The 144179-nt window shown below is 40.8% G+C and overlaps 1 protein-coding gene across 8 annotated transcripts; it reads right to left on the minus strand.

Moving 5' to 3' along the window:
* Positions 1 to 789: 789 nt before the first annotated feature.
* ARHGAP12 (Rho GTPase activating protein 12) lies at positions 790 to 118403 on the minus strand. 8 transcript variants are annotated; one of them, XM_047754564.1, is made up of 20 exons: positions 118271 to 118403; positions 97299 to 97337; positions 94340 to 95094; positions 60532 to 60795; positions 52727 to 52867; positions 51441 to 51521; positions 43671 to 43796; positions 39789 to 39863; positions 38262 to 38330; positions 32262 to 32323; positions 21692 to 21773; positions 15442 to 15543; positions 12928 to 13026; positions 9927 to 10029; positions 7971 to 8087; positions 6181 to 6279; positions 3772 to 3849; positions 3536 to 3670; positions 3198 to 3300; positions 790 to 2353 (listed from the first exon to the last, which is right to left on the minus strand). In XM_047754564.1, exons 3-20 carry the CDS (start codon positions 95015 to 95017, stop codon positions 2179 to 2181), a joined length of 2589 nt encoding a protein of 862 aa, XP_047610520.1. In that variant the 5' UTR covers positions 95018 to 95094; positions 97299 to 97337; positions 118271 to 118403; the 3' UTR covers positions 790 to 2178. The 8 variants fall into 8 exon arrangements, with proteins under 8 accessions (XP_047610520.1, XP_047610519.1, XP_047610523.1 ...); XM_047754563.1 differs by having other exon boundaries at positions 39774 to 39863; XM_047754567.1 differs by lacking the exon at positions 52727 to 52867 and having other exon boundaries at positions 39774 to 39863.
* Between the last annotated feature and the right edge of the window lie 25776 nt (positions 118404 to 144179).

The following is a 144179-nucleotide window of genomic DNA, read 5'->3' on the forward strand; positions in this document are numbered from 1 at the left end:
ATATTACTGGTTTTGTTACTACAAAAAAAAAACAAGTGAGAATTTTTAATTCACAAAGGATGAAAACACAAAACATTGATCTCATTGTACACACAATATTACAATAAGCTGATTAGCTGTAGGCTAATAAAACACTTAAGACTTCACATACACGTGTGTGCTTTGAAACAAGAAACACAGGACAATTTTAATCTTTGATATGTTCAAAACTACCAAGAGAAAGAACATCACTGATCTGAGTATAACTGCATTTCTGGCATATAATCACTACATAGGCCAGGCCTAAAGCATACTGTGTATTGTTAAGGACATCTTTAGGCAAATATAAACATTCTCACCCTGGGGTTTTTTTCTTCCTCCCCAATCTACTTTCCCACAGCTGTCAGGTAGCTTGGTTTGTTATCAATTTAACAAGACCACAACAACACAAAACAGTTTCACCATAAACTCAGGTGAGAGGTTTTTAGACGGATCATACAAAAAAATATTTGTTCCCGAGGAAGGCAATCGGTAAATTAAAAACGCAACCCTAAGAAAAAGAGTCCTGGTTACAAATCATCCTTTTTCAAATATTGGTGAAGAAGTAAAGAGTGGGGGCAGGGGTGGGGGCGGGTGGAGGGGCCCTGGTGTGGCGGGAGCAGAAAAGGTGTGAAATGAAGAAAACATATTTGCCACAGGAAATAATTGGATTCCGTTGACTTTTTAAAAATGAGGTATAAGAGTGTGCCAGTCAATGCAAAAACAAAAACAAAAAAAAATTAAAAACCAAAATGCACGTTTCCGATGGAAAAAATCTCTAAACCTCTTATAGTTTTCTTTATTCAGATTAGACATTTCATATACAGCAGTTAATCTAGAAAAATACATTTTAAAAAATCTTCAGCAGACCATGCTCTCTGTAACAAAACCTGCCAAACCCTGTTTTATTATACAAACCACTCTACATTAGTCATGTAAAAAGAAATTCTCAAATTTAGCAAAGTCATTTTCGATCTGACAGCCATCTGATTTACATAGGGTTTTCCACTATTCAGACTGCAGAGTTAGAATTCTGTAATAAATTTTTTTCTAATGTATTCTGTACATATTAAATAATCTAAAAGGTTCCTCTTGTAGTGCATTTACCATTTAGCAAGTCTATTCAGTTATTTTTCCAGTACCATTTGCATTACAGTGATTTGCCTGGAAATGTAATTAAAGTCTGAAAGTGCACACCGACAACTTTCTCAAATAACGGCCTATTTCTGGAGGAAACCTAAGATTCACAGAGAAGATTACCGATACCGTGATTAGACACGGAGGGTTAGAATGTACTCTGAGACTATACAACACAATTATATACAGAAGCTGGAGGACGGTGAGTCTTGAGCCTGTATTTACATCAAATCACGTTGGTTTCCACAGGGTCATTACCAAGAAGTCAGTATGGCACTAGGTATAATTAGGATTGTTAGCTACGAGTCAGGGTAGCACGGACAGCCCCCAGATACCCTGCACTGGCTATATGCTAAATTAAACTCCAGTTTATCACAGTGTTTTCAGTACTATTAATTAGTGTGCTGCCCAAACAAGCAACTAAGATATTCAGGAAGGAGACACGGCAAAGGGCAGCAAGCCTTCACCGAGGGCTCACGCCTGGGTTATCAGGGGTCCTAGCACTTACAATGCCACTGCATGCAGACACCCTGAAAAAGAAATACACAGGTTTCAAAACAGAGATACTTCATGTTGCTTAAAATGCCCAGAAGCGTTTTCAAAAGAACTGATAGTGAGTCCTCTTCCAATGGGTGATGAACCTATCCAATATAGAAACTCTATATTTTCCAGTTTGAAGAGGGGAAAGAAAAAAAAAAAAATCTAGTATTCTTACCAAATTCTCCAGTGTATATGACTGGTGAGAATTGCAAGTTTGGAATTTTGCTGAAATTCAGAGTATGAAATGCAAAACATTCAGGAGAAAATTAATTCAAAAGTACACACAGTTCTATCAACTCGCAACAAAGCAGCAAATATGAGGGCCTAACACACATCCATCTGGACTCTCCCATTCCCTTCTGATCCCTCAAAAAAGTGCAAAATCAGAGTCACTGCTTGGTCCAAAAATAAAATACGTCACGTCTAAGGATCTGAAAGCTGATGAAATCCGGCTTCTAGTCCACAGGTTGTCTTCAGTAAGAGTCAACGTCCGAAGATGGAATTTATTTCCAGAAGAATTAATTCCACAATCTGATTTTGGTAGACAGTATGAACCGCTATGTTACCAGTCTCCTTCTCTGGCTTTAACAGAGTGGGACCAAAAACAATCGCTATACTCTGGTAGGTCATGCGGTTCCTTTCGCCATTTTCTATCACTCTAAGGGAAACAAAAAGTTGTTACGAGAGAGAGAGAGAGTAAAAATCAGGGAAAATTCTTCAAATAGTATTGTAAATATGGACAGTTTGCATTTCGAAAAGAGAAATAATGCTCATTTCCTAAGGTACATATAAACTACCCGTCAGTTCGAATGGCACGGGGAAGCTTTCTTGTGGGCAAACATAGCTGAAAAGTGTAATTATACACAGCCTCACCAACTTTAAATGTGTGATACTTCAGCTAAGTGTTTAAAATAAGACATAGATTTGAATACATGCTACAATTCAGGTAACAATGATTTCTCCGCTGGGTTGACAAGGAGAAAATCTAAGGCACAGAGATTCAACTTCCAATTTTACTCATTTTATCCTTTTTTTTTTTTTTTAATAAATCTCTCATGCTGTGATCATTTATTTTAGTAATCTTGTGTTCTTTCCAACAGAAGTTTTAGCTTAACTGTGGACTGACTTAGACCTATGATGGCTTTACTTTAAGGTAACTGAACAGTCCTCACTTAAATCACCAACCTCATCTTCAAAATAATTAACTTTAGCAACGACTTCTGAACACTTACTCTGCGCTGGGCCTGCTATAAATGCCTCCTATTTTAAATCTACTTGAATGTATTCTTCATACCAAACCATTTTACCTATGAGGAACTGGGGCTCAAAGAAGTTAGCTTTCCTGCATTCCAAAGACAGCAGACGGCATGGCTGAGCTGTGAGCCTGGGTCTGTGTGACCCTGGGCCGGGGGTCCTGCACCACGCACGTCCCACACCTGTGCAGCCTTCCAACCTTCCCTCTCTCCCAGACTACTCCTCCTCTTTTGTGCAGAGATCCCCACCTTTTGAGATGTCTGAACAGAATCTGCATCGTGTCCTGATTGGGCTTTGGCAGCTGTCTGATGAGGTCCTTCACAGCAGAGACACGCTGTCTTGGTTCTTGTTCTGAAAAAAACAATAGCTGGAGGCTCTGCACCAGACTGAAGGCAGGGACATTATTTTGGAACCTGACATTTGGTGATACACAGTGACATCTGGTGGTCACATATGGAATTTCTGGAGTAAAGCAACCCTTTGAAATAACTAGTTTAAAAGACCAAATGCAACTGTAGCAACTTAATCTGGACAAAGGATTTTCAACATCCAAGGGGAAAAAAATCCAGTGCAATTAGATACTTACTAATTGCATTCACAAAATCATTAAAATGATTAAATGTAAAGAGAGGTTCTGGTAATTCTCGGAAAAACATCTTGAGCGCTCCAGTGATGACGTGAATATCTTCCCATTTACTATCATTCAAGTCCAACTTCTCATCTGGAAAACAGTAGGAACGGGAAATTTTTTGCAATTATTTTAAAAAGATTCTATCAATTATGATTGGCTGTTTTGTATACAACAAGGGGGAGTGATCTTACCATGATTGACTGCAAATCTCAGCTTCTGGATCACTGCAAGGTTGCCACTGACTCTGTATATCCCATCAATGTCCAACCCTAAGAGACAAATGATAATTTTATGTTTAAAGTACTTTTTGGCCTCTTCTAAGGATGCTTTCATGATCTGCAATTCTTATTAACATCCGCCTAAAATAAAATTACTCTTCCTCTAAATGGCTTTTTATAGATGCTCAGCAGGGAGAGAGGGATAGAGATTCACTCTGAATTATTCAATAAACGGCCACAAATCTACTTTGTTTATCATGTAGATTGTGGATCATCTCAAGGAAATCATCTCAGACTTGAAATACTAGCAATTTAAGATAAACTTCAGCAAACACCTGAGGATAATTCAAAAGGTAAAGGGAGCCAGTAGATAAAATCTGCCCACCTGTTTCTTTGCACATCAGTTAATAATGTAAATGCACATATGAAGGCACTCTCTGAAAAGTGTCATATTAAGTGCTTGTAATAAATAAACAAGACAGCAACTAAAATAACCATTCTATAAGAACAACTGACAACTTAATACAACATTAATTTTTTACATATGGGATAGAATCATCTGAAATTCACACAATGTAGCCCCAAAATTCAGATTCAATAAATTATAATGATGCATACACTCAACATGATCTATTCATTTAACTTCCAATAAAGGCAAGGGTCATGGCGCCTCTGCTGTCTCAGTGACAAGGGTCAGAGAAGAGATCTGTGACTGGCAGAAATTACCTATTATGCCAATATTTTAATTACACAAGACGTTGTTGATAATATACTGATATAAATTAATGTGAATATAGTTAGATACTGTCCTATTTTTTGACCACGGCTGTGGCATGTGGAAGTTCCTGAGCCAGGGATTGAAATCAAGTCACAGCAGTGACAAAGCTGGATCTTTAACTCACTGAGCTACCAGGGAACTCTAAGATACTGTTATTTTTATATTTTTTATTTTTTTGTCCTTCTAGGGCTGCAGCCATGGCATATGGAGGTTCCCAGGCTAGGCGTCTAATCGGAGCTGTAGCCACCGGCCTACGCCAGAGCTACAGCAATGCAGGATCCGAGCCGCTTCTGCGACCCACATCACAGCTCATGGCAACGCCGGATCCTTAACCTACTGAGCGAGGCCAGGGATTGAACCCGCAACCTCATGGTTCCTAGTCAGATTTGTTAACTACTGAGCCACAACGAGAACTCCGAGACACTGTTATTTTAAAAGCCAGTATAGGGAGTTCCTTTGTGGCACAGCAGGATTAGGATCCGGCATTGTCACTGAAGCAGCTCCGGTCACTGCTGTGGCAAGGATTCAATCACTGGGTACTTCCATATGTGGAGGGTGCAGCAAAACCAAAAACAAAACAAAGTAAAAGCTAGCATATGTATTAAAAACATGTTAAAATTAACCAAAACAGAAATTCCTTTAAGCCTTGTTTCACAGGAAATGACACAAAGAGGATGTGTCTGTTGGGACACTTTGTAGTTGATCTGGATATAGTTCTCACCTCTTCTATACTGTCGAATCATTTCTTTTTTTTTTTTTTTTTGCTATTTCTTGGGCCGCTCCCTTGGCATATGGAGGTTCCCAGGCTAGGGGTTGAATCGGAGCTGCAGCCACCAGCCTACGCCAGAGACACAGCAACGCAGGATCCGAGCCGCGTCTGCAACCTACACCCCAGCTCACGGCAATGCCGGATCCTTAACCCACCGAGCAAGGGCAGGGATCCAACCCACAACCTCAGGGTTCCTAGTCGGATTCGTTAACCACTGCGCCAAAATGTCAAGTCATTTCTTAGTAAACACAGGTTCATAATCACTACCTTCTTCATTTTAAGCAAATGCCAACTCCAATTGGCTTCAAGGAATACCATATGCTTAATCAATCATAAATACTGAACATTCAATAATTGACTGCAAAGCTCTTAATTTGAAACAGTACACAAATGTAAGGTTTTTTTTTTGGGGGGGGGGGAGATGCTTTTCTTGGAGTTCCCGTCGTGGCTCAGGGGTTAACGAATCCAACTAGGAACCATGAGGTTGTGGGTTCAATCCCTGGCCTTGCTCAGTGGGTTAAGGATCCAGCATTGCCGTGAGCTGTCGTGTAGGTCACAGATGTGGCTCGGATCCCGTGTTGCTATGGCTGTGGTGTAGGCCAGCAGATATAGCTCCAATTCGACCCCTAGCCTGGGGAACCTCCATATGGCAAGGGAGCGGCCCAAGAAATGGCAAAAAGACCAAAAAAAAAAAAAAAGATGTTTTCTTGATAATTCACAACTATAAAGAACTTCTGTGCACCATTCAAAAATCACAAAAATTCCTAGGGATTTTCATAGCAATACAATGGGTTGGTGTGCTTATTTAACACTTTTTAAAAAATCATTTTCTTACCATATTCTTCAACATGTTCAATGCACAACTTCACGAATTTTGGCACTGTGCTATTCTCTCTCTGACACAGATTAGCAAGATTGGCTCCAAATACCTGATCTGAAAAAGATTTAAAAAACAAAAAAAAAACAAAAAACGGTCACCTGGCTAAAATTCCGTTCACAAAATGGCTAAAACCATTCAGGGCGGGTAGAAGACATCCCTGCATGAAGACACTACCATGACGCACGGCTGTCTGACCTGCACCCTGCCTGCCTCCTCCAATTCCATTCCGAGTTGTCTTCCTCCTGGACCAAGCTCCACCAGCCACACAACTCCCTCCCGCCCGGCTCCCTTCTTGCTTTCTACTCCATCCCCACAATCCCCAGCCTCCAAACAGAGCTCCTCCTCTTGACTCGCAGCCTCAGTTGAAATGTCACCTCCTTAGAAGAACCCCTGACCACCCTAAGGTACTCCAATTCCAGTCACTCTGTTTTAGGGAGTACTCATGGAAGTCATCAGTACCCTCAATCATTCTGTCCACCTCTCATGTCTACATAAGTTTCATATGGGCAGGGACCTTGGAATTCCTGAACACCAAGAGATATTCGCAGTGCCTAGCCTCAGGCCTACCGTGTAGCAAATGTCCAAATATTTTTTAAACTTGCTGTGTGACCATAAAATACACCAAAATCTGTTCTAGTAATCTTTAAACCCAACAGTTGGGAAATTCCACACTGGTGCTAAATATTCAGGAAAACAAACAAATACGATACAGGATTTGAAGTAGATGATCAACACCAGAAAGTGGTAACAGTTTATATTTCTCATTGAAAGGCCTGATGAACAAGTTAGCAGCACTTTCTATTTGTTTGTAGGCTTTCTAAGCTCAGTATGCTAAATTCACATGCATGATCTGGGGCTGCCTGTTTAACCTTAACTCTTTAAGGTTGCTAATTTGAATCACTTAATTAGCAGAACTCTGCCTAGAAGTTTCAAGTATCTTTTAAATGAAAGTCATTTGTGTATTTTAATTTAGATGCTCTGCCAACAGATATTCCAGCCATGGACTTTGTTAGAAACTTCATAATCAAAGACAGCTATAATATATATGGTATATATTATGGTACCTTTTCCTACATTTTCATTTATGAACATATGTCTCTGTTTTGAGACATGTATTAGAAAATTTTACCTTTGAAATTAAATATGCTTGTAAGAACTAAAGATATGTACAAGTATATGTGATTTTTAAGAAATACTTTAAGAAAAGATCCTGTTACTGCATTATGGCTCTTATACATGAAAAAAAAAATGTAAAAATTCATTAGGAAAAAACACTTTACACTAATTTTTAAATTACCTTAAATGAGAAGTGAAGACAAAAATTAAAAATAAAATTGCTCATTATTTTTCTTCTTTCTCTCCACTTATTTATCCAATTTCTTCTCATCAGTGCATCACAAAACTAAAAATCTTTATTGTCATGTCTTCTAAAAATCTTTATTGTCATGTCTTCTAAAAATCTGGCACCCATTCCATCACACCCACAAAGTTCCCCTGGTACAGAGTTTCTAAAAACCTAATTTGGTATTCATGCCTTGTTCATCAATGCTTTAGTTAAACTCTTCATGTGCATCAAAAAAATCAATTTTAATTACTCAAATGTATTTTAATCACTAGATCTGATAACTTTACGAATAAAGAATAAGAAGACATTCACTGTTTGGAAATTTTTCAGCTTTTAATTTAAAATGTCTTATTTCTGATTTTGGCCAAAGCTCATTATTATAAACGTCATTTCTACCTACCTTTAATATAACCTTTTTCACGAACAGCTTGCAAAGTGGGGCGTCGTGTAAGAAACTTCTTTAAGTTTTTCTTGGTTTTTTTCTGTTCTGAAGAATCTATGCTAGATACTTTTGTGGCTTAAAACAGACAGATGTTAAGCATTTCATAAAATGAAGACTTTTTTGATGAAAATTTTTCCACCTAGCACTCAAAATATATGAATCTCATACATAAAAACTACAATATGCAAATCAAGTTATTCTAACTTTAATATGGTTTAAGAGTAACACATGAAGAATCAAACACAGGAGTTCCCATTGTCAGGGGGTTAAGGATCCGGCATTGCTGTGAGCTGTGGTATAGGTCACAGACGTGGCTTGGATCCTGCACTGCTATGGCTGTGGTATAGGCCAGCAGCTGTAGCTCCAACTGGGAACTTCCGTATGCCACAAGTGTGGCCCTAAAAAGCAAACAAACAAACAAACAAAGACCCATCAACTGTAATAAAAAAATTAAAAAAAAAAAAAGACCCAATTTCAAAGTGACAAACCCAAAAAAACATTTCATTTTTATCACTAAACACTGACCACAGACTGTGCCTTCTTTGGTAAATGTGCCGAGACATCCCTAAGTTACTCTAATTGATCATAAATGATACTAATAGTCTTGGACTCTCCATCAGTTTCAGAAGGTAAAATGCCCAGCAAGAATAAACATTCCCATAAAATGTAAGCAAAATCCCTACCGTTCCCTGTCCTTACTGAACTAGGAGTCGAGGGCTATACCTGTGTACATACCCATCACAATTATTTGCACTTCAAGCTAGACTCATCATAAGTATCCCTACTCTGAGTTAAGGATGGCACCACCCCAATTTCTACATTGCCTGCAGACCTGATTAACTTTTTCAGTTAACACTAACAAAAATTCAAAAAGTCAATTTCTTGAAAATAACATATTTGAAGAAAGCTGAGAGCACAAATACTATTAGTAAAGAACTAAAATAAAAATTTCCTGGTTTACACTGTGGTATGATGGCATGTTGATAAGAGGCCTTAAGTTCATTAGTATGTGGGAGAACCAATGGTCTAATCATTCAGTTTATATGGAGACCCATAAAGTTCTCAGTTAAATGTGGATTTGTTTAAACTGGATTTAACAAAGTTCAGAGCCATGGCTAATGGCCTATTTGAACCATGTTATTCACAAGGGGCCAGTGTTAGAAAACACAATCCTTAAAACTGCAGGTGTTTCTCTGGTCCTGTATGTATATGTGATCTGGAGATGAAACACATGCAGCTACCTGCAGAGATGCACCCCAGTCAAAGGCCCAGGAAGGAACTGTGGGACTTATCCCACAACTTTGGACTTCTTAAAGTCTAAGAGTTAATCAAGAATCTTAATTATATATTTTTTCCATCAATAAAGTTCAGCTTCCTAGAGTCCTCAAAAGAAGTACATTGTGTTGTGTGCATTTTTTTCTCTTGAAAAAGTATCACAGTATCTTAACATGAATACAATGTCATGAGGTGCACACGCTAAAGCTGAAAGATGATGAGTTAAGGAGGTGAGAGAACACCAAGGTTGCAACTACTTCACCTTACAACTCTTTTTTTTTTTTTTTTGAGTCTTTTTAGGGCTGCACCTGCAGCATATGGAGGTTCCCAGGCTAGAAGTCAAATCAGAGCTGAGCTGCTAACTTACAGCCACAGCAACCCAGGATCCAAGCCAAGTCTGTGACCTACACCACAGTTCACAGCAACGCAGGGTCCTTAACCCACGGAGCAAGACCAGGGATCGAACCTGCATACTCATGGATACTGGTTGGGTTCGTTACTGCTAAGCCATGATGGGAACTTCCATTTTACAACTCTTGAAACACTGGAGGTGGTACTCAGCTTCTTGTTTACATCTTTGAGGAGCTAAGAGTATAAGGTCACTTAAACCATCAGCAAACCAGAGAAAGAAAAACTTACAACGAAATTTCTTCAGGTCCTTATGGTCCTTTTCTCTATCGTGCTTTTCTATTCCTGGTGAGTCTGGTGTCTCCTCTTCAATTGCTTCATCAGGTTCTACCACCTGTGGGTTAGAGATTTTCCAAACACATTATTTTTTAGCCACACCTGTGAAAGTTCCTGGGCCAGGGATTGAATCCAGTTCCACAGCAGTGACAATGCTGGATCCTTAACCCTCTGAGCCACCACCACCAGGGAACTCCAAACACATACTATTTTTGATGTTATTTTAGATGCAATTCTCAGAATGACCAGTAATCGACTCTTCCAAATGATTTTAGGGAACCAATTCATACGCAGGGATGTATGATTTAGACCTGATAAATCTTTACAAATACCCCCCCCAATCGATGGCATTAATTCTGAATTTCAATAAAGAAAAAATTACTGATAATTCACAGGATAATGGGTTTGTACTGATGATCAGGCTATCTCATTGTGATCAACATGTCAGCAACAGTAGTAACATGTTTGGTTAACAGTACAAAGTAAAGCTAAATAGCAAAGGCCCACAGACTGTTTCACACCAGCAGTCTTCTAAAACTGCACTTTGTGCCAATAGTTTATCACTAGTCACAGACCCATAGATGTCAGGGATTGAAAAAAAGCTCATAGCTCATTCAGAGCCTAAGGTCATTGTTTTTCCATTTTTTTAAAGTTTTATTTTAGTTAATTTATAATGTGACAATTTCTTCTGCACAACAAAGTGATTCAGATATGTATATATCCATTCTCTTCCAGATTCTTTTCCCACACAGATGATCACAGAATACTGGGTAGAGTTCTCTGTGCCTCGCACTAGAGCGGGTCCCCATTGGCCAGTCATTCCAAAGACCTCGGTGTGCACACGCCAATCCCAAAACCCATAACTAAGCTCACTTTTACAAGTTAAAAAACTAGACTGAATTCTCAAAGCTAAAAACATTGCTCTGCCTTTCACACAGAGGTCCTAACTCCACCTAGGATTGTATACAGTGTAAGGGAAGGTTCCAATTTCTTCTTGGATGTCCAGGTGACCCAGCACCATGCCCTATCTGGCCCAGAGTCCAAAGGCGCATGGGTCTGTTTCCAGGCTCTTTTTCCTGTCCCACAGGTCTTACATCTATCCCAGTATGGATACCACACTGTAGTAACTACGATAGCTTTGTAAGGTCTTGACGTGATACAGCAAGTCTTCTTCAAGGGTGTCTTGGATATTCTTAGCCCACTGCATTTCTGTATCAAGTTTATTTTTCCTTCTTTTTAGGGCCACACTTGTGGCATATGGTAAGTATTCGGTATCTATGAGGCTGTGGGTTTGATCCCTGGCCTCAATCAGTGGGTTAAGGATCTGACATTGCTGCAAGCTGTGGTGGAGGTCAGAGATGAGGCTCGAATCCGGTGTTGCTGTGGCTGTGGCATAGGCTGGCAGCTACATCCATTTCAACCCCTAGCCTGGGAACTTCCAAATGCCACAGGTGCAGCCATAAAAAAAAGTTTAAGAAAAGGAGATTGAAGAGTTAAAGAATGTCCCAATTACAAATCTGGGTGTTTTGAACTGGGTGAATCATAGAATTTTAGAGCTTAAAAGGACACCTGGAGACAATCCAGTCTAATCTCTGTTTTATAACTGAGGCCCTTACAAATAATGAAGCATCTTCTACACTGTCTCTGAAAGACCCCTCAGCCCTTACTAAAGTCAGAGATTTCAACGTTTGCTTCTGTCTCCATTTAGTTTAAAACCATGACATACTCTCGGAATATTCATTTTCATTTCACTTCTGTCACTGACACATGATCTTTCATCAGGAGCCACATCCCCATATGGTCAGGGGTAAGAATAGGGTCTAAGAAAGTACAGCCTCTAGATGTTTGTTACTGCTCCTAGAAACAAGGCTTCAGTATATAAATGTGAGCCTCTTTTAGGTTATAATAGACATGAGAACAAATCTGCCAGGAACATGAGGATACTCTGTACTAGAAAGGTCACTAGGAAAGAAAAAGTGCAAATAATGAGATGACAGCTTCATTTGCCTCACCATTTTGCACAGGACCTGTTTCCACCAGAGTGCCATTTGCAACACATTCATTCAATGAATAAATACCACCTACTAGGCACAGCTGGAGTGTCCCTCCCTCTTGAGCTGCCTTCTCTTTGAACCAAGGCCTCACGTGAAAATTATGTGAAATCCACAGGCGGCAAACAGCCTACAAATGAGGACCTTAAATCATTGGGTGGCCCTTGGAGAACTGCTGACTACTGTCTTTCCCATCTCTGTCAAAACATGTATTTTTGGAGTTCCTGCTGTGGCACAATAGGACAGGCAGTATCTCAGGAGCGCCAGGACACAGGTTCGAACCCTGGATCCAGGGTTCAGCGTTGCTGAAGAAGCAGCAGCAGCATACATCACAACTGTGGTCTGGATCTGGTCCTTGGTTCAGGAACTTCCATATGCCGCCAGGTGGCCAAAAAAGGAAAAAAAATGTGTTTTTATTTTCATTTATTTATTTGGCTGCACCTGCGGCATGCAGAAGCTCGACAGCCAAGGATCCAATCGGTCTCACTGCAATTACCACGGCTACCAGAGTGACAATGCCCGAATTCCACCAGGGAACTCCAAAATATGGTTTTTTAAAAGAGCTTTTTCACATATAAGTTGCAAACTAGATACACAATAACCAGTTGGAAATCCAAGAAGAAAAATAGTAAAAAAATTTGGAGTTCCTGTCATGGCTCAGTGGAAACGAACCCTTCTAGCATCCATGAGGACGCAGGTTCAATCCCTGGCCTCGCTCAGTGGGTTAAGGATCTGGCATGTAGGTCACACATGTGGTTCGAATCCCACACTGTTGTGACTGTGTAGTGTAGGCTGGCAGCTACAGCTCTGATTCAACCCCTAGCCTGGGAACCTCCATATGTCATGGGTGCGGCCCTAAAAGCCAAAAAAAAGGTAAAAAAAATTTACCGAAAGCAAACACATACCTGGTTACTGATAGTACTACTAAGAACTTTAAACCAATCATTAATAACAGTGTCATTATCAGACTGAATCAGCAGTTCTGTTCCTTGACGGGTTTTCAGCTTTAGGAGGGGGAAAAGAAAGTACAGTTTAGTGATTTCAACCAGGTAAACAAATATGCTTAATTCAAAGTCTGCAAAACCACCAGCAGAAGATTAGATGCCTTATTTTATATTAATAGTGATCAAAGGTTACAGTACAACACAGCGAGAACATATTTTATTTGGGCATAAAATAATACCAGCTAAATTATTTTACAAAACATGACATTTTTCTCACAATTAATTTTCAGTGAAAATCTTACAACTAAGGATCCCAAGCTCCATCAATATAAGTGCCACAAAACTTGGTGAAATCTAGGACACTTTATCATTAGAAAGTAAGTTCAAGTACCCAAGCTCTGCATTTGTAAATTAAATTTGACACATTATTTATTTAAAAAAATTAAATATATGTCATTTTTATGTAAATCTAAGAAATTTTTTCTCCCTCTGGTTAAAAAAATAAATGTAGAAACAGAATATATGAGAGGTAGACTTTTATTAGTCCCTACTCAATCAGGAAATATAATGACTTAGTACAGGTTCTTTACCCACTGTGCCACAGTGGGACCTCCCTGTTTATGATTCCATACAAAGGCAATAACCAATTTATGCATCATTTCTTTGGTTCAAAGTTTCTCACACTTGATTGATGAAAATGTAGTTACAGAAAATATTCCTTCTATTTTCTGTTTGGTAAATGTTTGATTTCCTTTCTTCCTAGAGGAACATACGGCAATGTTTCCCAAACAGCATTCTCAGACATATTCCTCAAACAGTTCCTGGAAGAATGTTTTAAAAGTATTCCCCCCAAAATAAACCAAAAATCTATTATGTGATATTAATTTGGGAAATACTGGACTGAAGAAAGGTAAACAAGATTCTGTTCTTCAGAACTTATCAGAGGTTTGATATTCCGAAGTGTACTGTGATTTTCTAAGAGAGGAATAAAATATACACTGTTTCCCAAATTTATATACCTATGGGATCCTTTTCATTTTGAAAAGAAACAAGGCTAAATCAGGAAACTGTAACTTCCTTTCTTGCCTTTCTTTCTAGAGAGTAGGCCAAGCCCAAAAACCTATATTGAATGTTTACTGTGTGTAAGACACTCTGTTACCAGGTCTTACTTTAAAATAAAGAGAAATGCAATCTCTTCACTTAAAATTTTTTTTTCATCATATAGTGGGGGGAGAATAATTTATAGATGATAACTCAAGGTATATGAAAATAAATGCTATTTTAAAAGCTTAAAGAAGCAGCATCTGTGTTTTGGTAGTTTCTTGTGGATGCTGGATGAAGGTAAAGTGAAAGTCATCAAGATTACACCTGGTTCCACTTGGGAAATATCAACTATTCCAGTCTGTCTAGACAACAAGTAGGCAAGACAGGAGGCTCAAAGGAAGGGTAGATCTGGAAGATTACATGCAAAGATGGTCTGTGTGCACAGCCCGCTGGAGTGTGGCTTGCTGCTCCCCGCTACTCAGAATCCTTGCCGGGCCTTCTACCTTGGTTTAACCCACAGAAGACACTGGCATTTGACTCTTAAGATCCAAGCCTCAAGAAGCTCTGCAGGGAGTTCCCGTTGTGGCTCACCAGTAGTGAACCTGACTAGTATGCATGAGGATGCGGGTTCAATCCCTGGCCTCGATCAGTGGGTTAAGAATGCAGCATTGCTGTGAGTTGTGGTGTGGGTCGCAGATGCGGCTCTGATCCCGCATTGCTGTGGTTGTGGTGTAGGCCGGCAGCTGTAGCTATGATTCGACCCCTAGTCTTGGAACTTCCATATGCCAAGGGTGTGGTCCAAAAAAGACAAAAAAAAAAAAAAAGCAGCAGCAGCAGGAGCTCTACAGTCCCTACTCTGGCCGTTTTGGAACTGACATGTGAAGACTGGGGTCACCTCCTTGAGGAAAAAAGATCCAGTGAGAAGGAGCCCGGCCAAGAGCTGGCACCAACAGTGGACACAAGAACGAGGCCATCCGGCCCCTCACGCTGCTGGACAACTGAAGCCCCATGAACAGCACTGCGTGAGGTCAGAAGAACCACTCGGCTCAACACAGGCCAAACTGAGCCAACAAATGGTTCTCTCCTCAGGCAGCAACAAGTAACTGACAGAGGATTGTGTATGACTGTGGATGGTCTTTTATGACAAATGGAAATGTCTGAATTTGTTTTTTAATATTAAATTTTGTCAGCAAAGGGGACCACATCCTTTTATTGTTGCTGGGGAAAGTAAGACTTGTGGAACAAAGGCAGGTAAGATATAATCTGAGATCCGAAGCCAAGCTTTCTTCCTTGAATTATGATACAAACTGACTTTATGACTAACTTGGCCTTAACGAGTCATACTAGAAGACAATTTCCCAAAATAATTCAATACAAAACATACAATCACTATGGTTAAGAATGTGAACTACACTTAGAAAAAAAAATTACCTCAAATACGTTCTTCTTGCTGGATTTATCCTTTGATGCCATCTCAATTGTTGCCCCTCTGAGGTCCACTGTGAACTCTGGTTTGGACTGATTACTCCCAAACTTCATTTGAGAAAAAAGGAAAAACGTTTTTTTACATTCATGCACATTTGTGTATCCAAAAAGAATTAAGACCAATTTTATATTATTAGTAATAACTCAAACAGGTGATCACCTAGAATGCTTCCTTTCCTTTTTTTTTTTTTCTTTTTAGGGCTACACCAGTGGCATACAGAGGTTCCCAGGCTAGGGTCCAATCAGAGCTACAGCTGCTGGCCTATGCCACAGGTGCAGCAATGCAGGATCCAAGGCACATTTGCAATCTACACCAGAGCTCAAGGCAGTGCTAGATCCTTAACCCACTGAGCGAGGCCAGGGATCAAACTCACATCTTCATGGATCCTAGTCGGGTTCATTAACCTCTGAGCCACAACGGGAACTCCGCTTCCTCTCTTTTTATATTACAAAATAACAATTCCTATTTTAAGCTGAAAACTGTCTTTAAGACATGATTGTATACAGTTCATAGAAAAGGAAACAAAATGGCTCAGAACCCATCATTATTTAAAAAAATACAAACTAAAGCAGTACTAAAATCTTTTTTCCCCCATTAGTGCAACAACAACAATAAAGTTTGCTGAAAAACTCTCTTGGTGAGGCTGTAGAGTAATAGGCCCTCATTTGCAAGTGGGGTATAAACTGGTATGCCAAGAGAGGAAAAAACTGGTAATACTTTATTTTTTAATTTTATATTATTTTTTAGGGCCACACGTGTAGCCAATGGAAGTTCCCAGGCTAGGAGTCGATTCAGAGCTGCAGCTGCCAGCCTACACCACAGCCATGAAAGAGCCGAGCCTTGTTTTCGACCTACACCGAAGCTCACAGAAACACTGGATCCTTAACCCACTGAGCGGGGCCAGGGATTGAACCCAGGATACTAGTCAGGTTTGTTACCTGCTGAGCCACAACGGGAACTCCCTGGCAATAACTTTATTTACAAATGTATCAACACATGTATTCTTTGGTTCTGCAATTCTATTCTTTGGAATTTATTCTAAACTACCTAGGACTATGTCAAATGATATGTTCAAAAGGCAATATTCTTACATATGTATAAATAATATCTGATAGAATTTTTTTCCACCTAATAAACATTCTCTAAACCTGATTTTGTGCTTTAAAGAGTTATTTCCTTATTGACATTTAAGTTGTCAACAACTAACAATAACTTGTAAAAACAAAATTCTAACCCCGGGTTCTTTTATTCAGCTTTTGTTAGAAATAAAAATGAGAGCCAGATGCTCTAAAGCCTCAGCAATTTAATGAGGAACTGTGATAACAACAGGAAGACAGTTGACAAGGGTGGTTTGAGAAGAAAAAGCACTTGGTTAGCTATTATATCTTGTTAGCCAGATAAGGAAAAATTAGCATATGGCAGAAAACTTATGTTAAATGTAGACTTACTCCATATCTTGCCATTATAACTTAAAATTTTATTTAGTCTGTTTGCTGAGAACAGAAAATAAGTATTCCCAATGTTACTGTAGGGTCAGGAGGTTTAAAATCTTTATGAGCTGATAAATTGTAATCTTTAAGGTCATAAAGATTTGATACCAGAAATTTCATTTGCCAAAATATTTTCAAGTCAAATTCTGTTTGCCATTGGAAATGGATCCTACCCATTGAGATAAATTATTCATTATTCATAATGTCAAGGACTATTCCACAGTTTCACATTTAATAAATGGTTCAACTTCATCTGTTCCTTTTAATTCATCTTTTTGCCCAGCAGTGTAGACTTACATAATATACTTGTTATAACTTAGGATATTATGTGGAATTTATTACTGGAATCGAAATCAAATTTAGGATATCCCAGGAATTTTATTAGTGGAATCATAATAAAAATAATAATAAAAATTTTAACAATTCTACAAAGGCTTTGCCATCTTTAGCACCTTTTGCCATTTAAAAGACACGTAATTCATCATAAAGCTATGATAAGCACAGATAACTTTCTGAGCCAATTTACTCCAAAGTTATAAAATTTAAATGGATACATTTAACAAAATGATAAAAATCAATTTAATTTTTCATGACATGCTCTGGAGATGGTTAGCTATAAAGCTAAGCTATCAGTGACCAACCAATAAATTATAGCAACCAAATACAAATACAATGATGTGACATGGAATGCTAGTAAAAATGCTTCAATATGGCTGGCAAAATTCTGTTTGTTACCCATTATTTCTGAAAACCTAGTCCTGCTTTTCTCCATGTAATCATCACTTCGATGCATTCACGGCAAAGAAAACAGAATTACTGTGGCAAAGGACATGCAACAAGAACACATACAGTGACAGCGGAAACAGGATCAGATTTTACATATGCGACAGCAGGCCGGCGACTGACAGAGTTTTTCCAAGAAGAAAGCAGCGAGAGCAGGAGCTCAGAGACTGAGCCCTGATGGCAGAATGACTTGATGGGAAAAGGGAAGAAAATGACGATGTCATTATAGTGCACAATGGCAACATGACATACATGAGAAAACCATAATGGAACCAGATAGGACAACACAACTGCAAGCCACACAACACAGGCAAAGCTGAATTTCCACAATCTTTTCCAAAGGCCCCAGAATTTACTTCAGAGTATTTTCTGATGCTGTTATTAGGTAAATTCATGTTTTATTTTTAAGGTAAATGCTTTACACAACTTACCTTACACAGACCTGTGTTCCCTTATGTTCACACTGGAAGACTTGGGGGGATGGAGTGGCGTCACACTGGCCTTCTGTCCTCTTACTCAGTGCCCCCTACAGACCCCTGTGCTGCAGGGCAATGTCCCCTGCACCCTGAGTCCTCTCCTGGGAGAGTCCCTACTGTCCAGCTCGCCTTCCCCTTCCTCTAGGACAATGGCTCTCAACTAGGCCATTCTGTCACTGGGGGACATGTGGCAACGTCTGGAGATGTTTTCAGGTGTCACAACTGGAGGTGGGGGTGCTGCTGTCCTCTGCTAAACACCCCACAATGCACGAGATAGCCCCCACAACAAAGTATTATCTGGTCCCAAGAAACAATTATTTTAAGAAATATGAAGGCATGTATAAAAAATGAATTTGAACAACTGTCAGTATTTATGGGGTGACTTCGAAAATACTCAGGAATATGAGAAATGCTATCTGCGAGGGTAGATTATGTCGCAGTGCTGTACCTGCTACAGGTAAGCTAGGAAGATGGGGTCATGGTGCTCACTTCTCAACCCCCAAGCTCAACACCGGCCCCAGAACAGAGCAGGCTCTTATGTCCAATAGTCAAATGAGGTGAAAGGAGTTTAAAACAAACAAAAAAAAGCACCTATAATTTAAGACACTGATATAACAGCCTGGTGGACAATTAATAGTTTCTAGAAATGAAGGGGCATGTCCCTATCCAGAGAGGCTTGCTGGATTTCTGGAGAGAGTTCCGTACAGCATATGCCCATCTCATTTTCTCAATGTTCAGTATCCGTGAAGCCAAAAATAAATACAAAGCATGCATTTTTTTTAAAGAGCTTTAAACAGTATAGATGATTGTGCTCAGCATCCATCCTGTTAATGAGTAACCAAGTGAGTGCAAGATTTGAACTGGCTATTTCTTCAAGTGGATCTTGGTACAGGCTTTTGCAACTATGTGTGAAACTAATTTGTAAAGAACCATCCTTCTACAGCATGGCCCCTTAACAAACCATCTGAACTCCACTGAAGGAAAAGCAATCTCTTCCAACATGAAAGCAAAAAACCGGCTCTGCTAGAGACTGACTCCTGACAGAACATCTCCCTGAGAGATACTCAGAGGAAATTTTCACTATAGGCATTTCTGTCTTATGTGCCAGCCTCAGGTAAGATGCGATTTCACTGTCTGAACAGGACACATTTTTACCTAACAGCAGATCTAGCTGGTGAATGAGCATAGAACAAAGCTAGGATTCTCCCAAATCCTTTTGGAACAATCCTAATTAGAGAGTTAATTAAGAAGCATCTTACATATTTCACCAATGCTTACTATGAATGCTGTATATGCCAAAATATATTATACACACTTAACACATTTTACTTGAATAATCGTACTTGATTTTACTTGGATCATTAAAATTAGTTTTCATTCCCTTAATATGTGTTACATATGGGAAGAAAAAGGAAGGCAGACTGAGATATTTAAATTAGCCATCAAACAAAAATTAATACAACCAAGCATTTTATCACATCCCACATCTGTTTAGTTTTTAAGACTGTAAAACGGTGTGACTGTAGTTTAATTATAGCAATCTGAAATGACTGCTACAATGTATATTATTTTAATAATATATGAAGAAAATTTCATTTAAAGGCAAAAATTCAAAGAGTGACTCTAAAGTTAAAACTTCATTAAGAATTCTACAATTTCAAAATTGGCTGGCTCAGTGAATTTGAAACTACAGTTCTGCTATTACCACATGGTAATGCAGTAACACCACTTTAGCTGATGAGCAGAAATACTTCACACCCTCTGTCAGCATGAGTTTTAATGATTAGTTCTGAATTATGTAAGGTCTTCAAGACCTTCATAAAATGCAACAGCCTGTACAATGGTTCTGTGCTGAAGAATTCATTTAACATCTTCAAATTTAAAAAGAAATTTTCATTTCTTTTAAATCCCATCAGTGAGGCCTACCTCACCGATGCCTCACTGACCACAATCATCTACCTACTTGCTGTGCATCTGCATGTACCACAACCTTCAATGTTTAAGGGTCCCTAATTATCAAATAAACGACCATCATCTAGCCTTCTCCAGGAACTTTTTATTACTTTTTAATCTCCAACTGCTTCTCCATTCCTTTTCTTTCATTTATTTCCTTCGCTCAATTTCAAACAAAAGTTGACCCACAAGTAGGAAGAAGAAATAGTTGCAGGGTCTTCCAGAAATGCATTAATGCAAACCAAAAAAGTACCAGAGGCCTCAAGGGAAAAAGGGGACTAATTATCAATTAAGATAAGTCAAACCAAAATTTCAGTCTTTTAATGTGGAAAGTATATCATGGTCAGTTCCCTGTACTGGCTGACCAGAGAGCATCAAGGGAACAGTGAAGCAAAAGAGAAAAGTTTCAGAATGTTCACATTTGTGCAATCAAGCAGATTTTTGGGCTGCCGTATCACAGTATTTGAAGAATAACATGCTCTGAGGCACTCCTGGTTTCGAATTAGGTTACACAGCTGCACTGTAAACATAGCTGACTAAAATCTGCTGGAATTTTACAAACGGATTTCTCTTTGATCAATAATGTAAGATCAATAGGTCCCGTTAACTTGAAAGCAACTCAATAATTGGAAGAAATACTGGTTAAGGTAAGATATAAAGCAGAAATTAGATTAATTTCATTTCTAAGTTTCCTTAAGCACTGACACTTCACACTCATTTCCGTTCAGAGTGTGAACCCAGATCTACCACTGAGCAGCTGTAAGACCTTGAAGGAGTTATTTAACCACTCTCTACCTCACTTTCTCACATCAAACAGGGGGGGGAGAAAGAAACAGCCGCTCTTCCAGAGTAAAGAGGATAATATATGCCCCATCCTCCATGCTTATGTACCTAATGTACCTAATACATGCAGCATTCAAAATGCGCCAGTGATTATGAGATGTCACGAATTATAACTTTTAGTATTTTGAATAACCGAGGAATAACCATATACACACTCAATTAAGAAAAGCTTCAAAATTCCACAAGTAATGGTGACTTTCCTTTCTTCTAAAAAGCTGGCTGACATCATGCACAGACCTGACTAGCATCCCAGGGTTGGATTCAAGGTGGGACTCAACTTGCCACATGACGCTTATCTGACTAAATATCTGAAAGGGCAAGGTCACAAACACAGGAAAGCTTTCACATTCTGGAGATGAACCGAGAAATACATTTGTTCTCCAAGGCCAAGTAGTCAGGCCACCTTTCAACTCAATGGACAGAACAGAACTTCTTGGTTTTAACAATACAATGAATACGACTTTTCTAATTAGCCCCCTTCTTTCTCTCAGGAGTCAGAATAGAGTCAGAATACATCTTTAAGAAAACTTTCTCTACTCTTAATTGCACACTAGCTGTCGAGCGAAGGACTGTGGAATGTTATGTGAAATTCGGGTATATTACTATGTGCATATAATTTAAATGCGTAAATCCTCCAAAGAAATACTTACCCAACTTGTGCTACTTCCTTGAGTTTTGGTAAAGAGTAAAGAAGAACCCTGCAACACGGCCCAAGAGGACAACCAGTTCTTTCTGTAATTATAAAGAGGATTAATTAAATAAAGCCCCATCTCCACTTTTTCCGGCCAAATTTAAAAAATTAAAACCTTACTTAGCTGTTATCAATGTTGGCCACAATTTACAATCATAATTGACATTCTAATTGTTTTTATTGGGGATATAATTCTAATGGAAATTATAAGCATATTATGGTCCCAACTGACCAGAAAAGTCCCCCAAACAAATGAAGCTAATTAGAGATAGAAGTTATCAGAAAAACGACATGCCTGATCATGTTCACATGGGAGTAATCAGTACATTTGTGATTGAGGGCACTAATTTAAAGTCACATGAATTCAACACAGCATTTGGCCAGAATTCTTATTCATACTTAAATGCTTATCTTACCTAACACTCTGTGGAGACAGACTGTTTTATACTCCTTAGGTTATCTTCCTTCCTCTAGTAAAAGCTACGCTAGGAAAGTGGCAGACAGGAGGCACATTCTAAACATACGATAAATTACATACTGATTGACCCCTAAGGTTACTTAAATGAGGCTTTTAAAAACTTTGTCCTAAATTACCAAATCAACACCTATACTCTATCAAAACTCTGAACATAGAAATGCATAAAGGAAAAGGCCCCATCTCTACTCCTTCAATCCACACTAATGTTTCCCTTAAAAGCCAACTCAATTGCTGGCAGGCTAAAACGAACATCAAATACATCTCATACAGGGATTTATCAAGGCGTGCCTTATAGCCAAATACACGGCCAGTTTTGTGAAAACCCTATAGGCACTCGGGCAGAGCTTCCTGTGCCTGCCCGCTTGCATCTCTCACAAGCGTCCTATCTTAATAAACCTATTTCCTGCCTATCACTTTCTCCCTCGCTGAATTCCTTCTGCACGGAGACATAAAGAACCTGAACCTCAGTGAGTCCAAACACAGGGCATTCAATGAAAAAGTAAACAACAGATAATTACATTCTGAAAGCCCCTGTTTTATCCTTGTGAACTGAAGTTTGGTCCTTGCCATCAGCCTCTACATGGAGTAGAACACGAACCACTGCAGCTGCCGACCCACAGCACCCCCCGAGTGGAGCTCAGGGTGAAGACCAGGAGTGAGGCACACACTCTCCTCTGGGAAAACTGGAAGAATGACCTCCAGATGGACAGCTAGATATTTTCAGGAGGAGATTTTATGAGCCCAATTCTTGCATCGCCTCATATCTAAAAAAACACTAAAGTCCATCAATGATGACTGATGTCTATGACTAGTCGTAACCTTCACAAGACTAGCAGCAAACTTCTGTAAAACATGAACACATTTACACCTTCCCCTTCACCTTTACGACATGTCTTGATAGTCCCCCTTTCCTCTCTGGGGCAGAATTTCAAATAGCTCCTAGGCTGTAGTTTGTGGGCAAAACAAAAGATGTCATGGGTCACCTGTGAGAACAGCCACTCCCCAGGGTGCTGCCAATGAACCCCGAGGGAGCTCAGGAAAACATCAAAGGAGTAATTTCAGTAAGCCCAGATCTTTATGTCTTCCCACAGAAATGGTTTTCTGTACATTTTTCTGTAAATCTCGTTATCTGCAAATCTTTTATTCCTACTACCTCCCCATTGTTGCAAAAACTCATAGATCCTAGCTTCCCCCCTCACCTCCTCCAAGTGGTTTCCAATGGCTACCTGAGATGCTGCCTCCTGGGCTTAAGTCCTAATTTCATCCCAAATAAAACTTAACTCTCAAAAAAAAAAAAAAAAACAAAAACAACCCTACAGGCACTCAAAAGGAGGTTTATTCTCCATTTTCAGAATGTGGAATTTACTATCAATTAGACCTACTTTATTATCTTACTAACGTTTTATGTTTACTTGAATTTGAAAAGTGAAATAAAGTTTACTGCTACTGAGTTTCCAACTACTTTTTCCTTTTATTTTGCATATGGTCATTAATGCTGCTTATTCAGTGAACAGCTACTTTGAAGGATTAGATCTTCGCTGTGGACCAATCCACAGTGCTTTATCATTTTCAAGATGCTTAGTGCCTTCCCCTTGAATTGAAACTTTCTGCCATTAAGATCCCGATTCCTGGAGTTCCCGTCGTGGCGCATCGGAAGCGAATCCAACTAGGAACCATGAGATTGCGGATTTGATCCCTGGCCTCGCCCAGTGGATTGAGGATCTGACATTGCCATGAGCTGTGGTGTAGGACTCAGACTCGGCTCGGAACTGGCGTTGCTGTGGCTGTGGTGCAGGCGGGCAGCTGTAACTCTGATTAGATCCCAAGCCTGGGAACCTCCATATACCACAGGTGCGGCCCTAAAAAAAAAAAAAAAAAAAAAACAAACAAACAAAAATCCCTATTCCTTTTTACCTTTTATACTTTTGATATGCTTTTCGGCTTATTTTAACTTTTCTGAATCATTCTTCAGACATCTCCTTTTATACAATACCGAGTAGGGTGTTATTTTGGGGCTGCAGTCTGAGCACCTTTTTCTTTCCATAAGTACAGTACATGTACATTTATTTACAATGACCTCATAGGTATGTCTGGTGGTGCCTGCCCATTCATGGAATCATTTTGTTATATTTTCATTTTATTTTATTGCTTTGTTTTGTGTGGATCTCTTGCGATATTTGGAAGGATTTTTTTCATCTGTAAATTGCATTTTATATTCAATCTTCTATTTCTTTAGATAACATCTACTAATGTTTCTACTCTGAAAAATTCTAAAACATACTTCCATTTTAAATAAACTTGAGTTTAATTTTCAAAATCAGAAAAACTGTAGGATATATATCTCAGAACAAAAATTGAATATATGAATCCTAAATGAATGATAGTTGACCCAAAGACTCTGTGACTGAGCTGCAAGCAGAATTAGTCTTTCTTTTTTTCATGGAACCAATTTTTTTCCTGAAAAAACAACCGACAGATACACTGTGGTTATTTAGACTTGAGTATCTGGCAGGTAGACATTATCTCAAAAATAAATGCAGTGAGCCTGTCATTTCAAGGAAAATAAATGATATTATTTGTTGACAATAACAAGTTAAAGCTTTCAAACATAAGGCAGAATTTTGGAAAACTTGGCACATCAGCCACAGTGAGGCTGACAATTTTCCAAAACACAATGATTCTGATGATGCTATTACTGATTTGTGACTCTTTTGCGATTATAAAATAAAATGTGTCAACATTTGAAAAATCAGCAAACTTAGTAGACCAGTATTTTCCAAATAGCCTGTAAGATGCTACAATATTATGCCTGGGTAAAGATTAATTGAAAAACATAGCACAGGAGTTCCCATCATGGTTCAGTGGTAACAAACCCAACTAGTATCCACAAGGAGGAGGGTTCGATCCCTGGCCCTGCTCAGTGGGTTAAGGATCCAACATTGCTGTGAGCTGTGTTGTAGGCTGAAGATGTGGTTCAGAATGGCATTGCTGTGGCTGTGGCATAGACTAGCAGCTACAGCTCTAACTCAGCCCCTAGCCTGGGAACCTTCATATGCCTCAGGTGCAGCCTTAAAAAGTTTAAAAAAAAAAAAAAAAAGAAAGAAAGAAAGAAAGAAAGAAAAAGAAAAGAAAAGAAAGAAAAAGGAACACAGATCCATGGATTTAAATGTAACTGAGTATGAAAAGTTCAAGGATAGTTATTCAGAATCTTAACTGCAACTAACATTTATGGAATTTTGGTGCAGCAAAAAAGTATGCACAATTACCTGAGAAGGCTATTAAAATATTCTTCCCTTTCCAAACTTAATCTATATAAAGGATAATTTTCCACATATACTTCAACCAAAACAATACATCACAAAAGACTGACTGAAAACAGAGACGAGAATTCAGCTATCTTCCATTAAGCCAAATAGTAAAGATTTCTAAAAACCTAAAACAGTGCCACTCTTTTCATGGAAATTTTTTGCATTAGAAAACACAGGGGGTTTTCTTCATAAAAAAAAAAAATGTTATTCATGTTAACATGTAACAGGTTATTAGTTTTAAAAGAGTTAATAAAGATTCTTAAACTGTATCAGTTTTGGAGTTCCCATATGGTGAAGCAGGCTAAGAGGCCAGTTTTGTCACTGCTGTGGCACGAGCCTGGCCCAGGAACGTCCATATGCCACAAGTGCAGCCAAAAAAAAACAAAAACAGAAACAAAAGTCTCAGTTTTAATTTTTTACAATAAATAATTCTAGAGATAAACCACACCAACAAAAGTATCCAATAATTTCTAAGAGTTTAAAGGGGTCCTCAGAGCAAAATGTTTGGTAACTACTAAAACAGAGAAAATTAAAACACGATTTTGCTCAACTCTGAAGATGGCAAAATAGAAGGACTGGAGCTCAACTTCTCTCCTAAAAACCACAAAATTCACAACCAAAAGCTCAGCAATCCCCACCCAAATGGACCAGAAACCTTAAAAAAGATACCCTACTCCAGAAGAAAAAGAGGAAGCCACATCAAGAGGTGGGAGGGGCGATTTCGTGATATAAACAACCCCATACCTCCTGGGTAGGAAGCTCCACAGACTGAAAACTAACTGGTTCACAGACAGGGACTCACCTACAGGAGTGAGAGTTCTGAGCCCCACATCAAACCCTCACGTGCGGGGATCCGGCACTGGGAGAAAGAGCCCCTGGAGCATCTGGCATTGAAGGCCAGTGGGGCTTGTGCACAGGAGCTCCACGGGACTGGGGGAAACAGAGACCCCATTCCTAAAAGGCGCACACGGACTTTCACGTGCACTGGGTCCCAGGGCAGAGTGAGGTCTCCATAGAAATCTGGGTCAAACCTGACTACAGTTCTTGAAGGACATCCTGGGAAAACAGGGGCGACTGTGGCTTGTTATGAGGGAAGAACATTGAAGGCAAAGCTCTCGGGAATATCCTGCAGCTGCCTTTCTCTGGAGGTGGCTGGCCATTATGGGAAGATCTGGTCCCACCCATCAGTCAGCTCAGTCAGCGCTGAGAAGCCCCAGGGCAAACAACAACCCAGGAGGGACCACAGCCCCGCCCCTCAGTAAACAGGTACCTAAAGACCCCTCAGGCACACAGCTGCCTCCAATCCCATCCAGAGACTAAGCCCCACCCACCAGAGGGATTCGAATCAGCTCCACCTACCAGTGGGCAGGCATCAGCCCCTCCCATCAGCAAGCCCCCAAACTGACTTCAGCCACAAGGGGGGCGGACACCAGAAATAAAAGAGGCTACAACCCTATTATCTGTAAAAAGGGCACCACACCAAAAACCTGTAAAAATAAAAAGACAGAGAACTATAACTCAGATGAGGGAGAAAGGAAAAACCCCAGAATATCAGCTAAGCAATGAGGAGATTCTTAGCCTCCAGGAAAAAGACTTTAGATTGCTGATGCTGAAGATGATGCAAGGCATTGGAAATAAACTGGAGGCAAAAATGGATAACTTACAGGAAACACTGACCAAAGAGATACAAGATATAAAACTTAAACAAGAAGAGATGCAACATACAATAACTGAAATAAAAAATTCACTAGAAGCAGCCAACAGCAGAATACAGGAGGCAGAAGAATGAATAAGCAAGGTGGAGGACAGATTAGTGGAAATTATGGATGCGGAACAGAAAAGAGAAAAAAGATTGAAAACAAATGAAGAGAGTCTCAGAGAACTCTGGGATAACGTTAAATGCACCAACAGCCGCATTATAGGGGTGCCAGAAGGAGAAGAGAGAAAGAAGGGACAGAAAAAAAATTCCAAGAGCTAATAGCCGAAAACTTCCCTAACATGGGAAAGGAACCACTCACTCAAATCCAGGAAGCACAACAAGTACCATATAAAATAAACCCAAGGAGGAACACCCCGAGACACACATTAATCAAACTAACCAAAATTAAAGACAAAGAGAAAATCTTGAGAGCAGCTAGGGAAAAGAAACAAATAACATACAAGGAAACCCCAATAAGGTTAACGGCAGATTTTTCAGCAGAAACTCTACAGGCCAGAAGGGACTGGCATGATATACTTAAGTGATGAAAGGAAAAAACCTCCAACCGAGATTACTTTACCCAGCAAGGCCCTCATTCACATTTGAAGGAGAAATCAAAACCTTCACAGATAAGCAAAAGTTGAGAGAATTCAGCAACACTAAACCAGCCTTACAACAAATACTAAAGGAACTTCTCTAGGCAGAAAAGAAAAGGCAGCAACAGGAAACAAAAATTCCACAAATGACAAGGCTCACCAGGAAAGGTATATATACAGTAAAGATACAAAATCATCCATGCACAACTATACCACCAAAATCAGAAATCATGAGAAGAGGTGGGTACAAATGCAGAACACTGGAGATGAACTTGCAATTAAGAGAACAACAACTTAAAACAATCTCATAGGGAGTTCCCATCCTGGCTCAGTGGTTAATGAATCCAACTAGGAACCATGAGGTAGCGGGTTTGATCCCTGACGTTGCTCAGTGGGTTAAGGATCCAGCGTTGCCGTGAGCTATGGTGTGGGTTGCAGACACGGCTCGGATCCCACATTGCTGTGGCTCTGGCATAGGCCAGCAGCTACAGCTCCGATTAGACCCCTAGCCTGGGAACCTCTACATGCCGCAGAAGCAGCCCTAGAAATAGCAAAGAAAAAAAAAAATCTCATATACATATAGACTCTTACATCAAAACTTCAGAATAACTGCAAACCAAAAATCTATAAACAAGGAATCTCTGGAGAAGAAATATATCTCATAGTAAGTAAGTGCATAATCCACCATGAAGGGGGTCATCTGACATCATTCTTGGAATGCTGACGTCTTCTTACATCTGATTCTGATTTCCTCTCCATCAAAGAATTTATGATAATTATAATTAAATAATGCCACTGTACAATTAAATAATACAGTTCTACAATTGTATTATTAATAACCATTTCTCGCCATAGTACAATGTAAAGTCTACAATGTCTTGTTTATCACATCACCTAGAATGGTATAATGCCTTTATTGAAGAATCAGTAAGATGTAACAAATTGTTACATATTTATATAGTTACACTGTTTTTTAACCAATTTATGCATTTTATATTTTACTTATTTTCAGAGGGTGTATTATTTTTGTTATTCTTACCATTTAAGTTATTCCTTTTATTATGCTATATAAAATATTTAATGGTATATAAGGCTTTCTTCTTTATAAATTTTAGTTGCATGATATACATAATTTTAACATAATGCTAATTTTTAAAGAAAAATTGAAATGTAACAGATAATACTAAATAGTAAAGATGAAAGCCATACAAAATGGGATAAAGTACAGAATAAATTTCCTATTTGTCTCAGCATATTTTCCATTCCACTTCTCCAGAGGGAGTCACTTACTTTGTTTCTTAAGATCCACGATATAATAATCTGTGTGAATGTAACTGTGTTTAAATATATGTATTTTATTTCGTAAAAAAAATTTTTTTTAAATAAATAAAATTACTGAGATGGATACAGAAAAAATAAAATAAAATAAAATATAAAAAACATGATTTTGCTCAACTCTATATATATAAATAAATTTGAAGATAATGAAATGGATGATATTCTCAGGAAAACATAACTCATCAAAAATATTCCAAAAGAGGCAGAAAATCTAAAAGGCTAACTATCATGGAGGAAATGACAGCAATGAAAACAAGAGAAAGTGGCCAAAGACATACCTGCACTACACATGCCCAAAAGGGAAAGAAAGACACATCCAATTCATCTGACTTCTACCAAGGAACAGCTTAAGGAACAGGTAACTGCAGATAATCTGTAAAGCTATTTCAGAGCACTTAAAAGATAAACTTCGAAGTACCAAAATCTGACAAAGACAGTTCAATTAAAGCAAATCTACAGATGACCAAAAAACACATGAAAAGATATTCAACATCAATAATTACTAGAGAAATGCAAATCAAAACTACTATGAGGTACCACCTTACAAGAGCCAGAATAGCTATCATCAAAAAGTCTACAGACAGGAATACTACTCGGCCATAAAAAAAGAACAAAATAATGCCATGTGCAGCAACATGGATGGAACTAGAGACCCTTACTATGTGAAGTCAGTCAGAAAGATAAAGACAAATACTATATGATATCACTTATTTCTGGAATCTAACATAGTGCACAAATGAACCTTTCCACAGAAAAGAAACTCATGGACTTGGAGAACAAACTTATGGTTGCCAAGGGGGAGGGGAAAGGGGAGGGAGTGAGATGGACTGAGAGTTTTGGGTTAATAGATGCAAATGATTGCATTTGGAGTGGATAAGCAATGAAATCTTGCTGTATAGCACAGGGAACTATAGCTAGTCACTTATGATAGAACATGATGGAGGATAATGTAAGAAGAAGAATATATATATATACATATATATATATGTATGTATGACTGGGTCACTTTGCTATACAGTAGAAACTGACATAACACTGTAAATCAACTATAATGGAAAAAATAAAAATCTTTTTTAAAAAGTCTACAAATAATAAATGCTAGAGAAGGTATGGAGAAAAGGGAACCCTCTTACAGTACTGGTGGGAATGTAAATTGGTGTAACCACTATGGAAAACAGTGTGGAGATTCCTCAAAAAAACTAAAAATAGAATTACCATTTGATACATCAATCCCACTCCTGGGCATATATCCAGAGAAAACTATGACTCAAAAAGATATATGTACTCCAATGTTCATTACAGCACTATATACAAAGGCCAAGACATGGAAGGAACCTAAATGTCCATCAACAGAGGAGTGGATCAAGAAGGTGTGGTACATGTACACAATGGAATATTACTCAGCCATTAAAAGGAATGAAATAATGGCATTTCCAGCAACATGGATGGACCTAGAAATTACCATGCTAAGTGACACAAACATCATATGCTATCACTCCTATATGGAATCTAAAAAGAAGGATACAATGAACTTCTTTGCAGAACAGAAAGTGACTTACAGACTTTGAAAAACTTATGGTTATCAAAGGAGACAGGTTGACCGGGGAGGGATGGACTGGGAGTTTGGGATGGAAATGTAAAACTGGGTTGTGATGATGGTTGTACAACTATAAATAAAATAAAATTCACTGAGTAAAAAAAAAATGCAAATCTAAAAAACTCAACTATATGTAAATTTTAAACTTCTTAAAGAACAAACTGATCTAATATTCACTATAAAATCATAGCATTTCAGCAGTTTTTAAGAAGTAGGAGAAATGCAACTTATCCTACCATTAATTTCCTTAATTCATTAGGAGGTACTACCCATTAACCAAAAAAAACCAACAACCCAAGAGAAAAACAGACAAAGGATATAAACTGATAATTCGACCACAAATTAAACATAAATGGCTTTTGATACTTTACCCCGCTAAAAAGAAATGCAAATAAAAATACCATTTTCTCTCTAATCTCTCTTAGCAATGATCAAAGGGTTTGAAAACATACTGAACTGATAAAGGTGTGGAGAAATCCAAGGCTCCTGGAGGCATAATTTAGAAATTCTACCAAAGTGACCACCATATATGGTCTAACAATTCCACTTTCATAAATTTGTTCTATAGGCATATCTACATACTTGCTAAAGAACTAAGACACTGAGTGTAATACTGCTCGTAACAGCAAAAACAGTTAATATCCTAAATGTCTACCAATACATAAGCATATTTACATACTTGCAAATAAAGAAGTTAAATAAACTATGATAGAGCCATATAACTACACAGTAGTTAAAAACCACGTGCTAGCTCTACATGCAATGAAAGAGAGCTATCTCCAAGATAATCTGTCAAAAGGTTATGCTAAAAGAATTATCTATACACATACAAATATGTATTTTTTCTATCTCCGGAGGAAAACAGAACATCTCACTAGACGTAACTGGTTGCCTCTAGGGAAGGAAAGTGATGGCTGGAGACTAACTTTTGACTGAATGGTTTGTGTACTTTGCCATATGTATTTATCACTTATAGAAAAAAAATATTTTAATAAAGCTAATGTTTGTTCAAAATTCTCTGCCTGGAGTTCCCTGGTGGCCTAGCAGTTAAGGATCTGGTGTTGTCACTGCTGTGGCTCAGGTTCCATCCCTGGCCCAGAAACTTCTGCATGCCATGGCATGGCCAAAACCAACCAACCAAGCAAACAAAAAGTTCGCTAATCAGCGGAAACGAACCCTATTAATACCCATGAGGATGTGGAACCTCAGGGGGTTAAGGATCCAGTGTCGCTGTGAGCTGCAGTATAGGCTGCAGTTCCAATCTGATGCCTAGTCTGGGAACTTCCTATTCCATGGGTGCGGCCCTAAAAAAAAGTCTTCAAGATTCCTCTGCCTTATCACTTCTGAATTTAATCTTACCTTAAGAAATTAAGACAAAGACAAATTTTCCTACACTTCATGACAGCCCCAAATATATATCAGAAAACACATTTGGAATTTCTGAACCTTTGAAATAAAATGGTTTTTATTTCAATCAGGTGAAACATGAGAACATTAATGACTGTGTACTTACCGAACCTTTTTCCCATTTTCAGAAATTTTTGTTACATTTAATAATCCATATTTCTCTTGGCCCTATGGTATGGAACAGAGGAATTACTTTTTATACATCATTCACATAGACAATGAGGTCCAAATTCTTACATACAACCGAGTCAAAACAATCTGGCATTCTGGGAGTTCCCATCGTGGCGCAGTGGTTAACGAGTCCGACTAGGAACCACGAGGTTGTGGGTTTGATCCCTGCCCTTGCTCAGTGGATTAACGATCCGGCGTTGCCGTGAGCTGTGGTGTAGGTTGCAGACGCGGCTCGGATCCCGCGTTGCTGTGGCTCTGGCGTAGACTGGCAGCTACAGCTCCGATTAGACCCCTAGCCTGGGAACCTCCATATGCTGTGGGAGCGGCCCAAGAAACGGCAAAAAGACAAAAAAAAAAAGAAAACAATCTGGCATTCTAAAAATTAGCTTGAAAGTAAAGATTAGTCAGTATGTAATAAGTTTAGTTCTAGACTATGTTAAAGATATAATTACCTAATACTTCTATAAAGTTATTTTCAGTTATTTTTATACACATTTGTTCTCAAGTAATAGCAGCCATAAAGTAAAATCAAACTGGATTTCCATATGAATGCTACAAATTAGCACTGGGAAAATGATTTACAACATCCTGTCCCAAGAAAGTGATGCAATGCTATAATGATAAATACCACAAAAAGGAATTATTTACCTTGCTGTTATTTTACAACAGTACAGTCTGAAAATTATTTGAGGTACTAACCCATTTTGTCAGAATGTGACAACTAGGTAGCATAAATTCAGTGACTGCATTTAATAAATTACTGAAAAGTGCACAGAACTGGCCTTAATGTGGTATAAAGAATTCAACGTGTGCTTCATTACACATAGTATCAGATGGTGACTTGGGCTCTGGATAAACTAAATATATTAGTCAGCTGATGTAAAAAACAGCAATATAGCTTTATCATCAAACCCTAGCAAAGCAAAGCTGCTGTGCCCAGGTTAAATGTTATCATAAAATTCTTCCCAGTAGCACTGAAGGAGCACTTTCTTGTTACTTTAGTTTCCTGTATTCGGATGGATTTGATTAAAATGAGTTAGTATCTACAGCAATAATTCAACATTAGGGAGCGCTGTATGTACATGGCAAAGCAGTCAATTTTGGAGTTCCTGTGATGGCACAGCAGAAATGAATCTGACTAGGAACCCTGAGGTTGTGGGTTTGATCCCTGGCCTCGCTCAGTGGATTACAGATCCGGCGCTGCCATGAGCTGCGGTGTAGGTCGCAGATGCGACTAAGATCTGGCATTGCTGTGGCTGTGGTGTAGGCCAGCAGCTGTACCTCCAATTAGACCCCTAGCCTGGGAACCTCTATATGCCACGGATGTGGCCCTTAAAAAAAAAAAAAAGCAAAAAGACAGAAGAAAAGCAGTCAATTTTACTTCAACCGTAACACACACACAATATACAAACATACAGGAAAAAAACATTTCCAATTAAGAATTATCTCTATTTAATTCATACATCATTTCTTCAATGTACTTTAATTAGGGGAAAAAATCTTTCTTGTATGGGAGAAAAACATAACATTGCATACTTTCCCCATAATGTCTAAAAGATAATGTTAGAAAGTTTTGCCTAGTCTGATAAAAACTACATCTATAGACAAAGCTGACAAAGTGTTATGTTATTCAGTTTTGGTATACTGGGAACTTGGGAAATATCCATATTACTGTAATTTTTTCACAAAGCATACTCTGTATCTCCTTACATATGTAAGTCTGAGACTTTCCCTAAGAGCTCTCGGTTGCCTCTCAATAAAAATATCAATTATATGGTTTTAAGTATGCACAGGAGGTTAAGAACATTCTCAATTTACTATCTGAAGCAGGGAGGGGAAAAAAAACTTTCAGTGATTTAGGAACTAAGTAACATTAATCTCAGAGGATGGGCACTGGCTATGCGGGCGCAGGAACTGGTAAGGCAGAGATGGGAATACGCCAAAGCTGGAGTTGTGCAGTGTAAAACAGCAGAGAAAAGACAGAATTGCAAACATCAGAAGTGGAAGTAAAGTGCATGGGGCAACAGTGGTGAGAGACGGCAAAGCCTAAGGGGAGAGACTCTTGATCAGGGATTCTTACCTGATCAATGGCCGGGCTGACACTGTACAAAATTGCGCATGTACATGCACTGTTTAAGGAAAAGGCCCAGAGCTCCATGAAATTCTCACAGGGACCAAGACCCTCTCACGTACTAACACTCTAAGGATAAGGTCTCTAACTTGAACATTAAATGAGAACAATACCTGCCACATCCAAAACATACAAATACAAACACAATTATTACAGGTGATGAGTGCTATGAGGAAGGCTTGTCTACCCAAGCAGGATGTCTGCCTCCACCAAGAGTTCGGGAATGATCACTCCCTGATATTCAGGCTGCCAGCTCTTAAGACCACAGAGAGAACCACAGCTCCCCCTGACTCCCCAGGAGACCCTCCAAGACCCACCCCCCGCCCCGCAACAGGTGGAGGATGAGACTACATGCTGACCACAAGATGTAGACCCCAGACAGGTTGGAACCAGGAGGCTAATGATTAAGCCTCCTGAAACACAATCCTTGGTTTACCACCAACCAACGAGAACGAAGTCATGCCCCCTGCAGCCCTCACCCAAAATGTCTTTAAAAACTTCCCTGGGAGTTCCCTTAGTGACACAGTGGGTTAAGGATCTGGCGTTGTCACTGCTGTGGCTTGGCCCACATCTGTGGCCCAGGTTCAAGTCCTGGCCTGGAAACTTCCAAATGCCAAGGGCATGACCAAAAATTAAAAAATAAAAATAAAAATAAAAAGCCTTCCCTCAAAGCCATCAAGGAGTTCGGATCTTTTGAACATGAGCCGCCCATTCTCCTTTCTGGGTCCTGCAATAAATGCTGTATTTTCCTTCAAAACAAAAAAAGATAAAAAGGCATATCTACCTCAACCAGAGGAGAGAAAGACAGGAGTGAGAGAAGGCTTCCTTAGACTCTGACACAAGAACAAGAACAGGAGTCAGCTAGATGGAAACAGCAGACGATGAGAATGACGCAGTTAAAAGCACAGAAGCTAAAAGAGCACCATATCTAAGGCCCTGTGAGTTCCTTCAACGTACTGGGTGAGGTGGAGAAGCAGCAAGAAACGAGGCAGTGGAAAAAATGAAGTAGGTGCAGGTGACTCAGAACCAACCAGAACACTAATCATTCCCACAAGAGATGCTGATGGCCTGAACCAGAGCAGCGGCTGTGAGAGGTGGGCGGGGGTGGGGGGAGTGTGAGAGCGGTTCTGCAGCCAGAATTGACAGGATGTGAGGGAAGATCTGAGGGACTCCCAAGCTTGGGGGACTGGGCGGAGGGGGTATTGGCTGCAAGGACACACTTTACAGGAGGCTTCCCGACCCCTCAAGTCGGAGCTCCTCTGCCCTCCAATGATTTACCATGGTCCTCACTGGTTTCCTTTGGTGCATTAGTGCAAAGCACAATTACCTATTATTTATTCACCTTCTACTCTATAAGGCTGTACCCCGAGACCACACCTTCTGTGCTCTCTGATGTATGACAATGTCCAGCAGTGCAGCCAGCATGAACCTGGTGCTCAATACATGCTCATTACATGAAGTGACCGGCCAACAACATATCTGTGCTACCACACTACTAAAACCTACACCACAGCTTGTGGCAGGAATGTTTTAATAAGAATCAGCAAAATAGGGAGTTCTCCTTTGACGCAGTGGGTTAAGGATCCACCACTGTCACTGCAGCAGCTTGGGTCACTGTTGGGGTGTAGGTTCAATCCCTGGCCCAAGAACTTCCACATGCCATGTGTGTCCCCCGACACACACTCCAAAAAAAGAACTAGCAAAATATGGTTAAATTTTAACCAAAAAGATTTTAATAAGATTATCCTATACTAATAAAGCAAGAAAACAATAAAATGCCAGCTCTACTGAGTAATCTGGGAAAACTTCCACAGGTTTATAATCATTTTGCAGGCTCCAGAATTACCGAAATCAATATTTCCCATTAAAATCTTTACCTTCAGTTAATCATGTTATAATCATGTAATAAAAAGGGTTTTGTTTTGTTTTTTCTATACGGAGTAAGTCATCTTCCCCAATGATACAGTATGAAAAAGAACCAGTGGAATGAAACTTCCACAACAAGTAAATCCATACAAACCCTCAAACTAGTGGTTGCCCAGGGCAGGGAGGAAAGGAGGTGGGGAAATGTGCAGAGACTGTTTAAAGGGCAGGGGTCACCCTCTGGGGTGATGAAAACGCCTTGAAACCAGGTAGGAGTGGCAGCTGCACACACTCTAAATACACTAAAGTCACTGAACTACAGACCCTAACATGGTTAACAGCTAATTTTATGTCATGTGAATTTCACCTCAATAAAAAAAATGTTATAAGGATCAGTATAATAAAGAAAATGAATGTTTAAACCATGTTTTTCAAAAAGGCTTTAGGGAGTTCCTGTTGTGGCACAGCAGAAATGAATCCAACCAGTAACCATGAGGTTGCGAGTTCAAACCTGGGCCCCGCTCAGTGGGTTAAGGATCCGGCATTGCCGTGAGCTGTGGTGTAGGTCACAAATGTGGCTCAGATTTGGCATTGCTGTGGCTGTGGCGCAGGCCAGCAGCTACAGCTTGGATTCGACCTCTAGCCTGGGAACCTCCATATGCTGAGGGTGGGGCCCTAAAAATAAATAAACAAATAATAAAGGCTTTAGAATAGCAATATTAAAAAAAAAAATCAGCAACTTTGCCCACAAACACTTTTGTTCAAGAACACGCTGAAATGTCCTTTAATCCCAAATGGGCAAGGCATTTTAACACTATAATTGGAAACACAAGGTCAAAAACTCAAGTTTCCAAGTTTTATTACTTAAATTTTTACTCAGTAAATTGGGAACTTTAAAATGCATATTCTCATAGGCTCATTGGGACAAATACAGATGAAGTTCTTAAATAAGCCCACAAAATCCTATTTAATCTGTATTGTAATCATACTGGAGAAAAATATAGTATTGATTTTTTTTTAAAGTATATACATTGCTTATTTCAAAAAAGGACTTGAAGTGACTGTGAAAAATAATGCATTGGAAAACTGGAAATAAAATAGGAAAAGATAAATGAACATGTTTAAAATGTATAGGCGTTCCCATTGTGACTCAGTGGTAATGAACCGAACTAGTACCCATGAGGACACAGGTTCCACCCCTGGCCTCACTCAGTGGGTTAAGCATCTGGCATTGCCATGAGCTGTGATATAGGTCGCAGAAGCAGCTCAGATCCAGCATCACTGTGGCTGTGGTGCAGGCTGCCAGTTACAGCTCCAATTCAACCGCTAGCCTGGGAACTTCCCTATGCTGAGGGTGCGGTCCTAAAAAGACAAAAAAAAAAATTATATTAAGGTATGAAATTTTAATCCGGTTTGATCTGAAAAGACAAGACTGAATGAAATCACACACTAAATGAACAAAGCCTGTCAAAAAAGACCACATATTATATGATTCTATTCAGATGAAATGTTCATAAGAGACAAATCTAGTGAGACAGAAGACAGATTACTAGGTGCTTAGGGTTCGACAGGATGTGGAGGTAGAGAGGAGGATAACAAAGGAAACTTTTTCAAGGTGATGAGAACACGCCACATGACTGTGATGATGTTTGCATGGATCTAAATATACAAAAGACTAGACACTTTCAGTGGGTGAACTGTAGAGTATGTTAGGTATGTTTCAATATGGCTTTAATAAACAAAACAAAAAAGAGAATGAAGAGGTCTATCTACAATACAAATCTTGGCAATTTGCAGAGATTTAAAGATGACACCAAGTAACTGACAAGGATGTCAGTTTCATTTCTAAATTTGTAGCTTCCTTTCTCTTACCACTAAGGCTTTACAACAACCAGATTCTAACTCACAAAAGAACTAGACAAAAAAATCTGCTTATATTACCTGAGTAAATGTGGGAAAGACAGGCAAGACTCCGTGGAAACAGGGCGAGTGGAGAAGAGGCAGCAGGGGCTGAAGGAGGAAGAAGAGGTTCAAGGAGGGGCCGAGAGCAGGAGGGAAAGGACGAGCTGCAGCTTATAGAAAACAGAATGGTCTCAGGCAGAATTAACTGAGCTGCTCCTTCACCTGAGGGTAAACAAAGACTGCAACAGAAACTGGTGAGGCAGTTCCCTGCATGGCCATGAGAGGGGAACGTGAGTCCAGGCCGGTCAGGTTGCTTCAGACTCTTGAGAAGGGGGTAACCGTATGGGGCAAGTACTGTGCAAACAGTCCTTGACAATGCCATGTGGAACATCATCAGCTCCAGCCTCTAGGACTACCTAGAAATGCCCTTTCACCAAAATGTAAATAACTTATGCACAGTCTTCTTAGACGTTATATGTCATCGATACTTAAAATAAGTTAAAAAAGAGTTTCTGCTTTGTTCTAGAGGGACAAAGAAAGAGTATTATAGGAACAGCACCTTAGATTCATACAGTGATTCCTGACAAAACCACTAAAATCATGTTCATCTTTATTTAATGCCTATGTACCCATGATTGTGTTAAATGATGCAAAAGATAAAAGGTAGAAAGCAGGACTCAGCATGCACAGCCTCACAGGCTCATTATAAAGTTTGGTCCTCGCTCTAGAAGGAAATGGGAGCCACAGAAGGGAGAGGCAAAGGGTCTTGGAGTTTCTGTCGTGGCTCAGAGGACACGGGTTCAATCCCTGGCCTCGCTCAAAGGGTTAAGGATCCCACTTTGCCGTGAGCTTCAGTGTAGGTCTCAAACATGGCTTGGATCCTGCATTGCTGTGGCTGTGGTATAGGCCAGCCGTTACAGCTCTGATTCAACCCCTAGCCTGGGAACCTCCATATGCCACAAGTGCAGCCCAAAAAAGACCAAAAAAAAAAAAGAGCAGTGGGTCTGAGGAAAGTTGGGGGACTGCAAACACCCAGATCAAGTAAAATTCCTCCAAAGGGAAGATGGGCGTCTGAAGAAAAGTCACTGGTGGTCTTCCAATTTAGGGGAAACCTGAAAAGTTACATGTCCCCCAAATCACCTGTCAGAGGCTGGGCAATCCATCTTACAGCTTAGGGGGGAAATGGCATCTAAGCAGGTTAAGAAGGAAGGAAACACTTCTTACCTTTGGACTGCTGGCCTGAGGAAGAAAGGCTATAGTGTAATTTAATGGTATTCTCCTGGGGTTTTTGTATTTATGCTTAAAAATCAAGCATAAAGTCAGCACGTACAAATATGGTATACAAGTTAATCATGAAGATACCATATTTTACACAAAAGGGGTATTTCAAATCAATAAAATCTGATTTTTAATTTGAACCTACTATATGATTATTCTTTTGAAAGACCAACAAAATTTAATAGACGCCCAAGAGATATTTAAAAATTACACTTAAGAGAAAATTAATGTACTGAAATTGATTGAAAGAATTGGACTATAGCATCTACATACTGCTATCATACTGACTGTATCTTGGTGCTTTGGTGAAGAGGGAGAAGACTCATTTTCAGGATAGCAGGGTTTTGAGGCAGTTGGAGATTCCTACAAGAAATAAGTAATGAAAAATGTTACTCTATTTTATATCATTATATTTCTCCCTCTACTCACAGTGGGAGGGCTTAATAAGGGAGGCAAAGAAAAATTCTTCCGTAGTTATTTCCCTTCTATATTAGCTCTGAAACTAATATGGCTACAGATGTGAAAACTACAGATGTCACAAAGTTTATGACATACGGCCTATTTCATACCAATTACAGTTAAATTTAAATACTTCATATGGAATTACTCAAAAGAAATGATGCATGATGCCTTAAAATCATGATGTTGCATCAGCCTGAACTAACCATATTTAAAAATGGTAAAATCTGAACATTTGTGGATAAAAATGTAACAGTCGGAGTTCCCACTGTGGCGCAGTGGAAACAAACCCTACTAGTATCCATGAGGATGCAGGTTTGATCTCTGGCCTTGATCAGTGGGTTAAGGATCTGGAGCTGCTGTGAGCTGTGGTGTAGATCATAGACACGGCTTGGATCTGGTGTTGCTGTGGCTGTGGTGTAGGCCGGCAGCTGTAGCTCCGAGTTGACCCCTAGCCTAGGAACTTTCATATGCTGCAAGTGCAGCCCTAAAAAGCAAAAAAAAAAAAAAAAAGGAACAGTCACCACACTGACTTGCTCTTGGTATGGTAGGTACGCATACCAGGACATTAGACAAGGAATAGTCAAAGAACTACCTAGTAACTGCCAGAATGAGAACTTTATTTTTGTCAAGAGCTAAGTAAGATATTAAATTGCTATTAATGTTTAATGTAATTTATAGCTAATTTTCCAATTATTAGAAATAAAAGAGATTTTTTTAAATGCAAAGAAACCTCAGATTTACAGATTGACTCGCCAGAAAAAAAGAAAAATATTTTAATGTCTAAGTCTAAAAGAATTATAATAGGAGCAAATCAATACCATGCATTTTAAAAGCAATTTTTCTTTGTCAATATTAAAACATGGTATGTGATTTCTACCACAGACGTTTTTAAGACTATTCATGGAGCACAAGAATTAAAAACTTTTTTTGGTCCAATAGGCAAGTTCATTTAAATTTTCTCCATTCTCCCAGATGCTTTGAAGAATTTTAGAAGAGAATTAGAAAAATCACATGCTAATATTTATTATTAGTTTTCCTTAAAAACCAAATAATTTCTCTGGATATTCATCTTCACATCTGTATCACTGACTTTTCTACATATATGAAATTGGGTAAGGTACTGTTGATGAGCCTAAGAATTTGTATGAAATAACAATACAAAAAATATTAACATCTATTCACTAAGAAAAAAGTCTTCAGGCTTACATCCTATATAATTTGTAAAATAGAGAAACTAGGCAGCAGTGAAAGTTTACAGAGAAAAATCTCTGAAGGGACAACCTTAAAATCAAACATCTAAGGCCTACACTACACATGAGAAAATATTAAAGTCGTATCAAATATATCTTTATAAAAAGAAATTACATTGAATGTCCAAATCTCAATTTAGCCTCATTTAATTATTTTTTTCTGACAGCTTCAGATGGTTCACTTTTCAATTTCTTGACTTCTAAAAGAATGTCTACAATTAAAACAACCTGAGAAAAGAAACATGTGATGACCCATAAACTAGAAAATAACTGAATAAAATGAATGGTAATTATGACTTATTTTTCATAGCATTATCAGTTCTACAGAAATGAAAACCACAGCAAATAGAGTAATAATATTAACACAATTACAATTATTATAAACAGAAACAACTTTACATATATAGTTATTTATGTATCTTTATAAATGCATATGCATATACAGATATAGCTTAAATGTCTACAAGTAGCAGGTTTTAGTAAAAACCATACACAGGCAGAAACAAACAGATGCACACATGTGCGCACACACGCACAAACAGACACACCTCCTCCAGGTTGTCTGGCAACTAAATTAGGACCTATATCATTGTAACAACGTTTGCTACACAGTATTAGGTTTCTTCAATTACATTTCAAGTTATATGATAAGGTGATTTCACCCCTACATATATTAGCTAGTTTCTTCCGGTAAATCTTAAGAACACATATATTAGTTGATGATACAAGAGTCTACGTAGTGATGTAATTACTCATGATTCCACTTATAAAGGTGGGGTGTGAAACATTTCTACCCAAAATAAGTAAATCTCTGGTCTCGAGAAATCATGCCCTCGCATTCTGCAACAATTAAAGGGAAACGATATGTAATAAGAACTTCAGGCCAGTTATTCTAACAATAGACTGAAAATGAACCTCAAGAAAGATTATTAAGGAGAAAAAAATTTTAAATCTACGTTACCAAATATCTGTTTTGTTCCAACGTGAAGAGGCAGTGGAGTTGGTTCAATAATGGCTTTTGCACTAGAGCATTTATGACATATGTTATAGCAGCTTTCTAAATACACTGAACTGTAATCTGGTTCTTAGAGCTAAATGAATTTTTCTATCAAAATCTCTAGGACTCTTATCTTCCTGGGTTAATCTCAATGCTAATATATTTTTAAGCATTCTTCAATAGCACAGACTCCAGAATTTCATTCCTTTAATATGCCATCTATACTCAACCATAAAACAGCCTTACAAACAGTAATTAGAAGTACTTGGTTTGGAGTTCCCATTGTGGCTCAATGAATCTGACTGGTATCCAGGACGACACAGGTTTGATCTCTGGTCTTGCTCAGTGGGTTGAGGATCTAGCACTGCCGTGAGCTGTGGTGTAGGTCACAGACATGGCTTGGATCCTGCATTGCTATGGCTGTGGCGTAGGGCGGGCAGCTACGACTCCGATTCGATCCCCAGCCTGGGAACCTCCAATATGCCTCAGGTGCAGCCCTAAAAAGACCAAAAAAAAAAAAGTGACCTGATTTGACTAAGATATAAAGGAACTATAGACTGAAAGTAACCAGGCATATTTATGCCTCAGGAGACTTCATCCTGTTTGCACTAACATGCCTAATTTGTACTAATTTCCTATTCTACCCCCAAAATGAAGTCACAATGTAAAGACGTAACTCACAAGGAAGTTCAAAATGTTATGGCTTTTCCAATTTCATGTTTGCATCAAACTTCATCCCCTATTTAAGAGAGAATGTTATGTTTCTATTGATAAAAGGAGCACTTTGGAGTTCCCGTCGTGGCGCAGTGGTTAACGAATCCAACTAGGAACCATGAGGTTGCGGGTTCGGTCCCTGCCCTTGCTCAGTGGGTTAATGATCCGGCGTTGCCGTGAGCTGTGGTGTAGGTTGCAGACGCGGCTCGGATCCCGCGTTGCTGTGGCTCTGGCGTAGGCCGGTGGCTACAGCTCCGATTCAACCCCTAGCCTGGGAACCTCCATATGCCGCGGGAGCGGCCCAAGAAATAGCAACAACAACAACAACAACAAAAGACAAAAGACAAAAAAAAAGGAGCACTTTGTGCAGAGAGCACTTAGAAAAAGAGTGGGTTGGGTTCCAACCTTCCCTGGGCTGGAAAAAGTTAATTAAATGTCTTTACCGTTAAACCTTTTAGAGACTGGAAATAAACAATAACAGATATGTGACTTTAAAATATTATAAAAAAAAAAAAGTGTCACCTACTAGGTCCAAATATATCACAGTACACATCACTATGCCACACATAAGTCAGTCCATCATGCAAAATTCAAAAAATCTCAAAACCAAACCTTACTCTGGGACGACTTGATATGACATACAGTAAAAGAGCAGTCACCAAGGTATGAGATTCAGTTAAGGAGAAAATAAAATAATGAATAAAGAACTTGCCAAATTTCTCAAGAGATGTTTTTAAAAAGTCCTACCTTGTCATTGGTGTCCAACACAATGGTGCTATGTCTCCACTTTGTTAACACTATCGGTTCTTGCAGCCGCCTGTCCAGACTCCTACTTTTAATTATTTCTCTTTGCTGCTGAGATGAGGCATTATACTAGAGAAAACAAAGTATACCTCATAAATAACAGAAATAAAAGTGGAATCTAAACATGATGGCTCCAAGTGACACACGGTGTTAGACCATGTTCACCCTGTGACACTAACATGAGTTTGCTCATCTCTGACCAGCATCGAAGCACAATCGAAAAGATCACAGATTTCAGGGTAGGAGGGGGATCGAGTGAATGCTTCATCTTTGGCCACTTAATCTCCCCAAGTCTAAGTTTTAGCAACATAAAACAGATATAAAAGAAGTAGAGGTGTAAGAATTAAACAGTATAAAAAGTGCCAACTGGTGCCCTAATAGGTTCTCAATAAATATTTGTAATTATCATTTATAAAATGAGGTCATCAGACACATTCATTTTTTAAGGTTCCTTCTACTTGGAATATACAAATGAATGCAATTTCTGGTTTAGGTTTTTAAAAATGATGCTTTCAGGATTTCCCTTGTGGCACAGCAGGCTTTGGATCTGGCATTGTCACTCCAGCTGCTCATGTCACTGCTGTGATGAGTGGGACTTGATGCTGAGGGCACAGTCAAAATAAACAAACAATAAAGTAGATATACCCCCAGGCCACTCCCTATCACATCACTGCTCCCTTCCTTAAAAAAATTTTAAAAATACTTTCATACACAGCAGTATTCTCATATTTCAAGGGAGTTTTATTTGTTTTTACTTTTTCTTTCCACTTACAAGCCAAACACACTATTATTTGTTTTTCTGAAGTGGTTAAGACATAACCAGGTTAAAAGCTTAGAGATGGCACTATTTCAAAGACCTATCGTCAACATGTCAGTTGCATACAAAGCCAAATGGATATTACATATAAAATTAAGAACATGTTTATCAACAAGGTATTAAGTCTTGCGTTTGAAATGTCAAGTAAATCACCAAGCATAAGCATTTGAAAAACATGCAGTTTAAGAGTTATGCTGTTTTATACAGGGAACTTTAATAAATTTAGAGTAAAATGACAAAAGAAAATGTATCTACTTTTTAAGGGATACATTCTTCTCCTGAAACCAAAGGACACTACCTAAGAGATACTTCTCTAAAGAGCCCAGTTAATGTTAAATTTTAATGACTCATTGTAATTTCAGTGAAAATTACTATATTATATATTATTAAATTTCCATATTATTACAATTATAATGTTTTTAACATTAAAAAATCTTCCAACATCTTTCTCCACAATATGCCATTTCTTCACTTTCCAAAATGAGTCCAGACAGGCCCCTAAACTGTTTCCCAAAGCTGTTACTTTGTTTTTCATATTAAAATTTGCCAAAACCAGGCAGTCACATATGGGGATGTGTTTTTCATTCACTGTTGGTTAACAAACAGCAATCTTAAAATGTATCACAGAAGTTCACCAAGGGATCATTTCTAGAATGAACAGAGATGAAGCTTAAAAATACCCCCCCCCCAAAAAAAGTCTGTGCTGTAAACCACTGAGTAAAAAGACACCCAGTTATTACACTGCTGTTTTCTCTTCGGTACCATCACCACGAGCAATAATTAAAATGTGTTGTTGCGTGTAAGCTTCAGTATGAACTTTAATGGATATCTACCCTAGCTTTTGAGCTTTTTATTTTATCACAATTGTCTGGAAATCCTTTCCACAGGGCAACAAAAATAACATAAAATTAAAATAAGTGATAATCGCAATTTTAAAAGTGCTAATAGTTTTACTAGGCAAAGGAATGTTCATAAAAGCAAATAAAGCATGAATTAAATATCAGATATAAAATCTAGCATAGCAGAAGACAAAAATAAGAAAACCAGTTAAAATACACACATACACACATGTAGTTAAATGAGATGGCTAAAACCTAACATTTTAAAAAATCCTCTTAAAAGCCACCTTTTTTTTGTTTAAGAATTTTAACTGTATTTTTATTTGACTTATTTCAAACATTAGAAAATAACGGCAGGAGTTCCCATCGTGGCGCAGTGGTTAACGAATCCGACTAGGAACCATGAGGTTGCGGGTTGGATCCCTGCCCTTGATCAGTGGGTTAAGGATCTGGCGTTGCCGTGAGCTGTGGTGTAGGTTGCAGACGCGGCTCAGATCCCGCGTTGCTGTGGCTCTGGCGTAGGCCAGTGGCTACAGCTCCCATTCGACCCCTAGCCTGGGAACCTCCATATGCCGCGGGAGCGGCCCAAAGAAATAGCAAAAAGGCAAAAAAAAAAAAAAGAAAGAAAGAAAGAAAATAATGGCAACTATAATGAAAACCCGCCACCAAGCTTCAGCACATATAAATGAGACCAGTATCTTTTCATTTTTAAAAGAAATAAAACATTAGCATCCTCTGAACCCATCTTCCAGATTCTCTTGCTTTCCCTCCCTCCCCAGCAGTACCACCTAATTCAGTATTCATTATCCTCATGTGTTCCACACCTTAGTTAATATATACGTATCTATAAACACTATTACCTATGGGGGTTTAAATTTTATATAAATGGAATCCTATCACATATATCAATCTTCAATTTGCTTTTTCATATTTTTATTAAAAAACAAACAAACACAACACTGCATCTAAGCTTGTGAGTATGGAGCTCCAAATCATTTATATTTCAATTCTGTGTAATACTACATCATATGTAGATGCCACAATTTCACCATTCTGTGACAAATGGACATGTTTGAGGTGGTGGTATTAATTACACTCCTACCAGAAGAATATAATGTTTTGCACTGCCCTACTTGGTACTGTTGAGTTTGTATGCATTCATGTATATAAAGTGAATATGTGTACATACACACAAACTTTTTAAAATCTGGAGTTCCCACTGTGGTGCTGTGGGTTGAGAATCCAGCCACTGTGGCTTTTGGTTGCTGTAGAGGTGTGGGTTCGATCCCCAGACCATTGCAGTGGGTTAAAGGATCCAGCATTGATTGCCACAGTGGCAGCGTAGGTTGAAGCTGCAGCTCAGATTCAATCCATGGCCCAGGAACTTCCATATGCCACGGGTGCACCCGTTAAAAAAAGGGGAGGGAGGAATCTATCTGAAGAGTGAAATGCTATCTTGTTTTCATTTTCCTAATTACTTGTAAATTTGAACATCTTTTCAAATACTCACTTCATGTATTTCCTATTCTCTGTATTGCTTAGTCATATACTTTGTCTATTTTCAACTGGCCTCTCGCACTGATACGTGCAGAAAGAACCGGAAAGTTCTTTACATATTTTGGCTTCTAAGCCATTATAAGCCATGTGAGTTGAATGTATCTTTTCCTTGTCCAAAGGTCACCTCTTCCCCTTTGTGTATGGTATCTTTTGTACTAAAAGGTGTCCTGCTGAATTTTACGGAGTCACATCTGTCAGTCTTTCCTTCTACAGTTCGTCCTTATATAGTCTTGTTGAAGAACTCCATCCCCTCTGAGGTCAAAGATATTCTTTGACATATCATTCTACAGCCTTTAAAGTTTTGCTTCTTGCATTTACAACTGTCACCTACTTCTAATTAATCATTAGGTGTGAGGTAAGGTCAAGATCTACATTTATTTCATTTTTTTCGTGTGAATAACCAATAATCTTAGCAACACTTATTGCACAGTCCATGCTTTACCCCTTGACTTGTGATGCCACATCTGAGCTTTCTATTATGTTCTCTGGTCTACTTCTCTAAACATCTGCGCTTACCATACAGCCTCGTCACTATAGCAGGAATCCCACCCCTTCCCTGTCCCCCCGCCCCATCCCCATTCTCCCTACTCAGCAACAGGCCTTTATTTGCAAATAAAAGATAGCAGCAGTTAAAAAAAGGGGTGGAGGGGGACAGGTATATGGAAATGCAGTGAATTTACAGATCAACATGGACACTGTTATCCAAGTAAATCCAAGATCATGATGGTATATGGCATCATTTCAGGTCATCTTTCATGTGCCTCAATTGTGCCCTGAAATTTTCTTCATTAAGCCCTTATGAACCTTTCAGAGGCATATTCTTAGTTATGGTTCTTCTGGCTGTTGCTACTATAAAGAATATCTTTATTCCCATCACATTCTCAAAGTAACTTTTTACTAAAGAAATGGGTAGTTGTTAGGTTGATTTTGTGTCCAACAACCTTGCTAAACTGTCATCAGTTTTGAGTTTGCCATGTCTATTAATCTTCTAATGATCAAAAGAACAGTTTTTATCTCTTTCAATTTTCTTTCCCTTTTATTATTTTACTGTTGAATAGAACATTGATGGAAAGGTTATAATCTAGGTCCTAACTCTATTGGAAAAGCTTCTATGATTGTACCCTGAAGTATGAGATTTACTGTAGATAATCTGATAAATAACCTTTAGCATAATATAAAATATCATCACATAGGAAGTTATTTTGTAGAAACATACAGCTGGGTCATGGTTTTTTTTTTTATCATTTCTGAAAATCCTTTAACAGCTGTGTTTAGACAGTTTACATTTAATGTAATTATGTTAGATTCAAGTCTGCTATTTTATTTCCTTTTTTTTTTTTCCCCCTAGGGCCACTCCCATGGCATATGGAGGTTCCCAGGCTAGGGTCTAATCAGAGCTGTAGCCAATGGCCTACCCCAGAGCCACAGCAACACAGGATCTGAGCCATGTCTGTGACCTACACCACAGCTCACGGCAACACCAGATCCTTAACCCATTGATCGAGGCCAGGGATCGAACCCGCAATCTCACAGTTCCCAGTCAGATTTGTTAACCACTGAGCCATGATGGGAACTCCTATTTCTTCTCTATTTTATCATTCCTATTTTTCCTTCCCTGCCTCTCTGTGGACTATTTGGGTAGTTTTTACTATTATAGTTTAATTTATCTATAGTTTGTGGGGGGTTTTGTTTTTTTTTTCTTCTTAGAGCCATATCTGTGGCAGATGGAAGTTCCAGGCTAGGGGTCCAACCAGAGCTGCAGCTGGGGAGTAGATCTGAGACACATCTGTGACCTACACCACAGCTCACAGCAACACCAGATTCTTAACCCACTGAGCGAGGCCAGGGATTGAACCCACATCCTCACAGACACTATGGTGAGGGTTCTTAACCCACTGAGCCAAAATAGGAATTCCTAAATTTCTTGAGTCTCTCTTGTTACAGTTTTTTTTAGTGCTTGCACTAGGGGTTACAATTTACATACTTAATCTCTCAGTCTATCTATAGCAACATTTTACTATTTCAACTGAAATGTGGAGACTTTACCAACATTTCCTATCACATTACTCTGCCCTCTTTTCGATGTAGTTGCCTGAAATATCATTTCTGCCTACAATGAGTACTTCTTCAGAAATTTTTTTTTTATTTTCAAAGTCAAGCACAATTTTTAAAACTAAAAACAAAAGTCTTCTCAGATATTCACCCTTCCCATTGTCCTTTCTTCATTCTTAATGTTCCAAGTTTTCTTCATTTATTATTTCTCTTCTGTTTTAAGGGCTTCCTATAGTAATTCTTTGAGAACAGGACTGCTGGTTATAAATCTCTTAGTTTATTACTTTCGTCTGAAAATATTTCATTTTACTTTCATTCCTAAAGGATATTTTTGCTGGATGTACAATTATGTGTTGACAGTTTTCTCTTTCAGTGTTTGTAAAATGTTAAACCACTTCCTCTGGCTTCATAGTTTCTGTTAAGACATCTGCTGCCATTCAAATCACTGTGACCCTACAGATACTGCTTTGTTTCACTGAGCTGCTCTCAAGATTTTGGGGGGAGGGGGGGAAAGGGAAGTCTTTGGTTTTCAGAAATTTAATTACAGGGTGTCTGGATGTGGATTTCTTTTGGTCCATCCTGTTTAGTGCTTAATCTGCTTCTTGAATCTGTTGGTTTGGTTTTTGCCAAATTTGGGATGTTTATAAACATTGTTTCTGCAAATATTTTTCAACCTCACACTCTTTTTCCACTTCTTCTGTAACTCTGATGAGACGACTGCTAGACCATCTGTGTTTTCCCACAGATCTCTGAGGCTCTGTTCATTTTCTTAAAATGTATGTACTCCTCCTGGGACCAGGAGGTTAGCCTGGCCTGTTCCTCTCATGGAAGTGCAGAGGTGAAAGAGCAAGCCCTGATCCACAAGCCCAATTCAATACTATGTTTGTGACACATTGCTCAGGTCCCATCAGTGGAAGTCATACGGTCACATGACTAAACTGGATTCAGTCATGGTAGAAGCAGAACTCACAGCCACCCAGGGCAGGAGGCCACTACAAAGGTAGGAGGCACACAGCAAAGGGCACTGATAAAAGAGTGGGTAAGGGACAGAACAGATCCAATGATACAATCTGTCACTGTATGCAATCTCGGTTTTTTAATCTTTTGATAGCTTTTAAGACTGTCTCCCACTATTGAAGTTGTACAGATCCAGAAAATTTTGTCAACATGTAGATTTATTTTTCTCTATTCTGATCAGGACTGAAGGTATTATTTTCCAGTTAAAGACTTACGCCTTCCTTCAGCTTTAGAAAATTTCCAGAAATTACATTTTCGAGTATTTTCTCTACCACTTCTTCCATTCTCTTCTTCTAATATTTCTGATATGTGAATATAAGAATTCTTTTTTTTTTTTTTTTTGCTTTTTAGGGCCTTACCTGTGGCATATGAAAGTTCCCAGGCTAGGAGTCGAACTGGAACTACAGCTGCCAGCCTACACCACAGGCACAGCAACACAGGATCCGAGCTGTGTCTGCAACCTACACCACAGCTCACAGCAACGCCAGATCCTTAACCCACTGAGCAAGGCCAGGGATCGAACCTATATCCTCATGGATGCTAGTTAGGTTCGTTTCTGTTGAGCCATGATGGGATCTCCTAAGAATATAAGAATTCTACTCCTCTTCTACTTCTCTTAACTATGCTTTAGTATTCATCTTCTTGTCCCTCCATCTATAGTTTATTTACATTATCCACTGTACTTTATATTTCAATTTTTCTATATTCATGTTTCTTTATACTAAAAATATTTTTCTTTAAATTGACTTACTTTGGGGAAAAAGAAATTTTTCTGTAAAAACTAAAGTCTATCTGAAAAATGATCACTCTATGCTACTCATAGTTGTATTCTAAAACATTAAAATAATGTACCGATTAAAATTTGTTTGCTTAGACCTCATTTTAAATTATCTTCATACTAAAAGTGATAGTATATGACCACTTTGAAACCTACTGCCTTAGATAAGTGCACCAGGGCTGACTTTATCTAAAGAGAGATCCAGTGATACCCTAGAATATTTTATCGCCACAAGCTGCTAATGATGGATTCAATCACAAAACACATCTACATACAAGAATAAAGTTGAATATTGAGTTACTTTTCTTTCTTTAAAAAATTTTTTAAAACATCTTCATGTAAAATTTCAATATCTTCAAGATAACTCTGGGCATTAATGTCACTGAAGGTGATCTTTTATCCAAGAATAATGAAAAGCTGACCTCAAGTGAAACCAAAAGAATTTTTAAATAGGGATTATTGGTATTACATAGCAGTAAGATAATGCACTTCTTTAAAAAAATTTGCAAAGGATTCTCAATGATTCTGAAAAAACTAGTCTTCCTGCTTTTTAAAAGTTGAATAAAAATTTTAAAGTAAGTCAGCGAAAACCATTTCCAGATATTATTTCATCTCCTATTTTTAAACAGAAATTCAGTGTCAAGGTTTATTACCTTTGGCAATTCCCATTCTGACCGAGATCCATCTGCACTGTAGTAATATTGTCTACCTTGATCGTCAACATGCTTGAGCCACTATAGAAACAAAACAGTTGTTATTTTTCAAATTTAAATAAAATTGAGCTTATACAACCAGAGATATTAGATGATATTCTTATGAATTTTAATATATATTTGCTCAAGAACACTGCAAAAGAAATATAACAAACTTGTACTTAATGCAAACATGCATTCCCAAACTTGCTAATTAGATTTGCATTTTAAGTTTGGTAAAAATTAAGTAACCTAAGTATTAAATGTAAATTTACTTTCTCTCCTTTTCCTCCAATGCCAAGATAGTGATTCAAGGACCACGTAAAACAACATAACAAGAAACACATAACATTAAGATACACAGGTATATATATGCACTGGACAAAGGGCCACACCTGCCCTGACAACAGGGTTGAGAAATTCACAAAAGGGAATTTTTCTTCGATCTTTAAGGATACAACTACTAAATACTTTAAACCAAACTTCATGCAAACCCTTAGGAATTACCTCCTGCAGCCAACACACCTTACTCAACACAACTCAAAAAACACTAGCAACAAAACTTCATATAGTACAAGGAATATGAAGGGGAGAAGACTAAGATGAGAACACATGATCTTGATTGTGAAATAAATGAAAACTGTTGTTTCCTTATGTTCTAGTGTCAAACACTAAATATAACTAGAGAGCAGGGACGAGGGGTAAAAACCTACCTCCATTTATTACCAAGGGTCTAACTCTTTAAACTAGCATGATCTACCACTTACCTTCTCTGATAATAAACACATTAATTTCAATATGCATTCCCAAACTTACTAATTCATCATAAAATACTAGATTCATGGTTTTTGTTTCACATAACTTGGTTACAGAAAAAAAAAGAAGTCTACAAAGTGACATGGTGTATCATAATGGCATGCTGAGAAAGCCATTCCCAAAAAACTACTCCATGAGAAAAACACAAAGCCATTTGCTTAGCTGAAGATGTCTAACCAGAATGACACGCACTGGGGTCTACTCTGAAAAAGGTCTGTCAAATTGGTTGACACCACAAAAATTACTGTCGCTATAAGCAGTTCAAAACCATGAATCAGTAATTACACTGACTTTTCATACTGTCAGTTGAAAGGCTTAGAGAATTACAAGAAAATATTTTCATGAGTTTTTAAATTACTACGGAAACTTCTGTACACAACTATTTTGAGAAGACTCTGCCAAGAAAACTAGATGAGAAATAAAGAAGGTACCTTTTCATTAGTATAGTCACTGGTATATAAGGTATGCCCACGTTCATCCAGCTCTTCTGACCAACCCCTTGGAGGAGAACCACACTGACTATCTGACTGGCTGTAACAAATGCTCTGGTAGTTTTCTTCTGATGAAAGCAGCTATAAATAGTCAGAAACATAAGGATTTTTCTTCTTTGAATATATATATATATATATACACGCAGCAGCTGAAAATCTAAGCAATTGACTTTATTTGGCTCTATAGACTAAGATGGCTTGAATATATTTAAATATTGAATTTTCAAAACAAATTGTTTAGGCTTTTAAATGGTACACTTAAGTGGTGAGGTGAAATTAATGAGTTATTTTATTCACATTAATGCAACTCCAGAAAAATTCACTATAAAGGAATTGAAGACAATGTTTTCGGACTGAGAGATAAAATACTACCTTGTCTTTAATGCTGCTTTGACCTCAAATCAGGGCTAATAATGACAATGGTGTGTGTATGTGCATCTATGTGAAAGTAAGAGGTAAGGGCACTTCATTAGACTTAGATTCTTAAAAATGCTCACATATTTATTGCAAGTTCCTAGCCAAATGTCTGGCAGAAAGTGCTCAACAAATATATCCTGAACTATTTTTTGAAAGCATTGGGGGTGGGGGGTGATGGGGAGAAAGACAATAGTGCTTTTTGGCGGGGGCTGGGGGAGACATCTTTTCAGGACCACACCCATGGAACGTGGAAGTTCCCATACTAGGAGCCAAATCAGAGCTGTGACTGCGGGCCACAGCCACATCCACAGCAACTCGGGATACAAGCCACATCCCTGACCCACACCACAGCTCACAGCTTCGCCAGATCCTAAACACACTAAGCAGGGCCAGGGACAGAACCTGCATCCTCATGGATACTACTCGAGTTCGCCACCACTGAGCCACGATGGGAACTTGGACACTAGCTTTTTAACACTGCATGTTATAGTTATCACCAAGTTTTCCTAACTCGCTCAACCCAAATGCTTATTAAAAATTATTCAAAATTAAACTTTGAAACAAGAAAAAATATTTATAAAATTCAAACACAATACAGAAAGATTAAGAAATTCAACATGGGGGGAGTTCCCGTTGTGGCGCAGTGGTTAACGAATCCGACTAGGAACCATGAGGTTGCGGGTTTGATCCCTGCCCTTGCTCAGTGGGTTAACGATCCGGCGTTGCCGTGAGCTGTGGTGTAGGTTGCAGACGCAGCTTGGATCCCGCGTTGCTGTGGCTCTGGCGTAGGCCGGTGGCTACAGCTCCGATTCAACCCCTAGCCTGGGAACCTCCATATGCCTCGGGAGTGGCCCAAGAAATAGCAACAACAACAAAAGACAAAAAGACAAAAAGACAAAAAAAAAAACAGAAAAGAAATTCAACATGGAAATAATTTAGATACGCTTTATTTTTAAATACATGATAAACTCCAGACATATAAAAGAAGCATATAAGAAGTCTGAGAAAATTTAACAATTCCTGCTTTTTCCAACAAGAGGCACCATAATGTGCCTATCACCACACTTAAACTTCATTCATTTAACAAATATTTACCAGGTTAACTCTAAAATGCAAATGATCCTTCCAGGGTCACTTTCAGGTAAAACAGCTTCTGCAATTAAATCTGCCTTACCAGGGAGTTCCCTGGTGGCTCAGTGGGTTAAGGTTCTGCAATGTCACTGCAGAAGCTAAGGTTGCTGCTGAGGTGCAGGTTCAATTCCCTGGCCTGCGAACTTTCACATGCCGTGAGAATGGCAAATAAATAAATATATAAATCTACTCCATCAGACTGGATTCTACCACTGTTATATGGTGTGAAACACTAAATTATTTAGATTCTCAATGCTGTAGAAGTAACTTAGACATAAAGCATCCTAATACTATATGTTCACAAAAACTGACATAGCTTTACAGAAGCCTTGCATAAAGTGAGCTGTATATGTTTTGTAACAGTAATGTTCTTTAAAAATGGAAAACCTAACTCAAAAATCAATATTTATCTTTACTGGAGACCGTTTAAAATGTAAGCTCATATAGAAGTACAATAAAAAAATCTTATAGAGGCAGAATAAAAGTAATCTATACAGTAGAATATTATTCAGCCATAAAAAAGAATGAAATTTTGTCATTTGTGACAACACAGATGGACCTTGAAGGCATTATGCCAAATGAAATAACTCACAGAAGACGGACAAATGCCAAATAATAGCACTTATACATGGAATCTTAAAAAAAAAAAAAAAAAAAAAACTCACAGCTCACAGATACAGAGGACAGATGGGTGGTTGCCAGAGATGTAGGGAATAGGTGAAAAGAGCCAAAAGGCACAAACCTCTAGTTAGAAAATAAATAAGTCATGGGGATACAAGGCACGGCACAGTTATATAGTTAATAATTCTGTATTATACAGTTGAAAAGTACTAAAAGAGTACATCTTAAAAATTCTCATTACATCTTAAAAATTCTCATTCCAAGAAAATAATATCCTGTAACTTCGTATGATGAGGGATATGAACTAAGCTTAGTGTGATGATCATTTTGCAATATATACAAATATCAAATCATACTACATAAAAAAATTTTTTTAAATCATCGAGGAGCAAGAGGTTAAGAAATATTCAGGAACAAAAACTAACTGGGGTAGACTGGGGATTTGGGATGAAAATGTTCCAATATTAGGATGTGACAATGGCTGTACAACCATAAATATAATAAAATCCATTCAATTAAAAAAACAAAAACTAAGTGGAAGAAACAGAAAGGTAAGTGGGGAGCTCCCATCGTGGCACAGCAGAAACAAATCCGACTAGGAACCCTGAAATTGTGGGTTCAATCCCTGGCCTTACTCAGAGGGTTAAGGCTCTGGCATTGCCGTTAGCTATGGTGTAGGTCAAAGACATGGCTCAGATCCCAAGGTGCTGTGGCTGTGGCGTAGGCCGGCAGCTGTAGTTCTGATTAGAGCCCTAGCTTGGAAACCTCCATATGCCATGGGTGCAGCCCTAAAAAGCCAAAAAGAGAGAGAGAGAGACAGATAGGGAGTTCCTGTTGTGGCGCAGCAAAAATGAATCCAACTAGGAACCATGAAATTGTGGGTTCAAATCCCTGGCCTCAATCAGTGGGTTTAGGATCCGGCATTGCTGCGAGATGTGGTGTAGGTCTCAGGTGCAGCTCGGATCTGGCATTGCTCTGGCTGGGGTATGGACCAGCAGCTGTAGCTCTGATTCAACCCCTAGCCTGGGAACCTCCACATGCCGCGGGAGTGGCCCAAGAAATGGCAAGACAAAATAAATAGATAGATAGATAGATAGATAGATAAATAGATAGAAAGAAAGAAAGAAAGAAAGAAAGGAGAGACCCACAAACTGAATTTTTCAACATCAACAATGTAAGCCAGAAAACATGAGAATAAAATCTTCAATAAATGAGGGAAAAACAAAAAACAATCAGCTACATACCAAGATATTCTAAAAAATAAGAAGGAAAAATAAATTTCCAGGCCAAAAAAAAAACTGAGAATCTATCACTAACAGATGCTCCCTAAGGAAATTTTAAAGTATGTACTTAAGATAGTAAAAAGTTATCCAAGATAATCTAATTTGCATAAAGAAATGTGAAAAAAGAAAGCAGTAAACATGAAAAGAGAAAGTGGAAGTTCCTGTCATGGCTCAGGGGAAACCAATCTGACTAGCATCCGTGAGGACACAGTTTCGATCCCTGGCCTCGATCAGTGGCTTAAGGATCCAGTATTGCTGTGAGCTGTGGTGTAGGTCGCAGATGCAGCTCTGATCTGGCACTGCTGTGGTGTATGCCAGCAGCTACAGCTGTGATTTGACCCCTAGACGGAGAACCTCCATATGCCACTGGTGCAGCCCTAAAAAGAGGAAGGAAGGAAGGGAGGGAGGGAGGGGTAAATTTAAGAATCGCCAGGTAGGGAGTTCCTGTTGCAATGCAGTGGTTAACAAATCCGACGAGGAACCATGAGGTTGCGGGTTCGATCCCTGGCCTTGCTCAATGGGTTAATGATCCGGCATTGCTGTGAGCTGTGGTGTAGGTCACAGACACGGCTCAGATCCCGAGTTGCTGCGGCTCTGGCGTGGGCCATCGTCTACAGCTCCAATTAGACCCCTAGCCTGGGAACCTCCATGTGCCAAGGGAAGCAGTCCTAGAAAAGGAAAAAAGACAAAAACAAAAACAAACAAACAAAAAAGAATCACCAGGTACAACAACAATTAAGGGACTAAAAATAGAAATAAAATATACAACAATTGGACCACAGCACATACAGCTCCCGTATGGTTTTAAGGAGCAAGGAGATGCTGACTAACCACAGACCTTAGTAAGCATGTACATTAAAGCTTCCAAGGCAGTGTTTCTCAACAGCAGCACTGCTGACAATCAGGGTCAGGTTATTCTTCATGGTGAGAGTGATCTTGTGAACCACAGGATGCTCAACAGCATCTCCAGTCTCTGTCCACAAGATGCCAGTAGCCCACCCAGAGGTGCAAACAACCCAAAATGTCCCCAGACATGGTCTAATGTCCCCAATTGAGCACCACTGTTCTAGGGCAACCACTCAAATAATAAGCTTCTGAGTTAGCATGAAAGAGTGAACACTTTGCTCCTTCTCAAACCCCACTAAACTAAAAGTACCAATATAAGCCTTATTTTTTTTTTAATTTTATTTATTTATTGTCTTTTTAGGGCCACACCCATGGCATATGGAGGTTTCCAGGCTAGGGGTCGAATCAGAGCTACAGCTGCCAGCCTACACCACAGCTCACAGCAATGCCAGATCCTTAACCCACTGAGGGAGGCCAGGGATCGAATCCACATCCTTATGGATACTAGTTGGGTTCATTAACCACTGAGCCACAACAGGAACTCGCAATATAAGCTTTAAAAGACCTAAACTCCCAAGACTGGGGAGAATACAAGACACAACAGCCACAAAATTCTGGAAGCTGAGAAGTCTATGAACAAAACCCCCAATTATCCATAAAGAAAGCAGAATCTACACTGGTGGGGGGCTGAGCAGGGAAAATGAAATCCAACAAGTTCACGGAGCAAAGCCTTTGAATGGCTCAGGAACTGACAGTATTAGGTACTCCTGGAACTAAAATCAACAGGATCAAAAAAATAAAAATAAAATCTCCAGGATCCCTCTCTTCATTCCTAACCACAAGATGAGCACCCTTTGCTTATTATTCTTGCAGATGTAGAGGGAGTTAACTCCTCTCAAGAGCAGCAAGATTGCACAGTGAAAGACAACAACAGCTCAACAGGCTCAGGAACATGGGTACCAAACAGAAAAAAAGAGAGGAGACTAAGTACTGTGTGAAACTAAATGCAGCTACTGAGACCCCAGCAGCACTTCCTGTCCAATTGTAAGACTTCTGGTGGCCTAGCCATTAAAAGGATCTGGCGTTGTCACTGCTGTGGCTCAGGCTCCATCCCTGGCCCAGGAACTTATCAAGCCTTGGGTGCAGCCAAATAAATTTTTTTATATTTATCTATTTATATTTTAGGGCCATACCCACAGCATATGGATGTTCCCAGGCTAGGGATCAAATAGGAGCGGCAGCTGCCATGCTACGACAGAGCCACAGCAATGCACGATCTGAGCCATGTCTGAGACCTACACCACAGCTCAAGGCAATGCCAGATCCTTAACTGAGGGAGGCCAGGAACCTGCTTCCTCATGGATACTGGTTGGGTTCGTTACCTGCTGTGCCACAACAGGAACTCCTCCCCCTAAAAAAAAAGTTTCAAATAAATAAATGACTTCTCTGAAGGCTGGGGAGTCTAAAAGGGACCTAATGGTTCTAACGTGGCCCAGACTGCAGTTGACCCAGATCACCATTAATGTCAAGTTCAAGATGCCTCACAATTGTGAGAAGAAGAAAAAAAAAAAAAGATTTCCAATCTAGAATTCTATCCTCAGGCAAACTATCAATTAAATATGCAAGCAGAATAGAGACATTTTCACAGGCACAGTCTCCATTTTACCTCCCAGGTGCAACCTTTCTCGAGAAGTTCCTGAAGATATGCCACTTTAGAAACACCGATTTTTACACAATACGTGCAGAGAGCGGCAGTGTAAGCTGAGACTGGTGGGCAAATCACTCTCACTTATTCACAGAAACAGAAAGCTAAGAAACATTCAAGTTCCCATGTGTCCTTTGAATTCCTTTCAATTATTCTATAATTTAGCCCTTTCCCTAACTCTTCCAAATTATAAGGTTTTACTTTTATTACTGACACACACAGCAACTTGTTTTCCAATCTTTCTAGATACACAATTCAAACACCTCTTTTACACTTTTCTTATTACAGTAACACATGAACAATTTCTCACTATTCTCCATCTCCTTAAACGCTCAAAGTACCAGTTACCACCAAACCAAAGCTATAAATAATCAGCTGAAAAACAGAATAGGAAGAGGTGTTATTAACTATAAAAAAGGCTTTTAGATTCTGCTAAATGTTGGGTATGTTACTTGATTTCTCCAGCTCCTACCTGTGGGGCTCTGTGGGGTTTTTCTTTTTTCTTTTTTCTTTTTTTTTTTTTTTTTTTTTTTTTTGCTTCTTAGAGCTGCAACCATGGCATATGGAAGTTCCCAAGTGAGGAGTCAAATTGGAGCTGCAGCTGCCGGCCCACACCACAGCCACAACACCACCAGACCCGAGCTGCATGTGTGACCTACACCACAGCTCACGGCAACACCAGATCTTTAACCCACTGCCTAAGGCCAGGGACCAAACCTGCATCCTCATGGATACTCGTAGGATTCATAACCCACTGAGCCACAACGGGAACTCCCGGGGGCTCTGTTTTTACCGAACGAACCAGCTGCTTCCTCTCAGAGCAGGGTGTCCTGTGCAGTCGTAGGCATCTCATCTACCAAACAGGAGGCTTTAACTCCATCTCTCAATCCTACTCAAGCTCCTCCTGCAGCTCTGAACAGTCCCAGGGAAGTTCTTCAGACCTCGAGATGAGCATTTCAGAAAACAGCACTAGCCAATTTGCTGCACTGCCCCATGACAGGTGTGGGGAGATGAAGCCAGGGCGGGGTGGGGAGGTGGTATGGACACTTATTAGAGACAATAATTTGTGTGTGTGTGTGTGCGCATTCCTGCAGCATGTGGAAATTGCCAGGCCAGGTATCGAACACACACCACAGCAATGACCCAAGCCACTGCAGTGACGATGCTGGATCCTTAACCCCCTGTGCCACAAAGGAACTCTCAAGAAAATAATGATTTTAGAGTGACTTGTCAGACTCAGAGGATGGTCCATTTGCAGCAAAGAAATGCATTATTTCATTCATTTTATATAAATAAATGGTCTTGTAGCTTTAACAGAAACTGAGAAATATCTTGCTAGTCCTACCAAACCATAAAGAAAAGTCAGTGAAATAATTCTGTTATTTGTTTGGCTAAATTATATATTTCCTTTCCTTCTTTTTCCAAAAAAAGGTCACTCCCTGAGCAATAACAATGATTGAATTAGTATCTTGAAGCACATGAGGGAAGCCACTGGCACTAGCTGACATTAATCCAGTTAACTCTGAACTAGTAAGCATGCTGCTAGGTCAGCTTCTGTCTACTAGTTAGAGATTAAGGAATAGCAAACACTAATATAATAAAACTTGGAAGACCATTTAGTATCTTAGAGACGTCAAGGGTCAGAAGCAAACCTATTCACTTCTTTTGTCTTTGCGGAATGAAAAGAGAGAAAGAAAGCTGGGGAACACAAGGGCTGACCCTCCTCCCCGCCCCCCCATTACCTCTTGATCTCCTGGGCTCTGGAAATCGCCTTTGCTTATGTTTGTATCCCGAGTCGAACGAGGGGGTTTCCAGGTCCTCTCCTGCGTTCCTCTGTTGTAGTAATAACAACGCCCTGAACTATCTTTATGAGTCTCCCATTCACCATTAATCTGAATTGCTGGGCTTCCAGGTAGTGGAGGGAGAGCAGACTGGGAGATTTTCAGTTCTTGCAGGTTAGCGTAGACGGGAGAATCCGGCCGCCCTTGGTTTGGAGGTGTTGTCGCCTGTGAAAAATGTGAAACATCCATGTTTAAAGTGGCACAACACTGACAAAATTAAATCAGACGTGAGATTTATAAAACACCAAGTACTAATTCATTTCAAAACATATGTACAAGTGTGTCTATTCTTCCTAAGGAACTAAGAATTTAAGTTTTAATATTCATAGTTTGAAAAATAAAATCTTCAAATAGAATCCAAAGTGTGTCATGACTACCCCCGCACCCTAAAAGAACACTTGACTAAAAGTCAGGAGCTGTGGGTCCCAGTCCAAGATCTGGCCTAACAAGTTGTAGGCAATGGACTAGATCACCGTATTGCTCTGCGATTGAGTTTTTTTTTTTTTGTCTCTTTTTTGTCTTTGTTGTTGTTGTTGTTGTTGCTATTTCTTGGGCCGCTCCCGAGGCATATGGAGGTTCCCAGGCTAGGGGTTGAATCGGAGCTGTAGCCACCGGCCTACACCAGAGCCACAGCAACTCGGGATCCGAGCCGCGTCTGCAACCTACACCACAGCTCACGGCAACGCCGGATCCTTAACCCACTGAGCAAGGGCAGGGAACGAACCCGAAACCTCATGGTTCCTAGTCGGATTCATTAACCACTGTGCCACGACGGGAACTCCATGAATTTCTTAATCTTTGTAAGTGAAGAAACTGGTTAAACCCTCTCGGTCTCCAATGGCGCTAAGACTCTACAATTTAAGGCCATGTTTAAAATGTAAAGTCTTACATAGGCAATTCGACATTTATTTATAAAATTATCAATCAAAAGAAAGATTTTACAAGCTAAACTCTAACATTAAATCAAGGATATAAGTAAAAGATAAAGGGGATATGATATTTTGCCTAAGAATTTACCACATTCTATTCCTTCTTGGTTATAATTTCTCTGAGCCATAAACAAATCTGTAAGCTCTTCCTAGTTTACTTATTTGTAAAATTTCTAGGAGTGGAGAAACAATTAGCAGTAGTGCTATGATTTACATCTGTTTATCTCAACCTTCAGTTTTACTTTTTATTTTTAAATGTCTCACTAGGTGTCAGTCAAGAGCAGAGTGCTCTTCATACACTGTGTGGAAGGACACTGAAAGTGTTAGAACTGTAGTGGCTAAAGGAAAAAAGCATGCATCTGAGGACGCCTTTTCATGCTGTGCAATGGTATGTATATATACCTTTCCTTTTAAAGGGGGTTTCTCAACCTCAGCACCACTAACATTTGGGAGTACAGTTCTTTGTTGTGGGGGCTATCCTGGAAGTGTGGAATGTCTGCTGGCCTCTCTGCCCTCTACCCACTGGATGACAATGGCTTCCCCCTACCGAGACAACTGCAGAGTCTCCAGACGCTGCCAGACGTCTCCTGGGGACAGAACTGCCCTGGGGGAGAAGTACGGCTTAGCCACAGTAATCCTAGAATTATTCAGATCTTCAATTAATTTCTAACATACCCAGGGTTTTATGAATGCTTGAAAACATTGAATTAAAAAAGGGAAATGTGAATGGATACACTGGATCAGTTTTACTGAAATTAAAGTATTTTAACCTCCAAAATAGTTCTTGCCTATAAAATAAATACCATGACTCTAAGTCACAGGATAAGCTTTAAAAAAGAAAACAGTAAAAATAACCCAAAACATGAATACATTTTTAAACTGGTTACCTTTGGTCTTTTTAAACATGGTAATTATGTAAATATCAGACTCAGTAATACAAATTACACTGTTTCCCTAAAAACGTTAGCTTGGAATTGAGACTATCAGCAACCAGCATCTTTCTATGAAGAAAATCTATCCATAAAGACAGATCTCCATGCATTTCTCTTCTATACTAATTCCATATCCTGGTGAATTGGCCAAGATAACAATGCTTCTCTGACTAAAATGAACTAATCTGTTAATATAACAAACAATTCTATGTAGTAAATCATTTCCCAGGACCTTATCTACAGAATATTTATTCAACAAGCGTTAAAGACTTTCATTGCTCCTGATACTTTACTAGACTTGGGGAAATAAAGATGCCAGGAAACGACCATTTTCCAAATGGTTTTCTGGACACATTCTACTAGAGCTTTAAGAAATACTAAATAATAAACTGTTGTTTAAACAGTTCAAATTAAAATAGTTTTTCCAATTTAAAAAAACCAAAGTGCCTTAATGCAGTTTACAAGGCTAGCATAATTCTGAAACAAAAGCAAAGAATTAAATGAAAGAAAATTACCAATTAATCTCACTTATAAATGTAGATAAAAATACACAGAACATTAGCAACGAAACATACCACTGCATTACATAAATTTTAAAAAAAAGAGAAATGTTAAGGAAGTCTGCCTTCAGGAAATCTCTTGCTGTAATTCTTTGTACCAACAGACTAACCTGATCATCTCCACAGACACCAACTGAGCTACTGATAAAATTCAACATGGATTCAGGATAAAATTCTTAGCAAGTGAGGAATAGGTGGTGCCTCCTTAATGTAACATTTAAAAATTACTGTTTAAGGAACTTCCTGGTGGCTCAGTAGGTTAAGGATCCGGCATTGTCACTGCTGTGGCTCTGGTCACTGCTATGGCACAGGTTCAATCCCTGGCCTGGAACTTCTGCATGCCATGGGCATAACCAAAAATATATTATTCAAAATAAACATCATACTTAGAAGACACTGATAAGAAGCATTTTTACTAAAGCCAGGAATAATTTCAGGATGCCAAGTAACACCGTTTTTACTCAACAAATGTACTAAAGTATGAAAAACAAGTTAACTCATAAATATCCAGGAGAAAAACAACTCTGATATTTGTCATTGACATAACCAATATCTGAATACTTAAGTTCATGAAAGCAACTAAGTTGAACTGGCCAAATAGATCATTTAATCAATTTCTGATACATGAGCAATTACAAATTGGAAAATTTAACAGAATTTTTTAAATCGCATTCATACTAGGAAAAGAACTGTTAAACACAAATAAGCTCTGAAAGAAATTTACAAACCAAATGGAGGAATACTTATAAAACTCTCCTCAGGTATTGAAAATTAAATTTCAATAGATAAACCTTTGCTACCAAATGGAAAAACTTAACTTCGTTAACTTGTTACTTATCCAAAAGTTATCAAGTTCTACAAATTCAATGCAATGTTTGGCATGCAATATAGTTGGTTCACAGACCAGTACTGAAGAAAATCTGCTGAATGAATGGACAAATGCGTAAACGAATAAACCAAAGAATGCAAAAACATATACCCAAGTAAAAGGAAAGTGAAGGACCTGATGAAGAGAGGAAACTAAGAAAACATCCACCTCTAGTTTGGGAAAAGTATGGACAACAATGTCACCAGTTAAGACAGGAACTATCTAAAAGTGGGCTGGGGAGTTGCCGTAGCAGGTCAGCGGTAACAAACCCAAGTAGTATCCATTAGGATCCAGGTTTGATCCCTGGCCTTGCTCAGTAGGTTAAGGATCCAATGTTGCCATGAGCTGTGGTGTAGGTCACAGACACAGCTCGGATCTGGTGTGGCTGTAGCTATGGCGTAGGCCAGCAGCTGCAGCTCCGATTCAACCCCTAACCTGGGAAACTCCATATGCCGCAGGTGTAGACAAAAAAAAAAAAAAAAAAAAAAGAAATAGAGGTGAGAGTTGTGTCTGAAATCAAGACATGTAACAGTCATTTTAAGTAGAATACAAGAGGTTTACTGACAATGGATGAATGGTAAAACTTTAATATTTTACACTCTTACCACTAAATTTTTGACAGATGTTCATTTGCTGCCACAAACATTTCTGATAGAAATAAGAACTTTGGTTTCTTAATAAATTAACTAAGATCGGCTTAAAACCTTCAATTTCCAAAAGGCGTAGAAAGAGAACAGAAGAGCCGCAGCTGCCAGCCGACACCACAGCCCACGGCAATGCCGAATCCCCAACCCACTGAGTGAGGCCAGGGATCAAACCTGAGCCCTTATGGATACTAGCTAGATTCCCTTCTGCTGCTCCACAACAGGAATTCCATGATAAATATCATTAATACTGCTATATGATATACAAAAGATGTTGAGAGTAAATCCTAACAGTTCTCATCACACAAATTATTTTTTTCAATTTATTTTGTTTCTCTATGAGAAGATGTTCACTAAATTTCTTGTGATAATTACCTCAAGATGTATGGAAACCAAATCATTATGAAGTACACCTTAAACTTATACAGTACTGTATGTCAATTATATCTCAATAAAACTGGAAGAAAAAATTAAAAATTTTAATTAGTTGTCTCTGGATAATTGGAATTATACTTGTTTCTATGCTTTATTTCCAAATTTTATTACAGTGAGAATTATTACATTTAGAGTTTGATTAGGACAAGAATCTGGGGCACTTGCCTAGTCCACTGGACTCATAAAAATGACAGAAATAGTATTAACATTATATAAACTAGTATTTCTTAAGGGATGGTCACAATCATCTATAATAAGAGTTCCTGTGGTGGCTCAGTGAGATCAGCGGCAGTGTCAGGTTTGATCCCCCGCCTGGCACAGTGGGTTAAAAGGATCCAGCGTTGTTTGCAAGCTCAGATCTGATTCCTGGCTGGGGAACTCCATATGTCGTGGGGTGGCCAAAAAAGGAAAAAGAAAAACAATTATCCCTAGCAAACTCATCTAGGGATGCTATTAAAATTCCTGTTACTGGAGTTCCCGTCGTGGCTCTTCAGTTAATGAACCCAACTAGCATCCATGAGGACGTGGGTTCGATCCCTGGCCTCGCTCAGTGGGTTAAGGATCCGGCATTGCCGAGACCTGTGGTGTAGGTCATAGACTTGGCTCAGATCCCGCATTGCTGTGGCTGTGGCGTAGGCCAGCAGTTGCAGCTTTGATTCAAACCCTAGAGCTCTGATTAGATCTCTAGCCTGGGAACCTCCATATGCCGTGGTGGCCCTAAAAGCCAAAAAGACAAAATAAAAATAAAAAATAAAATTCCTGCTACTGAGGGTGGAAAGAGTAATGAATGCGGGGGATGGGGTTAGTTAAGAATCTATTTTTTTAAGTACCTTATATGATTTTTATGTACACTACTATTCGAAAGATTCTGATAAAACTCAATCTTCCTGAATGGACCTAGGGCAAACTGGTCCACCAGTCTAAACATTTGTATTATAAAAAAACATAGGGAATTCACATCGTGGCACAGTGGAAATGAATTCCACTAGCATCTATGAGGACATGGGTTTGATCCCTGGCTTTGCAAAGTGGGTTAAGGATCTGGCATTGCCATGAGCTGTGGTGTAGGTCGAAGATGAGGCTCTAATCTGGCATTGCTGTGGCTGTGGTGTAGCCCGGCAGCTGTAGCTCCAGTTTGAGCCCTAGCCTAGGAACCTCCATATGCCATGGGTGCAGCCCCAAAAGGCAAAAAAATAAAAAATAAACATAAAAAAACTTAAGAACAATTCTTTTTCTCTTTCTTCTTTTTGTCTTTTGACCTACACCACAGCTCACGGCAACGCCGGATCCTGAGCCCACTGAGCAAGCCCAGGGCTGAACCTACATCCTCATGGACGCTAGTCAGATTCATTAACTGCCGAGCCATGACGGGAACTCCAAGAACAATTCTTAAGTCCTTACCACCAGCTGCTTCTTATTCTACAGATAAGTCAAAGGAAGAAGGTTTAAAAGGGTAAACAATAAGAAGCACTTTCAATATATAAATCAAATAAAAATTAGTTCTCAAATATTTTTTAAGCCTCGACAAACAACCTTGGCTCATGAAATGTCAACAACAAAAATAAGTGGATTTTTCATACCAAAAAAAATCCTTAAAAGGAGAACAAAGTTAATTTTATGGGTCATGTCTGTCATTAATTAACAACTGAATTGGGACCAGTACCTCTGTACACGACCTAATTTAATATTTAAAAAAAGACTTGGCCTGTTCCACTTTTATCTATACACAGACTGAAATAGTCTCCCACTATCTACAGGAAGGAAAAACTGGGGAACCATATATAAAAAAAAGGTAACTTAAAACTGAGATTGTACTGAATCCTGACTTTTTTAATACCAAAAATACTGAGATTTGTCCTCATTACTTCTGACATTAGTTCAATAATTGTTTCTAAAATAAACTTCAGAGAACAGCAGAATACACATTAGCTACACTTCTCGTTTCTTCCTTAGCACATGCTATCCACCACACCATAAATGCTGAATTCTATTTATATTACTGAATAATCAGCACAAGTTCCTGCAACCTATAATCATACCTTTAGTTTAGACTTACAGGGGGAAAAAAAACATTTACCAAAATATCAGACTCCAAAATGGATTTTTAATCACTTTCTAAATTCTATTTTACTTCATATGGAAAAAAAGACATGTATGTGCCTTCGGTAATTTACCAGCTTAAACTCTGCTTTACTGTAATTGCTAAGAAAAAAGAAAAAAGTGTCCATAAGTGGATATTCAGTTAAAATAGGACAGAAATTTGTTTTAGTTTTACAACTGAAAACTGCCTCCAATTCTTTTTTGTTTGTTTGTTTTTGTTGGTTTTTTTTTTTTCTAAACTGGAAATTTTAACTTTCCAAAAGACAATCTTTTCACTTACGGGCAAATTGTAGGGGAGAAATATATTACCCTTTGCTTGATAATTTCCAAATACAAAAACTTACAAGTTCTAGTGTTCCTATCTTAAATCAGGACTGCACTGAGATTTCAAGCTAACTTACCATTTAAGAACTGTGAGCCAAGGAGGAGATGAACATAAGACAGTGCCTGTCCTTCAAGCCTGTCCTTCAAGTCCCCCGCCTGGCAAAGAGGAAGAGACAGGCAGAATATGACTACAGCCGCAGGGGTTAAGTCCTCTAAAGAGAAGCCAAGACATGGAAGCAACCTAAATGTCCATCAACAGAGGAATGGATAAAGAGGATGTGGTACAAATACAGAATGGAATATTACTCAGCCATAAAAAAGAATGAAATAATGCCATTTGCAGCAATGTAGATGGACCTTGAGATGATCCTACTAAGAACTCAGTCAGAGAAAGAAAATATCATATGATATCACTTATATGTAGAATCTAATTTTAAAAAGATACAAAAGAATTTATTTACAAACAGACTCACAAATTTCACAACTGAACTTACAGTCACCAAAGGGAAAATGGGGAGGAGGGATAATTTAGAAATTTTGGATTAACATATACACACTACTACATATAAAACAGATAATTAACAAGGGCCTACTGTATAGCACAAGGAACTCTACTCACCATTCTGTAATAACCTATGTGGGAAAAGAACCTGAAAAAGAATGGGTATATGTGTATGTATAACTGAATCACTTTGCTGTACACCTAAAACTAGCAAAACACTGTAAATCAACTATACTCCAGTAAAGTTTTAAAAAGAGAAGCAGCACTAAACAGAGAAAAGAGGGTAAACTGTGGCAGGTGGGAAAAGGCTCCTGGCACAGGTTTAACTACATCTTTAAGGAAAGCAGGAGGAAGTAGAGAGAAGTGGTGAGGGACCTCCAAGCACACCCACAAGCTGACTTAACACAAGGAAATGAAAAGCAGTCCTGGGGGCGGGGGAGGGAGGGGAATGGACGGGGAATTTGGGGTTAGTAGATGCAAACTACTGCATCTGTAACGGATAAGCAATGAGATCCTGCTGTATAGCACAGGGAACTATATCCAGTCTCTTGTGATGGAACATAATGGAAGATAACATGAGAAAAAGAATGTGTGTGTATGTGTGTATATATATACACACACATGTATGACTGAGTCACTTTGCTATACAGCAAAAATTGAAAGAACACTGTAGATCAACTAATAAGTTAAAAAAAAAAGAAGAGCAGTCCTTCAATAAGAAGTGTAACTGTAGCTCAGGGAGTTCAGTGCTATGAAGCGCTTTGATAGATATTATTTTCATGGTAATTCTTTTTCTTACTGGTTTTCTTTGCATTGCAATTCCTGTGAGGCTTGATGCCTTACATTCACACACTAGAACTTCTCTAGGCTCCTACCTTTCACCTTGTTTCTGTCCCCTACTCCAACTCCCTGTTCTGACCCCCGTGGCCAACAACCTGAGCAGCCCCTTCCCACTTGCCCCTGTGGGGAAGCTGGAGGCCTGACAGATGCCCCTTCCTGGGAACCACGCAAACATACTGACAAGTCATCCCTGGGCCACCAACCTTCAATGACCGCTGCCGACTGACCAAAGAGCAGCTGGGCCCTGCTGCCACCTAGAGCTGCTGGTAGTTCAAGACTGTGCCTACTGGGTGGACCGACATCACAGTGAAGAGCCCTGTCCCAAAATGGCACAGATGACAAATTTGTGCCCACCCCTCTCCAGTATCATTTTCTGTTGTTCTCACATGTGTCCCCCCTCCAGCCTTGCTACCCTGTAGCCGGTCAGGGCAGTTACGACACAGTGCTATCATCCCAGATTTCCCGTCTGCCTGTCAGTGAAATGTACAGTTGAAAAGTAGATTCACAGACCACAAATTATCCCAGTCTTAAAAGTTTTCCAAAAGATGAATCAAAAATTAGTTTTAAAATTCTAACTCGTAGTAACTGAAATAAAGTTAAATAAATTCAGCTCCTCAGCCTCAAGAGCCAATTCAAGGTGTCCATAACCACGCCTGGCTGGCCAGTGGCTGCCGATTTGAACAATGCCAACCTGCAGCACTTCGTATTCACCTGCACTAACTCTTAATGTCACATTACATAGTAATCAGCTGTTATTCTTCTGGCAGCAGGGCCCAGCTGCTCTTTGGTCAGTCGGCAGCGGTCATTGAAGGTTGGTGGCCCAGGGATGACTTGTCAGTATGTTTGCGTGGCTCCCAGTAAACTGTAAGCCCCTTAAGAATTCAGAGCATGATCACATCTTAATCATGGGTGTTCAAAGCCTAGAACTGAAGATCCCTTCTCAAACCCTGACTCAGATTTTTATTTTCCCAGTAACTGCTTTCCCGGTCCACAGAATATTTTAAGTAGGAAGGTAAGGGAGAAGGCTGCTAAAAAGTAATATTTCTTGATGAAACCTCATTATTCAACTGTGTTGCAAGTATTCAACCAGAGATACTTGTCCTTGGTCAGTTAAGCAAAAAAAATTCCTCAACAGGACATAATGCTGAGGTAACAAGACTTGGTTACTATTTCATGCTGATGGAGCAACAGTGCAATCGCCTGGTCCACTGCCATTCACGTTACAAATCTCCCTCCCTGGGGACTTGAATGGAACTCTGCAATCAGCATCCAGGGGATGACTAAAGAATACTCTGTTGCTGAAATTTCTAGAGGGTAAAAGTTTAGGGTACAGTTACAAAGGGGAAAAGTGCATCTGTGTTTAATTATGGAAAGCATGTACTACATGTACAAATCTAACCTTAGAAGTTGAGGTTTCTGACAACAGCAATAATTTCGTAAAGATACAAAACTAAGCCAAAGTTATGTGGTACACATTTAAGGGGCTGACATACTATCCTTTCATTTTCTGAAAAATGACTATTCCTTTTTGTTTTTTTCAAAAACACGAATCTGAAAATATTTTGAAATTTTTTCATTATCTAAGGAAAATAATTTATATATATGTATTTACATAACAACTTATATATGTATTTACATAACATATATATATATATTATATAATTTTGTCTTTTTAGGGCCACACCCATAGCATATGGACATTCCCAGGCCAGGGGTCAAATTGGAGCTGTACCACTGGCCTGTGCCACAGCCAAAGCCACGCCAGATGCAAGCCACATCTGCAATCTACACCACAGCTCATGCCACACTGGATCCTTAACCTACTGAGCGATTGAACCTGCATCCTCATGGATATCAGTCAGATTTATTCATTTCCGCTAAGCCATGACACGAACTCTGGAAAATAATTTATAAATTGTTATTTCAAATAAACCCACTAAATAAGTGCATTTCTAATTTACCACATGTCCCAATTCATTAACGAGTCTACACAAGAACACTGTAATACAGCTGCTTGGACAGTCTGTTGTTAGGTCCAAACTGAGTGTGTACTCACAAGTTTTAAAACATTATATCCTTAAAGTTATACTATAAACCTTAAGTAAACAAAGTTTACTTAAATAAAAAGTAGATGACTTTCATCATTTTGATTGTCCAGCAAGAATTCTTAAGCCCTGAATAATTTAGATACTTAAAATAAATATTTAAATACATATAGTATGAATCTATAAATACAAAAATATATGCATGTATTCATTCACACATATATATGCATCAAAGAAGATCAAAAGACTACATAAGCTTTCGCAATTTACTTCATGGAATTATGGCTTGTTTTGTTGGGTTTTTTTTTAATCTGCATTTTCTAATTCTTCAAGAAGCACATTAATTTTGAAGATTAAAAATGTGTGGATGGGAGTTCCCATGGTGGCTCAGCAAAAATGAATCTGACTAGGATCCATGAGGATGCAGGTTCAATCCCTGGGCTCACTCAGTGGCCTAAGGATCTGGCATTGCCATGAGGTGTGGTGTAGGTCAGACACAGGTCAGATCTGGCATTGTTGTGGCCATGGCATAGGCCGGCGTCTACAGCTCTGGTTCAACCTCTAGCCTGGGAACCTCCACATGCCGTGGGTGCAGTCCTAAAAAATACCAAAAAAAAAAAAAAAAAGTGTGGAAGAAGAGTTCCCATCATGGCTCAGCGGTAATGCACCTGACCAATAACCATGAATATTCAACCCCTGGCCTCAATCAATGGGTTAAGGATTCAGCACTGACATGAACTGTGGTGTAGGTTGCAGACTCGGCTCGGATCTGGCATTGCTGTGACTGTGGTGTAGACCAGCAGCTGCAGTTCCGATTCAACCCCCAGCCTGGGAACTTCCAAATGCTGCAGGTGTGGCCATAAAAAGCCAAAAAAAAAAAAGTGTGGAAGACAAAAGTCCATTAGTTTTAAATCCACATAACAATTCTGGGATGACCTTTAAGAAGTTCTATAGCCTAAGCTACAAAGGCAAAAACATCTATGATATCCATGGAGATCAATATTCAAAACTTCAAGTTTATGGAATTCTCTGGTGGCTTAGCAGGTTAAGAACCCAGTGTTGTCACTGCTGTGGCTCAAGTTGCTGCTATTATGACACCGGTTTGATCCCTGGCCTGGGAACTCCCCCATGCCACAGGCAGAGCCAAAAAAACTGAAAACAAACCAAAAAACCTTAAAAGTTTACCCAGAAAATCTACAGCAGACAAGGAGGACAGGCTTGTTCATGGCCACAGACATTTGGGTCCTTTCTAAGCCAGAAATGTAGTCACTTAGTTTAGAATTATAATTCTGATAATAAGCCACAATGAGAAGACAGCTCCCTTGAACAAGTTCTCCGAGCAGCTAGTGGATAAAGCAGGGTAGGTTAGGAAAGTAAGATAGGTGGGGTAGAATGGGATTGTTCTATAATGATAGTGGTCAGAAGTCTAGCACCTCTTTGAGCCGTTCACCCTAAAGTTTCGCAAGCTGAGGCCTGTTCTAGACATTAGGTAATCATTTCCAGCCCTTCTCTTTGCAACCATCACCACCATCCATCTCCAGAACTTTTTTCATCTTGCAAAACTGAAACTCTGTACCCATTACACAATAACTCTTCATCCCCCTCTACCCCAGCCCCTGGCAACCAACATTCCACTTTCTGTTTCTACAAGTATGGCTACTCTAGGTGCCTCATGTAAGTGGAATCATACAGTATTTGTCCTCTAGTGATTGGCTTATTTCATTTATCAGAACATTCTCAAGATTCACCCATGTCACAGCATGTGTCAGAATTTACCTCTTTCTAAGGTTGAATAATATGTCAATGGATTTATATTCAACATTTTGTTTATCTGTATCTCTTGATGATGGAACTTGGGTTGCTTCGACCTTTTGGCTATCATGAAAATGTCGCTGTGAGTATAGACATACAAGTATCTGTTATAGTCCCTGCTTTCAATTCCTTTAAGTCTTGAGATGATTACCTTTTTGGCCATACCCGTGGCACATGGAAGTCTCCAGGCCAGAAATCGAACCTGCACCACAGCTCACCCTAAGCCACTGCAGTGACAACCCAGATCCTTAACCTCCTGAGCCACATGAGAACGCCTTCTGATGATTAACTTTCTATGTTACTTTGACCAGGCTAAGAGGATGTCCAGATGGTAAACATTTCTTCTGTGGAGTTCCCTCGTGGTGCACTGGGTTAAGGATCCAGCGCTGTCACTGCAGCAGCTCAGGCCAAGCTGTGGTACAAGTTCCATCCCTGACCTGGGAACCTCCACATACTGCAGAACATTAACTTCTGGATGCGTCAGTGGGGGCATCCCCAGAAGAGATTAGCATGTGCATCAGCAGACTGTGTCAAGAAGACTGTCTTCTCACCAAAAGGGGTGAGCATCATCCAATAGTTCAGGGCCTCAGCAGAACAAAAAGGCAGGGGAAGAATGTGAGCTGAAACAACCATGTCTCCCGCCCTAGGACCAGGCCCCACCGCGTCTGACTTGGAATGCATTACACGACTGGCCCTCCTAGTTCTCCAGCCTGCAGAGAACAGATCCTGGGACTTCTCAGCCTGCAGAACTGCATGAGCCAATTCCTATAATAAATCTCCTCTGACATATATCTACATATAACCCACTCGCTCTGTTTCTCTGGAGAACCTTGACTGATAGAGATGGATACGCAGGAGTTCTCACATGTCTGCAGCATCTGAACGCAGGTTTGTGCTCCGTCCCAGCACAGTGGGTTAAAGGATCCAGAGTTGCTGCAGCTGTAGCACAGGCTGCAAATGCAGCTCAGATCTGAGGAATGCCATATGCCACGGGGTGACCAAAAAAAGGAGGAAAAAAAAAAGGAAGTATATACCCAGATTTCTTTTGAAACTCCTTAAATAAGACTTGGTGTGTACAGGGAGGGGGGGAATCAATGAGCAGCTAAATTTAAAAGCAGTTCTTTTTGCTCCTCTCAACCCCATCATATAGCCTTCTTCCCGGGGGCAGGGGGAGGGGGAATACAACATTCTACTTATATTTCAAAGTGCAGGATACAAAATTCACCTAATAAATGTACTCCAGTTCTACAGAGAGGTTCTGCAAGTCAAAACTTTAATTTGTTTTCCACGATCCTTAGTCTCCTTTCAGGGCCCTTCCAAACCTCTCCATCAAAACTAGGTCTCAGGATTTTCAGAAAAGATTCCTAAATACAAAAAGACATGTTTCCCACAGCTCAATTTAACCCCACTCCTCAGCTAAAGACTCCCTGTTACCCTACTCTGTTCCAAGGCTCATTTGAGACCTGGCAGCTCCCTTTGCTTCAAATCAGTTATTTATATGCTTGTTTCTTGTCATCAGGTAACTGGACATTCACAGGAGAAATAAAAAGGTTTTCCTTCAGGGTTCAGAAGTCTCTCCACATAAAAGTAGACAAACAAGAAGATCTGTGACAGAGATCTAAATTCAGTTAAGATTTAACTTCTTGCCTAGTTTGCCCTTTTGGGAGACTGCTGCTCTTCAGAATGAGACATACTGAAAGTGGCCAAAAGATGCCTGCTTCCTTTTGCAGAAGAAAATGCTAGCCATAGGAAGAAACAAGTCTGCTTATCAGTTTTCTGGTTTCATGTTCTATTTTGGTGAATGCAAAAACATAAAGTCGATGATACATATGTATCACAGAAAGTACTATTTTAAGAATATCCATGCCGTTTTTCTAATTACAGTACATTTAGCTACCAGAGGAACACTGAGATTTATTAATTTCCATTTAAATCAGTAAAGCTGTAGCTGAAAAGCTAAAAAGATCACATTCCTCTCCACTTGATGGCATCAAGTTTTCTTTAACACTTGGCTGGCTATTAAGTTTTTTCTTTGCTTTTCTTTTTTTAAGAATCTCCCATAGAGCTCCTTGATGGTTACAGTAACGGCTTCTACAAGGTTTCTGGCTATTCTCTGCAGTACTTTAAAAAAAAAAAAAACCCGGGGTCAGGAATGGTCAATTGAAGTTTTCTTATGGGAGATAATAAGGAAGCAATAGAACTGATCCACTGATGTACAAAGGGATCTAGTGTTCATTCATAAAGTAGGGCTCTACTACAAGATATGCTCTGTGCTCACCATCAAATCCCCAGAACCTTGCACCAAACAAGGTATGCAGCTGGTGCTCAACAAATATTTAGTGAATGCATCAACAATTTGATCATTCCAGTAAATCTAAAGTCATTTTTGTTTTATTTTATTCTTTTCCCATCAGTGCTTTTCTTTGCAAATAAAAAATGACTAGGGAGTTCCCGTCGTGGCACAGTGGTTAATGAGTCCGACTAGGAACCATGAGGTTGCGGGTTCAGTCCCTGCCCTTGCTCAGTGGGTTAAGGATCCGGCGTTGCCGTGAGCTGTGGTGTAGGTCGCAGATGCGGCTCGGATCCCGAGTTGCTGTGGCTCTGGCGTAGGCCGGTGGCTACAGCTCTGATTGGACCCCTAGCCTGGGAACCTCCATATGCCGCGGGAGCGGCCCAAGAAATAGCAAAAAGACCAAAAAAAAAAAAAAAAAGACTAAAATACTTAACAAATATTTATTTTTTTAAAATCTAACGGTTCTACTAAAACCCACAGTTCAGGAGTTCCCTTTGTGGTGCAGTGGAAAAGAATCTGACTAGTATCCATGAGGTGCAGGTTTGATCCCTGGCCTCACTCAGAGGGTCAGGGATCCAGTGTTGCCATGAGCTGTGGTGTAGGTCCCAGATGCAGCTCGGATCTGGCATTGCTGTGGCTGTGGAGCCTGAAAACTTCCACATGCCGAAGGTGTGGCCCTACCTAGAAAGACAAAAAACAAAAACAAAAACAAACCCCACAGTCCACAGTGTGTATTTAAAAACTATTGGTTAGTGGTGTTCATTTTGTAATGTACAGAAATATCAGAGTTCCCTGGTGGCCTAGCAGTTAAAGGTTCTGGTGTGGTCAGTGCAGTGGCTCAGATCACTGCTGTGGTGCAGGTTGGATCCTTGGCCTGGGAACGTCCACAATGCATCAGACATGGCCAAAAAATAATATAATAAAATTGCTATGTTGCTGTACACCAAGAAATAACAGTGTTTTAGGTCAATTATATTTCAACAAACAAACAAATTCATAGAAAAGGAGATCAGATTTGGGGTTACCAAAGGCAGAAAGGGGAAGGGTTGCTGGGAGGAGGAAAAATTAGATGAAGGTGGTCAAAAGATACAAACTTCCAATTACACAATAAATAGGTGCTAGGGATGTTATATACAACATGATTAATTAATACTGCTGTATGTTACATATGAAAAGAGAGTAAATCCTAAGTGTTGTCATCACAACCCTTTTTTTTCTTTTTTAAACCGTGTATCTACGTGAGATGATGCATGTTCACTAGACTTATTGTGGTAATCATTTCATTATGTACATAAGTTAAATCACTATACTGTAAGAAAGTTATACAATGTTATATGTTGATTATATCTCAATACAACTGGAAGACGAAAAAAAGCTTTAATTTGGTGTGGTCAAACTTCTCTGAAATACAAGGAAGTCATTGCAGATCCTATTTGCTATCAGCCTGCCTTGTTATGGTCTCAGAAAAATGTTTACCTGGAAAACTAAGCCTTACATGACTTCATGGGAAATAACCAAATGTAGATACACCCCTTTAAGTATCTACATCAAATTACTCCAGTAATTAAGTTCCACCTTTAATACTTTAATCAGATAGATAATTGTATTTCTATGACTTATACCTATACATTCACTTGGCTAAGTAAATCCGCTTTTGCTATTTTTCTTCTATTTTTACTTGAAGTGTCAAAAGTGTATAGCTCTAAAAAGAAAAAAGTGTATAGCTCTATCTTACATACGGGATCAAAGTAGTAAGACGACATAGTATACCTATACATAATAACAGATAGCACTTACACAGTATATTGCAGACCAGGCTTTATTCTAAGAACTTACATGAATTCAACCAATCTTCATTTAAAAAAACAAAAAAAAAACAAAAAAAAACAACCCTGACACAGGCACTACTATTATTCCCATCTTATAGACGGAGAAATAGCTCCAAAAAAGTTCAGGTACTTATTCAGGTTTAGCCAACGACAAAGTGACTGATCTGACCTTTGAACCCAGGCAAACGGGTTCTCTGCCTCTCTTACACTATGCTGCCTATATGCTTCCTTAATGGGTGAAAACTGCACCAAAGTTTTTAGAACTGAATTTTTAGAAGAGGTTAACAGTTATGAACTATAAAAAGTAAACCACACCAAAATTCAAGTCTTCTTTGGAAGTACATTGCAGACTAAATTGGAAAAACAAGAAAAGGACTTGTGCCAGTGAACAAAATAAGATTTCTGTTTGAAAACGCATATGTTAATTAGGAAACAGAACTGAGAAGTCAAGCTCTTTAATGTCATCTGATTTAACTAGAGCCTTTTATGCTCTTCTTCATTCACTTACTCATTCAAGAAACATTCAATACACTCTAACAGGACAGAAAAAAGTAACAGACAAATCCCTGTCCCTGAGAGGCGTTGCAACTCAGGAATGAGAAGCAAGGCTCAAAGCAGAAAGCGTATTTCCCCAACTTTACAGCATAAGCTTTCCCCCAAAACTAAATCATATCAATTTTCCATAAGAATATTAAAATTGACAAAGGATGATCAAATATAAACCTAGGGAGCAATGTCATGTTAAAAAATAAAAATAAAAACTTGTTTAAGACAGGAACATTATCCCTAGAGGTTAAAAAACAGAAATAAATGTCCTGGGCCAAAAGTTACATTGCAAGAGGCCCAATAGAGTATACAAAATACATAATGCACCCATTTAAACTGATTCTAAACAATGCGTCAACCATGAGTTTTCAAAAAATTTTGCTTGCCTCCTTAGAAGTTAGAAAATCTCTTTTGCAGGGTCTCCAATAGAAATCCACAGAGTTCAAAACTATTTTTTCAATAAAATTTTCCCTTAGCAAGCAATAACAAAACATAATACATAGCAGTGACTATTTTACCAAACATTCTGTGTGAGGCACTTGACTTACCTCATAAATGTTCTCAACACCCAAGAGTCTCATTCCTCATGAGGAAGTTGCTGAACCAAGATTTAAAACTAGGTTTATTTGATTTCAAAGTCCAGGCTATTACTCACTACCTGCCCTGTCTCTATCAGACAGAAGTAACAGTAATCATTTCCTAGAGCTGTGTTTAATGAATACTTTAGTTACCACGGTATAAAATAATTTTCAAATTTAAGAACTGGCACATTCTCTCTCCCTAAAGTTACGAACAGAAAAACAATAACAAGAAATATTAAGTGCTAAGTTATTCCACATTAATTTCATTTTGCCTATCTTTTAGTAAAAGATTTGAGAACATCGTTCCAGGGAGCTCCCCGCTGGTTGGGACTCGGCACTTTCACTGCTGCGGCCCCGGGATCAAGCTCTGGTCAGGGAACTGAGAGCCCACATGAAGCCACTGCACGCCATGGCCAAAAAAAGAGGTCCTGAGAGTTCCCCTTGCAGATTAGAGGTTACAAACACGACCAGTATCCATGAGGATGAGGGTTCAAATCCTGGCCTCACTCAGTGGGTTAAGGATCCAGCGTTGCCAGCTGCTGTGAGCTATGGTGTAGGTCAAAGACGTGGCTCAGATTCCGAATTGGTGTGGCTGTGCTGTAGGCTGGCTGCAGCTCCAATGTGACCCCTAGCCTCAGAACTTCGACATGTCTCGGGTGTGGCCCTAAAAAGCAAAAAAAAAAAAAAAAAAGAGGTCCTGTTCTTGCCTCTAGGAGAAAACTGTTCTATAATCTCTAAACCATGCCTGGCACAGCAAAGATAATCGATAAATATTTTAACTAATTAAATAACCCTCTCCTCTCTATAAGCAGGGCAACCACTCAACTCAGTTTACATTTCAAACATTACCTCCCACTGTCCCCAGAAGTACCTTCTCACTTATACTCATCAGAACAACTGTTCTGATTTTTGGTTTAGAACGTATGGCTGCTGCACATGATGCTACCAAAAGTCCAAGCTCAAAACAGTGGTTAACTATCCAGCTACTTTTGCAATGCAAAAATAAAAGAGGATGATTATCAGTGCAAAAGCCTGTTCCACTAAGAAACAGATTGCTTCATTCAGTAGGTAAAGTCACTGAGTGCCTGTAAGTATGGGGCGCTAGATGGTTTTTAGCAGAAAAAAAGAATTCGCAAGATAAATTTTGAGGAGCTCCCATCGCAGCTCAGCTGAAATGACTCTGGTTAGTATCCATGAGGATGTAGGTTCAATCCCTGACCTCGCTCAGTGGGTTAAGGATCTGGTGTTGCTGTGGTGTAGGCCAGCTGCTACAGCTCTGATTCTACCCCTAGCCCGGGAACCTCCATATGCTGCAGGTGCAGCCCTAAAAAGACCAAAAAAAAAAAAAAGATTAATTTTGAAATGGGAGTTTCCTGGTGGTCTGTGGTCTGGTGGTTAGATTCAGTGCTTTCACCACTGCTGCCTGGGTTCAATCCCTGGTCTGGGAACTGAGATCCCACATCGAGCTGCTGCACACCAGGACCAAAAAAAAAAAAAAAAATCAATTTTGAAGTAACAGAAAAAAAAAAAATCAAAATCACTTGGAAATTATTAAAAAAAACTCCCAAGACACACCCATCAATTTCTTTGTAAAAATGAGTTTCAGGAGTTCCCTGGTAGCCTAGTGGTTAAAAGGACCCAACATTGTCACTGCTGTGGCTCGGGTTTGAACCTTGGCCTGTGAGCTCCTGCATGCCATGAGGCAATCAAAAAAAATAAAAGTGACCATCTACATTTAAAAAATGATAGTAGACACAGCCTATCTAACCAAAACTGTTACCTAGAATTTTCCAACATTTTCATTTTTTGCAGAATTAGACAAATGACATCTGATAGTACAACTATTTTTTTCCCCTCTGGATGTAATACTAAGTATGTCCTAGAGATACTACAAACTAATAAATATACTACTGCAAAGACAATTAATAGTAATAATGATGACTACAAAAAGTCTGAGTCTTGCAAGAAAGGTTCAACAATTTTTCATATGCTTTTTTTCCTACTGCTGGAGAAGAGACTGAAACACACTAAACTCTGAGTTCCTTAAAGGCAGAACTAGTCTGCCTCGGCATCTACCCCAGCACATGGAAGGCCTTTACTCGGCACACAGACACACAGATACTGTATATTCAATTGGGCAAAAATGTCTGTCCCCCAGAAACACTGACTGAGGTTTCACTGCAATAAAAAATGGGTATTTACATGTTTCCGAAGACTTAAGGTTAATTATCTCCTTGCCCAAGCTTGCTTCAAATTTTAGTTCAACAAGGTAAATAGGAGTTCCCATTGTGGCACAGTGGAAAAAATCTGACTAGAACCATAAGGTTGCAGGTTTGATCCCTGGCTTGCTCAGTGGGTTAAGGATCTGGCATTGCCATGAGCTGTGGTGTACGTCACAGACACGGCTCAGATCCCATGTGGCTGTGGCTGCGTGGCTGTGGCTGTGGCATAGGCCAGCGGCTACAGCTCTGGTTAAACCCCTAGCCTGGGAACCTCCGCATTCCTTGGGTCCGGACTTAAAAAAAAAAAAAAAGGATCCTCTCTGCCAGTTGTTGTCTTGAAACAAAAAAGAAATGTGTTAATGAAAGTACTGAAAACCAGTCCTACCAGTGATTGAGCAGTCTCTTTATCTCTCTGCAAGTCATGCCTGAGGAACAACCAAGAAAACAAGGAGACTTGCCCCTCCCCCGCCCCCTGTAAGTTTTCCGTTTTCCGACTTCAGCACAAAAAATATCTAAAGGGAGTCTGACTACGGGAAATCTTTCCTTCCTCTTTTCCATCCTTACTGAGACACAAGCCTTTCACTTCTAGTCATTTCTACTTTTGCACATTCAAGGTTTTCAGATCTTGAAACTGAGTATTTTCACCCTGTGTCCTCTTTGTGGGGAATGGGACTTTATATATAATAATTTTTGATGTAAGTGTAAACTACTTCTAATGCAAGAAAATTCGAACACTTAAATAGTAACTATAGTTTACTGCATGTGTTTATGACAAATAAATTAAATTCTATGTATTGTTAAAAGATCAATGACTATATGCTTACCAAATTAACTGATAAAGAGATTATAATAAAGAATTCGTCTAGGAGCTCCTGTCATGGCTCAGTGGTTAATGAACCCAACTAGTATCCATGAGGACACAGGTTCAATCCCTGGTCTTGCTCAGTGGGTTAAGGATCCGGCGTTGCCGTGAGCTCCAGTGAAGGTCGCAGACACATCTTGGATCTGGTGTTGCTGTGGCTGTGGTATAGGCCTTTGGCTACAGCTCTGATTCAACCCTAGCCTGGGAACCTCCATATGTCTCAGATGTGGCCCTAAAAAGACAAAAGACAAAAAAAAAAAAAAAGAATTCATCTAACTGAAAAAGAGTTTATTCGCCAAAATGTCTCTAGCCAAGTTTTAAAACATTTTACCAAAAACTTTTATCATCATCAAACTCTATACCACCAACATATACCCTGTACCTGTACATAAAGGCATTAGATTCTAAGGAGAAGAATCTTGCAAAGCCTCAACCAAATAACATTTTCCCTTAACCAAATGCAGACCATCTCGCCAAAACAGCATTCTCAAACTTTTTGATTCCAGAGCCCCTTTCACCCGCTTCAAAATTACCTGGAACACAAAAGAACTTTTGTTCATGGAGGTAATAACTACTGACACTTAGTATTAGGGGTTAAAACTAGGAAATTTCATTCAATAAATTCATTTAAAAATAATACACCTGTTAATATGAATATGAATTTAGAAAGATAATGACAGTCACCCTCAAAAATATCAGCGAAGAAAATAGCACCATTTTACATTTATACATCTCTTCATTATCTGGATTCTCATTTCTACAACTACAGTAAATCTGTTGCATAGGTTGTTCTGGTTGGAGCACCAGAAGAAAAAAATGGTCTTAGGCAGGCATGCAGATCATAAAAGAATTATTCTAATAAGCTTTACAGGTAATCGTGGACATTCCTGCAAAATTCAATGAGTTAAGTAGTTTCTTCCTTACTTTTTTTTTTTTTTTTTTGCCATGCCTGCCGCATTAGGAAACTTCCTGGGCCAGGACTTGAACCAAGCCACAGCAGTGACCCAAACCTGCAGTGACAACACCAGATCCTTAACCCTCTGCACCACAAGAGAACTCTCAGGAGTAGTTTCTTGTTTCTTTTTTGGCCAGCTCGTGGCATATGGAGTTCCCAGGCCATGGATCAGATCCAAGCCACAGCTGCGGCAACTCAGGATCCTTAACCCACTGTGCCAGGCCAAGGATTGAACCTATGTCGCAGCACTCCTAAGACATCAGGGATTCAATTGTATCACAGTGGGAACTTCACCATTAGTTTTTTCAAGATTAGTTACAATGTAGAATCTAAAAGCACATCAACTATTTGTACTCTGTCACATTAAAATCCACAGGTCTATCTTGCCTTTGAATGACTCTTATATCCTTCATGCACTGGTCATTTGAAAAATATTAATTCACTGAGTTTGGCTTATTTTATTTTCCCAATGTTGAAACATTTCATTATACAGTATCAAAAACAAAAAACAAATACAAAATCTTTAATATCGCCACTGCTTTCATCAGCAAAGTCTTGAGACTAAAAACCTATAAGCTTGTGGGGGCACATACAAGTTTTCAAGATTCTAATTTTCACTTAAAGGCTGAATTTTATCATTTGTAACAAAAATCAATTTTTTAAAGTAATAGGCTTATTACTTTGTTCATTTCTGAGAAAATGTCTTAACAAATGCCATATTGTGTATAAGCAATTTGTCACACATTCAAGTAAAATTGGTGTTCCATTTAAAAAGTGACTGGTTATAAACTCACAACTCAAATCAAACAAGGTCAGAATTGTAATCCAATTATTTTTAAGGGTATAAATACTCCCCTAACTTCATAAACTGAGCATGTGCAATTGTTTTCAATGTAAAGTTACTCCTATCTACATTATAAAGCAGTTCAAGCAACCACATATGTAAGCATTTATTCTAATGCATGACACAGTAACACTGGTGAGTTCCTTCCACCATCCTATCTCTATAGTATTGGTTTTTTTAATGAATCTCCACTAATTTTTTATTTTTCTATTTCTCATTTAAAACCAAGTTGTCACTCGCCTACTTTCAAGTTACTTGAGTTCCAAACCATGAGACAGAAAAACAGGTAGTATTCAACCAAAGATTATGAAAATAAGGCTTCAGAGGTCAAGCATCTTGCAGAAAGTCTCCGAGACACAAATTTCTCTGGTTTAGAAGCCCATTCCTGGCTCTCTTCCTTTAATATACCAAGTTACACTCACGATTTTCCAGAAATTTGAGCTCTAGTGTTATTATAAACAATTGTTATGATAAAATTGTTTGAGTAGTCATTCTGAGTTTAAACCATCTGTCTGGCATTTACTGAAGCAATTACTAAAGAGATTCTATGCATAGAGATGAGATTTTTCTCAACAAAAATGCAAAAATGTTTCCACATCTGTTGTTTTTGTTGATATGTCACCTAGATTAGCAAATTCTTTCCTAGAAAGAAAACAAGGTGAAAATAGAAATTTTTTTTTTTTTTCTGGCTGCACCCCTGCTATGTGGTATTTCCTGGTCCAGGAATCAAACCCATGCCATAGCAGTGACCTGAGCTGCTAAAGTGATGATGTCAGACCCTTAACCTGCTGTGCCACAATTCTTAACTTCTAGAACATTTTTAATGTACACATTTTTTAATTACTCAAAGTTATGTCTTTTTCGACAATCTTTTTCTACTGCTACTCTACTACAATCATACTAAAATGATGTACGTTTGTGTATACATACATACATATTTATCTAAAAAGACAGAGAAAGAAACTGCCACTACCTCAAGTCAACTGACACTATGCCTTTACTCTTTTTTTTTTTTTGTCTTTTTAGGGCTATACCTGTGCCATATGCAGGTTCCCAGGCTAGGAGTCAAATAGGAGCTGTAGTTGCTGGCCTACACCACAGTCAGATCCAAGCCACGTCTGAGACCTACACCACAACTCACGGCAATGCCGGAACCTTAACACACTGAGCAAGGCCAAGGATCGAACCTGTGTCCTCATGGATACTAGTCAAATTCGTTTCTGCTGAGCCACAACGGGAACTCCTACTCTTTAAATACAATGTCTAAGGCTTTTTAAAATCACAGACTGTAAAATTCACACATCAAAGTCCATCAGAATCAGTCTACAGATGAGAAGACATTTACATGCAGTTGACCATACACAGTATCCAAGAATTCTAAAACGTAAGAAATATATTCATTCCATATTCCAAAAGGCAGATATATCACAATTATTTATAATTGTGCCATATGGACATTTACTGTTTCTGACTGCCTGGCACACCTCTTTCTCAAGTTCTAGTACGAGCACTATTCCTTCATCTGCCCTCCCCGAAATGATGAAATTCTTTTTGTTTGTTTGTTTTGTTTTTTTGGCCATGCCCACAGCATTCGGAAGTTCCCAGACCAGTGATCAAACCCACGCCACATCAGGGACTGAGCCACTGCAGAGACAGTGCCACTGAGCCACAGGGGGAACTCCCCATGTGATGGGATTCTGATGGGACTGCCAATCACACTACCCTGCACACCTCGTACCTCCTTTGTGAAGGGGTGGGCCATACATATGGTTGTGACAGAACAGAATGCTCAGCCTTCCTACCACAGTAACTGGCCCAGAGATGAGTATAAGACTTAATTAAGCTAAGATGAGCTTTCCCTGCAAAGGATTTTACATATGAAATTCAGGTCTTTCTTTGGAATCTATGATGATAAAAGCCTGGAGCTGTGAGTGGCTACAACCTGTGTATGAGAGTTCTCCAGCGAAGCAGATACTGCAAGATAAAGATAATAAAAAGAGATTTATTTCAAGGAATTGGCTCACGTAATCGTGAAGGCCTGGCAAGTTCAAAATCTGCAGGGCAGGCTGGAAACCAAGGAAGGAGCAGCATTTAGAACTCAAAGGCAGCCTGCTGGCAGAATTCCTTCTTACCACAGGTGGGGGGTGAGGAGGGATGGGCTGGGGATTTGGGATTAGCATATGCACAATGAGGTAGAAGGAATGACTGGCCAGCAGGGACCTGCTGTTTAGCACAGGAAGCTCTACCCAGTATTCTTTGATAATCTATGTGGGAAAAGCATCTGAAAAAGAATGGATGTGTCCATAACTCTGTAACTGAGTAACTCTGTTGTTCAGCAAAAATTATCACAACCTTGTAAATCAACTATACGTTGATAAAATGTTTAAGAAATGGAAATTTTTTTTTGGGGGGGGACCTTTTTAGGGCCGCACTCAGGGCATACGCTAGGGGTCGAATCTGAGCTACAGCTGCCAGCCTACACTGCAGCAACAGCAATGCCAGATCTGAGCCACATCTATAACCTACACCACAGCTCAGGTAAACAGTGGATCCTTAACCCACTGAGTGAGGTCAGGGATCAAATGCTCATCCTCATGGAGACAGGTCATATTCATTTCTGCTGTGCCACAATGAGAACTCCAAGAATTCCTCCTTATTGAGGGGAGGTTCTATCCTCTGTTCTATTAAGGCCTTCAACTGATTGCATAAGTGAGACCCAAGCATATAAGGGAGGACAATTCACTTTTCCTCAAAGTCCCCCAACTTATATACTAATCTCACTCAAAAAACAGCTTCAGAGAAACATTCAGAATAATATCTAATGAAATATCTGGGCACCGTGGTATATATAACCAAACTGACACATAAAATTAAACATCACAAGTTCACCTCTTACCAACTGTAGACAATATGTATTAATTACATTACGTTGGCTTTTTTAAATCAGTATTGCCTTCACTATACAGATTATTTACCACATTATTTGTTGTCAAAAATTTGCTGGCAGAAATAGACAGGATACAGCTCTTCCCTCTGGCCTTCTCGGCTCTTGATTGCAATGACCTGGCAGAGAATCGGAATGAAGTGGGAAGACCCAGAGATTCAACCTCAAAAGAAGAAGAGGATATGGTGGACAACTATTATTAGTATCCCTTATTCTGGGAACAGCAGGTCTGCTACTTCTTTTGGAGAAATGCTTCTCCTCAAAACTCCAACCAAGCATTTGGGATCTGGTCCAACCATACCCCTGGCCATAAGTATATCCCAAGCCAAGCCAACTCACTCTCCAGGATTTTCTTTTTGTCACCCAGCAGCATATGGAGTCCTTACGCCAGGCATCAGATCTGAGCCACAGTTGTGACCTACATCACAGCTGCAGCAATGCTGGATCCCTTAACCCCCTATGCTGGGCCAGGGATTGAACCTGTGTTCTGGCAATGCGGAGACACCTCTGATCCCATTGCACCACAGTAGGAACTCCTCTCCAGGATTTTCTGAATTAGAACTAAAGGATGAAAAATACATGCTCTAATAAGAAGCTAAAGCTATGACCCTAGCACTTGCCAGCAACTGTCTACAGCATTGTCAAAGTCTGGAAGAATGACGAGATCATGGAGAAGGAATGAGAGATGAGAGACAGAAAGGACAAAAGGAAACCTAATAGTAAGAACTCCCTAGTCCCAATCATCCCTCACGCATCAATGAATAAACCCTTCCTATAGCTTGGTTACATAAGCCAATAAGTTCCCTTTTGCCTAAACTAGTCCTCGATGGGTTTCCACCACTAAGTTCTGACTGCTACACAGCAATTAGAGCAGAAAAACTGTGACTGGTCTTGCTAATCCCTAAGACTGCCTGTACGTATATTACTAAGAGTGAATGGAATTTAACATCATGCCAGGGGCTTCCTTTTGTGCCAGATACACAAGCCATTTCACACATAGGATTTCATGTAAATATAACAATTCTCAGTTCCAACTTCAGAGGTGAGAAAACTGAGGTTCAAAAATTAAAAGCCTTGACCATGGACATGAAACTAGGCAGTAGCAGATTTTAAATCCCAAAAGCCACAGCTATCTTAACTCAAGTTCAGACACCACATTGCATTAAGTAAAAAAAGGTAAAATCAACAATACCAGTGTCCAGGAGACAACTCCAACTGCTTTCTAAGTAAGATGCTGACTTTCACCCATACTTTACCAAAGAACATGATGATAGAAATACTGAGAATTAGGGTTTCAGACAAATTCACCAAAACTTATTCAAGCCCTTGATATGGTAGAAGTCATCAGCCCCAGACTCCTAAAATTGCGGATTTCGGAACTGCTCTAAGCAAAAGCTGTGCTGAGTCTGAGCAGGTGACAAGGCAGCATTTCAGAGAATTGTAAGAAAGCTAAGTCATGACTCCACTGGTTCCAGCAGGGCGGCAGGGGGAGGACTTAACAAAAAGACTCACCAACAGCGAGTGAGGATTTGGATGAAAGGGGACATTCTTCATTGTCACTATACAGAGCTAATTTATATCTGTTTTTAGATTCAGCACCATCTTTGTGGAACAAGATTTAGGAAAATCTCTAACAAACACTGAAACCTTTTATACCTAATCCCGAATTAACCAGAAAATCCAATTAGCCTGAAAAATTATATCTCTCAGCATTCTTCTTTGTATAATAAATATTGTTTGCCTAATAGGTTTTTTAAAATATTCCCTACACTGAAATTGCAAATACAGTATGAATCTTCGCAGTAAATACATAGATGTATATATGCACGTATAATTAAAATCTGTATTTTTAAATACAATAAACATCTATATTAACAGTCCACATAATCTGGGAATTAAGACTAAAAGCAGACATTCAAACACTTTTCAATTAGAGACAAAGCTTTAATCTATAACAAGTTAGGAGTTCCCATTGTGGCTCAGTGGGTTAAGGACCCAAAGCTATCTCTGTGAGGATGTGGATTTGATTCCTGGTCTGGCTCAATGGATTAAGGATCCATCACTACCATAAGCTGCAGTGTAGGTTGCAGCTGTGGCTAGGACCCATCGTTGCTGTGGCTAAGGGGTAGGCCTGCAGCTACAGCTCCAATTCCACCCTTAGCCCAGGAACTTCCACATGCTACACATGTGGTAGCATGCTACAGGTGCAGCCAGAAAAAAAAACAAAAACTAAAAGTTAGAGAAGTGATTTTGTGAACCCAGCATACTATGATAACACCTCAAAATGTTGATGAATTATTCCATGTATAGTTTTCCAGATTAACATTAGATTTCAAATGACAGAAAAGACATTAGTCTAGCACTGTCAATGAAAAAACTTGTTCTATAAATATATCTCTCAACATATAAAGCTAGTACAGAACATAATTTAAACATTTCCAGATTTATAGTCATCATAAATATTCATAATATATTTTTAAAATAACAAGATTGATTCTAAGCTTTACAGTATATTGGCCTTCTTCCTAAAGTCATCATTTTTCTTTCTCACATCTTACCAGCCTCATAGACAAAGATTTACCATTTTGACTCTCCAGTTTTACTTTCTTTCTTTTTTTTTTTTTTTGCCTTTTCTAGGGCCGCTTCCACGGCATATGGAGGTTCCCAGGCTAGGGGTCTAATTGGAGCTATATCTCCATCCTACCCCACAGCCACAACAACGCAGGATCCCCAGCTGCATCTGCGACCTTCACCACAGCTGACGGCCAGGGATCAAACCCACAACCTCATGGTTCCTAGTCGGATTCGTTAACCACTGAGCCACAACAGGAACTCCATTGACTCTCCAGTTTTAGACCACACTTTCTAACTACAGGAAACTGGACAGCTTAATACTCAAGGCTGGCAAGACACATATATTAAAGGAGTATTAATGAGATCATGAGAGAAAACGGGGCACCAGGAGCAAAGCATATAGTTTTTAAGGCTGCCGTAAGGTTTGGAACTCTGAACTAATAACTATGACTTTCAAAGTTTCATCTTCAGGTCAACCATTAGTTTAAACTTGAAATGACCAAAAAACTTGCTCCTCTGATAAAGATACTGCATATAACGAGTCCATTTTACTGGGGGGAGGGGGGCTGCCAACCTGAATTTTATGATTTTTTGACTCAAATTTTGAAATCTCTATATTGCATTACAACATTTTATCCCCAACTCCACCTTTCTAATAACATTCTTCATAAAAATTATGCTGTGTCAAGGGTCATGGCACTTCTGGATGACTGGTTTCCAAAGAGAAACACGCCATCTGTGATGGGACATTTATCTAGGTTTCCCCTTCCCCTTCCACGTATTTATGGGTAAACAATGGTCATCATTAGGGAAGCATTTAGCACGTCTACTCCGTACCAGGGAACCATACTAGGCACCTGATATACAGAGACAAACAGGATATGGTAAAGAGCTTGGCCTTGGAGATGACAGGTTGACTAGTGAGAAGGAGACGATCACACATGTGATGAGTACAACAAATGCAAAGGACAAGGCACTCTGGAAGCTTACGATGAGAGGACACCCCAAGAGAAGCAGCGCACTCTGGAAGCTTACAATGAGTGGACACCCCAAGAGAAGCAGAAAAAGACCGTAAGAAGTCAGGACAACAGACACTCAAAAGCTCATCAATCGCTTCCAGTCCTAGGAAAAGGAGGAAATGTACTTTACCTTATTCCCGTCACTACATATAAATAAAAACACTGATACAACTAGAGATTCTCATACTAAGCGAGGTAAGTGAGAAAGAGAAAGACATACACCGTATATCACTTATATGTGGAATCTAAACTATGGCATAAATGAACCTATCTACAAAACAGAACAGACTCACTGTCATAGAGAACAGACCTGGGGTTGCCGAGGGGGAGGGAGTGGGATGGATGGACGGGGAGTTTGGGGTGAGCAGGTGCAAATTATTACATTGAGAATGGATAAGCAATGAGGTCCTACTGTACAGCACAGGGAACTACATCCAATCCCTCAGGATAGAACGTGGCGGAAGATGGGAATGTGTATGTATGCATGACTGGGTCATGCCGCTGTACAGCTAAAACTGGTACAACACTTTTTTGAAAAGGGAAATAAATAAATAAAAACACTGGACATAATATATAAAACAAAAAGAAGATAAGTCTGAAAGGCAGAGAGAAGGTAAACCAACTGTGACCTCAGGCCTCCATGAACAACATGCTGGTGTGTTCTCTGGGTTTACTCACACACTCAGGTTTGAAGGGGGAAGTCGGCAACCCAGAAACACCAAATGGCACAGACCAAAAAAGCCCCAACAAATCCCTGCTCTACACTGAGCAGAAGAATCAGAAAAGTAGAAGGACAGCAAGACTGAAAGCTTTTAGATATCCCCACTCTACTCCAGCCAAAGGCCACAGAGCAAACCAATGATTCCACCCACACACCACCAGCAGTGGTGAGCAGGGCTGTAACAAGGCACCCCAAAACCCCCACAAGGGTGATGTCAGAAAAAGGCAGAGGAAGGCAGCAGGGTAGTCACTGAGAGACAGTCACAAGACCGCCCCCCCAACCCACACAGAGGAGGCTCAGGAGAGAGTCAGAGCTTTCAACACTGCCAAGTGCCAAGGAGGCCATTCTCTAACCCTGATGTTAGCCATGTGGGCCAAGTAACGAGACACTTCAACCCCTCCCAGCCAGGAAGGTAGCAGACAGATTTCCTGGGGAGCCAGACATTAAGGAGGGAAGCTCAGAAAAAGCCCAAAACAAGGATACTTGAAGAATTTAAACCCTCTGGTACCTACAACTACATCAAACACTAAACACAGTGCAATTTCTAGCCAGATCAACAATGCACACTAGAGGCCTATTTATTCCATTCCTATTACACAATAAAAAATGGCTCTCAATTAAAACTGCAAGGCCTGGCAAAAGGCACCAAAAAAACATCTAAAGAGCTAAAGCTAGCATCAGATATGCCATAGACGTTGAAATTATCAGGCAGGGAATTTAAAATAACTGCTATTAATATTTTAAACACTGTAAAGGAGAAAGCAGACAACATACAAGAACCAGTGAGTAATGCAAGCAGACTGATGAAAAACGTAAAACAGATTCAAAAGGAAATGCCACAAATTAATATCTGTAACAGAAAATGACTTTAATGTGATGATCAAGAGACTGGACACACCTGGGAAAAGAACTGATGAGCTTGAAGATATGTCAATAGAAATGTTCCAAACTGAATGCAGGACAAATTACCAAAACCAACACAGATATCAAAACACCAAAATTCCATACTGTGGCATATAGAAATTCCCAGGCTAGGGGTTGAATCGGAGCTGGAGCTGCAGCTGCTGGCCTACATCACGGCCATAGCAACACCAGATCTGAGCTGCATCTGTAACCTACACCACAGCTTACAGCAATGTCAGATCCTTAACCCACTGAGAGAGGCCAGGGATTGAACCCACGTCCTCATGGATACGAGTTCATTTCCGATGAGCCACAAGGGGAACTCCCTCTTTTCTTTTTGTTGGCTACCATCTATCTATTCGTGAAATGACTTCCTCCTCCTCCTCAGTCCGTGTGGCTTTGGGAGGCCATGTGCTCTTGGAATGGGCAGTTGTGGTGTCCCTCACCTCGCCAGTAATAATACATCAACTTTCCGGCCAGAGTGAGGGGTTCAGGGGTTCTTTCTTCAGGGACTGATGTGGGTGCTGGGTGAAACATGGTCTCCTAGGATCACAGGGGCGGTGGATCACGGAAAACTGGAATTCTTCCATCTTTTTAGGCCTATATATAGGCCTCCTTCACCCCATGTGAAAACATTCTCTGGAGTTCGATCCCTGGCCCAGGGAACTTCCATATGCCGAGGGCAATTCAGGGAAGTTCCCACTGTGGCTCAGTGGTAACCAGCCCGACTAGTATCCATGAGGATGCAGGTTTGATCCCTGGACTTGCTCACTGGGTTAAGGATCCAGCATTGCCACAAGCTGCAGTGGAGGTCACAGGTGCTATAAGGAGTTAAGAAGAGGTCTGGCTAGAAAATCTAATAAAGAATTCTCTTCGTGGCTCAGTGGAAACGAATCTAATACCCATGAGGACGGCAGGCTCAATCCCTAGCCTCGATAAGTGGGTTATGGATCCAGCACTGCTGTGCACTGTGGTGTAGGTCGCAGACACGGCTTGGATCTGGTGTTGCTGTGGCTGTGATATAGGCTGGCGGCTACAGCTCCAATTCTAGCCCTATCCTGAGAACTTCCATATGCCACAGGAGTGGCCCTAAAAAGACAAAAAATAAAAAGAAAAAAACATAGAAAATCTAATAGGATTTTCGAGTTCAGGAGAGGCTGGGAGCCAGGACTTTACACACAGGGAATTTAAGATGACCGCAACTGGGAGAACACAGGCCGATAGTGTACCTACACATAAAATGTCATTTCCAGTGTCAAACACTGGTGACAGGAATTCCCATCGTGGCTCAGTGGTTAACAAATCTGACTAGGAACCATGAGGTTGAGGGTTCAATCCCTGGCCTCGCTCAGTAGGTTAAGGATCCAGCATTGCTGTGAGCTGTAGTGTAGGTCCCAGACTCGGCTCAGTTCTGGCGTTGCTGTGGCTCTGGCGTAGGCCAGCGGCTACAGCTCCAATTAGACCCCTAGCCTGGGAACCTCCATGTGCCGCAGGTGCGGCCCTAAAAAGACAAAAAAATAAAGAAAATAAAAAATAAAAAACAAACAGTGGTGACAGCTAGATGGAAACGAAAACACGTGTACAGTAAGGAACCATGTGCAAAAAATTCCAGGATACATGATATTGTCTCTGACAGAGCATCACATAAAGACTGCAGAAAAGACTAAGACGATGACACTGAACTGACAATGCTCTCACATAACTCCCCCAATCTCAAGCCATCAGAAATTTTTCTAGAGAACCTTCCCTTTTTCCTATTCCACTCAAAATGTCACAAGAAAAATTAAAAACCTACAAAAGAAAAAGAACATACCAGTTCCATTACAACCAGACCACACCTAAGGGCAGGCTCACAATTATTCACTGACTCAGCTTGATAAATAAATCTTTCAAGAGAATTTAGGCCAAAAATTTACTTTTAAATCACTTAAAACTAGACTTTCTAAATAAATGCAAGCTTCAGTTTTGGGCATATGCTTTGAAACTTACTTCATGTTACTTGACAAACTGGCACAATCTATTCTCAAAGGAGAAAAAAAAAATCAAACCATAGACACAATTTTCTAAGCATTCAATGCAAGACACTTAAGACAAAAGAGCATGAACAGAGGTAAAGATTTGAGCCCACCTGCACTCACTCGCTCTCAAGCACGCACTCACCTCTCTATCTTTCTCCCTCTCTCTCCATCTCTCTCTCTATACATACACACACACACACACACACACACACACACACATTTTTTTTTTCTGGCCATGCCTTAGGCACGTGGAAGTCCCCAGGCTACAGGTCGAACCTGAACCACAGCAGTGACAACACCACATCCTTAACCTGAGGCACCACTTCTAGGGACCTTCTCTATATATTTTTGCTGTTTTCTTTCTAAGGCTGCACCTAGGGCATAGAGAAGTTCCAGGCTAGGGGTCCAATCAGAGCTCCAACTGCCAGGCTACACCACAGTCACAGCAACACAGGATCCAAGCTGCCTGTGAGACCTACACCACAACTCACGGCAACACAAGACCCTTAACCCACTGATCGAGGCCAGGGTTCGAACCCAGATCCTCATGGAGACTAGGCCTTAACCTGCAGAGCCACAAAGGGAATTCCCCTCTATATATACTTTTAATATTCAAGGTTAATAAACAAGTTTCAAAGAATAAGAGTTAGTAGTTAATAGGGAGTTCCCCTGTGGCTCAGCAGTTAATGAACCCAGGAGTATCTATGAGGTTGCGGGTTCAATCCCTGGCCTCAATCAGTGGGTTAAGGATCCGGCACTGCTGTGAGCTGTAGTGTAGGTCACAGACTCAGCTCAGATCCCCAGTTGCTGTGGCTCTGATGTAGGCCTGCAGCTGGAGCTCCAATCTGACCCCTGGCCTGGGAACCTCCATATGCCGAGAGTGGTCCTAAAAAGACAAAAAATAAAAATAAATAAATAAATAATTTTTTTAATTAAAAAAAAAGATGGTTAAAAAATGCTTTAAAAAAGTTAATAGTTAATATTCCAGCAACATCATCCTGTCATATTCATCATTACCTGAAGATTTAGTGGCAATAAGTCAAATGACTGCTGCTAGAATAAAAACTTTTCCTAGTGAAAGAAATATCACCAGGAAAACTAAGTTAATCCTTTCTGCCTTATGCAAAATCAATAGAGAGCAAAAAAAGAAAAACCCTTCCACACTTTGAGGGGCCCTAGTCCTATTAAGGAACAAGAAGAATCAGGGAAACCTTAAAGTGAACCTTCATCAATCCACAAGTTATTTCACACATTCCTGAAGTCAGCATAAAATCCATGTATTCCGAAAAACAAAAGCAAAACAAACAATTCTGAAGCCGAACAAAGACTTTAATCAAAACAAAACCCGTGATTAAACTTTCATGAAGGTGGCACGAGGGAAGTTTCCTCATCCACCTCTTGTCTTACCCTTATCTGCTCAGTGGAGCTGCTGCTGAGTTCATCGCCAGACTCAGAATCCTGCTGGATGCGCTCGGAGCCTTCTCCTGCTGAGTCACAAGACTGTTCCTGGGAGAAGCTGGTTTTCTCTATGTCCAAGAACTCTGGGCCGGGAAAGTGACCGAATAAGCGCGTCCTATTCTGGCCAGGAACTTTAGGAGAATGTGAGTCACTGTTGAACTTTCCGTTATTATGGGTCAGGTCCAGGCTGAGGTTGTGGGTCTGACCTGGAATGTAACTGGGTCCAAAATTCTGATTGGCATCACGGATAAGACCTGATCCTTGAACAGCCGCCGAGGGCTTTCCAAAACTTGAAAGCTCAGGCAATTTGTTCACATTTTCTGTTGATCTCTGCAGGTGGAGGCTCTGCATCATCTTCACAGAATTATTAGGCAGCCCCGCAGCCTGTTTAACAGGTGGCATCAGAGCTTTACGGCCGACCTCCTTAACATACTGGGCGGGCACATAAAATGCTTTGGAATTCTCGTCTGGCTTGACCTGCCACCAGTCATCGTTGGTCTTCTTCACCAAGATGTATCGCTCTCCTTGTTTTATCACAATCTTTCTGTCCTTTGCTTCATATTCATAATCGTACTCCACTTCAATATACACTTGTCCTGGAACAATCTTTCCACCTCTGTCAGCCATTTTTATGCAGTAATATTCACCTCTCAAAAAGGATGCTTTGCCACATTATGGCTTTGTGGCTTGGTGGATCAAGAGAGCTATTTTTATTTAAATGGAAGAAGAGAATGAAGAAAAAAGTTAGCACAGTCTGGATTTTTAATATTCATTCACAGCATCATATATCAAAGAACATTACCTTCACATCTCAAACCCAGAAAGTAAACATGTGTCTGATACTGTATGTACTGTCCTGCATTAATAACACTCTCCTGGAGTTTCCTGGTGGCTCAGGTTAAGGCTCCAGTGTTGTCACTGAAGTGGCTCAGGTCACTGCTATGGTGTGGGTTCCATCCCTGGCCTGGGGAACACTGACATTTTGACACGCCTTGGGCACAACCACCTCCCCCCAAAAGCACTCTTGTTCTATAATCTACATCTTTCAGTCATTTATGACCAAAACCAAACTGATGACTGGAATGGTAAACACATTAGCCAGCCAAACAACTATCAAAAATAAGAAGGAAGGAAGTTCCCTTGTGGAACAGTGGGTTAAGAATCTGATGCTGCAGCTGTGGCTCAGGTTATAACTGCAACTTGGGTTTGATCCCTGGATCAGGAGCTTCCATATGCCACAGGTTCGGCCAGGGAAAAAAAAAAAAAAAGAATGAGAAGAAATTTTCTTCTTTTCATGACTACCTCAAACCTTCTTCACTTTCTTAGAAAGGCTCACTAATAATAACCAATACATATTAGGCACTTACCAACAGCCAAGCATCAAGCTAGGGTCACTATATGCCTCCCCTACCTAAAACACACTCTTTAAAGTTGCAGTTGAATTTCAATGACCCTGAGTTTCTTTTTTTTTTTTTTCTTTTTACAGCCACACCTGTGGCATATGGAAGTTCCTGGGCTAGGGGTCAAATCAGAGCTGCAGTCACCAGCCTATGCCACAGCCACAGCAATGCCAGATCCAAGCCTCATCTGAGACCTACACTACAGCCTGCGGCAACGCCAGATCCTTAACCCACTGAGTGGAGTCAGGGATTGAACCCGCATCCTCATGGATACTAGTATATACCATCCTCATGGATACTGCTGAGTCACAATGGGGGAACCCCTCAATGACCCTGAATTTCATTCAATGACCCTGTATTCTTTTTCTAACATCATCAAGTGTATTAATGAGCCTAAAAAAGTTATCCAAATACGTAAGTTTCATTTCCTAATATAAATGGATAAAAACACACAAAATACACACAAAGATAGACAAAAGAAACAGCTAATTTACTTTTGTTTCCTCTTACATCCTCCCCAGGAAGACCATAATCCTTGCTAAATTGAATCCCACAAATCCCAACAAATAACCAGTCTTTGTATTTTTAAATGTTAAAAATACACACACACACCAGTCTACTAGAAATAGCCCTAAATTGGCTTGAGAAACCTAGAATACTCTTTTATTTCTAAACCAATTCCAAATATTTTAGTACCTCATAAAACACAGCATTCAAGCTTCAAAATAATCACAGCATCTGATTTTGCTACAATACAAAAGTCAAGCCCCAGCCACAGTGGGATGAACTATGCTTCCCCAAAAAGGTATGTCTAAGCCCTAATACCAGGACCCATGAAAGTGCCACTATTTGGAAATAGAGTCTTGGCAGATGCAATCGCTTTGAGATGAGTTCCTGCGATTGAGATGGGCCCCAAATCCAATGACTGATGTCTTTATAAGGAGGGCGGATTGGAGGCAAGGAGAGGACAAAAGAAAGAGGGAAGAAGACAGAAGCAGAAACTGGGAATGAAGCAGCTCTGAGCCAAAGGCCACCAAGGACTGCCAGCAACTCCCAGAAGCTGGACGGGGCAAAGACAGGTTCTCCCCAAGAGGCCTCAGAGGGGGCACAGCAGAAGTCTGGCTCTAGAGCAGTAGTAGTTTTAAGGCACCCAGTTTGCAGCACTTTGTTACAGCAGCTCTAAGAAAACACACTCAACCCAACACTCAAGGATCCTCAGGCAAAGTCAAATGACTGACACTGACATGCACCAGAAAGGTTTAGGCAGGGTCCCATGACAACCCACCCATTTTCCTCAACACCCAAGTACTGGGCGTGATGCTATTTACACTGTACTTGCAGCAACCACCACACCCTGGAAGACAACATCCTCCCAAACAGATAAAGCCCAAGTGATAACTAGTTGGCCATACAATTTCAGCAACTGAAAAGGAATTTCTAAACCAACTACTTGAATAATAATTTTAATGTAGTGACAGTGTTTCAAAAAATAAATAAAAAAAATTTACCTTAGAAGGAGAACTAAACATCCAGTGTCACATTTAAACCTACAAAAAAAAAAAAAAAAGTTCATTAACTTCAACCAAGACTGCTAAACAGGGCTAAGAATGTAATGCTGCCCAGAGTTTTAGAAACATAACTCTTTTACAACAGCTATAAGGAACACAGTATAATTTTACACATCACGACTGTGTCCAGCACCACCCTCCAAACATGTACCAACGCAATGTTTTATGCTTTAAAACCACCCCTCCTACTTCATTCCACTTTGTTTTTTATTCAGAAGTATCTCTTTAAACTATGCTAATAACATAAAAAACTTTTGTTAGAACCATTAAAATGACAGTACTGTTCAAGTTTATGATGTTGAGGGGGTGTAAACAGAGGATGAGAACAAATGTTAAACATTGTTGGGTATCTTCACATAATTCCACAGATTACGTACAGGGTAACACAGCCTGACAGTAGAGATCTGGCCACCAGGAGTTTAACCAACTGCTCCAAAGTAACACCCAGAGCAGGACAACCAAGTGTCTATAAGACTCACAACATCATAAGGATCACAACACAGAGGAATCTACTCAATACTACAATAACCTAGATGGGAAAAAAGAATGGATATATATGGGGGGGTGTAACTGGTTCACCTTGCTGTACAACTGAAACTAACAGTATTTGTAAGTCAACTATACTCTGATAAAAAAATTAAAAAAAAAAAAAAAGACACACAAGGAAGTTCTCATTGTGGCTCAGCGGGTTAAGAACCTGACTAGTATGTATCCATGAGGATGTGGATTCAATCCCTGGGGTCACTAAGTGGGTTAAGAATCCCACGTTGCTATGAGCTGTGGTGTGGGTCGCAGACTCAGCTTGGATCTGTTGTTGCTGTGGCTGTGGCACAGGCTGGCAGCTGTAGCTCTAATTCAGCCCTTAGCCTGGGAACTTCATATGCCACGGGTGCCGCCCGAAAAAGCAAAAAAAAAAAAAGGCACACAATATTATCACCTATGTTGTGTTCCTGTCAAAAATGTGTTTACTCTTAAGCTGATTATTAGGAGTCTATTGGAAACAGACCTGAACTCTACAAAGAAAAAAAAATTAATTTCATGAAAAATGAAAAAGAAGGAGATTCTTCTAGATTATAGGCAACTATTGACCCGCCACTACCAAGTCCATTCAGTGTTCTAACAACTACCTTAAACTTCACCATATCCAAAATCTACTTCCTCTCCCTACCCTACCCCAGCCCTGCCAAACCTGCTTGGTCTTTACCAACACAGTAAATAGAAATTCTAACCTTCCAGATATTCGGTCTTCACTTTCATTAGTCACTATGAGCTTGAAGTCTTTTACCTACATAAAAGTTTTTTCACTACAGCTTTTAAAAACTCCACACTGAAATACTTATTCTCAGGTGATTGGGTTTTTTTTTTTTTTTTTACTTTCCAGGAAGTAACAAAATAACTTGAGAAAATCTTTGAAGATACTGAATTGAGTAAGGGACTACGCAGAGGGTGACAGGAGCTCAGGTGCACCAGAGCTGACTGGACGATCATCCACAGGCATGAAGAATAAGGAGTAAACCGCATGGTTTCAGGGTGGCAGGAGAGAGGCTGCGGGGTTGGAGGCAGTCCACTGCCAGGCCTCTCCCTGCCAGCCTTTATGACCACACCTTCCCCGCTGAAGGCAGAGATCTGCAGGATGAGGAGTGAGGGAGAAAGATAAGTCACCATGGGACAGCTAAACTAAAATTTCAGTTAGAAATGAGAACTGGACAGACAAGGAAGATGGAGAAGTAGTCAAAAGACATCCAGATAGAACAGGTGGTTAGATCTGAAGCAGAGGACGTGAGCAAGGGGGCTACAGGAGCCAAGACACATGGGGGTGGGGAACGAAACTGGGAAGCCCCTGAATTAAATAATAAACTTCTAAAAAGCCACATAGTAGGAATTATGTATTACAATCCAAGGTCTAGAAAAAGTTAGACAAAATAACTATGAAAAGAAAAGCCCGATTACAAATCATGGATTCACGTACAATTAAATTAACTGTGGGGTAGCTCTAAAAACTTAAGTTCCTCTTGCCAAGGGTATGGCCCTTAAAAAAGAAAAAAGGGGGGAGGGGGAATTTACCTGCAAATGTGTAACTTATGTTGCCTATTTTTATTTAAAAACCTAAAAATAAAAACACAAGCTATATTAAAACTAATGTCTGTGGTTTTAATTTTTGGTTTGTTTCTTCCTCTAGTCCCCCAACTGTGGGTTCTCCTCCTTAGAGGAGGCTGAGCTCTGTTTATCTTGGTATCTTAACCTCTCGAGTATTTCTTTTTTTTCTTTTTTTTTTTTTTTTTTGGCTTTTTAGGGCCACACCAGCAGCATATGGAAGTACCCAGCCTAGGGATCAAATCAGAGCTACAGCTGCCTGCCTACACCACAGCCACAGCAACGCCAGATCCGAGCCTCATTTGGGACCTACACCACAGCTCGCAGCTATGCTGGATCCTTAACCCACTGAACGAGGCCGGGAATAGAACCCACATCCTCATGGATTCTAGTCAGATTTGTTTCCACTGCGCCGCAATGGGAATTCCCTCAAGTATTTCGGTTAGAATCTTACTCATTCAACACCCTTTGAGCACAGCGTCCTCTAAGTGAAATACACTCTATACGTATGCACACTCCTCCATCCTTTATCACCACACACACAACTGCCAAGTACCCAACCACCAGGATAGAGTTTTTGCACACCTAACGTCTAGTAATAACCACTGTTTCTTTTGGAGGCATGAAAGGCCTCTCACCAGTGGTTTTCCTCATGTTTCAATGAAAACAGACATAAACATACACACAACTGTTTGCTGGTTTTCCTTCTCTCCCCCCAAGTCAGATTCATTTCATTTCTATTCTGCTATTTTTAAATCGAATGGCCTCCTTCCTGACTACAAGTTTTCCTCATTTTCTTTCTAGCAGAAATTACACAGCTCAGCAAATGTTACCTTCCTCCCCCACGACATCTGTTTTAATCAACTGCATCACACAGCATGAGATCCCTACTAGGTATCAAAAAGTAAACAAGTAACCAAATTCGAAGTTCCCGTTGTGGCGCAATCCTCACGGAAGCCTACAAGTATCCATGAGGACGCAGGTTCAATCCCTGCCTTGCTCAGTAGGTTAAGGATCCGGCAGTGCCGAGAGCTGTGGTGTAGGTGGCAGACACGGCTTAGATCTGGCATGGCTATGGCTGTGGCATAGGTTGGCAGCTTCAGTTCCAATCGATCCCTAGCTTGGGAGCCTCCATATGCCACAGGTGTGGCCCTAAAAAGACAAAAAATAAAATGAAATGCGGTAAATGTATCCATTATGAATGAGCTTTCAATTTAAGTCTGACACACATATGCACACATATTTAGCAATTCTATCACCTGCACACATATTTAGCAATTCTATCACCACACCACAAACAACAAAATGTTAATATAGCCTCTCTTAATTCATTTAAAAATACCACAATTTAAGCTTTTTTTTTTTTTTTGGCTTTTTATGGTCACATCTGAAGCATATGGAAGCTCCCAGGCTAGGGGTTTAATCCGAGCTGCAGCTGCCAGATACAGCCACAGTCACAGCAACTTGGGATCCAAGCCACATCTGTGACCTATACCACAGATCACAGCAACACCAGTTCCTTAACCCACTGAGCAAGGCCAGGTATCAAACCTGCTTCCTCAGGGATACTAGTTGGATTCATTTCCGCTGAGCCACAATGGGAACTCCCTAGCACAAGTCTTTTTTTTTTTTTTTTTTTTTTTTTGCTTTTTAGGGCTGCACCTGCAGCATATGAGGTTCCCCAGCTAGGGATCCAATCGGAGCTACAGGTGCCAGCCACAGCCACAGCAACTCGGGATCCAAGCAGTGTCTGTGACCTACACCACAGCTCATGGCAATGCCAGATGCTTAACCCACTGAGCAAGGCCAGGGATGGAACCCATGTTCTCAGGGATAGCAGTCGGGTTTGTTACTGCTGAGCCACAGTGAGAACTCCCTTAAAATTTCTTAATGCATGATCCCTAATTTCTAAGAATAAAAAGATGGAGAATATAAGACATTTCCCTAGGCCTAAAAGAAGAGAAAGAAAATAAAGTGATTGCTATAACTACTCTGGACCTAAAGAAACAGCAAAAATAGGAAGAACAGCAGAAAGGATACAGTAAATCATCAGTTAACTGGAAAGCAGTAGAAAACACAGTCAAGCATAAACTCGTAAAGGAAATTCAAAACCAGATTTAAATATGAAACAAAAGAGAAAATAATAAAAGAAGTGTTTGGGAAAGCAAGTATATTTTAATAAAAATAACATTTGCATGGGGTAGTTCAGAATGATTAACCCCATGAAGTCTTTCTTAACAAGAAATTAGGTAGATGTAACAGGGAGTTCCCACTGTGACTCAGCGGGTTAAAAATCCGACTAGTATCCATGAGGATGCAGGTTCAATCCCTGGCATTGCTCAGTGGGTTAAGGATCCAATGTTGCCGTGAGCTATGGTGTAGGTCACAGATACAGCTCAAATCCCACATTGCTGTAGCTGTGGCATAGGCCTGCAGTGCAGCTCTGATTTGATCCCTAGCCTGGAAATTTCCATATGCCTCAGGAGTGGTCCTTAAAAAAAAAGAAATGAGATAGACATTATAACTTTTTCTTGAATTATTACAAGAAAATATTCCAATTTTAAGAGGAAGAGGGAGTTCCCACTGTGGCACAGTGGGTTAATGATCCCACTTGTCCCGGTGGAGGCATCAGTTCAATCCCTGGCCTGGTGCAATGGGTTAAGGATCTAGCATTGCTGCAGCTGTGATGTAGGTCGAAGCTCTAGCTCAGATCTGATCCCTGGCCTAGGAACTGGGAACAGGAACTTCTATATGCCACAGGTGTATCTGAAAAAGAAAAAAAAAAAGAATCTGCAGCAGTTCAAGTCACTGCGTAGGTATGGGTTCAATCCCTGGGCTGGTGCAGTCGGTTAAAGGATCCAGTGTTACCACAGCTCTGGCTCAGATTCAATCCCCAATCCCTGAACTTCCACATGCCTTGGGTGCAGCCATGAAAATAAAAAGAAAGGAAGGAAAGAAGGGACAGAGGGAGGGAGGAAGGGAAGGAAAAGCAGGAAGAAAAGAAGGGAAAAGAAGGAGGGAAGAAAAAGAAAAGAAGGAAGGAAGGAAAGGGGGGGAGAGGAGGAGGGAAGGAAGAAGGAAGGGAGGGAGGGGAAACATGACCTTGGGTTTGGCCAAGAGTTTTTAGCTATACTACCAAATAGGACTTTATTAAAATTAAAACCTTCTCTGGAGTTCCCGTTGTGGTACAGTGGTTAACGAATCCAACTAGGAACCATGAGGTTGCGGGTTCGATCCCTGGCCTTGCTCAGTGGGTTAACGATCCGGTGTTGCCGTGAGCTGTGGTGTAGGCTGCAGACATGGTTCCGATCCCATGTTGCTGTGGCTCTGGCATAGGCCAGTGGCTTCAGCTCCAATTAGACCCTTAGCCCGGGAACCTCCATATGCCGTGGGATCGGCCTTAGAAAAGGCAAAAAGACAAAACAAACTAAAAAATATATAAATAAAACCTTCTCAGAGATCCTGCCATGGCTCAGCAGAAACGAATTTGACTAGCATCCATAAGGACGAAGATTCGATCCCTGGCCTCACTTGGTGGGTTAAGAATCTGGCGTTGCCCTGAGCTGTGATGTAGGTCACAGACGCAGCTCAAATCTGGTGTTGCTGTAGCTGTGGCTGTGGCATAGGCCCGCGGCTACATCTCTGATTTGACCCCTAGCCTGGGAACTTCCATATACCACGGGTGCTGTCATAAAAAGCAAAAAATAAAATAAAAAAAAAATCTTCTCTGTGAAAAACATAGCTGAGAGAATGAAAACATAAACCACAAACAAGGAAAAAATATTTGCAAAATACATATCTGATGAAGGACTTGTATTCAAATATATAAAGAACTTTTTTTCCCCTTTGGAAAAAAAGGGAAGTTTGGCTGCCCCATGGAACATGGAATTCCCGGGCCAGGGATCAGATCCCAGCCACAGTTACAACCTAAGCTGTAGCTGCATCAACACCAGATCCTTAACCCACTGGGCTAGGCTGGGGATCAAACTTGCATCCCAAGAGTTCCCACTGTGTCTCAGTGGTTAACAAACCTGACTAGTATCCATGAGGACGTGGAGTCAATCCCTGGCCTCGCTCAGTCGGTTAAGAATCTGTTGGTTGCTGTGTGCTATGCTGACGAGGCTCGGATCCTGTGTTGCTGTGGCTGTTGGTGTAGGCTGGTGGCTACAGCTCCGATTCAACTCCTAGCCTAGGAACTTTCACAGGCCATGGGTGTGGCCCTAAAAAGACAAAAAAAAAAAAACCCTGCATCCCAACACTCCCAAGATTCCATCAATCCCATTGGGCCACAGCGGGAACTCCTATACAAAGAACGCTTAAAACTCAACAAAAGGAACCAAATTTTGTAGTGGCAAAGGTTCAGAAAAGACACATCATGAAATAATATATGAAGATGGCAAATAAGCACATGAAAAAATGCCCAACACCACGTCATTATGGAACTGCACACCTATTAGGATGGATAAAATGCAAAAAAACTGACAGCACCAAATGCTGATGAGGACGTAGAGCAACAGGAGCTTCTGTTCACTGATGGTGGGAATGCAAAATGCTTGAGCCACTCTGGAAGACAGTTTTTACAAAGCTCAATGTAGTCTTGTCACACAACCCAGCAATCACACTTCCAAGTATTTACCCAGATGAGTTGAGATCTTATTTCCACCAAAAGTCCTACATGCAAATGTTTACAGCAGCTTTAAAACTGCCCCCAACTGGAGTTCCTATCGTGGCGCAGTGGTCAAGGAATCGACTAGGAACCATGAGGTTGTGGGTTTGATCCCCGGCCTTGCTAAGTGGGTTAAGGATGTGGCATTGCCGTGAGCTGCGGTGCAGGCTGCAGACACAGCTTGGATCCTGAGTTGCTGTGGCTCTGACGTAGGCTGGCAGCTACAGCTCCGATTCGACCCCTAGCCTGGGAACCTCCATATGCCACGGGAGCGGCCCAAGCAATGGCAAAAAACACACACACAAAAAAAAAACTGCCCCCAACTGGAAGCAACCAAATGTCCTCCAATAAGAGAAAGAATAAACTGTGAAAGAGCTAGATACAAAATATCCAGAGATAAGAAGAAAAGAGCCTTTGAGCTATGAAAAGACAGAAATGAATCTTAGATACATTTTCTAAGTGAAAGAAAAATATACAGTCTGAAAAAGCCACATCCGGAATGATTAAATTATATGACATTCTGGTAAAGTCAAAATAATAGAGACAGTGATTGGTAGTAGTGGGAGGTGGGGAGGGAGGGTTTCACAGATGAAGCACAGGAGGTTCTTTTAGGTCAATAAAACCATTCTGTATGATCCACTGTAGTAGTGGATACGTGACAGTATGCACTTGTCAAAATCCATTCATCTTTACAACAGAAGCATGAACATCAATGCAGGAAAATTCTAAGAAGTCATTTAGGAGGCAAGGGAATTCCAGGATGGAAAGCAGATGTGACAAGCTAGCCTAACAGTATTACAAGTTTATGGAACAACCTCACTGGATGGAAGAGGGTGAGGGAGACGCCGACCTTATTTATTTTGGAAGGGAGTGAGGCTTCTGAGAACACATATAAAGGAATGCACATAAGCACAGTGTTCTAATACACAAAAACTGTTCCAATGGGGGTATGAATTAAAAGTTCTGATACTGCGATACACATATGCACACTGGAACTGAGTAATTCAGTAAACGGTGTATGCCAAGTTTCCCAATGCTGGAATAAGAATTTATAGACAAGCAAAGAAGGCTAGAACATCCTATGCTAACAGATTAGACTTGAAGACATCAATATGAACTCACTTCTAGCTGACCACAGAAACAGAAGATTACATAAAGAAATGTTACAGACACAGAGTTTCCGTCATGTCTCAGTAGTTAACGAATCCGACTAGGAACCATGAGGTTGAGGGTTCAATCCCTGGCCTTGCTCAGCGGGTTAAGGATCCGGCGTTACCGTGAGCTGTGGTATGGGTCACAGACGCGGCTCAGATCCTGCGTTGCTGTGGCTGTAGCGCAGGCCAGCGGCTACAGCTCCGATTGGACCCCTAGCCTGGAAACCTCCATGTGCCATGGAAGCGGCTTTAGAAAAGGCAAAAAAGACCAAAAAAAAAAAAAAAAAGTTATAGATAGATACGTCTATGTACTGCTCAGCAAACCACACATAAATCCTTGCTGTCAGTAAAAATGACACCCTAGCCCCAACAAGCATACCTAGTGCCTAGACTGTGGTTTCTAATACCATTCTCCAAATAAAGGAACCAAGGCTCTTTGGAGAAATGGCTGATTCAAGGGCTGGGGCAGGAAATGTACAGGACAAGCCTGGAGCTTGTAGTGACATGTTCTCTCCATCTGTTTTTTAAGAACCTGATTTAAATACTTCCTATCAAGAAACAACTATCTTTTTTTTTTTTCCCCCACAATAGGAACTCCAAAACAGTTAACTGTCTTTTTTTTCCCCCTAAGGCCACATCTGCAATATATGTAAGTACCCCCGCCAGGGTTCGAACTCAAGCCACAGGTGCAGCAACACCAGATCCTTTAACCCACTAAGTCAGGCCGGAGAAGGAAATAGCACCTCTGCAGAAACTCAAGTTGATACCCAAGTCAGATTCTTAACCCACTGTGCTGCAGCAGAAGTCCTAAACAACTGCTTTCTTAAACTATAACTCAAATTAAACGTGGTATCATGCAGAGTTCCCTGGTGGCTCATGGGTTAAGGACCTGGCATTGTTACTGTTGTGGTGCAGTTTACTGCTGTGGCAAGGATTCGATCCCTGACCAGGAATTTCCACATGCCACAGGCACAGCCCCGCCAAAAAAGTGTTATCATGCATTCTTGATATTCTTATTAACATATCTTACATTAAGCTGTCCCACCTCTAAATAATTTAAATAAACTTACATTTCTTTTGTTCTTTACTTTTATACAGTTTTTCTTTTTTTCCTTTTTTTAAATTTTTTTTGGCCACATGTAAGGGAGAGGGAAGTTCCTAAGCCAGGGATCAAATCCAAGCCACAACTGCAACCTATGCCACAGCTACAGCAACACCGGATCCTCAACCCACTGTACCACAGCAGCAACTCCTACACTGCTTTTCTCATCAAAATACAACTTAGAACTAGAAGTTCTCCATTATCAGTATTTGTTATAGCTTCAAAATTATTTTATCTTTTTTTTTTTTTTGCCATTTCTTGGGCTGCTCCCACAGCATACGGAGGTTCCCAGGCCAGGGGTCGAATCCGAGCTGTAGCCACCAGCCTACACCAGAGCCACAGCAATGCTGGATCTGAGCCGTGTCTGCAACCTACACCACAGCTCACGGCAACACTGGATCCTTAACCCACTAAGCATGGCCAGGCATTGAACCCGCAACCTCATGGTTCCTAGTTGGATTTGTTAACCACTGAGCCACGACGGGAACTCTCAAAATCATTTTAAAATGATCTCCTCATACACATGGCAATGTAAGTACTGACCCATCTGGCCTAAAACAGAGCAGAAAGCCTACTGTATTCCCAAAATTTTCATAAATTCCAGACTTTAGTAAACAGACCTGATCAAGCCCTTTCGGACCAAAACCTATTAAATTGGCTTTTAATCCCTTCAAATTCACTTGCACACAGAGTTTTAATGCAATGAGGTGGTACAATGAGAAGATAGACTAAAGGTAAAAATCTCATAATTATTAGTAAAAAAAAATCTAAGAAACGAAAAGAACTTTTTCTTGAGCTAACATGTTAAACTTCCTTTTCTTTCATACTCTATTTGATTAAAGCTACCTATATCAATAAAAGCTCCACCTTAACCCTCTAAAACCACCCTTCATTCCGCTTCCACATTTTCAGCCCTTTACTCCTTTCTACATACACTCTAATCAATGGATTCTTCATCCTATGTTCTCTACACCTGAGTCTCACATTTTAATTTCTAAGAACTTTCCAACATAACCAGTTTTTAAAAATAGGAGTTCCTGCTATGGCAGAGCGGATTAAGAATCGAACTGCAGTGTCTTAGGTCACTGTGGAGGCAAGGGTTTGATCCCCAGCCTGAACCAGGGTGTTAAACAACACAGGTGTAGGCAGCAGGTGCAGTGTAGGTCACAGCTGCAGCTGTGATTCAACCCTGGCTAGGATGCAGCCAAAAAACAAAAACACAAAAACCCTGAGGAAAGAAATTAATACATTTTCACAGTGGACATAATTTCCATCTTGCCTGTGGCACCTCACCCACCCTGTTCATTGTAGCAACGCCTTGATATTCTCCATGGGAGGCACCCATGCCCAGGGTCTTAGTCCATGTCATTACACAAGTTCTTACGTATTAGGAGAAAATCTTGGTCTTGGTAAAGTTTAATAAGATTTCTAATCCTGTAATAATTTACTCGAGAAGAAAAACTTCATTCACTTCACAACTTCACTGGCTACAGAGGCATTAACCACCACCCTGCTCAACCCATTAGCGATTCCTCCGAAACTATACACATCACCCTCTGAATCTTTGAAATGACTACAATCAACCACTTTCAAATGTTTACCTAATCCCATGCTTTAAAAAAAAGATATAACCCACAAAACAAATACATCTACAAGTGTACTGATTATTAAGGTCTGGCCATTGCAGAGCTCTAGTCAAACATCAGTAACTTACTTAAAAAAAAGAAAAAAGTGGAGTTCCCTAGTGGCCTAGCAGTTAAGAGCCCAGTGTTGTCACAGTTGTGGCTCAAGTCACTCCTGTGGCATAGGTTCAATCCCTGGCCCAAAAACTTATGCAGGCAAAAAAAATAAATAAATACATAAATAACGTAAATAACAAAGATAATATAAAGTGTTAACAAGGATATCAACAACTGGACACAAATACAGTGCTAATGGGAATGCTACACAATATGGTCAGTTAAGTAGTTTCTTACCAACATGCATTTTCTGAAGACTATATCTGGGCCATGAAACAAATCTCAATAAACCTACAAGAACTGAAATAAGAAGAATGTTCTCTGACAATTGAATTAAAATATAAATCTTTTTTTTTTTTGTCTTTTTTGCCATTTCTTGGGCCGCTCCCGCGGCATATGGAGGTTCCCAGGCTAGGGGTCAAATCGGAGCTGTAGCTGCCAGCCTATGTCAGAGCCACAGCAACTCAGGATCCAAGCTGAGTCTGCAATCTACATCACAGCTCACGGCAATGCCGGATCGTTAACCCACTGAGCAAGGGCAGGGATCGAACCCGCAACTTCATGGTTCCTAGTCGGATTCGTTAACCACTGCGCCACGACGGGAACTCCTTTTTTTTTTTTTAGAGCCACAGGTGCAGCATATGGAGGTTCCCAGGCTAGGGGTTGAATCAGAGCTATAGCTGCAGGCCTACACCACAGCCACAGCAATACTAGATCTGAGTGGCATATGCAACCTACACCACAGCTTGTGGCAATGCCAGCTACTTAACCCACTGAGTGAGGCCGGGATCAAACCTGCATCCTCATGAATCTTAACCCACTGCACCACAATGCGCACTCTGATAACTAATTAAAATATAAATTAATTAGGAGTTGCTGTTGTGGCTTAGCAGTAATGAACCCAACAAGTAACCATGAGGACCTCGGGTCCAATCCCTGGCCTTGCTCAGTGGGTTAAAGATTCAGCATTGCCATGAGCTGTGGTGTAGGTCATAGACATGGCTCTGATCGCACACTGTTGTGTAGGCCCACAGTTGTAGCGCTGATTCAGCCCCTAGCCTGGGAACTTCCACATGTTTAAGGTGGGGTAAAAAGCTATATATAAAGATATCTTAAAATCTACAAATTTGTTGTTGGAATCTAAACAACATACTTGTAAATAATTCACAGGTCAAAGAATAAATCAAACAGGATATCTGAACTGGATGAAAATGAAAATGTGGTATCTCAAAATTTGTAGGATGCAGCTATAGTAGTGCTTAGAAAAAAATTTAAATACTAAATGACCATAATTAGAAAAGAATAAAGGCAGAGTTCCCTGGTGATGCAGCCAGTTAATGACCTGGCATTGTCACTGCTGTGGGTTAGGTTCAATTCCTGGCCCCAGAACCTTGCATGCTGTGGGCATGGGCCAAAAAAAAAAACCCTCAAATTTGATGTAAGCTTACTCTCTTAGAAACTAAATAAAGAAGAGCAAATTACATCCAAAGCAAGCAGAAAAAAGGACCTGATAAAGGTCAGAGCAGAAATCAGTAAAAGAGAAAACAGAAAAATATTAGAGGAAATCAATGAAACCAGAAGCTGGTTCTTCAAAGTAATACTGATAATTCTCCAGCCAAATTGATCAAGAACTAAAGAGAAAAAACACAAATTACCAATATCATGAACAAGACAGGAGATATAACTACAGATCCGAAAGATATTAAAAGAAGATAAGAGAAGATTATGAACAACTTCATGCTGATAAATTCAACAACTTAGATGGACTGGATAATTTTTTTGGCAAATAACCAAAGCTCACTTAAGAAGAAATAGATAACCCAAATAGCTCTTATAACTATTAAATGAATTGCATCTGTCTTTAAAAAACTTCCCACAAAGGAAATTCCTAGCCAAGATAGCTCCACTGGTGACTTACCAAAACGTAAGGAAGATAATACCAATTCTACACAAACCTCTTAAAGAAACAGAGGGAAGGAATTCCTGTCGTGGCACAGTGGTTAACGAATGCGACTAGGAACCATGAGGCTGTGGGTTTGATCCCTGACCTTGCTCAGCGGGTTAAGGATCCAGCATTGCCGTGAGCTGTGGTGTAGGTCGCAGACGCGGCTCGGATCCAGCGTTGTTGTGACTCTGGCGAAGGCTGGCGGCTGCACCTCTGATTCGCCCCCTAACCTGGGAACCTCCACATGCTGCAGGAGGGGCCCTAGAAAAGGCAAAAAGACAAAAAAGAAAAAGAAACAGAGGGAAAACATCCCACTTCATCCTTCATTTTGTTTAATTTCTTTTTAGGGCCACATCCTTGGCATATGGATGTTCCCAAGCCAGGGGCTGAACTGGAGCTGTAACTGCCAGCCTACACCACAGCCTCGTCAGATCCTTAACCTACTGATTAAGGCCAGGGATCAAACCCACATCCTCAGAGACACTAGTCAGGTTTCTCACCACTAAGCTGCAACGAGAACTCCCCACCTCATTCTCTGAAATCAGTATTATCCTCATACCAAAGCCAGACAAAGGCATCATAAAAAAAGAAAAATTACAGACCAATACCCCTCATGAACATAGACACAAATGTCTGAGACACAAACTTATCTCCAAGAAAAACTCATATCTAGAACATACAACAACTGTACAAGTCAGTAAGAAGACAACCCAATTTAAAAAGGGCAAAAGATAGGAACAGACAAGGAGTTCCCATATGGCTCAGAGGAAATGAATTTGACTAGCATCCATGACAATGTGGGTTCGATCCCTGGCCTCGATCAGTGGGTTAAGGATCCAGCGTTTCCATGAGCTGTGGTGTAGTTCACAGACCCAGCTCAGATCCTGTGGGGCTGTGGCTGCAGCATAGGCTGGCGGCCACAGCTCTGATTCGACCCAGCCTGGGAACTTCCTATGCCTCAGGAGCAGCCCTAAAAAGCAAAATAATAATAATAATAATAATAATAATACAAACAGACAAGTGTTCATATCCAAGGAAGATCTACAGGTGGTAAATAAGCCAGTGAGGAGATGTTCAACATCTTTAGTCGTTAGGGAAACGCAAACTAAAGCCACAGAAAAATAACACTACTTGTGTACTAGTTTGACTAATATTAAAAAGACTGACCATACCAGTATTTCTGAGAATGTGGAGTAACCAGAACGCTCACATACTGCCGGCAGGGATATAAAATGTTCCAACCACTTTGGGAAAATCTGGACAGTTAAGTTTCTTAAAAACTTGAAATAGGAGTTCCCAACGGGGCTCAGCAGGTTAAGAACCCTACTAGTATCCATGAGGATACGGGTTCGAACCCTGGCCTAGTTCAGTGGGTTAAGGATCCAGTGTTACCAAAAGCTGCAGAGTAGGTCACAGATGCATCTCGGATCTGGTGCTGCTGTGGCTGTGGTGTAGGCCAGAAGCTGCAGCTCTGATCTGACCCCTAGCCTAGGAACTTCCCTATGCTGCATCTGTGGCGCTAGGAAAAAAAAAGAAAAAAGAAAAAAAATTTCAAATATACACTGACCAGGGATATGACCCAGGGATTTACCAAAGAAAATAAAAGCATATGTCCACACAAAGATCTGTACATGGATGTTCACAATGGCTTTATCTCTAATAGTCCCTAACTGGAAACAACCCAACATCTACCCATAGGCAAACAGATAAAATAAGGTATGTAATATCCACACAATGGGATATCACTCAGCAATAAAAAGGAACAAACCACTGGTACAACAAACTGGATAAATCTCAAAATAACTCTGCTGAGTGAAAAATATCTAGACAAGTAGTACATACTATATGATTCTATCTACACAAAATTGTAAAAAAATGCAAACTAATGTACAGTGACAGAAAGCAGATCAATAGTTACCAGGGAACAAGGTCAATAAACTACCTTTGGGTTCAAGGAAATTTGGGGTGGGAGGGTGATGGATATGTTCATTATTGTGATAACAGTGAGATTTTAGAGGCCTATTCATATGTCAACACTCAAAATGCACACTTAAAATATATCCAGTTTATTTTACAGCAATTACACCTCAATAAAGTTGTTAAACAAAACTCTAATAATGCACATTAAAACTACCAGATATCACTACCCGCCTACTAGAATAGCTTTAAATATATATAAAGTATATTTTGTAGGGTAAGGATAGGAGCAGCTGGAATTCTCACTCATTGCTGGTGGTGAGGCAGAGTGCTACAGCTACTTAGGAAAGCAATCTGGCAGTTTCTTATAAAGTTAAACATATTTAACACATGATCAAGCAACTCCACTTTTAGGTATTTAACGAAGAAAAATGAAAATCTAAGTCCTTACAAAGTCTTACAGAAACATCCAAAACAGCTTTATTCATTAATAGCCAGAAAATGGAAATGACCCAAAGGCCTATCAACTGGTGAATACCTAAAGCGACTGTGGTACACTCATCTGTAAAACAAAAAAATATTAACCTCAGAAGATCCCTGTGAGAATGGGTACTTAGTAACGCTAAAGCAAGGTACAGAGCATCACGTTAATCACTGCTTACTCAAGGAAGTGAAGTGGACACAGAAAAGCACAAACCATATAGGAATTCTATGTCTGGCTTGTTCCACTTATTACAATGCTTCTGTGATTCACTCATATTGTTGTTATGTATCCAGAGTTCACTCTTTTTTATTGTTGAGTGTTTTATTCTATAAAACTGATTTCTTTAAAAAATCAGTAACATACAGCAAAATACAGGTAATTTTTAGGACATTTTTAAAGATATCACTAACTTAAAAATTCTTAATTCTCAAGAGTTTTCTGTGGCACAGTAGGTTAAGGATCCGGCATTGTCACTCCAGTGGCTTGGGTTGCTGCTGTGGCACAGATCCAATCCCTGACCCAGGGAACTTCCACATGCCATGGGGGTAGCAAAAAAAAAAAAAAAAAAATCTGAATTCTCCTGTGGTAAAGGACCACACAACTCCCATACAACTCAGGGTCAGAGTACTGAAATCTAAATCAGGATTTGCCATTTATCAGCTCTCAGGCCCAGAGCCCCTGATCTATCTGTAAAACACAACAAATAATACAAACGATCCTAGTAAAAGTGGTACTTTGTAAACTACAAAACATGACACAGAATAACCACCCTAATCACCACTTACTCAAAGAAGCCAAAGTTGTAAGAGAAAGCAAACAGTCACAGATGAGCTGATCACTTATAAAATTAGTCCCTCTTCAAATGTCTCTGCAACTGCCCCTGGCTAGCTGTGATTTAAGACAACCCACCCAACCCTCTCTGAGCCTCAGTGTTTTTCCATTTGTAAAAGGGAGCTGATTAATAGTACGTATCACATGTTGGGAGAGTTAAATGAGTAAATATGTGTACAGCACTAGGTATAATCCCCTGGCACACGAGAAGTGCTTTACAAGTTTTAGTTCTTACTACTCTACAGGACCTAACACAAGCCTCCATCACATCCACTCAGGCTCAAGTAATGCAGGTCACATTAGTGATCTAGATCACTGCTTCTCACTTCTCGTGAAAGACACAATTACCTGGAGAGCTTATTTTAAAAAAAAAAAAATGTTTTGGGAGTTCCCACTGTGGCACAATGGAATCTGTGTTGTCTTGCGAGCACTAGGATGCAGGTTCAATCCCCAGCCTGACACAATGGGTTAAGGATCCCGCATTGCCACACCTGCAGCTTAGGTCCCAACTGAGGCTCAGATATGATCCCTGGCTCGGAAACTCCACATGCAGCCAAAAAAGGAAAAAATAAAAATTTTTTTAAAAATTAGGAAAAAAAAGGTTTTGAAATGAGTTTTATATTTACAGAATGACTGCAAAGACAGCAGAATTCCTATATACTCTGTACACAGTTTCCCCACTAGTGTCTTACATTAGCACGGTACATTTGTCACATTCAATGAACCCACACTGATACCTAACCTAACAAGGTCCATATTCCTTAGTTTGTCCCTAATGAACTTTTTCTGTTCTGGGATCCCATCCAAAACACCACATGTACATTTTGTAGTCCTATCTTGTAGCTTTTTTTTTTTCTTTTTTTCTTTTGTCTTGTCTTTTTAAGGCTGCACCAGCAGCACAGGGAAGTTCCCAAGCTAGGGGTCAAATCAGAGCTTCAAATGCCTCCGCCACAGCCACAGCCACAGCCACGCTGAATCCTAACACATTGAGCAGAGCTAGGGAATCAAACCAGTGTCCTCATGGATACCGGTCAGATCCATTACCACTGAGCCACAACATGAACTCCTATCCTGCAGCTTTTATTTTATTTTATATTTTTTTGGTCTTTTTGCCACTCCCTCGGCATATGGAGGTTCCCAGGCTAGGGTTTGAATCGCAGCTGTAGCTGCCGGCCTACACCACAGCCACAGGAACTGGGGATCTGAGCCCGGTCTGCAACCTACATCACAGCTCACGGCAACGCCAGATCCTTAACCCACTGAGCAAGGCCAGGGATCGAACCCACAACCTCATGGTTCCTAGTCGGATTTGTTAACCACTGAGCCACAATGGGAACTCCTCCTGCAGCATTCAAAACCAAGTTCCTGAAACCCCAGGTACTCTAATGAGAGAAGGTTGAGGTAGGGCCCTAAAAATTTACATTTCTAACAAGTTCCCAAGGGTTGCTGACAAGGCCAATCTGAAAACACACTTAAAAACAGCACTGATCTAGATTCTAGACTCAGAACCCTGCAGTTCAACACAGTAGCCACTCCTAAGCAAATGTGGCCATTGAGCATGTGAAGTGTGGCTAATCTAAACTGAAATGTGCTAACACAACATTGCTAATCAACTATACTTCAATAAATGTAAACTAAAAGGGAGTTCCCGTCGTGGCTCAGTGGTTAACGAATCTGACTAGGAACCATGAGGTTGCGGGTTCGATCCCTAGCCTCACTCAGTGGTTAAGGATCCAGCATTGCCATGAGCTGTGGTGTAGGTCGCAGATGCAGCTTGGATCCAGTGTTGCTGTGGCTCTGGTGTAGGCTGGTAGCTACAGCTCTGATTAGACCCCTATCCTGGGAACCTCCATATGCTGTGGGCGTGGCCCTAGAAAAGGCAAAAAGACAAAAGTAAATATATAAATAATGTAAAAAAAGTAAACTAAAATAAGTAAATAAATAAATTGAGATGTGCTTTAGGTGTAAAATACCCATGGGACTGTGAAGATGTCATGTAGATTAAACAGTAAAATTTACTTCATGGCTTCTTTTTTACTCATCATGTGAGAACTAAAAACTGTACAATCACTCAGGTGCCTGGCATTATATTTCATTGGACAGCAGCAGCAGCCTGAGGCACAGGCAGCATGGCTAGCATCTGGGGGCTTGCTAGCAGTGCAGGTGATTCCCATGCAGGTTCAAGTTTGAGAAGCACTAGATTATCCACAGGGGAGGATGCTCAGAGAAGTCAGCATCTGGCAGGCAGTTCGGTTCAAATGAAAAGCTAGACAAATGCAATCTGAAATTGCAGGATATTAAGTCAATGAAGTCAATAAAAATAATAGGAAAATGGCTGAATCACAGCAAAGCCATCCACACATGAGGATGTTCTAACAATTAGAACAGCTAACAATTGAAGAAAAGCAAAGCCACAAAGACAGTGGCCCAATGGGTTCCTCAAAAGAGGACGATTTGAAAAGCATGATTTGCAGTACAATGATGCTATGCGGTACCATCCTACCTTTTCACATCTGACTCATTCTATGACACAGTGCACATTTGCAATTACAAATAAAATTGTTAAATATAACATAAAATAAAAGTTTAATTTCACTTTTCCCTCCCACTATCCACTACAAAACTGTAATGCCCACTTTAGGCAGATTTACGTTAAGCTGCTTTTCCTTATTACCAGTTTTCTCAGATCAGCATAAATTAGTACTAACATTTATAAATTTTACATATCACCATATTCACTGTTTTAATTCATTTAAACTGTTTACTACCGTTTTATTCTCAGAAACGTCAAGTGCATTACTTCAAGTACTTACATTCCTAAAGCCCACTTAGTGTCCACCTCTTTATTAATTAGGATACTTTCCTAATTAATAAAAGAAAAGCCAAATGACTGACTACAAATAATATGCTCCTGTTCTGCAGCACTTACATATCTTCCCCTGTGCCTAACAACTAGTGTAGTGAGTAAAAAAATCTAAAGATTCATAAAATATTGACTATACATGGACAACTAGGATCAATGAGTTGGCAACCTTCTCCAACTTCAGTGGTTGGTACGGCAGGAACAGAACCCTATCACCAAATACTGGGGTGAACACACGTAACCTGGTACATTTGACTGAACTCATTCTTCCCCACAGAGACCCCCTCCAGGGGGCAGAGCTAATGCAACTATGGGCCACACCTGCATGTCCAGCTTCTCTGGCCCTTCAGGCTGCCTCGGCTCACAGTCAAGTCTTCAGAGCCTGGGTCACTGCTCTGGAATCCCAAATCCCTGCTCTGAAACATTTCCAAGGCTTTTTTTTAGGTTTTTTGTTGTTGTTGTTGTTGTTGTTGTTGTTTGGCAGCACCCGGAGCATGGGGAGTTCCCAGGCTAGGGGTTGAACCCACACCATAGCAGCGACCTGAGCTGAGCCTTGGCTAGTGACAACACCAGCTCCTTAGCCAGGTGCACCACAAGGGAACTCCTCCAAGGCATTTTTAAAACAGAGGAAGGAGTTCCCGCTGTGGTACAGTGGGTTAAGAATGCAACTACAGTGGCGCCAATCACTGTAGAGGCAAGGGTTCAATCCCCAGCTGGAGCAGGGAGTGAAGTGGAGTGCAGCGGGTTAAAGGATCCAGCTTAGGTCACAGCTGCAGCTCAGATTCAATCCCTGACCTAGGAACTTCCATTCGCCCCAGGTACAGCCATAAAATTAAAATAAAATAAAACAAAGAGAAAATACTGGCCTGAGCGGCCACAGTCTATCCAAATAAAAAAATACACAAAGATGCTCCAGCCTGTAACACACCCTCCTGCGGATCAGGTAAGGAACACCGAATGACAAACTAATACATCTATCTCTAGGCTACCGATACCCAACATTTAAATATTAGAGAGGCATGGCAAGGAGCTGGATACTTTAACAACCTCTCACTGCAACATTCAGAGCCTTCCAAGGTCTCACCTTTAGAAGCGGGGGGCAGAATCTGAACCAGATTCCAGCGACTCCTCAATGTTCCTTCCTCTACATCATCGCCCCCAAGGAATACGCGCATGAACGGTCAATAAATTCTACCTCCACAGGTCATGATTAACCATCAAGCAGGACGAGGGCTAACTGCCTCTACCCACAACAAACACTTCGCTTGGAATGACGTGAGAACTTTTCATAGTGCTACGCTTTGAACATTTCGCTTTTGCCTTCGCAAGTGCATTTAAAACGACTGCTGCTGCATGCAGCCCACAGGAAAACATCACACGCCTCTAAAACGCAAGGCCGTGCCTTTTGCTCTGCTGATGACCCTGTGGCCGTTTCTTCTCCAGGAGTCTGCGGTAACTTAAGATACAACACGCCAAGGACAGTCATTCTTAGAAGATAATCAACGACCCCAGAGGAGAGGACAGGGAATTCTTTAAATTCAAGGACCCCGAGGAGATTCCTCGCAGAGAAGCAAATGCCCATTCAGCAGGGGCGGGGCACCTCTACAGACTGCAGAGCCCCGAGCGCCCAGTTTTGAGGTCAAAGCCCTCGAGGGGAGGCCCAGATCCGCTCCGGGGTGGGGTGGGGGGGTGCATCCCCTCCAGCGGTTGGGAAGCGGGCACGCGCGGTGGCGGGAGACCAGGAAAGAGGGCGGCACCGCCAGCCTTTAACACACACACACACACACACACACACACACGCCCCGACACCCTCCTTCCTGGGGGCGGGGCGGCGGGCACTGCCCTCTCACAGGAAGTCAGAAAACCGGGGGGCAAAGGAGCCACAACTTCGAGCCATTTAAACCCCGCAGCCCATATCTGCCGACCTGCCGGCGACGGTCCCCGCCCCGAGCCCCGACCCCTCGGGCCGCGCCTCCGGCTGCACTCGCGCCCCTCGGCGCCACCGCGCGCCAGCACACGCCTCCCCCGGCCCCGCAGCCCTCGGCGGGTACAACCCCAGCCTCAGGCGCCTTTGTGCTGCGCCGCCCGAACTGCCTTCCGCCCGCAAGCCCCCTCACCTCACAGAGAGCGCAGCGGCCTCGCGGGAAGCGGCTCCCTCCTGTGCTGGCGGCAGCAGTGGGGCACCCAGGCGAGCCCGAAGGGCGCTCACTCGGCGGCGGCCGCGGCCGGCGCGTCCCCGCAGGCGGCTCTCCCCGGGAGGGTAAGTTCCAGGGCACGTCGGAGCGCGCCGGCGCGGGGGCGGGGCGGGGAAGCGGTCACGTGGGACGGGGGCGGGGCTCGCCACGTGATGGGGCGGGGCGAGGCGCACGTGACGGCCCGCCGGGCGAGGGGTGACTCGGCCTTGGAGGATCCGGGAGGAGGAGGAGGGGAGGCAGAGGGCGGGGCGAGGCGCGCGGAGTGGCGCGCTCCTGGAGGGCGGACGGGGTGTGGATGCTTTGCAAACTCCAGGTGGGAAAAGCTGAGAAAACGCTCCTGGGGAAAAGGAGGGAAGAGTGGACTGGAAAACTTCCGAGACTGGAGTGGTTGGAGTGGGGCTGGGGAGGAGGGGGCCGTGGGCCCACCCCCACCTCTTTCTCCGGCCGCCTGCCTGCTGGGAACGTTGCCCGGCGTCGGTCAGCGGTTCCCAAACCCGGAAATCCCTCGGGCAGGCTCAGGAAGAGTCCACAGGATACTTCAGTCGGTGAAGTGCAGCTCTGGAGACCCTGGTCCATGACGGGGCCCCTACTGGGACCGGCAGCGCACACTCCGCGGCCGTCCCGAGGCAGCTGACCGCCGACTCCTCTCCCCGCTGTCCACTGGCCTGTTGTGTGCGCTGCGGTGTCGTTGCCCAAAGTTAGCCCAGTATGCTGCGTTTGCAGGAGATCCGCTGCACTGGGAATCTAGAAGGAGACCTCCTCCTTCCATTGTCGCTTCATCTTTCTCAGCCTTAGCTGCCAAAAAAGCCTGTGGACAAGTCTCCTTCTAAGGACAAAGGCTCCTTCTAAGCTCTAAAATTCAATGACTGAGAAAAATAACTGCTATGTATTAGGACTGCAGACACCATTCATTTAGTAACCAACTGTTGATTGTGTCTGTTACGGCGCCTGGATAAAATGTTAATAGTACTAGGAAAAAAGGCCAAGGTATTATTCAAGAGACTCTGGGATTGGCTCTTCTCTGTTCTTCACCTCATGTTTGAAGATGCCATTGGCTTCCTTAATCACAAGCTGAACTCCCAGTTTTTCTTTAATGACTGCAAAGAACCCACTGGGATATTGTCAAGACTTTAACAACTCTAGTTTACTACCTTGTTAGAAAATTAAATCTAATGTTCAGGGCGGGGGGGCTTAAAGTTGTAAGATACTCTCCTCTATGAAAGAAAAGGTACTTAAGCCTGAGACCGTACTGTCTCTATCAGTACACTCAAGACCCCCTTTCCTTGGCATCGGTAGTCTTTTCTGTCTCCCTCAGTTTCTAACGAGTTCTTTGCCATGCCTTTGTTTAGTAGAGTATTACTACCATGTGCTTCTGAAACTATTTTCCATAGAATCCCTTGTGATCTCTTTCTAGAACCAAAACAGGGACAGACAGCGAAAAAGCAACTGTGCCCGGATGGGAATGTCCTGATTAACTTTATCTTCCCTACTCCCCAAGCCTGAGTTAGACTCTTGGTTTCAGCAAGAGATAGAATTAAACAGTTTGCATATACTTGCGGATCTGCTTATCCCACTTCCTATTTCACAACCTAATCTCAGATGATACCACAATGCCCACAGTAGACTGATCACTACCAACAGCAGATGGAACCAGATAAAAAGAGCTCTCGCCCAAGCGTGTTGTTTAAAAGGACCTGATGGAAAGCTATGAAGTCATATGCAACATTGCCTCTAGTTGGTTTTTAAGTAAAACTGGTAGCATATGTCTGGCGCCTGTGCTCAGGATCTCAACGGATCATTTTCAGGATATTGACATTTAACTCACAACTCTCTCCTTAAGAAGTAACATAGAGTTCCAAATGTAAGCTCCACAAAGACAGAGAGATCTGAGATTGATTTGTTTAGATGCTATAGTCCCAAATGCCTAAAAGCACTTGGCATGGGTAGATGTACAATAAATTTCCGTTGAGTGTATTTTTGAGTAAAAAGGTACTCTGTAAATTACTGGATAAACTTGTCCTGCTTTCTTGCTTTTTTTTTATTAGGTAACCCACTTTTCACTGTACATTTCTGAATGAAATGAAAAAGCATAAAATTATATCTGGCCTCACTGCTTTGGCTAAAATATAGAGAACGAGGAATTTGGCAGTATCTATGGAAATTACAAATGCATGCCTACTCTGAACCTCCACTTTTCACATCTAGGGATTGAGCACATGGATGTACTTCCACACATAAGAAATAAGGTGTTTCTTTTTTTTTTTTTTGGTCTTTTCTAGGGCCGCAGCCACAGCATATGGAGGTTCCCAGGCTAGGGGTCCAATCGGACCTGCAGCCACCAGCCTACACCAGAGCCACAGCAACTCAAGATCCGAGCTGCATCTGCAACCTACACCACAGCTCACAGCAATGCTGGATCCTTAATCCACTGAGCAAGGCCAGGGATTGAACCTGCAACCTCATGGCTCCCAGTCGGATTCGTTAATCACTGAGCCACGATGGGAACTCCGAAATAAGGTGTTTCTTAATCCTTTTGCTGAGAATAGCAAATGAATGGGAACAACCTAACTCCATCCATCAATATAGACACTAGCTATTATATTTTATTTTTTTTTATGGCCACACCCACAGCATATGAAAGTTCCCCGGCCAGGGATTGAATCCAAGCCACAGCTACAGCAGTGCCCGATCCTTTATAACCCAGTGGACCAGGCCAAGGATCAAACCTGCACCTCTGAAGCAACCGGAGCCACTGCAGTCGGGGTCTTAACCCACTGTGCCACAGCATGAACTCCAAGACACTAGTTAAATTATGATATATCTGTACTTTTTTTTTTTTTTTGTCTTTTTGCCATTTCTTGGGCCGCTCCTTCGGCATATGGAGTTTCCCAAGCTAGGGGTCTAATCGGAGCTGTAGCCACCAGCCTACGCCAGAGCCATAGCAATGTGGGATCCAAGCCACGTCTGCAACCTACACCACAGCTTACAGCAATGCCAGATCCTTTAACCCACTGAGCAAGGCCGGGGACCGAACCCACAACCTCATGGTTCCTAGTCGGATTTGTTAACCACTGCGCCATGACGGGAACTCCTATCTGTACATTTTAAAGGAATATAGCTGTTAGCAAAAAAAGACTAAGTGCTTCATTCTTTAATATTAAGATCTCCAAGATTTTTTTGTTGAATGAAAAAAAGCAAAAGAATGAAAAAAAGGTCTTAGCTTGTATATGCATTAAACTGGGACAAACTAACTGTTGAGGTATGAGAAATCTGTGGACGGAAAGCATGGGAAAGCCTTTTCACTGTATTCATATTTAAACTTTTTGATATTCAAACCATGAGAGGGGCTTATCCATTCAAACAAATAAAAACGTTTAATCTTTAAAATTTTTCCAGAAGTTCCCGTTGTGGTGCAATGGAAACAAATCCAACTAGTATCCATGAGGATGCAGGTTCCATCCCTGACCTCCATCAGTGGGTCAGGGATCTGGCGTTGCCGTGAGCTGTGGTGTAGTTCGCAGACGTGGCTCAGATCTGGCATTGCTGTGGCTGTGGTGTAGGCTGGCAGCTGTAGCTCCGATTAGACCCCTGGCCTGGGAATCTCCATATGCCGAGGGAGTGGCCTTAAAAAGTAAAAAAAACAAAAAATTCAGGCTTCACCTGTTTTTATCAAAGTTTACCTGGTTAAAATAAGAATATCGGGTAAACTAGTACACATATCAGGTAAACATTTTAAAATTCAGAATTATTTTCAAAAAAATTCAGAATTATTTTCATCAAGTTTAAATTAATCTTTTTTGGCTGCATCCGAAGCATGCAGAAATTCCCAGGCCAGAGAGCAAACCTGCACTGCAACTCTGACAATGCCGGATCCTTAAACCAGTAGACCAGCAGGGAACTCCTCAAATATCTGATCATTACCATAATAATTTTTTTTTTCTTTTTGGGGCTGCACCTGTGGTACATGGAGGATCCCAGGGGTCCAAATGGAGCTGTAGCTGCCGGCCTATGGCACACCGACAGCAACCCAGGATCCGAGCTATGTCTGCGACCTACACCGTGGCTCACAGCAAGGCCGGATCCCTAACCCATTGAGTGAGTCCAGGGATCGACCCCGAGTCCTCATGGATACTAGTCGGGTTCGTTAACTGCTGAGCCATGATGAGAACTCCCCATAATAACTTAAAATCCAATTACTACATTTATTTTGAGGCTTAGTGTACATCATGTCGAATATATGTTCCTTTTTAAAGAGGGCTTTACTTTTCTTAAAGTAGGGCCTTACTTGAGTTTTAAAGATTTGGTTCCTCTATTTTAAAAAATAAAATTAGAGGACTTCCCGTCGTGGCGTAGTGGTTAATAAATCCGACTAGGAACCATGAGGTTGCGGGTTCGGTCCCTGCCCTTGCTCAGTGGGTTAACGATCCGGCGTTGCCCTGAGCTGTGGAGTAGGTCGCAGACGCGGCTCGGATCCCGCGTTGCTGTGGCTCTGGCGTAGGCCGGTGGCTACAGCTCTGATTCAACCCCTAGCCTGGGAAACTCCATATGCCATGGGAGCAGCCCAAGAAATGGCAAAAAGACAAAAAAATAAAATAAAATTAGAATTTCATGGACCATTTGTTCGTGTCCTAATTAGGGTCAAGAAAAATATGTTTGATCAAAACCAAGCTTATGGTAACCAGAGATGAAACCATGGGGGGGGAGGAACTGGGAGGGTGGGAATACTATATGGCACTACTGTATAAAACCGATGATTAATAAGAACCTACTGTATAGCACAAGAAAATCTACTCAATAGTTTGTAATAACCTAGATGGGAAAAAAGAATGGATGTATTTTTCCATATACACCTGAAACTAATACAACATACTCCAATAAAATTTAAGAAAAAAAGAACACCTGAAACTAATACAACATACTCCAATAAAATTTAAGAAAAAAAGAAAAAGAAATATATGTTTGAGAAAAAACACTGAAGGCAAGTGTTTCTGTGTGTATTTGTTCACTCGCCCACTTCGTAATGTCAGCTGCCTCCTGTTTCCACGGGTTACACAGATGCCCAGGAAATTATTTTGCCTAATGTGTTCCAGTATTTGATTATATTTATTTCAGGGCTTAATTTCCACAAATATCAAAGGGAATTATAATCATAGACTATAATGGCATTCAAATTTACATAGCACCATCTCTTTAAGGATGTTGAGAACTTTATTGTTTTGTGAAATCTCACCCTTTTCACTAAATTTACATGATCAGTTTTTTTATACCCATAAAAACAAACGCAGGTATAAATAATTAGAACTTAAAGGGTGAATTGCTGCCTGGAGTTTTTTTTTTTTTTCCAAAATTACACAATCAGAGCTTTCTGATACAAGAAAATTAGTAGTTAGCCTTAAAATTTAAACTATGTTATTAGCCAATCAATAATTCAGATATGTAATTTTATTTTTTTTGTTATTTTATTTTATTTTTTTTTTGTCTTTTTGTCTTTTTTTGCCATTTCTTGGGCCGCTCCTTCAGCGTATGGAGGTTCCCAGGCTAGGGGTTCAATCAGAGCTGTAGCCACCGGCCTACGCCAGAGCCACAGCAACGCGGGATCCGAGCCGCGTCTGCGACCTACTCCACAGCTCACGGCAACGCCGGATCATTAACCCACTGAGCAAGGGCAGGGACCGAACCCACAACCTCATGGTTCCTAGTCGGATTTGTTAACCACTGCGCCACAACGGAAACTCCAAAAGTAACGTCTTTGTACAGTCAGAATCATATTTAAAAATTACAATATTGGGAGTTCCCTAGTGGTTAAGACTCGACAGCTTTCACCACTGCAGCTGGGTTTGATCCCTAGTCTGGGAACTGAGATTCCCACGTGAAGCCACTGCATGCTGTGACCAAAAACAACAACAACAGCAATATTAAAATGCATGAGGTCATCTTTTTTGCTACATAAAGTATAATTATCATTTCCCAGCATCAATCCAAATCTGATAATATGATACAAAACTATAAGTCAGATCAGCTGCAAATCAGATATCTTGGCAATAACAGACTGAGCACTAAAACCTAAGAAAAAAGTAGGCGGTGTTGGGGCTGACGTGGAACAGAATTCATGCACAGAACTTTTACTCCATACAAAATTCTGCCTTCAGGATTTTCCATTATGGCTTGGTGGCAATAAACCCAACTAGTATCCATGAGGATACAGGTTCAATCCTTGTCTCTGCTCGGTGGGGTAAGGATCCAATATTGCCGTGAGCTGTGGTGTAGGTTGCAAACGGAGCTCGGGATCCTGCATTGCTGTGGCTGTGATGTAGACCAGCAGCTGCAGCTCTGATTGGACCCCTAGCCTGGGAACTTCCTTGTGCTGTACTTTGTAGAGCTATAAAGACCAAAAAAAAATTCTGAGTTCCATAAGCTGTTTATTCTCCATCCTAACCACCATTCCCAGAGGCATTCTCCACCTTTCCCTGTGAGCTTGCTGCCCTGGAGGCTAATCCTTTGGAATTGCATCACAGCCAGACTCCCTTGCCCTGCGGCTCTTGGCTGGGAGGCACTGACAGAGGATGGAAGGTGGAAAAGAAAAAGATCAGGGTGTTAATTATTTTCCGCTCCCTGCCTGGAAGGTTCTGGTGGAAAGGTAGCTGCTCACCTCTATAAATGCAGTTCCCTTTAGCAGCCCCTCTATCATGGTTCCTGCTCTCTCCACGCTCTGGAACACTGGTCTCTCCTCTTCCACCTAGAGTCCCAGGCATCAGGGTGGCTCCTGGCTGTAGGAATGTGTGCGTCTTCATTGGTCCCCTTATCCCCCTCAGGAAATAGTCCCATCTATGAATCTGCTTCCATTAAATTCATTTAAGTGGACCTTTTTCTAGTAGGACTCTTACTGATATATCGGGTTAACTGTTTTCCTAACCAGGGAACAGTTTAGAAATAAAACAGGCTTCTGGTCATTTTTTGTGCCAATGAAATTAGAAGGATTCCAAGGAAAATCTCAGGAAAAACAATAATAAATCCTGAGGGCAAGAGAAATGAAAAACAGAATTATCATATACAAAGCATCGATCAGGGAATTCTTATTGTGGCTCAGGGGGTTAAAGAACCCTACTAGTGGAGTTCCCGTCGTGGCTCCGTGGAAGCAAATCTGACTAGCATCCACGAGGACTCAGGTTGGATCCCTGGCCTTGCTCAGTGGGTTAAGGATCCGGCATTGCCATGAGCTGTATGAGATGTATGACCTGCGGTGTAGGTTGCAAACACAGCTCCAATCCCAAGTTGCTATGGTTGTGGTATAGGTCAGCAGCTATAGCTCTTAGACCCCTAGCCTAGAAACTTCTATATACCAAGGGTACGGCCCTATAATGACCAAAAAAACCCAAAAAAACAAAAAAAGAGAACTGTACTAGTATCCCTGAGGATGCAGGTTCGATCCCTGGCCTTACTCAGCAGTTTAAAGATCAAACCTTTCTGCAAGGTGCAGTGTAGTTTGCAGACCAGGCTTGGATTCTGTGTTGGTGTGGCTGTGGCGTAGGTTGGCAATTGCGGTTCCAATTCAACCCCTAGCCTGGGAAGTTCCCTATGCCAGGGATGCAGCCCTAAAAAAATAATAATCATAAAAGCAACAAAAAATAAACATTTCTACTTAGATATTACTCATTTTAATTTCCAGAAACACAACAAGGAACATCATATGTCAATCACCATTCACTAGAAGGAATAAATTTTAGGAAATGAGTTTTATCCTAATATGGCCATCTAGCTGGTTAAGAAAAGAAGGACATGACCAATTCTTTAGATCAGCTTTGCCCAGTTATTGAAGAACTCCAATGAGTGAAATGATTATGGTTTGGGAAGGGAGAAATAATTCAATTTTCAGGGAACATGGTACTACATCTGTTGTAGGATCATGACAGCCCTTGTAGGATCATGACAGCTGCCATGGTAACCACAATGTAATCTCCGTTAGTGTCTTGGAGCAACCAGGCACCCCAGGAAGCAAGGAGGATGATTCAGCAGGCGGCACGCTCCTGTCCTTGTGAGTCAGGAAAATACCAAAGCTCTCACTCAGCGTCCTAGAGACACCCTTATCTGCGACCTAAAAGGCAGCCACTATGTAATCCACAAGAGCAAGAGCAAGGTATTGGTTTCATTAAATATTCCTGTAAAGTTTGTTTTCATTGATTTTGACACAAATTTTTACTTTTTTTTTTTTTTTTTTTTTGCCATACCCATAATATGTGGAAGTTCCTGGGCCAGGGGTTTAACCTGCATGACAGCAGCAACCCAAGCCTCTGCAGTGACAATGCCAGATCCCTTAACCTGCTGCTCCACAAGAGATCTCCAAATTTTCACTTTGTGCTAAGGGGCAGCTTTTACTTCTCTTGTTTTTTGGTTTCGTTTATTTTGTTTTTATTTATTTATTTATTTATTGTCTTTTTGCCATTTCTTGGGCTGCTCCCTTGGCATATGAAGGTTCCCAGGCTAGGGATTGAATCAGAGCTATAGCTGTCAGCCTACGCCAGAGCCACAGCAACACGGGATCTGAGCTGCGTCAGCAACCTACAGCACAGCTCACGGCAACACCGGATCCTTAACCCACTGAGCAAGGCCAGGGATCGAATCCACAACCTTATGGTTCCTATTTGGATTTGCTAACCACTGAGCCACGACGGGAACTCCTATTTTATTTTATTTCATTTTTTCCCTTTTTAGGGCCACATTGCTGGCATATGGAGGTTCCCAGGCTAGGGGTCAAATTGGATCTATAGCTGCTGGCTTACACCACAGCCACAGCAACTCGAGATCTGAGCTGCATCTGCGACCTATACCACAGCTCATAGCAATGCCCGATCCTTAGAATATGTTTGCCTAAAAGACAAAAACAAGAGAAATAGGAGTTCCCAACATGGCTCAGAGGAAATGAATCTGACTAGTATCCATGAGGACGCAGGTTTGATCCCTGACCCCACTCAGTGGGTTAAGGATCCAGCATTACTATTAGCTGTGGTATAGGTTGCAGGCAGGGCTCGAATCTGGCATTGCTGTGGCTGTGGCATAGGCTTGTAGCTACAGTTCCCTAGCCTGGGAACCTCCATGTGCTGAGGGTGCAGCCCTAAAAAAAAATCCTACTTGGGGACTTCCTGTCATGGCTCAGTGGTAATGAATCTGACTAGTATCCAGGAGGATGCAGGCTCAATCCCTGGCCTCGCTCAGTGGGTTAAGGACCTGGCGTTGCCATGAACTATGGTGTAGGTCAGAGACACAGCTAGGATTCTGTATTGCTGTGACTGTGATGGAGGCTAGCAGCTATAGCTCCAGTATGATCCCTAGCCTAGAAACTTCCATATGCCATGGTACAGCCCTAAAAAAACAAACAAACACACAAATCCAACTTAGGATGGGAAAAATATATGATAGAAAGCAAAAATTCTGGAGTTCCCACTGTGATGCTTTGGGTTAAGAATCCAACTGCAGTAGCTTGGGTCACTGCAGAGGCTTGGGTTCCATCCCTGGCCCGAAGACTTCATATGCTTCTGGTATGGCCATAAAACAGAAAAAAAGAAAAAGGAAAAAAAGAAAACAAAATTTCTTTCATAGTTGGATGCACTTAGAAATGATCATACTAGGTGAAGTAAGTCAGAAAGACAAACATCATATGATATCACCTATACTTGGAGTCTAAAATATGACACAGGTAGTTCCCATTGTGGCTCAGTCGGTTAAGAATCCAACTAGTATCCCTGAGGATGCGGGTTCAATCCCTGGCCTCACTCAGTGGGTTAACCCTGAGCTGTGGTGTAGGTCACGGACTGTAGTTCAGATCTGGTGTTGCTGTAGCTGTAATGTAAGCCTGCAGCTGCAGTTCTGATTCGACCCCTAGCTTGGGAACTTCCATATGCCACAGGTGTGGCCATAAAATATAAATAAATAAATAATTTTAAATTTAAAAAGTTAAAAAATTAAAATATGACATAAAGGGAGTTCCCTTGTGGTGCATTGGGTTAAGGGTCCAGCACTGTCACTATAGCGACTTGGGTTGCTGTCATGGCACAGGTTTGACCCCTAGCCCTGGAATTCCATATGCTGTGGAGCTGTCAAAAAAAGAAAAATAATCAATGAACATAAAATAAAATAGGACACAAATGAACATATCTAAGAGAGAGAAAGAGACGCACAGAGAACAGACTTGTGGTTGTCAAGGGGGAAGAGGATGGGGGGAGGAAGGATTGGAAATTTGGGATCAGCAGATGTAAACTATTACATGGAGGATGGATAAACAGTAAGGCCCTACTCTATAGCACAGGGAACTATATTCATATCCTGTGATAAACTATAGTGGAAAAGAATATATACACACATACATACACATATATACGTATAACTGAATAGCTTTGCTATATAGCATAAATTAACACGACATTGTGAATCACTATACTTCAATTTAAAATTACATTAGAAAGGTCTATGGAGTTCCCGTCATGGCGCGGCAGAAATGAATCCGACTAGGAACCATGAGGTTGCAGGTTCGATTCCTGGCCTCGCTCAGGGGGTTAAGGATCCAGCGTTGCCATGAGTTGTGCTATAGGTCGCAGACGCGGCTTGGATCTGGTGTTGCTATGGTTGTGGCATAGGCTGGCAGCTACAGCTCCAACTGGACCCCTAGCCTGGGAACCTCCGTGTGCCATAGGTGCGGCCCTAAAAAGCAAATAAAATAAAATAAAACAAAATAAAATAAAAAGTTCTAAAGAAAAGGGGGAAGAAAAGCAAAAAACCTCGCTCCCCTGATGTGAGTGATGGTCAGCTCTCCATCTGAGCATGTGGCTTTGCTGGCATTACTTGTAATCATGTGTTTGAACTGTGGACCATTGGAAAGTGTCTACTAATACAACTCCCCAGTGCTTCACAGAGGTAAACCAACTTGCCTGTTCACCCAGTCTCTGATGAAGATTCTCTCAACGTATTGACATTCAATGTCCTTATTGCATCAACGGTACTTCAATACAACTTGAAAAAATGAAAAAAAAAAAATTTGTTTCGTCTTGCAACCCACATTATTCCTATGAAGAGTTCACAATTTTCCTTAACCACTGAGCTGAAAAGAAGGATGTGTTTTCTGAAACCACAAGGATACTAGGGCCCTCTTCCTTAGTCGCTAACAAATTTATTTCGTCTCGTCCTAATCAATCTGGTGAAATGAGATTGCACACTCTCTGTCAAACTGGTTCCACTTCATTTCGGTGACCTTCGTTCTCCTGGGTGTTTGCAGTTCTGCACAGGCCGATAATGATACTGCCTTGCAAGTGGGAGTCTGAAAAGAGGCTTCCACTTGATTCAGATCTGCTCTTTGATGCTTGCTCCTTAAAAGTTTATTTATTTTTTTATTGGTTTTTGTAGGGCCACACCCACAGCATAGGGAAGTTCCCAGGCTAGGGGTCGAATCAGAGCTGTAGCCACCAGCCTATACCACAGCCACAGCAACGCAGGATCCTAACTGCATCTGCGACCTACACCGCAGCTCACAGCAACACCAGGTTCTTAATCCACTGAGTGAGGCCAGGGATGGAGCCCGCATCCTCATGGATACCAGTCAGATTCGTTAACTGCTGAGCCACAGTAGGAACCTCCTCCTTAAATGTTTAAACATATCATGAGATATCATATAGTTAGACATATCATACAATTGAACAGATTCACATTCTGTTGTAGGAAAACTTTATATACATATTTTAGCCTATCTGAAGTACTGTTTTTCCTGTGGACAGAACGAAATTTGTAGAATGAAAAGTGTGCTGGAAACAGTTTCTATCAAAGATAATAAGGAAATAAAGTTGAACTCTCTTTTTTTTTTTTTTTTTTTAGGGCCTCACCCTTGGCACATGGAGGTTGCCAGGCTAGGGGTCAAATTGGAGCTACAGCTGCCGGCCTGTACCGCAGCCACAGCAATGCGAGATCTGAGCTGCGTCTGAGACCTACACCACAGTTCACAGCAGTGCCAGATCCTTAACCCACTAATCGAAACCAGGGATCGAACCCACAACCTCATGGTTCCTAGTTGGATTCATTTCTGCTGCGCCATGGCAGGAACTCCTGCACTCTTTTTTAAAATTATTTTTACTTTTTATGGCTGCACCTGAGGCATATGGAAGTTCCCGGGCTAGGGGTCAAATCAGAGCTGCAGCTAAGACCTACACCACAGCCATGGCAACATGGGATCCAAGCCACATCTGCAAACTATGCCCCAGCTTGCTTACCCAGTGAATGAGGCCAGGGATGGAACCCGGATTCTCATGGATATTAGTGGGGTTAGTTACCACTGAGCCACAATGTGAACTCCCCATTTTCAGCATCTGAGTCCTATTTTCTGCTGTTGCCAGTTGGAGGCATGTTCTTTGAGCCTGGCTCTTCAACATTACCAGTGCAGGGCTTGAAAAAACAGTGCAGCTCCTTCCCATCATTGCAAAGCCAGGGAGTCTGCATTCTTGCCCTATTTTGTCATCCTTCTAGATGTATCCAGGTAAGAAAAATACTAGGGAGTTACTGTTGTGGCTCAGTGGTTGCAAACCCAACTAGTATCCATGAGGATTCAGGTTCAATTCCTGGCCTTAGTTGGTTAGGGATCTGGCATTGCCATGAGCTGCAGCCTCGGCTTGGATCCCGTGTTGCTGTGGCTGTGGCCTAGACCGGCAGCTGCAGCTCCAATTAGACCCCTAGCCTGGGAACTTCCACATCCCGCAGGTGTGGCCCTAAAAAGCACGCACACACATATACACACACACACAGCGCAAAATACCCAGCAGGGCCAGTCTTTCAGGAGTCGTTACAAAATAAAGGATGACTCTCCAAGATACATTGCATTAAAGGACATCCAGGAGTTCCCGTCATAGTGCAGTGGAAATGAATCCTGGAACCATGAGGTTTCCAGTTCAATCCCTGGTCTCGCTCAGTGGATTAAGGATCCAGCATTGCCGTGAGCTGTGGTGTAGGTCGCAGACGAAGCTTGAATCCTGCATTGCTGTGGCTGTGACTTAGGCTGGCAGCTGTAGCTCCAATTCAATCCCTAGCCTGGGAACCTCCATACCCCACAGGTGCGGCCCTGAAAAAAAAAAAACCAAAAAACTACCTGGAACGGCGACACTTTGCGGAACCACCAGGGTTTCATATTGACTCATGCTAGCACGTGTTCCTCATGTTATATAATATACATAACATGATATTTGAAAATGCATAGAATGCAGTGTTAAAATGAGAACTGGGTTGTTCCCCTGGTGGCCTGGCAGTTAAGTATCCATTTTTGTTACTGCTGTGGCTCTGGTCACTGCTGCAGCGAGAGGTTCCATCCCTGGCCTGGGAAATTCTGCCTGCTGTGGGCATGGCCAGTAAATAAGTAAATACACAAAATAATTAATTAAAATTTAAAAAATAAAATGGGAACTGGGTTTAGTAAAAAAACATGAACTTTTGATTTCCCTGCTACAGCAGAAAGAAATCTATCACTTTACTTCCCTACCCTTGGGTTTCCCCTTCATTCTGCTGTTCCTACGCTGAGTCTGAATCTACTGAAAAGAGGATGAATTCAGTGTTGCAGACAGAAGGCCTTTCTCTGGACAGTGCCTGTTAGTCCTCTTTGTCATTAGGGATAACAAAGACCCCAAGAGATGAACAGACAAAGGACATAAGTAAACAATTCACAAAAGAGGAAATTCAGCTATTTGACAAAGAGCGGGAAAAGGTTCCATCTCACTAGTAATCAAAGATATGCAAATTACAACACTAATGAGGGACCCTTTGGTGAAGTGTTCGGTTGTTTGGTTTTTTTATAATAATGCTGGGCAATGGCATCTATGTGAAAGCTGCTTTCTTGCACATTTCTAGTAGCAGTATAATCCGAGTTAGCCATGTTAAAAAGACAATTGGCAGTGATGCAAATGAGAATTAAAATATTTTATGCTTATCAAACCAGTAATTTCACTCGTGGGAGTCCATTCTAAGAAAGTCTAAATATGGAACTGTTTTGTATACTCCAATGTGTTCATCATAAGGCTGTTAAACCAAAAAGGAGAAACTAAATAAATGTCCAGTAATAGGTTCATGAGGTATGGCTCATCTTTACCAAAACATTATGATGCAACTAAAATTATTTTAAGTGTTTCTAATCACCTAGGAAAAATTCATATGTTCTTATGTAATGTGAGAAATCAGGTCATGCAAACAAATAAATAGGTTTTTCTTAAAGATGAAAGAAAACTTATTTCTAGAAAAAAAAATGAAAGAAACCACTAAATCATTAATAGTAGCTGTCTTCGGATTGGTAACTCTTCTTTTTACTATTCTACATTTTCAATAGTTTTATATTAAACACTTAGGACTTTTTATAATGACAAATACACACACACACACACACACACACATATAATATGGCATATGGAAGTTCCTGGGCCAGGGATTGAATCCAAGCCCCAGCTGTGACCTACACTGCAGCTGCAGCAACGCCAGATCCTTAACCCACTTCATGGGGCTGGTGATGAAACAGCATCTTTGCAGTGACCAGGGCTGCTGGAATTGGATTCTTAACTCACTGTGCCACAGCAGGAACTCCAAAAGTATACATTTTTTAAAAAGATAATAGCTTAACCTTTTTCATTATAGCCATCTTTTATTAAAAATATTTTCTGAAGGAGGAGTTCCTGTTGTGGCTCAGTGGTTAACAAATCCAACAGGAACCATGAGGTTGCGGGTTTGATCCCTGGCCTCGATCAGTGGGTTAAGGATCCGGCGTTGCCTTGAGCCATCGTGTAGGTCGCAGACTCAGCTCAGATCCTGAATTGCTGTGGCTGTGGTGTAGGCCGGCGGCTACAGCTCTGATTTGACCCCTAGCCTGGGAACCTCCATATGCTGAGGGTATAGCCCTAGAAAAAGACCAAAAAAAAAAAAAATTTTTTTTTCTGAAGGAAAAACTGAATTCCCTGGATGCCATACCTCATAATTATTATTTTTGTCTTTTTTATTTCTATAGTATCCTCACCTGTATTAAACAGATAATTCATCTATTAACCAGGACAAGAAGACATGTTCCTAGCATTTTCCTTAGAAGTTTTGTATGAATGTGCCCTCAAACAAACGCATTTGTTTAGATTCCTTCTATTTTACTTTGAACTCTAAAATTCTTATCTCAGAGTTCCTGTTGTGGCTCAGCAGTAATGAACCTGACTAATATCCATGAGGACGCAGGTTTGATCCCTGGCCTTGATCATTGGATTAAAGATCTGGCATTGCTGTGCCTGTGGTGTAAGCCGGTGGCTACAGCTCCGATCCACCCCTAGCCTGGGAACTTCCATATGCAGCAGGTGCAGCCTTAAAAAGAAAAATAATAATAATAATAAAATAAAATAATATTATCATCTCTCACAAGCTAGAATTTCTTTTTAAAATTTAGGTGTGGAGTTCCCATTGTGGCCAGGTGGAAACAAATCCCACTAACAACCATGAGGTTGTGGGTTTGATCCCTGGCCTTGCTCAGTGGGTTAAGGATCTGGTGTTCCCATTAGCTGTGGTGTACAATGCAGACACGGTGCAGATCCTGTGTTGCTGTGGCTGTGATGCAGGCTGGCAGCTGTAGCTCTGATTCAACCCCTTGCCTGGGAACTTCCATATGCTGTGGGCGCAGCCCTAAAAAGCAAAAAAAAAAATTTAATTTAATTGTGACCATTTTATTATTTTTCAAAAAAAAAAAAAGGAAACTGGTAAAAACAACGATATAGGTTGGTACTATTTAGTCTTCAAAAAAGAATAGCATGACCTTGGGAGTTCCCTAGTGGTCTAGTGGTTAGGACTCAGCGCTTTTACTGCTGCTGCCAGGGTTCAATCCCTGGTCTGGGAACTGAGATTCCCACATCAAGCCACTGCAAGCTGTGACAGAAAAAAAAAAAAAAAAAAAAAAAAGAATAGCAAGAACTTTATCAGAGGAACATCCAGTACTTAGAAAGGATTTTTCAGGTGGGTTATTATTATAGTGAGTGGATTGCATCTCCGATTAGACCACCTAGCCTGGGAACTTCCATGTGCCAAGGGTGTGGCCCTAAAAATAAAAGAATAAAGAAAAGAAACTGAAGCTCAGATCTGATGTCTCTGGGCGGCAAAAAACAACAACGAAAAAAACCTCAAGTAGTTATACTCAACAGATTGAAAGACCAGTGAGTAAGGGTCAGCAGGACAGAGAAACGGCTTCCAGGTTTCATCAGCAGCTCCCCCAAATTCCTCCCCCCACCCATAAAACGTCCTCTCTGAATGCGTGATTCTGTTAGGAACATGCAACTTTTTTTTTTTTTGCACTAAATTGGTTTATTCTACTTAAATATCAACAACTTCTCCTATCAGCTGTGCTCTCATAAGTGATTCTGAAAACAAAAGAAAAAAGTCACAAATGGTGCTGTTTCATTCTCTAGTTTTCCACTCATACATTAAAGATGAATGACGTGGTCCCTTTTATGGTGGCTGTTGTTAGGCCCCATTTGCTCGACTTAGCCACCCATTATTTATCCTCTTCTCCAGGGACTTATCATTTTTCTTACATTACACATTGAGAGCTCACAGCCCTTTCAATGCTCACGCCCTTGTGTACATTCCATTTGTTGTGCTCAGCAATTATGGATCATTGCCATCTGCTGGAAAAACAGGGTTGACTACCAGATGGTAGTTTTGAAATTTCCGGAAGTAAAGTGAAATCGTTTTCATCGGGAGAAAAATGCAATTTTTTTTTTTTTTTGGCCAAGCTCTTGGCATGCAGAAGTTGGTGCCGGGATCCAATCTGAGCCACCACAGTGACCACGCTGGATCCTTAACCCACTGAGCCAACAGGGAACTGCAAAAATGCATTTATTTCTCTCATGCATATTCTGGGGTTCTAACAGGACAAGCATTTTTTTTTTAACATTTTTTTTTTTCTTTTTACACCTGTACCTGAGGCATATGGAAGTTCCCTGGCTAGGGGTCCAACTGGAGCTGCAGCTGAGGCCTAGGCCACAGAAATACCAGATTGGAGGTGCATATGCAACCTATGCCTGCCACAGCTTGTCACAACACTGGATCCTCAACCCAGTGAGCAAGGCCAGGGATCGGACCCACATCCTCACAGATACTATGGTGAGCTTTTAACCCACTGAGCCACAGTGGGAACTCAGGGACAAGCATTTTCTATTCCATTTCACTTGGGGGAGGGCAGGATGCAGCAGGTTCAGCTGCTGAAGAGGTGAAAAGTGTTGACTTTTGAGAACAATCACACAAGAACAATTCTTGTGAAGAAGTTACACCACATTTTTAAGTAACCCTATGACTGCAAGACAAACAAAAATGACAAAATCAAATAGCTACAGTGTCTCAACTGCCTTTCCCTTTGCCAGGGAGAAATGCAGTGTTAGCTTCCTTTTTTTTTTTTTCTTTTATTTCTTTTTAGGGCTGCACCTGTGGCATATGGAGGTTCCCAGGCTAGGGGTTGAATCGGAGCTACAGCTGCTGGCCCATGCCAGAGCCTCAGCAATGCAGGATCCGGGCCATATCTGCGACTTACACCACAGCTCACAGCAATGCTAGATCCCTAACCCACCGAGCAAGGCCAGGGATTTAACTCACAAGCTCATGATTGTTGGTCGGATTCGTTTCCAATGCGCCACGACGGGAACTCCAGCTTCCACTTCACAGTTTTGTAATAGCACACGTGAATCACTGAGCAATTTTTGGATATATTAGTACTTGAGATTTATTCATATTCAAAAGTTAACACAGTCTTCAAAGTGACAGGATGAATATAATTCCAAAATAATGAAGCGTTTCTTTACCCCAAATTGTCATAAGATTTACGAACACTATCACAATTTTTAAAAATCTAAATTAAATATCAGGCCTGAGCTCCTCAAAACTGTCAACATTATAAAAGATGAAAATGGAGGGGGGATTGTTTAGATAAAAGGAGATGAATGATGGAGTCAGGGGTCGGGTGTTGCTGTGAACTGTGTTTTAGGTCGCAGACGTGGCTTGGATCCCACTCCCATGTTGCCGTGGCTGTGGCGTTAGGCTGGTAGCCGCAGTTCCAATTTTACTCCTAGCCTGGGAACTTCCATATGCCTCAGCTGTGGCCCTAAAAAGAAAAGGAGAGAGAGATTAATAAAACCATCACCAAAGGAAGTGAATGATTCTTGACTGGACTGTGATCCTGGATAAAAGAAAAAGGTAATTAGAGAATTTGAATATGAGCTATAATATATATTAGCTATTAGCACTATTGCATCAGTGTAAATTTCTTAGGATAATGGTTTTGTTGTTGTGTAAGAAAATGTTCTCTTCTTTGAAAATGCAGGATATTTACATGTAAAACTTACATTTTTTTCTTTAATGGCTGCACCCACGGCATATGAAAGTGCCTGGGCCAGGGGCTGAACTTGAGCCTTGGCTTCAACCATCACTGCAGCTGCAGCAACACTGGTTTCTTTAACCCACTGCTTTGGGCTGGGGATCCAACCCACACCTGCACAGTGACTCAAGCCACTGCAGTCAGATTCTTTTTTTTTTTTTTTTTTCTTTTTATGGCCACACCTGTGGCATATGGAGGTTCCCAGGCTAGGGGTCAAATCAGGGCTGCAGCTGAGGCCTATGCCACAGCCACAACAAGAGCAACACTGGATCTGAGCAACATCTGTGACCTACACCAAGGCTCATGGCAATACTGGATCCTTAACCCACTGAGCGGGTCCAGCGATCAAACCCACATCCTCACAGAAACAATGTCAAGTTCTTAACCTGCTGAGCCACAATGGGAACTTCTGCAGTTAGATTCTTTTTTCTTTTTCTTTTCTTTTTTTTTTTTTTTTTTAAATCTTTTTGTCTTTTGAGGGCTGCACCCACAGCATATGGAGTTTCTCAGGCTAGGGGTTGAATCGGAGCTACAGCTGCTGGCCCATGCCAGAGCCTCAGCAATACAGGATCCGGGCTATATCTGCGACCTACACCACAGCTCACGGCAATACCAGATCTTTAACTGAGTGAGGCCAGGGATTGAACCCGAAACCTCATGGTTCCTAGTTGGACTCATTTCCGCTGAGCCCCAGTGGGAACTCCTGCAGTCAGACTCTTTTAACTCATTGTGCCACAACGGGAACTCCTAAAACTTATTTTAATTGGTTGAAAAATATTTAGAAAAAAAAAGAACATGTAACAAAATATTAATAATTTGTGAATATAGATGAAGGGTGTATAGATTTTCCCTGCTCAGTTTTTTTTTCAAATTTTCCATAGTTTTCACATTTCTTAAAAATAAAAAATTGGGACAGGAGTTCCTATTGTGGCTCAGTAGGTTAAGAACCTGACTAGTATCCATGAGGATGTAGGTTTGATCCCTGGCCTTGCTCAGTGAGTTAAGGATCCCTCATTGCTGCAAACTGTGGTGTAGGTCACGATGAGGCTTGGATCTGGCGTTGCTGTGGCTGTGGCTTAGGGTAGCAGCTACAGCTCCAATTTGACCCCTAGCCTGGGAACTTCCATATGCTGGTGTCACCCTGAAAAGATGGGAAAAAAATTGGGGACCAAAAAAACCCCCCCAAAACCCTGGAGACTAGTCTTTAAAAAAAACTTCAGGAAGTTCCCTGGTGGCTCAACAGATTAAGGATCCAGCATTGTCACTGCTATGGTACAGGTTCAATCCCTTGGCCATGCTGTGGGTATGGCCAAAAAACAAACATTAAAAATTTCTAATTTTAGAAATGTTCTAAAATTAGGTTGTGATGATAGTTGTACAACTATAAATATAATAAAATTCATTGAATTATGCAAAAAAGAAGTATGGTTTTGGATTTTTAACTTTAATAAATTAAATGATAAATCTTTTTTTTTTTTTTTTTGCTTTTTAGGGCCACACCCACAGCATATGCAGATTCAGTACTGTAGCCACTGGCCTACACCACAGCCACAGCCATGCCAGATCTGAGCCGTGTCTGCGAGCTACACCACAGCTCACAGCAACACCGGATCCTTAACCCACTGAGCGAGACAAGGGATCAAGCCCACAACCTCATGGTTCCTAGTCGGACTGTTTCCGCTGTGCCATGACGATGGGAACTCCTAAATACTAAATCTTAAGCAAAAGTAAAAAAGAAATAAGTAAAACCTCAAAGGGAGCTCCTTTGTCAGCCAATAATACAAAATGTCACTGACACACAATAGATGGTTGACTGAATCTACACTCTAATTAGAGACCTGCTTGTCTTGTTACTAGATGTCAGACACTGAGTAAGGTCATTTAGTGGGATGCAAAAGCATCACGTGGTTTCTTCTTGCAGTCACAAAAAGAAGCAGGAAAATATAGTCCAGTTTGTGGAAAAACCAATCAATAGAAACAGACCTACATATGGAACTTATGATAGAATTGGTGGACAAGAACATTACAACAGTTGTGATAAATATATTCTGTGTGTTAAAGAAGCATAACAGAGGTTCCTGCCGTGGCTTAGAGGAAATGAATCTGACTAGCATCCATGAGGACGCAGGTTCGATCCCTGGCTTCACTCAGTGGGTTAAGGACCCGGCGTTGCTGGGAACTGTGGTGTATGTTGCACATGCAGCTCAGATCTGTTGCTGTTATAGCTGTGGTGTAGGCCAGCAGCTACAGCTCTGATTCAGCCGCTAGCCTGGGAACTTCCATATGCCGTGGGGGTGGCCCTAAAAAGACAAAAAAAAAAAAAAAAAGCATGATAAAGGGATACATAGGATATACAATCCACACTGAAGAGGGATTGGATTTACCCTCTTACCTTAACCTAGAAATTGGACAAAATATTTGAAACCCTGGCTCACAGAGCTTAGCCAACAGGAAGTTGAAGATAGTGTTTCCTCAGAGAAGGAAAACACGTGAAGGGAGCTCTGCCATTGTCCCAGCTCCTGTCTACTCTTTCCAGCCTAGGGCTCAAGGGGCAGAAGCCCAGATGGATGCCAGGGATTCTGTGAGTCGAGGAGACTGGGGAGAGGATCACAGAGTTGAGGTGAAAGTGGTTAGAACTTGCAGCGCATCAGAGGGGAGAGAAAAGGACCCTACAGAAAGAAAGTTCCAGGGAACAGCAGAGGGTTTGCCTCAGCTCTTCAGCTGAGTGGCCATCAGCACATTCCTGTAAGGAAACTCCCTGAGGCCGGAGAAAGTGCTACCGATGAGGAGGAGGCAGGACACGCCTCAGAGATCAAACAGGGCTGGAAATAGTTTGCATTCCCACCAGCTAGAAGGAAAACCTCTTAACTGGAGTTGCCATCATGGCTCAGTGGTTTAAGGAATCCGACTAGGAACCACGAGGATGCAGGTTCGATCTCTGGCCTTGCTCAGTGGGTTAAAGATCCAGCATAGCCCGGAGCCGTGGTGTACGTCGCAGACATGGCTTGGATCTGGCATTGCCTTGGCTGTGGTGTAGGCTGGCAGCTACAGCTCCGATTCAACCCCTAGCCTGGGAACTTCCACGTCCCGAGGGTGCGGGAGTAAGTAAGTAAATAAATGAATAATAAAAAGTAAGTAAGGAAATAAATAAATAAAAATGCTCAGTTAATTTGAGAAAAAAGAACAAAGAACAAATGGCATAAACTGAAAACAAATAGCAAGAAGATAAATTTAAGCTCAACGTAATTTCTAAATTACATTAAATGTAAATATTTTAAATACCCAAAATAAAAGGCAGGGTTTTTAATATAAAAACTTTCTATACACGAAATACAAGGGCATAGATAGGTTAAAACTAAAAGGATGGAAAAATGACATTAACACTAATCACACAAAGTCTGCAGAGACTATGTTAATATCAGACAAAGCAGTTTAAACAGCCAATAATACTACCAGGCGTTAAAAGTTCATTTCAGAGTTCCCATCGTGGCTCATTGGTTAACAAACCCTAGATGCAGCTCAGATCCTGAATTGCTGTGGCCTTGGCATAGGCTGGCAGCTGCAGCTCCAATTGGACCCCTAGTCTGGGAACCTCCATATGCCGTGGGTGCAGCCCTACAAGGAACAAACAAAAAAAGATCATTTCATAACATTAAAGGGGTCAATTAATCATGAAGGCATAAAACCCTAAGTGTAATATACCTTCGTGTGATACAGCTTCAAAATACACAAAGTAACAAACTGATAGACTGCAAGTAGACATAAATAAATACATAACTGTAGTCAAAAATCTAGAGCCAACATTCATTTCTCACTAACTGCTAAAACAAGTAAAGAGAATATCAGAAGGATACAGGGCACTTGAACAACAAACTTAAAACCATATTCATAAAACAGTACACCAAACAGCAGCAAAAAACACAGGCTTTGAAATAACACAGGAAACATTTTTCTTTCTTTTTTTTCCTCCCTTTTAGGGCCGTATCTGCGCGATATGGAAGTTCCTAGGCTAGGGGTCGAATTGGAGCCACATTTGCCAACCTACACCACAGCCACAGCAACACTGGATCCTTAACCCACTGAGTGAGGCCACGGATTAAGCCCAAATCCTCATGGATACTAGTTGTGTTCATTACCCGCTGAGCCACAATGGGAGCTTCGCCAAAATTATTTCTTGATTTATTGGCCTGTTGTGGCAATCAGTATGAACTTGGATTCAGTACTATATCAAGATTCAGAAAAACTGGTGTCTTTTTACGTGAAATGTGTGAGTGTGTGTGTGTTTCTATGTTCAGCTGCTCCTGCAGCATGTGGAAGCTCTGGGGCCAGGAATTGAACCCATACCACCGCAGCAACCCAAGCTGCCACAGTGACAATGCTGGATACTTAACTGCTGAGCCACAAGGGAACTCCAATACGTGTGAATATTAATGTCATTCTAAGACATAGGGATAAACTAACTTTTAGGTGATACTTTCTTTTCAAATGCAAATATTTATTTTTGGTCATTCAATTATAATTGATCCCTTCCAAACACACTGTCTCTTGATAAGATTCTATAAATATGCGTTAAGTACCGTTAAGTACCTCTTCTTTGCCAGGCACCATACTAGACCTTAGAGGCAGACCTCATTCCTGTCATCACGAAACTTAGCATATCTCCCTAAAAAGACCTGAACATCAATTGAAATAGTCTAATCTAGGCTGATAAAAACAAAGTTATGAGGGAGTTCCCATTGTGGCTCAGAGGTTAAGAACCTCACATTATCTCTGTGAGGATGCGGATTCAATCCCTGGCCTCACTCTGTGGGTTAAGGATCCGGCAGTACCCCAAGCTGTGGTGTAGGTCACAGATGTGGCTCAGATCTGGTGTGGCTGTGGCCTGCAGCTGCAGCTCCAATTCACCCTAGCCTGGGAACTTCCATATGCTGCAGGTGTGGCTGTAAAAAGAAAAAAAGAAAGAAAAACAAACAAAAAACTCCACAAAAAGAATGCTATTTTCCCAAAAAAAGTAAAAAGGAAATTGGCTATTTATTGTCTCAACCCAAGATGCAAATATAAAATTAGATTAAAATAAACAAAATCAATGCAACTGGTCACTAACGGCTTGAGTCAGTTGTTAAAAATGTTGAAGATGTGACCAAAAAAAAAAAAAAAAAGGGAGTTCCGGTCATGGCTCAGTGGTTAACGAATCCGACTGGGAACCATGAGGTTTCGGGTTTGATCCCTGGCCTTGCTCAGTGGGTTAAGGATCTGGCGTTGCCGGGAGCTGTGGTGTAGGTCGCAGATGCGGCTCAGATCCTGTGTGGCTGTGGCTCTGGCCCAGGCCGGTGGCTACAGCTCCGTTTTGACCCCTAGCCTGAGAACTTCCATATGCCTTGAGAGCGGCCCAAGAAATGGCAAAAAGACAAAAAAAAAAAATGTTGAAGATGTGAAACCATCAATTTCCTTTCTCCTTCCCTTTAGGAAGAAATGTTTCGCAGATATCATCACTGTTACTAAAAGCAGTTGTCTCTTAGGATGCAATGGAATGCTACCTTTTGATTTTTTTTTAAATTTTATGGCCACACCCACAACATATGGAAGTTCCTGGGCCAGGGATTGAAGCTAAGCTGCAGCTGCAACCTATGTCAGATCCTTTAATACACTGTGTTGGGCTGGGGATCAAACCCGCTCCTCTGCAACAACCAGAGCCATCACCACAATCAGATTCTTTCTTTATTTTTTTTTGCCTTTTTCGGGCCACACATGCAGCATACGGAAGTTCCTGGGCCAGGGGTCAAACAGAAGATGCAGTTGTTGGCCACAGCCACAGCAACATGGGATCCAAGTAGCATCTGCAATCTACACCACGGCTTGTGGCAATGCTGGATACTCAACCCATGGAGCAAGGCCAGGGATTGAACCTACATCCTCAGAGACACTATGTCAGGTTCTTAACCCACTGAGCCACAACAGGAACTTCTGCAGTTGGATTCTTAACCCATTGCACTATAGTGGAAACACCTGCAATTTTTAAAATGGTCTCTTCTAGTACTCCTCTTACTATGTAGTGATGGAGTTATTACATCTATAATATGGCAGAGCTAACCTAATGCTTGAATGAAATGAGCGTAGCAACTTAAAAGTTCTCAAAATATATATTCCCCATTATGTCTAAAACTCCAGCACTTGAGAGTATTCCTTTGGGTTGGGCATTTTGTCTTCAAGAGTTTTTAAAGCAGCTACTCAAGTGAGAAAAAGAGGGAGCATAACACAAAACAGTGTTTGTGAAAGATTTTGTTTAACTCAAAATGGCTTAAGAATTTAAATACAGGAGTTCCCATTGTGGCTCAGTGGTTAACGAAACCAACTAGGAACCATGAGGTTGCGGGTTCGATCCCTAGCCTTGCTCAATGGGTTAAGGATCTGGCATTGCAGTGACCTGTGGTGTAGGTGTAGGTCACAGATGTGGCTCGGATCCCGTGTTGCTGTGGCTCTGGTGTAGGCTGGCAGCTACAGCTCCAATTAGACCCCTAGTCTGGGAACCTCCATATGCCACGGAAGCAGCCCTGGAAAAGGCAAAAAAGACAAAAAAGAAGAAAAAGAAAAAGAATTTAAACATAAGACATGACACCATAAAACCCCTAGAAGAAAACATAGGCAAAACTTTCTGACATAAATTGTACCAATGTTTTCTTAGGTCATTCTCCCAACCCAAAATAAATAAAAGGAAAAATAAACAAATGGACCTAATCAAACTTACAAGCTTTTGCAAAGCAGAGGAAATCATAAACAAAATGGAAAAAAACAAAACAAAACAAAACTATGGAATGGGAGAAGATAGTTGCAAATGATGCAATCGGCAAGGACTTGGTCTCTAAAATATGCAAACAGCTTATACAATTCAACAATAAAAAAACAACCTGGAGTTCCTGCTGTGGCGCAACGGGGTCTTTGGCTCTTGGGAGTGCTGGGATGCAGGTTGAATCCCCAGCCCAGCACAGTGGGTTAAGGATCTGGTGTTGCCACAGCTGCAGCTTAGGTCGCAACTATGGCTCAGATATGCTCCCTGGCCCGGGAACTCCATATACCCAGGTGCAGCCAACAAAGAAACAAGCAAACAAACAAACAACCCAATAAAAAAATAGGCAGAAGACTTAAATAGAAATTTCTCCAAAGAAGACATACCAATGGCTAATAGGCACATGAAAATGGACTCAACACTGCTAATTTTTTTGCCACGACCATGGCATGTGAAAGTTCCAGGGCCACAGCCGTGACCCAAGCCACAGCAATGACAATGTGAGATCCTTAACCTGCTGTGCCCACCACCAGCGACCTCCTCAACATTGCTAATTATTAGAGAAATGCAAACCAAAACTGCCATGAGGTACCACCTCACACCAGTTAGGATGGCCATCATTAAAAAGTCTACAAATAACAAATGCT

The sequence above is a fragment of the Phacochoerus africanus genome, chromosome 12, assembly GCF_016906955.1.
Source record: "Phacochoerus africanus isolate WHEZ1 chromosome 12, ROS_Pafr_v1, whole genome shotgun sequence".
NCBI lineage: Eukaryota > Metazoa > Chordata > Mammalia > Artiodactyla > Suidae > Phacochoerus > Phacochoerus africanus.

Bases quoted from the DNA above. Each gene is read 5' to 3' on its own strand.
- ARHGAP12 (XM_047754563.1), bottom strand. From the start codon at position 95,017: ATGGCTGACAGAGGTGGAAAGATTGTTCCAGGACAAGTGTATATTGAA. The intron at 60,796-94,339 runs GTAAGACAAGAG...CATTTTTCACAG, and splicing joins GCTCCACTGAGCAGATAAGG to GCGACAACACCTCCAAACCA. The intron at 3,301-3,535 runs GTAAGTATCTAA...TGTTTTTTTCAG, and splicing joins TGATTTTGTGAATGCAATTA to AACAAGAACCAAGACAGCGT.